This window comes from Cricetulus griseus, assembly GCF_003668045.3.
Source record: "Cricetulus griseus strain 17A/GY chromosome 1 unlocalized genomic scaffold, alternate assembly CriGri-PICRH-1.0 chr1_1, whole genome shotgun sequence".
In the NCBI taxonomy this organism is placed as follows: Eukaryota; Metazoa; Chordata; class Mammalia; order Rodentia; family Cricetidae; genus Cricetulus; species Cricetulus griseus.
In genome coordinates, this window is record NW_023276807.1 from 230,776,557 (window position 1) to 230,916,377 (window position 139,821).

Consider the following 139,821-nt stretch of genomic DNA (forward strand, 5'->3'; position numbering starts at 1 on the left):
TCCGAGCTACCCAGCATAGCCCCATCTCATCCCCCAACCCCACCCTTGATGACTGGGGAGCAATCTGTTTTGTAAACCAGAGGAAGTTAATCTTTCTATTTCTGCTGTTGGCACAATTTAAATGGGGAAGGGGGATCAACCATCTCTTTGTAGTCTCTTGAAATAATGGTTTTGATTTTGTCACTAAACTCTTAGGGTGCAGTTATTTCATTAGAGAGGGAGTGATGCCACTGAAATGTGAAGTAATTTGACCCCTGGTAGGTCAGCCATACCCCCCAAAGTAACACAAACTGGACTGGATGGGAAGGGAGGCAAGGGGGGAAGAGAATGGATATGGAGGAGTTGGGTGTGTGTGTGAATATAATCAAAATGCATTGTATGAAATTTTCAAAGATAAAGTGATTTTTAAATGAAATAAAATGTAAAAGTTACACTGGTAAAATTATGCTAATTTTCACAATTTATATTCTGTCAATTTTATAATCACTCCAATTTCATAATTATATATAGATGTATTCTTAGGAGATGTACTTATCTGTCTGTTTTTTGCCTCAATCCTAAAATATTTTTGGTCCCTGCCATGAAGTGGGGGTGCACGCCTTTAGTCCCAGGACTCAGGAGGCAGAGGCAGGTGGATCTCTGAGTTCAAGTCCAGCTTAGTCTACAGAGGGAGTTCCAGGACAGCCAGGCTATATGGAGAAACACTGTCTCAAAAACAAACAAACAAGCAGGCAAACAAAAAAAGTTTGGTCTTTTGTGTAATATAGTAAGTATATAGTAATATAGGACTAGTGTTAATTATCCTTGATTGCTTTAAATAATGATAAGAATTCATAATTTTATGAATTTAATAGTTGGATTTTTCCAGACTTAAAGAAGATACTGCTTTCTTTCTCCTGTCATCTTTAGCTGCATTCAGATAGACTCTGAAAATTCACTATCATGACCTCATTCATTATCTTTGCCATCAGCATTTGGTTGGTATTGTTGATGCTCTGTGCATCCTCAAGCCATTGTTGTAAGCTGTATGTTTATAAATTTGGAAATTTTCCACATAGGGTAAATAATTGATGAAGAGTTGTGCCATTTGAGCTGAACTGGTTTTTAAGATATCAACAATAAAATGAGAAATGAGAATATTATAATACAAAATAGAAAAACTGGCACCCTTTCAATGTCAGGAAATTCATTTGACCCCTGCTATGCCTGAGTAAGAAATTCGTGAACCTCTTAGGCACACTTTGGTGCTTGCCCTTTTCCCCTTGACTTTAAAGATTGTTCAAGCAAAATATATTAATGCTTTGGTTTCAACTGCTAGGTCTTGCTCCTGTAATCTTCTTACTGAGTCCAATACTACTGCTCTGGCTTCATCTTCAGGAAAGATTTGTCTTCAGGAAAAGTGCATTCTCTTTTTTTACATTATTTCTTATAACCTGTATTAACCCACAACTGTCCCTTATTTCTAGATACTTTTTTGTTGTTTATTACACTCTTAGTTAATTTAAACCAGTTTGACTTCTTAAATCTCATGGTAAGGTCTTGGATGGTAGACAAGGACATGTTGCTAATGAAATGTTGCCAACTACAGGTTGGGACTGTTCTTAAAATAAGAAGGTCATATCCAAGTGCAACCAATAGACCAAGTTCCCAGGACCCCTGGGTACACACTGTATATCACTGATTACAAAAAGAAGTTATCTTTGGTCTCCTCTCTGCCTCATGGCTTTTGTGCTTGTTTCTTCTCCTTGCTCTGTCAGGACCAAGAAACTTCTAGCTAAGAAACAAAAGCAAAACCATTCAACTTTTTAATGACAACATGATTAAAAAAACAAAACTATGTACAGCAGGTCATGGTGGTGCAAACCAGTATCCCAGCACCAAGGAGACAGAGGAGGAATCTGTAGTTTAAGCTCAGCCTGGGCTATAATCGAGTTTCTATCTCAAAAATAAAACAAAACAACAACAACAACAACAAAAAAGCCCTCAACCAAACAAACAAATGTGAAGTTAGAGAGAGTCACACACACAAAAGTCAGTTAGAATTCCAATAAGTGAATGAGAACCAAGTTGACTCTAGAAGGGACTACACGAAAGGCACCCATATATATGCCACATTAAGGTCATCATCATCTTACCATATAAAGCTGAACACGCTACCTCTGGACATTGGATGTATTGAATTGGGAATCCTGTTTTTCTTATCTATGATCTGTACTCCCAGGTTGGTTCAGTAATAAATGCATGAAAAATGTTTAAAAAACAAAAATCATACTGGGTAGCAATCTTTAGGGTTCAGAAATTCTGCCTGCTGGTAGCACCTTCTGTGGGCTCAGGACTACAGTGACATCAAGCATGGCGGCCACCAGTTCTTCAGAAGAAAGTTTGATGACACACTGAAAAACTGAACAGTTCTCAAGCAGTGATCCCAGCAATGGATAGTATCTCTGCTAAATTAATACTAAGCTCTTAAGTTATATGGGGGGTGGAAAACAATTAGAAGTTCTGTCTCTTCAATCTTGCTCTTTCTGTACCTGTACATTTTGTTTCTTGAAAGTGCTATATTATCAGGTTTTGCTTTATTATCCATTCCTCAAAATCTCAAAAAAGGTTTATTTTTATTTTATGTGTATGCATGTGTTCCCTAGGTGTACATATACTCACTACACGAATGCCCCGTGTCCTCCAACCTCTCTGATGTACCCTCCCTCTCGTTTATGATCTTTTCCTTTAATTATTCTCTCTCTCTCTCTCTCTCTCTCTCTCTCTCTCTCTCTCTCTCTCTCTCTCTCACACACACACACACACACACACACACAATTTGTCACCAAGAAAAACCATGTTTCTTTTCCTTATACAAGTATAGAACTATGATCTCTTTAATAAAATCCTCTTTAGCTATGTGTTAGTTTGCTCTGGACCCCAGACTTATCAACCACATATCTCCAGTGAATTCAACTTGGCTGTTAGTCCTTTTCCTTAATTAATACATATTATGTTGTATGAGTGCCATAATCTATAGACTTCTAATGAATATTAGATTTTGATTGATGTAATCCCTGTTTTCTCCCATTGTATCTCTCCTAGGGAGTTTAGCATGGGTGAGGCATAATAGGTGTTCATTCAGTATTCATTTAAAAAAAAAAGAAGGACTTTAGCTAGGCCTGGTGGAACAGGCATATGACTGCAGCTACTTGGGAGACTATTACAGGGAGTATCACAAGTTCAAGGAATGCCTGGATCACAGATTTACTTCAAGGCTCAGCCAACAATAAAGAAAGGGTAAAATGGGATGGTTGTTGGTGTGTGTATGTAGAGGGAGAGGAGAAGGAGAGGGAGGGGATTTCCTGCAGGCATGAGTGCCACAGTGTACAAGTGGAGGTCAGAAGACATCTGTGTAGGGATGCTTTTCTCTTCCTACCTACACATCAGTCTGGGACATCTAACTTGTGTCACCAGGCCTGCAAGGAAAGTACCTTTATCCTCTGAGCCACCTCATTGGCCCTTACTTCTTAATTATTCGCTGTAGTTGTTCCACACCCAGCCCATCATCTTTCAATACTAGCATCCTCATTTGACTCTCATCTGATGGGCCTGCAGTTCAGACGGCCATCCTCCCTCTAGACCAGGAAAGGGGAGTTGACTTTATTTAACCCAGTCAGGTGCTGTCTTCTGGAGTCATTTATTCTATCTGGGGCTGCTGGTCTTGTACTCACGGCATGGGATCTAAGTGAACTGCCTCATCTACTTTCCCAATGTTGGTCCTTCATCTGCTCTTTAATCCCTTGCATTTCTTCAATTTGCCCAATAAGTGTCCTTGCTCAATTCTACCAGCTACTGTTGCTTACAACCCAAAAGTTAACTGATACATCTAAGGAAAATAACTTGGGATGAATGCAAAATAAGGCTTGGGATGGGATCCATTGAGAATATATTTTCAGTTCCAAAGACAGTCCCAGAGAACAAACAATTCCAGTTTAACCCTGAATAAAAATACAAATTAGCGTTCAATCATCTCAGCACACATAAAGGAGTAAAAATAATCATGCTATAAGGCAGCAGAGGACCTCCAAAGATAGGAGTAATATTCCTTTTCAAGAAGAACTTGCTGCAAGTGGTAGTTCAAACCTGTAATCCCTGCACTAGAGTCTGAGGCAGGAAGGTTGCCAAGAGTTCCCACCCAGGCTAGGTTATAGGGCAACGCAGTCTCAGAAAAATCAAATAAAATAAAAACCCCATCAAAGCTTACTGCAAGATTTATATTACATTTTTAGGTTCTGAGGAGAAAATCTGTTTCCTGAAAGGCAGAGCTTTTGCTCTGTTTTTACAACATAAATGCCCCGTTTCTTTGATAATTACACATCTTTGGCATGGCTAAAGAATTTTCAGTTTGAATTAAATCCCTCCAACTTGTCTAGTTTCTTTCGCTTCCCCACTGATTTGACCCTTTGGGATTCTTTCTTTTCACTGCCAAGGATTAAATTCTCAGTGAAAGCCTTGAAGGCAATAGACATCTGTCCAGAAAATGAGATACAAAACTGTCCAAAAGTAGAAAAGCAATGTCAAGTTTTACATGAGAAAATAATTGGACTCTGGTTTCAAACTGAGTTTCTTATTGACTTTTTTTGGTCATAAAAAGAATCATCATTTATGTCTAACAAGAAACTGTTACTCTTCCTTTGAAAGAAGATCCCAAAGTTTGGCATGTTTAAGTACCAAACAAACATCTCCATAGTGAATGGCTTGCTGCCAACACCTGGTATGTCCAGGAATCCTAAATGATGTCATATTCAAGGTTTAACCAAACATGCCAGACTTTCCATATATTTGAGCAATAAACATGATTTAATCAGTTGTCTAAATGTTTTAAAAAGGCAAAGCACCTGCGATTTTACTAAATTAAAATGTGGAATGGATGGCTGTTGGTTCTTACATTCACTGCAAAATGAAGATCTCTTCCTGCTAGCCCCATCATGAGCAGGAAACAGTCTGTATGGAATTACCCATCTCCAGGCCCTGCTAGTTTGTTTGACAGTTTATGCTGGTAAGTGATTTCAGGCATTTTTTTTCTTTTTCAGTGACACAATCATTTCTAATATTCCTATTTGCTTTCTTGGTTTAATTATGGGGTCACAGGTCATTTCAGTCTGGTTATAGTTTCTCATCCTTGCTCATTTCATCATTATCAGTAAAGAACACATAACCTTCCATCATAGGGTTTGCCTTCTGGTGGTTAATCAGTCACACTCTGTAGACATTCATGAAACAAATTCCTTCAATTTATTTATTTTTGCTACAGCACATTGTCACATAGCCTTGGCTGGCTTGGCATTCACTGTGTAGCATAGGCTGGCTGGCCTCTAACTCCCATCAATGCCCTTACTTCAGTCTCCTGAGTGCTGGATTACAGGCATGTTCTACAATGGCTAATGATTGTTTTAACTTGAATGACTAATAGTGTTATGGAGTTTGGGGCTTCTGGGAGAAGACCACAGACTCGATCAGGATTGTAACTTGTTAACTTTATTGATACTACTAGCAGGACAACAATCTCTGAACCAAACCAGAGATTGCTGTGTGAAGGTTGGGGGAGTGAGGGAGGTGAAAACCACAAGACCTTGAGCCTCAACACAAGCAATCCAAGAGCTGTTCGGCTCTGACAAGATTAGGTAGTCAAGGTGACCTCAACATAGTCCTTCAATGTTGGTATAAGCACTTTATAGAAACCAAAAGGTACTCAATCATATCATAACAAGTAGACAGTCACAACTGTACACTTCTGGGTGGGGGGTCACTGGGTCAGAGTTATTGAGAATTTATCTTCTAGGGACTAGAGTCAGAGACACATGGCTAGTGGGTACCAAGCTGAATGCCTAGCGATATTTGCCATCATAGTAGATGCTAAACACAAGAAGTGATGTCTAGAAATTAGTAAGTCCTGATGAATAAGAAAGTCAAAGAGAAAATGTTGTGGAATACTAGTTGAAGATGTGTTACATTTGTTTATGCTGTGGAACATTTGTTTTAATGATGCAAAGATGTGTTGCATTCTTTTATGTTGCATTTTTAAAAAACTCTGTAAAGCTATGTTACTTTGCCTGTCTAAAACACTTGATTGGTCTAATAAAGGGCTGAACAGTCAATAGCTAGGCACGAGAAAGGATAGGTGAGGCTAGCAGGCAGAGAGAACAAATAGGAAGAGACATCTGGGAAGAGAAGATGGAGGACTGAGAAAAGGAGAAGGAGAGGAGGATGCTGGGGGGCCAGCCACCCAGCCACACATGGAATAAGAAGGGAACAAAAGATATATAGAAATAGAAAAAGACAAAAGACCAGAGGCAAAAGGTAGATGGGATAATTAAGAAAAGCTGTCTAGAAACAAGCCAAGTTAAGGCCAGGTATTCATAAGAAAGAGTAAGCCTCTGTGTATTATTTGGGAGCTGGGTGGTGCCCACCCCCACAAAGAGTAAAGAGTAAAACCAAGCAGGCATTTGTCTCAAGATACCCTGAGAAAGGCATAGAAATGTTAATGAAAATGTGGAACTCTAGGTTCAATGGGTTGAAGACAATGACAGCTGGATTTCAGAAAGCTTCCAGCTAGGGAAAGGATATAAACTAAGCAAGAGGAACATCACAAGTGGAAGATTAATTGTTTATATTTTCAAGTCATGTATTATATACAAAATTTTGAGCAATAATTTGGTTACTCTAACTTTAACTTCTTCACCTGTAAAATAGAAGGCTGGGTTCTCAAACCAACACAGAAAGTCTCATACAGACTTCCCAGACTCAAGAGAAAAACTGGCACAGAAATTCTAAACTACTTTTACTTGTGTATTATAAAAAATGTTGTGGGGTAGGAAGTGAGTGTGTGTGGCTTGTATTTTTAATCTTACTTCTGGAGGGGCTGAGGCAGGAAGGCTACCATGAGTTTAAAGTTAGCCTAGAGTACATAGTGAGCTCCAGGCCAGCCTGAGCTTCAAAATGGAACTCTATCTCAGGAAACCAACAACAGTCCCATAAAAAATAACTAGCAGGCACTGTGCATGGTGATGCATATCTGGAATCCCAGCACTCAGCAGACAGAAGCAGGAGAACCACTGCAAGCTTGAGGCCAGCCTGGGCAAACCTCACAACAAAGAAACAAAACTGATAGAAAAGAGAAATTATGGAATGTATACTGGGGATTAAGGAAACAGAAAAAAATACTAGAATCATAGATAATCAACCAACCCCCAAACTGGATTTTGGAAACAATCCAGACATGGGAAATTCTAGAAAGAAGATTATGAGCTAATTTTGATCACAATTTTTGATGTACAATTTTAAGTACTAAAATAACCATGTAGTTTTGGCTACATCTGTCATTCAAATCACCCAATGGCACTTCAGGTCATCATTAGAGGAAAACAGCTTGGGCCTCCATGGAAGACAACAGTGACATAAGATTATGTTCAGGAGTCCAAGTATACCTAGGCTTTAGTTTTAGTTTATGAAAGCATGGTTGTGTTTCCCTGAATTAAAACAACAACTAGTCAAACCAGAGACCTCTAACTATGAAGGGGTTTGTTTGAACAGGGGTAGGTCTTCTTCCATTTCCATAGACTTCAGGACAATCTCCACCCACCTGCAGGGGATTGTGTGTGAGTTGTTTTAATCTTCAATACTATTCCCAAGGCAGCATTTCCTGAATGTGGTTCATTCCACAACTGATCTTATTGGCTTAGTCTAGGTATCTTCTGGTTACATGAGAATAGCATGGCCTAAGGAAGTGTATGGCTCTAGTCATTCTATAATGATCTCCAAGCTTGCAGGCACAAATAAGAGTTTCTGTTACACATTAAAAATGAGCTATATTTAGTTAAGTCCTTAGTAAAAGTTTGATGGCAGAGAAGGCTCAGGACAATTGCAATCAATTCTTTGTTAACTTTATGATCAGAATAAAACATTCATGGACTTTTCCTAAAATGGGATTAAACTATAACAGAATTTGAATTACATTTAATGAATTTATTCTTACTCAATGGGTATGCTTGCCTAAACTCTTTTCTTTGGGTCTAGATCAAACTTGGAATGATTCCACATCCTTTGTGAGCACATAGCATGTGATGGGGGTGGTGGTGGACCCTACTGGTATTGAGTGAGAGTCTCAACATGTTTGGTGTGAACTGCCCATGGGGAATTCATATTCAGAGAATGATGTGGTGGTCTGTGCTGGTGAGTTTTTAAGTTGACACAAACCTAGACATATCTGGGAAGAGGGACTCTCAGTTGAAAAACTGTCTCAATCAAATTATTTTGTGGGCAAGCATGGGCATTTTCTTGATTAAAATTAGCATGTGGGAAGGCTTGGTCCATGATGAGTGGTGCCACCGTGGGCTGGTAGACCTGGGTGTTATGAGAAAGCAAGCTGAATAAACCATGGAGAGCAAGCCAGCCAGTAAGCAGCATTCCTCCTTGGCCTCTGTTTCAGTTCTTATCTGCAGGTTCCTGCTTGAGTTCCTTCCCTAAATTCTACCACAGATGGATTATGATAGGGAAATATAGCAAAGCAAATTCTTTTTTCCCCAGGTTGGTTTTGGTCAGTGTTTTATCACAGCAGTAGAAAACAAACTAGGACATTGTTGTCTACAAAATGCTGATGAAAATGCAGTTGAGTTTGTTCAAATGCTCTGATCTCCTTGTTCTGGGCTGCCATGATGAGCCCAGTCAATGTCATAGGGCTTTCTTTAAGAGGGCAAATAGGTCTAAATATCTCAGATGGCCCCTAACCCTGTTGAGAATGGAAGAAAACTTCAATCCAGTACTTTAAACGTATAGTTGATAACTTATGGTAACTTGTAAATATATCACACTTTCTCCTTATGGAATATTCTCCCATTACATAAATAATAATTTGTCATGGTATAAAATTGGTGACTGCCAATACAAAAGGATATGATTTTATTTTCTGCACAATTATGTGCTGTCATGACATTTAATAGCCTTGATTGCATGTGTCCTTCAGTGGCTGTCAGTGGCCCTATTTTCTACTAAGTGTTGTGTACTTTCCTAGTAATATAATATTGTTAAATTTAGTTACATCACAAACAGAATATTCCTTTGGGGTTTTCTCCTCCCAAGTCATCAACAAGCAAAGAGTAAAAGTGGAACAGCACATTGAGACAGCTAGCAAACTCATCCACTTGCTCAGGATAGCAGCTCTTATTAGGATGTGTAGTAGACTTTCCTTTTGTATCAGACTCTACTCATAATGCTCACTCCCTAGCAGACCTATGCACCAATGAGGTCTCAGCATCATGGACTTGAAGAGTGTTGCTATTATTTCACATTTAAACTAATCTTATCTAATTTCCAAAGATCTGTATTGTACTTGTGAGCAATTAGCAACTTGAGGGTTTGTGATGACTTGATAGTCTCTGATCACTTGTAAGAGGAAAAATGTCTTTGATGCAACTTCAATCAAATGATTTTCCTGTTGTTTTCTGTTTGCCTTCTGTTTACAGTAAATTTGTGCAGACTTTGGGGTGAACCAGGAAGGCTGCCTCTTCTTGTGCCTCCACTGTACACAAATATTAGAACAAACTACCAACACACACACACTCACTCTCTCTCTCTCTCTCTCTCTCTCTCTCTCTCTCTCTCTCTCTCTAAACCAGCCAGCAGATACTGAATTAATGACTTAAAAATCTATCCATTTTATCAGTCCTTATATTCCTAAGTTTTCTAATGAGAATCAAGTTCTGCACTTCCTATCTTCTAGTCATTACTGATGTAGTAGCACACGAATTATTATATATTCTTGGCTAGTTCAGCTGACTTTGTGTTGGGGGGACACATCTTAAGCTAATGAAGTAGAAAAATCCCTGCAACCTGATTCAGATGAGACCAGCCATGGCTGTCAACATGTGTTTGTGAGATGTTTAATGTTCTTTTCAATAATTAATAGTTGTCCTTTCATTTTTCCTCCCCCATGCGTCTGTGGCAGTACCATTCATAAGATACAAGTAATACAAGTGCCATTCGTGGAACACAACTTACCATGCACCTGGGATGAGCAACCTGGCAAACAGTGTTAGCGGCTGACTGCTGTGGCACAATTACCACAAGGCAGAAAAGAAAATATTACTGTTCTGTGGTTTTGTCAACATGAAAATTGTTGTAATTCCAAAACTGGAAGTAGAATGAGGAAAATTACAGAGAAGGGAGTGGTGGGTACAGCAGTCAATGGGAAAGGGTGGGGATTTGAACTGTTGTCTCTCCTAAAATCTAAAAAAATTAGCATCCAGAAGACTGCATCTAAGCCAGTGGTTCTCAACCTTCCTCATGCCGTGGTGACCCCCAACCATAAAATTATTTTGTTGCTACTTCATAACTAATTTTGCTGTTATAAATTATAATGTAAATATCTTATATGCAACCTCCCAAAAGGAGTCACGACCCCTTTGAGAATGGCTGAATTCTAAGCATTTTGGAAGCATGTTAGCAGTTAGGTGTTAAATGAATTACTAATTCAGTACAAGTAGTTGGAAGATGAATACTGAATCAATGTATTCCTAGAACAGAATCCTGATAACAGGGACAAAGGCTACTACTCTCTTTTGATGTTTTAGTAATTTGGAGCAGGGTGAAAACAGTGACTTGATGGGGAATGTCCTCCTGTGTATGTTTATCCTATTGGTTGTTGAATAAAGTACTGTTGGCCAATGAAGAAGCAAGTTAGGCGGAACTAGGAGTCAAGGAGGATTCTAGGAAATGTAGTAAAAGGAAGTCTTGTGATACAGGCAGGAAGTGACATAGCAGGCAGACTCATATATAAGCAAGGGCAAGAAGGAAGTCGTTCCTTTTTCTCTTTCTCTTCCTCCTGGTGTCTGCTCTGGAGTCACCATGTGAACTACCGGCAAGAGAGGGCGCCAGCAGAAGGCGTATGATAAGTCTTATAAAACATATAGATTTATGATATTAAGACTGAGCTAGCCGATGAGAAATCCTAGTTGTTGGCCAAGCAGCATCTGTACCTAATGTAAGTCTCTGTGTATTATTTGGGACCATAAATCGTGGCGGCGGGCAGAACTTGGGAGGCTGGCAGAAGGTGCCCATGTGGCTTTGGAGTGGCTTTGGGCTCGGGTGGCTTTGGAGTAAAGACTTATTGTTACAGTGACTTGCTTCCTCTGATTGTTTACAGATCTAAGAGGTAATTCCTTTATTCTAACTTGGTCCATGATGAGTGGTGCCAATAAAGTGGTTTAAGTATTTCTTTAAAATTTACATTTGTGTGTGTGTGTTCATGTGCACGAGCATCTCTGTGTGTGTTTGTGCACATGAGCATCTGTGAATGTATGCCATGCCCACATACCTCCACAATGGTGTGGAAGTCAGAGAACCTTTAGGGGTCGGTTTTCTAATTCCACCAGGTAGGTTCTGGGGACTGAACTCTGGTCATCAGGATTGGTGGCAAGTGCTTTTACCTGCTAAGCCACCCTGCTGGCCCCAAAGTGGTTTTTATTGCACTGATCATAAATGAGATACAAAAAAGTTCACCTGTGAAAATGCAAATAGCAGAAGCTTCATTTGACAATACTACCAAACGGGACTGTTGACCTGCAAACAGGTTGAAAATGTTTTAGATGTACTGATTCAGTTCTACCTGCAATTACCCTGTTTCTTGTGGGCATCTCGTGAGAGGTAGGACTAGTCACAACAAAGATCACCAAGGAAGTGTCTCAGAAGACATGCACAAGCTCTTCTGGCCAGAGGATTCCATGGACTCCACATGCCTGAAGGCTGGGGTGTAAGGACAGCATTTCCTGAATTCACAGAGGCTCCCAGTTCCCAGCCCCATACAAAATGCTACCCCTAAGCAGGCGCACAGTGATCAGCAGACAGAGTCAGCTCCAGTATATGTGCCGTTCTCACTGAACTCTGCCTCTTAAAGAATGCTTTAAAAAGAGTAGTCGGCAGCTGTAGGGCATAAAGACTTTTACAGAGATCAAGTCAATCCAACAGTATTGGATAATGTGGTCAAAATTTTAATAATGAGCTTGTTTTCTGATACTATCATTTCTAAAGCCAATCTTCTTCAGAGACAACCCAAAAGCATCTGTAAAGTTCAGATGATAAATTATATTGACACAGTTGCTATATAATGTGAGACTTAAGAAATTCTCTGCAGCTGGGCTTTGGTGGTGCATGCCTTTAATCCCCATGCCTTTAATCCCAGCACTGGGGAAGCAGAGGCAGGCGGATCTTTGTGAGTTTGAGGCCAGCCTGGTCTCCAGAGTGAGTGCCAGGATAGGCTCCAAAGCTACAGAGAAACCCTGTCTCGAAAAACCAAAAAAAAAAAAAAAAAAGAAAAAAAAAGAAATTCTCTGCAAGCATATACTAAATTTCTATCCTATCCCTACTGAAAAAATAAAGAACAGTCAGCTCCTTTCTCAAGACACTTTGCATTAGAAGTGCTTAAAACCTTTGCTTTTATTTATCAATCAGTTAGGATCAACACTGGGGCAACAGAGACTGTTGCCCCTTCTTCACCCAAAATAAACACTGAGATCACTGTAACCTAGCCTTTCTATCTCAGTCACAGAGTCCAGCAGTTCTTTGAAGACATCAGCGTTATACCCCTGGGCTGGAATTAACATGTGGCATCAGACTTGTCTATTCCTAATGGAGGCAAGGCACCTGGATTTTCCCCTCCAGCTTTTGATGGAAAGCTTTGCTGGCATCTTTGCAATTAACTTTATATTTAACTCAGTGAAGAGGCTGAGTCAGTCTTACATTTAATCTTCTTGCACTTGACAGGTATCTTTATGTTGCATATAATTTTGTTGAGCATTTCCTCCTAAATCTTGCAATTTCTTCAGACATTTCAGCATTGTTTAAAAATTCTAATTTATCATTCATATAGAAAGACACTATAAATTGCCTACATGTGAAATACACATTTCCTCTAAATGTTAGTGATATTAACAGAATTTTGTTGTATGCTTCTGACTACAATTTAGCTACATCTATTTAAGGTGTTTTAAAACATTTATTTATTGGGGGGTGCAGCACAGTGTGTTGCATACATGTGTTTGTGTAAGTCAGAGAACAGCTTGCAGGAATCGTCGGTTCTCTCTTTCCATCACATGAATTCTGGACACCAAACTCAGGTGTTCAGGCTTGCAGCAAGTGCCTTTCCCCTCTGAGCTATGCTGCTTAGCTGTTTTGCCCATCCTGGTTTTCTTTTTGAGACAGGGTCTTACTTTGTCACCTTGGATGGCCTAGGAATTTTATAGCCAGGTCTCCAGCTCTTAGTGATCCTCCTGCCTCAGTTTCCAGAATACTAGGGTTACAAGTGTGAGTCATTATGCTTGGTTTAAGTTTTTTTTTCCTTTTTAATGGTATTAAAACAAACAAAATATTCTAGTCTTTAAGACTGATTCTGTTTTTCTTCTACAACAAAATTAAAGGGAAATGATAATATTTGAATATGTTACTTAAAACCAACCTATCAAATTTTCCTGAAAGTTAGGTTAGAACAGAGGAGAAAATGAGTGACCAAAAGATAATTCCTAAGAATATAACATCATCATCTTCTTCTTCCTCCCCTAACTCCTTCTCCCATCCCCCTTTTGGAGAAGGGTCTCACTCTGTGGATCAGGCTGGCCTGGAACTCACAGAGATCCACCTGCCTCTGCCTCCCAAGTGCTGGGATTAAAGGTGTGTGCCACTACACCGGGCAACAATCATTCTGGAGAGATGAGACGGATGATGGACTTTGGTGTTTGAGAAGATTATTGTAATGGTTGCTTTGGATTATTTGTGGTGCTTGGACCCAATTTTGTTCATATTGGGCAGAATCCTGTTACTATCATGATACAAGCAAGTATGGTGCATGCCTTTCTTTCTGCAGTTCAAAAGACACACAGATATAGACGGTCCTTTAAAAGAACATGTTAAGAAGACAAGACTAAGGCTGGAGAGATGGCTCATAGGCTAAGAACTATGACTGCTCTTTTAGAGGTCTTGAGTTCAATTCCCAGCACCCACACGGTCGCTCACAGCCATCTATAATGAGATCTAGTGCCCTCTTTTGGCGTGCAGGCATAACAAATAATCTTAAAAAAAAATATGCTCTTTTCTACAGGTGCTTATGAACCTCAGTGTGCTAAGTGCGCAAATAAAAAGGCATTTATCTTGTCCTATACAGAAAATATTTCTTCCTTATGTACGGTTAACATCTTTCTTCCATGCATTTGGCATCTGTTTTGATCAGAAAAGGATCATTCAACTTAATCAAATTATTGTTTTGCTCATTTATGCCCAACTCCTATGTGACCACGGTAGGTCCCTACAGTATACTCCCTTTCCTGGAATGCCTCTGCACAAGGAGAAAACAGTGCTTAGAGATTCTTTGAAGATGTCTAGTTAGAAAAACTCAAACATGTGTCTCCAGTAGAAATTTAACCAGGGTGCTTGAGTTGACAGGACCCTGAATTATGTGTTACTGGTTGGTTATGATGGGGTGGTAGACTGCCAGGGTTTTCATCTTGGCCTGGCTACTAGCCAAACTATAAGACCACAACTTTCTGAACCTCAATTTCCTCATTTGTCAGATGGGGACAATTATAGCTCCTACTTTATACAGTTGTGTTGATTAAGTGAGCTAAAATTCTTAACACAGAGAACAATGGCATGGTTATAGTGAGCAATAAGCAAGAACTACTATTATTGGTGAGATCTGGAGGGCTGCTTGATTAAAGCCTTTGTTCTTAATCTTTGTATCTCTGGTGTTGGGGATCAAATACTGGGCTTTCTGTATGTTACAGAAGTGCTCCACCAAGGAGCTACACCCCATCCCAGAATTAAAGCCTTAAAAAGAAACAACCATAAATTATCTTTTTTTGGGGGGGGGGTCTCACACAACAGTCCAGGTCCGCCTGGAATTCACTATGCAGTCTCCTTAGTACTGGGATTACACTTGTGGGATACCATCTCACTGGACTTATCACATTATTTCTTTTCTCCGTGTTATTTAATAGATGTGTAACAGAAATAGGAAATACAAGGTCTCACTCTATATCCTTGGCTATCCTGGAACTCCTTATGTAGACCAGGTCTACCTTAAACTCAGAGATCTGCCTGCCTTTGCCTCCCAAATGCTGGGATTAAAGGCATGTGCCACCACACCCAGCTAAAAGTCTTCAATTTTTTTTTTAAACTTTTCTTCTGAAAGCAATCAGAACCCAGCCCACTGCTGGATGATCAGAATGAGCTCTGCTTCTGATAGTGCCTGTCTACAAGGCCTCCATCTTGTCAACTTCTCGCAAGACTTTCATGTACTTTTACTTTTTAGTTCTATCATCAAAATAATAATAGACTTCATGGAAGCCAAGGGGTGACAAACTGCCATTTGCCATTTAAAACTTTGACTTAAGGCAACATTTTGAGATCTCAGGGACAGTTTTTTTTCTTTCTCGCTACAGTCCAAAGAAACATCTTTCTGTCAGTCTAAATCCTTTTGCAGTTTCAATCCATTAGGACAGCTTCTATTTTCTATTAAAAAAAAATGCTGAGAAGGCATGTCCGATATGCACTTCAGAAACTGGTGAGTCACTTGCAACAAAAGCTGCTGGGGGTTATGTCCACGAACACAGGTGACATCCAAATAGTGCACTACAAAAGATTTTTTTAAGGACTCAATCTCCCTATGTAGCTCAGGCTGCCCTGGAACTCAAGACTCTCCTGCCTCTGCCTCCTCAGTGCTGGGGTTACAAGCTATACCACCATACCCAGTGGAATGATTATTTTTGTAAAATACTCAAATGGTCTCAGCTGTCTGAAAATGCAGGCATTCATGTACTAATTGTAAGAAACAAAACAGTCTTTTTTTTTTCTTTTCCAAATCACCTTATCACTGAATATTACTTTAAGCTGGTGAAGGCTTGTAATTAAGCAGGCAGGGATACAATGAGTTTAAGGTCACCTTAGGCTCCACGAGACACTGTCTCACTTAAAAAAAAAAAAAAAAAGTATGGGATGGTGGTCGTCCTCAGGGAGGCAGAGGCAGGCAGATCTCTGAGTTCAAGGCCAGCCTGATCTACAGAGTGAGTTTCAGGACAGCCACAGTTACACAGAGAAACTGTGTGTGGGGGGTGTAAATTCTTTTTTTTTAATTTTATGGGGAGACCGACAACATGTATGAGGTAAAGGGGCATGTGTGAGAGTTTGTTACAGGCCAGACAAGGGATGTCAAAGAGGCATCTCTATGCAACAGTATAGGCGACATTCAACCTTTGATGATTAGGCTGAAGAGTGCTAAGCTCAAAACCGAAGATAACAGTTTTGTTTGTTTGTTTTGTGTTAACCTCCAAAAATTAGACGGGCGACTTCCCGAGTCAGAGGTCTATCCTTTAAACAATATGTGTCCGTTAAAGTTAGATTAGAACAGAAACAAAAAGCTCTCAAACAACCCTTTCCACCTTTACTTGCTTCAAAAAATAATTCCTGGGTAAGATGTACATTCTTGGTTAGAAGAAGAGCAATGTTTAGAGTGGTTTTGACATGCAATACTTCGGAGGCAGCTAACAGAAAATTGCCTCCACGTACACCTAAACCTAACTACATTCATGAAATGTAGTTCTAGTTAAAAAGATGGAGAGATTTCATCTGAACCTTCTGCTTTTCTAGCCCTAAAAGGCATTCTTCACTAAATTCCTTTAAATTCCAGTTAAGACCAAGCCCTGGCCTTTTACCTCAGGGGGCCACCACACTAGGGACACAAAGACAATGAACGGCTGGAGGGAAGCTCCACCTGTTGGTGAGCTGGCTGGCCTGGGTGCCCCCCACCCCCCAGGTACCCAGAGGGACAGAGCGGACCACTCCCTCTTGAAAAGGCCATACCCTTAAGGGGCTCGGAAGACTCCGGGCCAACAGCAGTAACATCTGCTAGCAGCCTCGCCCCTGCCCGTCGAAGGGCTAGGGACCGCGTGGCACCGCCACCGCTCTGCATGCACAAAAGGTCCCACTGGCGTGGGGACACAGCCAGCTCTGGGGGCTCCGCAGCCGGGGCATCCCCGGAGAGGGGGAAGGGCGATGCGGGTGGAGGGGAGCCCAGGTGCGGCTGGGAGGAATGATGGTGAAGAGGAGGAGGATGAGGAGGAGGAGGGCCCCGCCGCACGCCGAGGAAGAAAGCCTGACTCATGTCGTGGCAGCAGAGCAGCCGAGGGCTCCTGGGAACTGCAACTCGTGATGCTGTTGCCGAGGAGAAAAGCCTCATTAGCTATTCCGCAGGCCAGGAGATACCGCCCAGGGGCGCGCACGCCCGAGACCCAGCGCTCCTCACCCGCCTCGCCCTCCCGGGTCCGCGTGGGAGCCGGCAGCGGACACGCCTAACCTGCGCGCGCGCGCGCGCCGCGTGGGCCCCACGCCCCACCCCAGACTCTCCACGCGACCCGGATTCGCTCGCTCGCTCGCTCGCGCGCCCAAGTGCCCCACCCCCCACCGCCCTCAGGCGTCGGCCGCTCCGCCGGCCTTCGGCAATTTCCGTAGAGACAGCGCCGAGAGCTCGGCGCAGCCCGAAGACAGGCCGCCGCCTCCCCTAGTCAGACCCGGCTTTATGTCTGCAGCGCCGCGCGGCGCGCACGCGCAGACGCCATCTTCCCTCCTCTCCTCCGCGACCCCTCCCCCCGCCGCCTTCTCCTCCTCCTCCTCCTCCTTCTCCTCCTCCTCCTCCTCCTCCTCCTTCTTCAACTCGGTCGGCGCTCGACCCTCCTCCTTTCGCGTTGGGGCGCTGGTCCCTCCTCTCTTGATGCCGCGAGAGACCAGGGGCTACCGAGCAGCCCGAGAAGAGCACTAGTAACAACCACCGCAGCCCCCTCCTCGCCCGACGCCCTCCCACTCCCCCGCCCCGCGCCGCCACCGACCAACCCCACCTCTCATTTCTTTGAACGGCGTCGGCTGCAGTCGCTGCACCAGCCCCGTCTGGCCGCCGCCGCCGCCGCCGCTACCACCACCGCGAAAGGAGCCACCGCCACCGCCGCGCCGCCGCCGTCGCCGTCGCCCGCGGCCCCCCTCCCTACCTCCCCCTCTCCGTCCCTCCCTCCCTCCCGGCCGCGGGAGCAGCACGGTGCCGAGGCAGCCGGCGGGCTGAGAAGAGGACGCGAGCTCGCCCCTCCGCTCCCGCGCACGTCCCGCCGCCCGCCGGAGCAGCCCGGGCGCCGGCGCCCTCTTCCTCCCTGAGGACGTGTGCCGGAGCCGAGCGCCTACCCCGAGGGAGGAAAATGCTCGGGCTCCATGGCTGCCAGTGATGGAGCGGTCCCTGGGCTCCCGCTGCCGCCGCCACCACTGCCGCCGCCGCGCCCCGGCCGCGCTCCGCGAGGACCCGGCGTCTCTGCGCGCCGCCCGCGCGCGCGTTGCTGGGCTCACCGTACCGGGGCCCCTCCGCCGCCGTCGCCGTCGCCGCCTCCCGCTCGCCGCCGCGCCGCCCGGGTCCCAGCCGCGGCCAGTCTTTCCTCCCGGAGCAGCCGTCGCGAGCCCAGGGGGTTTGAGAGGGGCCGCGGGCCGCGGGGGAGGCCCGAGCGGGGCCGGCCGCGCCGGCAGGGGAGGTTGGAGCGACGCTGAGCTCGGGGCTCGCCGGCGGCCGCGGCGCCGGGGGTGGCGAGGGCCGGGCGACCGCTCGCTCCGCGCTGCCTCGGTGCAGGGCGAGCGGCGGGGCTTTGCAGTGGCCGCCGCCGCGGGAGGAGGGGGCTGAGCTGGCTCCGGAGTTGGCCAAAGAAGGTGGGCATTTCTCGCTTCTCCTCGCCTCCCCCGCCCCCTCCTGGGCTCCCCTCCCTCCCGCCCCGCACCCCACGTGAAGCGGAATATAAAGGGGGGTGTGTGAGTGGAGGGGAAAGTGAATGGCGAAGGACTGAAGGGGTCCCCCTTCAGTTCCCCAGCCACCTGGTTCACCCGGTTCATCCTCCCTTCCCGAAGCTAGCCCTCAAGGCAGGAGCAGCCGGCGCCTTCGGCAGAAGAGGAGAAGGAGGAGGAGAGGGAGGAGGAATCGCGTCGGGCGGAGCTTCAGGTCCTGTTCTCCTCTCCGGCTTCTCCATACAAAGATTACGGTGCAGAAGGAAATTGCACTCGCCTCCTCCGCCCCCCGGTACCCAGCACAATGCACCAGCCGCCGGACTCCGCTGCCGCGGCGGCCGCCGCTGCAGACATTAGTGCTAGGAAGATGGCGCACCCGGCAGTGTTCCCTCGAAGGGGCAGCGGTGGTGGCAGCGCCTCTGCTCTCAATGCAGCAGGTACCGGCGTCAGTAGTGCTGCTCCATCTTCTGAGGATTTTCCTCCTCCTTCGCTGCTCCAGCCGCCGCCTCCTGCTGCATCTTCCTCGCAGGGACCACAGCCTCCGCCTCCACAAAGCCTGAACCTCCTCTCGCAGGCTCAGCTGCAGGGACAGCCTCTTGCGCCGGGCGGAACTCAGATGAAAAAGAAAAGTGGCTTCCAGATAACTAGCGTTACTCCGGCCCAGATCTCTGCCAGCATCAGCTCTAACAACAGCATCGCAGAGGACACGGAGAGCTATGACGATCTGGATGAGTCTCACACAGAAGACCTATCTTCTTCCGAGATCCTTGATGTGTCACTTTCCAGGGCCACTGACTTGGGTGAGCCTGAACGCAGCTCCTCAGAAGAGACTCTGAATAACTTCCAGGAAGCTGAGACACCCGGGGCAGTCTCTCCTAACCAGCCCCACCTTCCTCAGTCTCATTTGCCTCACCTCCCACAACAAAACGTTGTGATCAATGGGAATGCTCATCCACACCACCTCCATCACCACCATCACATTCATCATGGGCACCACCTTCACCATGGACACCACCATTCATCCCATGCTGCTGTGGCCAGTTCGTCCATCCCTGGAGGGCCACCCTCGAGCCCAGTGTCCAGAAAACTCTGTACCACTGGAAGTTCTGATGGTGGTGTGCCAGTTGCACCTACTTCTGCTGTATCATCGAGTGGCTTGCCCGCATCTGTGATGACTAACATCCGGGCTCCAAGTACTACAGGCAGCATAGGTATAAATTCGGTTACTGCTGGCACAAATGCAACGAGTAATGTTAACATTGCTGCTGTGGGTAGTTTCAGTCCTAATGTGACGAGCAGCGTGCATGGCAATGCTAATATAAGTACAAGCAATATTCCTAATGCTGCTAGTGTAAGTGTTGGGCCTGGAGTTGCCAGTGCTGTTAATGTGAATGTCTTGAGTGGCATGGGCAATGGTACTGTGTCTTCCTCTCCTGTTGCTAACAGTGTCCTTAATGCAGCTGCAGGTATCACTGTGGGAGTGGTTTCAAGTCAGCAGCAGCAACAGCAACCGACAGTTAACACGTCAAGGTTCAGAGTTGTGAAGTTAGACTCTACCTCTGAGCCCTTTAAAAAAGGTAGATGGACTTGCACTGAGTTCTATGAAAAAGAAAATGCCCTGCCGGCTACAGAAGGCTTGGCGATTAATAAAGTGGTGGAGACTGTGAAACAAACCCCCACGGAAGTGTCTTCGGAGAGGGAGAGCACCAGCGGGAGTTCAGTGAGCAGTAGTGTCAGCACACTGAGTCACTACACAGAGAGTGTGGGAAGCGGAGAGATGGGAGCCCCTGCTGTGGTGGTGCAGCAGCAGCCGCAGCCACCACCACCACCACCACCAGGTCTTCAAGGTGTGGCCCTCCAGCAGATAGATTTCAGTAGCCCTGGTCCACAGAGTATTGCAGCAGTTAGTATACCACAGAGTATTTCTCAGTCACAGATGTCACAAGTACAATTACAGCCTCAAGAGTTGAGCTTTCAGCAGAAGCCAGGTCTTCAGCCTGTACCTCTGCAAGCCACTATGAGTGCAGCCGCCGGTATCCAGCCTGCCTCCGTCAATGTGGTTGGTGTAACGTCAGCTGTAGGTCAACAGCCTTCCATTTCCAGTTTGGCTCAACCCCAACTGCCGTATTCTCAGACAAGTCCTCCAGTGCAAACTCCTCTTCCAGGGGCACCACCCCAACAGTTACAGTATGGGCAGCAGCAACCAGTGGTTTCTACACAGATAGCTGCAGGCCATGGCCAGTCAATGACTCAAAATCCTACTGCAGAGTATGTACAGCAGCAGCCAATTCTTCAGGTGGCGATGTCCTCTGGACAGTCCAGTTCTGCAGGAGCAGCAGCAGGAACGTCAGGGATTCCTGTGGCTCAGCCACAGGGGATCCAACTGCCAGTGCAGCCCACAGCAGTACAAGCACAACCTGCAGGGGCATCTGGGCAGCCCATTGGCCAGGCTCAAACAGCAGTGTCTGCTGTACCAGCTGGCAGTCAAATTGCAAATATTGGTCAACAAGCAAACATGCCTACTGCAGTCCAGCAGCCATCTACCCAAGTTACACCTTCAGTTATCCAGCAAGGTGCTCCTCCATCTTCACAAGTAGTTCTACCTGCTGCAGCTGGCATTATTCATCAGGGAGTTCAAACTAGTGCTTCAAGCCTTCCTCAACAACTGGTTATCGCACCCCAGAGTACCTTGTTAACTGTGCCTCCCCAGCCGCAGGGAGTAGAAACAGTGGTTCAAGGAGTTGTTTCCCAGCAGTTGCCCGCAGGTAGTCCTTTGCCCTCTGCTAGTAGTGTTTCTGTTACAAATCAGGTTAGTTCAGCTGGTCCTGCTGGAATGCCTTCTGCCCCACCAAACTTAGTTCCACCACAGAATATAGCACAACCCCCGGCTACCCAAAATGGCAGTTTGGTTCAGAGTGTTAGTCAATCTCCCTTGATAGCCACTAACATAAATTTGCCTTTGGCACAGCAGATACCACTAAGTTCTACTCAGTTCTCTACACAATCATTAGCTCAGGCAATTGGAAGCCAAATCGAAGATCCCAGGCGCCCAGCGGAGCCCTCCTTAGTCGGCTTACCTCAGACTATCAGTGGTGACGGTGGGGGAATGTCAGCAGTTTCAGATGGGAGTAGCAGCAGCCTAGCAGCCTCTGCTTCTCTCTTCCCGTTGAAGGTGCTACCGCTGACAACACCCCTGGTGGATGGCGAGGACGAGAGGTAAGAGCGTGTGCTTCTGCGGACACCAAGCAGTTGAGAGTCAGTCTCTTAGTGGTCATGTGTGTGGGTACATTTAGTCTGAAGCATCATAGCTTTTGGGTTGCATGTGAAAAGTGCATATTCATGGTAAGTCTTCCAGAGTAAGAGTGTTAATGACTTCAGAGTGGGTGGAGAGTAGACTAGGTTAGGAAAGTAATGTTCACGATAGTTACAAAGTGCAAGCCTATATTACAGATAGGCTTGGGGCTGCCAGGTAGAATTTATTATTTTAAAGTGCCTCTAAGAAGATAAATTATGAAAAGCAGCTTACATTTTGTTACCCTACGAAATAGTTAAGATATTCTTTTGAGCTACTAAAATCTTTGTGATCATTTCTTGTCAGGGGTGGGGGGTGGTTGTGGTTCCCACGTTTGTTCCTGCCATACAGCCCTTTTCTGTTCTAGTACGTTTGATCTTAGGCTGTGAAAGATACTGTTACCTGCCTGTCCTCCCAAGGCACTGTGGGAAAGATGACCTAATCTGGGTGATATAGGTTGTCCTTACACTGTTAGTGACCAGCTTTTGTAAACTTAATTTAATGGTTACTTTACCGGAACAAAGGAGGAATACAAGTCTTAAGGCGTGTTTTTCAAGGTCAGTAATACCTTGATTTATCCTTGATAGTGAGTAATGCTGTAGTTTTTCTTTTAATAGTAGATGAAGGTGGTAGCCATTTTAAAGAGTGAAATCGGTCTTAAAGGGCTGATTTTAACAGGCTAATCTGTCCCACCTGTTTCTACTCTCACCAAAACACAGTTAAAAGTCAAGCCAGTATTAAGCCAGCATTTTCTTTTTCACTTATACTAATCACATTTAGTGAATGAGGCTGGCTAGAAAAGCTGTGAACTTGTGTTCCTACATTGCTTTAATATTAGTTTTTTTTTTTTTTTTTAAAGGAATGTTCTTTTTGCAAGTTTGCCAGTATTTACGGTGATAAGAAGTGTAGTAGTTGTAAAAAGACTTCTTTTTCACTGTGGAATTTTGAAAAAGTATTTAAGATAGTTAATTAGTATGTGTTGGAGACTTTTGACATTGAATTTTCACCATTCCAATTGAAGCGTTTATATTCCATATGTGTATTTGTGGGTTTACTTTGGAAAAAATGAGAATGTTGCAAAAGAATTTTATTAAAAAAAACAAGGCCAAATGTTTCAGTGAAATTTTCAAGGTTATGATACTGAAACAGGTACTTAAATTTTGTTACTAAATGTAGTTGTTATCCTTGTACAAAACTACTTCACAAGATAGATTTCTACGAGGTAGTTTCAATAATAGTCCAATTATAATTATTCTTCAGCCTTTAATTTTATCTTTATCATTCTGTTCCTCACCTGTAATTTCAGTTTAAGGAATTATTTACCCTAATTTTTGTTTCCTGAATCAAAAGGGTATGGACTGAATGAAGTTCCTGTCAAAATAATATGTAATATAGATGCTGACTTAAGGGCCATGAAAGGCAGGTGACAGAGAGAAATGAAAGCCACACACTGATTACAAACCTGTGAAGGTTTTCTTAATTACTGTTTGTGGGCTCCTGGGAGGACTTTGTTTTCTTCTTCTTGGTAGGTAGGATGGCAGGCCTTTCAAAGACTAGCTGTCACACAGTTAAGACAGGATGCTGCACACTATTTCTTACGTGTAGAGTGAGTCCCAGTTTGAGATATTGCAGAGCCACTTTCCATATAGACAGTTAACTGAGATAAAGGTAGGTCCTTCACCTGTGATGGAGAGCACAAGAATGAATATAAAGTATTTGTCTGCAGTGACTATCATATACTTTATTTTACAAATTTTATGTTAATTGACATCACAGTTAAGTCATGAAAACTGGACACACTTTTCCCCAGTCCTCCTTCAAGTTCACTGAGGGCTAAGTCCATTGCTAAGGCACATGCAAGACCAACCATCGAGGTCTATCTTAATTGTGTTTTGTTGTAGATTGTATTTTTATCTCAGTGTAGTTTGGTTTAGGAAAATCATTGAAATTTGCCCTTGGGAGGTAATTGGGAAATACCTACGAGAGAAAAAAGTGAAACAAATAAGTACCACTGTTTTACCTTTTCCCCATGCCAGCCTCTGTCGCTTGCATCTCCCAGGCTTTGTCACCATCCATCTGATCTCCTTTGGAAGAAAGGGTTGTGTCCTCATTTAATTTTATGATATAGGAAGTATGTTAGCATAAAATTTTTGGTGGCAGAAGAAACCAGAGAGATCATCCTTGCATACATAGTGCGATAGTAGTACTGTAGCTTTTTAGATGTAAATGCTTGCTTAGTACCTGTGGAAAGTGCTTTCAGTTGCCTACCTGTCACCTGTAAAGCTCAGAGGCTGTAAACATTACAAATAACGATCAAGGTATTGCAATTATGCCATTTATTTTTTTTTTTTTAAAGATCCATTTCATTATAAAGATCTCGATCTTAGCCTTTAATGTGAACTTAACCTTTACAGGAATGGGAAGATACAGTTATCTTACTCTAATGTTTTGTGCTTGTTAGCAAAGTATTATGTGAAATTCTATTCTCTTGTTTCTAGGCAAAGCTCAGATGTTCCCTCTGAAAGATTTTTCTTCCCCAGGGGGTGTTTCCTTAGCACGTTTTACTGTCCCTCTATTTAAGTACTGTGTATTTGGTGATAATTATGTTTACCAGTCTTTCCCACTGGGGGAGTTGGCGGGGGGGGGGGTATTTTTTTTAAACAAACTTAGTGAACAGATTTTTTTTTGTTTTTCCTGTCATGACACAGATCATTCTGTCATCTTAAGCACACTGTTAGAAATGTAGGTGCTATAATTCATGTAGGTGCTATAATTCAAGGGATTCAAATGAGCAGGAGCTTCCTGCTCCTTAAGGTGACATGGCATTAACCTTCTAAAGAGTGTTTGTTTTGTATTATACAGGAATGAGTGTATTCTATTTTCATGTTTATTTTTGTGTGTTGTATGTGTGCATGTGAATATGGAAGTCAGAGGTCAGCTTTAAGTCTCTCTTCCTTACTTGTGTCCACCTTATTTTTTGAGACAGGGATTCTCACTGAACTGAAGCTCACTCTGTTGGCTGGATTGGCTAGCCAGTGAACTTCAGGGCTACACCTGTCTCCTCTTCTCCAGGGCTGAGAGTAGAAGCCTGTGCCTCTGCACCAGGCTTTTATGTGGGTTCCGGGGTCCATGCTTGGGTTCATGGGCTGTATATATGTAGCAAACACCTCACAGAGTGAGCTGTCTCCCCAGTCTGGAAATGAGTGTTCTCCTACAAAAACAATACTTGTTTTACTTATCTACTTAGAATGCGAGGATGTATTGGTGAAAATAATGCAAGATACCAAATGCCCTTTAAAAGGTTTTTGTTTTGAGTCAAGGTTTCACTCTGTAGCCCTGGCTGGCCTTGAACTCACAAATGTCATTCTTCTTCTGCCTTCTGAGTGCTGGGGCTAGAGGTGTGCGCCATCACACCTGACCTGAAGTATTTCTTTTTTACAGGATCAAAGTCTACACTTGGTACCTTCTTCCTTCTCAGGCTTCCTTTCTAGAACCCCTCTAATTTCTTATTGGTGATTCCTCTTTGACACACCAGGTTTTCTACTGGACAGGCAACAGTATACGCCTCTGAAGACGCACTGCTCAGCTTGTCTGCTCAGCTTGTCTTTTCTTTGTCCCCTCCTTTCATGTGATTTTGGGCTTTTTAATTTGCTTATGTCTCAGTTTCTTCACATAAAAACAGTGAAGGTAATAGCATTTCTCACAGAGTTGTTTCATAAACTAAATGAACTTAGAAAACTCTCAGAACTTAACTCACTGTGCTCCTAAGTTTATTAATACAACAGTCATCACTTTTTGTGTTTTTTAATTTCTTAGATGAAATGAATCTACCCTGCTGATCATTCTTGTTCCAATACTCTTTTCTCCCAATAGTTAGGATGATATCACTCTTTAAGTCTTGTAAAAGAGTATTCCTTTTTCTGTCCACCCACATACCATGTCCTGTGCCTGCCTTGCTCTTCCCTCTATCCCCAGCTATTTAGTATATTGAAAGAGGTACCCCCCCCCCCAAGAACTCCTTTATCAGCTCACTTTCTCTTCTTCAGGTTACCTATCCTGGTCTCCACCTTGATAGAGTCCTTCCTCAACTCTCTGGTGATTTTGAGGTTCTCTAAGACTAGAGAGTCACTTAGAGCATTGGAGTTCCACTTACTATGGAACTTGGCTTGTGGTGATGTGGCTGAAGTTTACTGTCCCCACCATACCCTGTGTTTAAGGTTCCTCTTTTACCACTAATTTTCTGTATCTGCCCCCTCCCCCCACCTCTCAGCATCACCTCAGGAGGGTATTAGTTAATATAATTAATTTCTGAGGAAGCCTAGTATCCCTCTGGTCTCTATTCTGGGCAGTCTCCTAGGCTGGCTACTCATCGGTTACTCTAGGATTCCCCCTTTTCACTTTCCCCAGTGTTGACTTACTTGATTTGCTTGCTGTTTTTAAATGGTGCCAGCTTACCTTTATACTCAGTTGATTCTTTGATTAGGTAAAGGATACCGGGATTGTAAATCGGGTTCTCTTGCAACTCTACTGACACCACTTCCTAGCCTCCATATTGCCTGGAGAAGTCTATAGCCATTTTGGTTTCTTAAGCTGTATGTGATTTGTATTTGCTTTCCTTTTCTCTTTCTCATTTTTATGAATGCTTTTAAGACTTGCTTCCACTGTTTTAAAGTTTACATGGATTACATGTGTGTGGATGGGGTGTGTGTGAAATCTGCTTTTATTCATGAGTTTTTGGTGTGTGTTGTTGCAGCCTGGAAAGTTTGTGATGATGCAATGAACTGGGGGCCTCATGTAGACTTGGCAAATGCTCTGCCAATGAGCTATATACCAAACATTTTCTCCTCCTCACACTTACTTGAATAATGGGCCTCCATGACTGATCTTCTGATTTCCTTGGTTTTCATCTTTTTTTCTTTTGCCTGTTTCTGTTGACTTTCTCTTACAATTTCCATGAGCTTTTTTTTGTTAATCTTTGCTTCTTGTTAGCTGTGTGTTGCCCAAGTTTAATAATAACAGTGCTTTCTCTTAGCTCTTCAAACACATGTTAGATTTGGTTGTTTTGTGAGACAGGGTTTCTCTTTGTATTCTAGGCTGGCCTTGAACTTGCTGTCCTCCAGCTCACATGTCTTCATGAATAGCTTTTTGACAGTTTTCTTTCTGCGTATTCTGTTTTCTCCAGGTTTCATTTTCTTTTTTGCCCTGATTCTTTATCGTTCATGTTATATTCTTTGACATAGTTGTCAGTTGTATGGAAGAGTAAGCAATGGAAATACTGGTTACAGTTCTCAGTAAAGCTTGTGAGCCCTTGATCTCACTGCATAGTGACCTGACTGGGCTGGTTGGCTGGGATTCTTGATGTCTTTGTATTGCCCTTTAGTTGATGAGCTCCTTGTAAGAAGGATCTTCTGATTTGTGGCTAGACTTAAAGGCTTGTCAGCAAGGGCTCCAGGGAAGACAGGGAGGTGAGGAATGAGAAGTCTTGCAAGTCTTGGGATCCCCAGAGCTGGTCTTCATTCAGCCATGTGTTCATTCTTTCTCGACTTCTGCTGTGCTTCACCCCCACAGTCTTCTGGCTCTTCAAGCCCTTCCTCAGACTGCAGACATGGGCTGGCTGGTCTTGGGTGAGGAGCATGACTGGAGAGCTGGTGAAGCCTGTCTTCAGAGTCACTGTCCTCACAGTGGCTGTGTGTGGTGCTGCCAGTTCCTGGGCCTTTGGGGCTTTGTGAAGTTTAAATCGGGTTTGTTCTTGGCTTTCTCTACTGTTTGCCGAAGATCTGATTGTTTTTACTGTTTGCTAAGTCATTTGTCACTCAACCATCTGCTTTCTAGCTTCCAGATTTGTGTTACTATTGTCTTTTCATGGCCTGCTTTTTATAGGCTTATGTCTTTATACCTTTCCTTTTATTTATTTGAGATAGGACCTTAAAATTTTATTTTAATTGCAAAAGAGTAGATGTGATTTCTTATTTAGAAATTTAAATTTAAAATATGAAACTGAAAAGGTCAGGTGTATAGCTACAGTCAGACCCTTGTGCTGGGTTTGATTGTCACCATCAAGGCCTTGGTGTGCTTGCTTGGTCTGATTGTCACCATCAAGGCTGGATAGCATAGTAGAATATGTGCTTGCTTGGTTTTTGTTTTTGTTTTTTGAGATACAGTTTCCTTATGTAGCAGAGACTAGCCTCTAGCCTGTGGCAGTTCTCCTGCCTCAGCCTTCCAAATGCTGGGATTCCTGGTAAGGCCTACCACACATAGCTTTGACATATCTTTTAATGGTTCATTAAAAGGAAGATAGAGAAGGAAAAAAAAAAAGCTTCTTTATCAATTTTGTAAAATAATGGTTTATGATCTCACATACAGAAATGCCTTTTCTTGCCAGCATTTCTTCCTTTCCAGTCAGCTTGACCAGAAAGCTGTCTTTGACTCCTTCTGCTTGCCTGACTTAGCTTCCTCCTGAAGCACTCTAGCTAGCTATCTGTGTGACACCCTTCTTTTTTTTGTTGTTATGTTTTGCTTTATTTCCCACATTTCTTGTCATTCTGTGTTGGTCTCCGAGATGATTCTCTTGCAGACTGTTAGTATCAGCTTTCCTAGCATTTCTAGTTCTCACAGGCTTCTCAGCCTTCGTTTTTGAGATAAGTTCTTGCTATGTAGTACTGACTGTCCTCAAGCTTGAGAGACAGTCGCCCTGCTTCAGTCTCCCAAGTGCTTCGATCACAGGCATGAGCTGCTGTGCTTACTAAACTTTTCAGTCTTCCAAACCCCTCAGATTGTCCTCTGTAGTTGTCCATTTTGGTGAGTCACTTCTTTACTTCAGACACTAAGAGCCACATACTTTATATGTCTTTATATATTCTATGTGCTGAACGTACAATTTCTCCTTATCTCCCATTCTTTCTCTGCTGGCACAATTCTAGTCCAAGATGAAGCAGCCCTCACTTAAAAAGTACTGTGTGTGGTAGCTTTCTCCCTGAGTCTTCTGCATACGGTCTGCCTTTCACTGGTACCTTATTGCTGTCTGAATGATAGTCTTAATGTGACAATCTTTTATGTAACTCACTTGCCCAGATCCCCATAAAGCCTCCCCATTTAGTGTAAGGCAATCCCTCTGTCTCTGCTCACTCCTGGCCTCCTATCAGGCTCCCATTCCCCTAGGAAAGGTTTCTTTTGGCTCCTGGTTTCAGAAGGTTCTGTCCTTGGTTGCTTGGCCCCATGTGCTTGGTGGTGGGAGCATGTGGCAAGGGCTCGCTGTTCTTGGCAGACAAGAAGCAGATAAAAGGGAAAAGTAAACTCTCTTCTTTCAGTGCTGGGCATAGAGCCTAGAGCCTTCAGCATACCAGGCGAGGGCTCTCCCACTGAGCCAGACCCCCAGGCTTCCACCCGCTCCCCTACTTTCTGAAGTCCTAATGACTCACTGACCTTTCAGAAACTTTCTCACATGTCGTCCATTCTTCCTTCTCTGGTCATTTGCATGTATTCTTCTTGAACATAATCATGCCCATGGTCACCTCCCTAACCCTTCCTTAAACTTCAGTTACCATTTTTTTTCCTTCTTGTTTTGAGACAAGGTCTTGCTATGTAGCCTAGGCCAACTTTGGACCAGCTATGTAGCCCAAGCTGGCCTTGAATTTGTCCTCATTCTTCAGCCTCCTGGAGTCCTAGGATTACAGGTATGTACCACTCAACTACACCTGGCTAAACTGCTAACTTTTTGAGAGGCCTCTGGCATACCAGTTTAAATTTAGGTTGTTTTTTAAGACTGGTTGAAAGTACTTTGTTGTTTTGTTTATAATACTTGTTATAATTTATTAGTTTTTGTGACTATGTGATCATTTTAACCTCTACAAATAGGGGTGTTTCGGATTTACTAGTATCTAAAACCTATTTCAGTGTTTACAGAAATGGTAAAACTCTATTCAATGAAGAAAATCTATTATTGTGGCATAAGAACAGACAAGTGAAATGTATCCTTTTAGAGAATAGAATTTAAGTTCTTTACAGGGTATCATGTGACATCAGTTTCTCCCTTAATGGATATGATTGAGACTTGGTTTACTCTTTGCTACTTGTGAGTTGGCAGTGTTTTAAACAAGCATTGCGTTTTATTTTGTATTCACTTAAGCTTATGGCATTAAGAATTCTCTAACTCCAATGAAATAACAAATTCTCCACTTATTTCCTGAATGGATGTGTATTTTTTCCTGCTTTTGACTGCAATAGCTATTTTCCATAAAACGGTTCTAAAATACCTAGGTATTATCTTGGACTCCTTTGATGCAGTCAGCTGTTCAGAACAGGCTATGAGCTTGTAGAGTGCCCCTCGCTTCTGTTGAGGGTTTTCTTTTAACTAGTTTAGTGACCGTGTGTTTACAGTTTCAGTGATCTGTTTCACTTGTGGTCATTATCAGTTTCCTGTTATCCAAAATACGAAAGCAGGAATAATAATAATAATAATAATAATAGTAATATTATTATTATACCACTACCACCACCAGAAGGGAAAATGACATAATGTTGTGGTCACCACAGGCTAGCTTAAAGTCTAGTGAAAGAATTTCCCATTATCTCTGCGAACCTGTCCGTGGTTAACCTTGTTGCCTGCCGTAGAACCATTTTGTGTTGACTGGGGAGACTTTCATATTAGGACATGGTGCAGGGCATAGCTTTGCTCATCCATGGAGCCACAGAGCAAAGTAACTCAGAGCTTTATGTGGTTAAGGCAGATGAAGTGATGGCTTACTTTTTCCCAGGGTCCTCAGATAATTTTTGCAGTAACATCTGACTGCTCAGTTTGGGGAATTCTTGACATCCTATGTACATGCCTGACTAGTGTTTGATGAGTGACTTACAAGTTCACATTGTTCATTGTTGATAAAACATAATTCTCATAGCTCATTCTTTTTTGCCATTAGGCTTTCTTAGTATGTAGTTACATATTAACAAATAGTATATTTATTAGTTAGGAGTGCTTTGAAAGTATACACATAAGTTGAAATGATATTTGCCATTAAAATGATCACGAGGTCATGGTATATCTTAGTATTGATAGTAATAAGGTTACCTTCATATGATTTTTAATTTGTTTTCGGATTACACTATTGAGGCTCAGTCCTGTCTTGTAGTTGTTAGTTTTTCTCTGTTCAAGCGTCATGGAGAATTAACAGACAGGTTCACTTATGCAGTCTCAAATGAAACATGGCGTTTCTGCTGTGTGATGGGTGCTGCTGGCTCGATCAGTCTCCGGTGTTTGAGTAGTTGAGAATCAGCACTCTAAGTTGTTCTGAGCATAGAGGTGGTAACGAAATTCTCAGAGCATGTTTCTGGTTAAGTACCATCATTATCCCCTTTTTACAACTGAGGAGACCGAGGCCAGAGAGATTAAGCATTTTATTCAAGGTCATCTACCTGTTAGGTGAGATTTGGGATTTAAATGTGGAATTTTGGTTTCAGAGGTTGGACTTTGACTCTTCCTTTCTCATGGCTGCAGCAAAATAACTGATAAAAAGTTGAGGGGGTGTAGGTGGGAATGATCGGTGCTGCTCAGCTCACTTTCCGGGCTAGTCTCCAGGATCTGGATCTTTTGAATGGGCCCTCCCACCTCAGTTGGTTCTAGAAAACCCTTCATGCCATAATATTTCATCCCATACCTCAAGTGGAGCAATCACATTTCTGCAGCATCTGATCAGAACTGTGATGTTCTCCTTCCTCAAGTTAAAGGATGCTGGGAGGTGCTGGGCCTTTCCGTCTTATCACAGTACAATTATTGACTAATAAAAATTTGTATAAACTAGAGGGCCCCTCAGGTTTTTTCTTCTCTGTGATTTGCTATGTTGAAAAGGCTGGCTAGTGAAAATCTTTCAGACTGTCTCATGTTTTAACCTTTTAAAGACATGAAGACTCCAGTTAACTTTGTTACAAGGAACTTTTGTGTTTAATGTTAGTTTCATTTTTTTCATTGTGCTCTCTGGAAAATTTTTTTTTTGTTTTGAAAGTTACACAGTTTCTTTTTGTTGAGTAAAGTTCTATTTTAAATTTTACTTTAAAAAGATGGTATTTGATGAAGGTTGCTATTACAATTTTTAAAAAATGCTGCTAAGTGAACATTTTGCCTTGAATGTTTATGTTGTTTTGTGTTTCTTCGTGTATTGTCCTTTGGGTACAAAGATAGGGAAATTTGTGAGGTGACACGCTTCTTGGTTTCATTGTGCTAGTTAGGCCCAGGTATGTTGAGCCACCAGTGACCCGAAGCTTTCCTCTGACGCTTTTAATAGGCCTTCTCATGACACTCCATCATATTTCTTAGCGTCCAGCATTGGGTAGACTCTGGCTGATGGTCAGGCCACTGTCTTTACTGTTATCTCCCTTCATATACTCATCAATTACTCTCTAAGGTAGGGTGTGCACATTTGTACAAGTTGGGATATTTGTAATATTTTATTACTAGCACTTTTTACTAGTTTTGAAATTCCAGGCAAAAAGAGTGGATTGAGAACCAGGAGGTGTTCATAGTAAGAAGTTACTTGTTTTTACTCATGTCAACTCATGTCCTGTCATGATAAAAAAAAATACCACACCGCACACTCCAGTCCTTTTAGCGTCTTCTCTTACAGATTTACTCATTGATGATAAATTCGTAAGGGCCATGGATACCTGAGAGGAAGACAGTGACAACACCCCCTTTGCTGTGGTTAACATTTCCAAGTTCATTGCTCAGTGTTAAGCTTTTCTGTTGGAATTGTGTGAGTCTAGTGAGGTTGTCTTGGAACTCACTGTGTAGACTAGGCTGGCCTTAAAGTCACAGAGATCTGTCTGTCTCTGCCGCCCAAGTGTGGGCATCAAGCCACCACGCCAACTGAAACGGTTTTACGCCACAGATGAGCAGTAAATGATGAGGTTGGTAGCCAGCTGTCTGTTGGTCTTTTTTTTTTTTTTTAAATTTATTATGTATACAGTGTTCTGCCTGCATGTATGCCTACAGGCCAGAAGAGGGCACCAGATCTCATTACAGATGGTTGGGAGCCACTATGTGGTTGCTGGGAATTAAACTCAGGACCGCTGGAAGAGCAGCCATCTCTCCAGCTCCTGTCTGTTGGTCTTAGTGATAAGCTTAGGGTATTTTCCTTAAGCTTAGCATTAGTTACATTAAAATATTTTAAAACCAGGAACCTCATTCTAATTAATTGCATAATAGCGTGTTATGGCTCAGGTCTTTAAATTTTGAGTTGTTGTAGCTTATATTCATATCACGTTTGTTACTGGAATCTACATAAGTGCAAATTTCTATGAGTGATTAATACACAGTTGAAAAGTAGAATTTATCATTTTGCTTCTTTATGTTGAAAGGTGAACTTTATTTTTGTTGTTGTTGGAGAGGTTGTAGTAGGCATCTGTTACTTAAAAGTTGTTGCAGAAGTTACATTTGTTCATTTTCATGAATGAACACTGGAGCTGTTGAAAGTGACATCTGGAGGTTTTGGGGTATGATGGTGAAGCCCTGAAAAGAAGTGCTGGCTTACGTTATCGCTGGGTAGTGATGGTGCCTTACCTGTGTTCCCAGTCCCCATAACTATCGGGAGGGAGCAGCAGCTGCTCAGTTTACTTTTGCACGTGGACTGCTTCCAGACTTGCTGTCTGTACCAGCAGTTGCACCAGAATGTTTTAATGAGTTAATTTTGTGGGAGTTAAGGCCTATGTTGGACTTTTTTTTTTCTTCTTAGAGTTTCCATCATTTTCTTAGTTGTACATGGAGTCTAAGCCCATGAGGTTTCATAATGGCTTAGTATAAATAGATTCAATATGTAAAAACAAAAGCTTTTAAGAGGTAGAGTCTGTTCTAACAGAGCCAAGTTGTGCTATATTTGAGCTTTTGAATATGGAACTTAAACACCATTAGTATTTAAATGCCAGTCTGAGTTAGCCAGTGGTTCAGCACGTGATTAGGACACGAACAAACAAGACCAGGAAGGGGTGATAAACCATTGTAGAGGGTGGATGATAAAGAAGCAGGTATGATAGTTGGTAATTGTGGCACAGCTTGGTGCAGTCTACTATCTGGGGGACTTTCCCTGTTGCCTACATTCGGAGATCCACCCATGGGAAGTAAAAATGATGCCAGTTTAAACAATTGTCCATCCAGAAAGGTCTTTACAGTACTCTCCATGGAAATGTATTTGATTGAGAAATGTTGAGTGCTTGATACGTATCTAGTGTTGAGCAGAAGTGCTAAGGATATAGAGGGGGAAGCTCATTAAGATCTTCATAGGCTTTGAGCATCACAGGTCTTGATGGCTTCCAGATTAAGTGTGTGCTCAGTTGTTCCATTTAGCATGACAGCTTTTGCATTCAGGTTAGTTGATGGAACAAAGCTGTTAGTGCTTTCAGCATCTAATGAGGTTGAAGATCCTGAGTAGTGTCAGTTTTGACATCAGACCTAGTGTCTGACCTTGTTTCTTCTACCTCTTAATTGCATGACTTTTGTAAGCTAAGTCCCGTTTCCTTACCCGTTCTGTGGGGACTAGACCACACACTAGTGCTGTTTGGGAAGATTAGAGGAGATAGATGTGTAACGCACCCAGCTCAGTTCTTTGTAGCTGTGTACATGGTGGGTGCTCATATTGTGCCAAGTAAGGTTCATAGAACAGCATTGTAAGTTAAAGAAGAAAGCTTGCCTACAAGACTAAGATATCCCACAGCCTGTTGAGAAGATGATTCTGGGTCTTTGTGACATTTGGTGTAGTCTGCATACCAGGGGTTATATGAAAGAACTTCTAATTTCCATGGTATATATTAGATGCCTCCATTCTATTAAAAAATAAAAAATAAAATAAAAAAGCTCATTCCATTCAATGGAGACATCAAGGGTTGATTCTTTTTCTGAATTCCATTCTGAGAGAGGACTATCCTATATCTGAATATTTGATAAGAGGTTGGGAAAAGTTTATAAATGCCAAACTTGTTAAAAACATGCCTTCCATTTTTCCTAATGGGAGTGAAGAGGACACAGTGTCATGTGGCCGTTTAATACTCCAAAGTAGAATCATTTTCCAGATGAAGCAGTCTGAAACTTTGTAAAGATGGTTTTAGATGGGCACAGTGCCGTGAAGCCCATCTGTTCTGTTCTCAGCCCCATATGGGATGGTAAGCCATCTCATAGAATGAATGGGACTAATCAGTTTGGTTTAATAAGATAATGAGTCAGTATCAGGTGTTTGAAGGTTCACAGATTCATTGAACTGGATTTTGAAGTTCTCTATAAACTTTCAGATTGAGTGTTTTTGTAATACTAGTTTGCCACGTGAGAAAAGGAAAGTTCTAGAGCTCAGGTTTTTTTTTTTCCCTGTTTTTTTTATTTTTAAATTTAACTTAGAAACAAGCTTGTTTTATATGTCAATCCCAGTTCCCTCTCCCTCCCCTGCTCCCCACCAACCCCCATCCCATCTCCTTTCTGCTCCCCAGGGAGGGTGAAGCCTTCCATGTGGGATCTTCAAAGTCTGTCATATCATTTGGAGCAGGGCCTAACACCCCCACCCCCTGTCTAGGCTGAGAGAGCATCCCTCTATGTGGAATGGGCTCCCAAAGTCCATTCATGTACTAGGGATAAATACTGATCCACTGCCAGAGGCCCCATGGATTGCCCAGGCCTCCTAACTGACATCCACATTTAGGGAGTCTGGGTCTGTCCTATGCTGGTTTCCCAGCTATCAGTCTGGGGTCTGAGGTCCGTGAGCTTCCCCTTGTTCAAGTCAGCTATTTCTGTGGGTTTCTCCAGCCTGGTCTTGACCCCTTTGCTCATCACTCCTCCCTCTCTGCAACTGGATTCCAGGAGGTTAGCTCAGTATTTGATTGAGCTCAGGGGTTTTGCCGAATGCTTTTTATATCTCTTTGAACCCGTTTTTGTCTATATTTATTATCCCACCATAATACTTGGCTTGTTCTAGCTTGCTTTTTGAAAGGATACATTTATATTAGAAATAAAAGTGTGGTTACTAGGAGGTGCTTGGGGACATGCTTTTGGAAAAGTGCTGCCCTCATATATGGTTTAAGAATGCCAAATTTGGGGGATAAAAGTTGAAGTCCTTTGTGTGACCTGAGATATTTTAAAGAGGCGAAGAATTTATCATGGAAGATGTTTGTGAAAATAATGCTACTAAAAATGGAGGGAAGCTTTGACTCGATAAAACTGAACTAAGGCTTTAATGAACTTAAAATTTGAGGACAGGATGGATTTCTTTTTCTTAAAAATACCATAGTCTGGTATTACTTCCTAATAATACAAAGTCAGTGACTTTCAAGAATGTACAAAGGATGCCAAATTAGCTTCACTTCATTTTTAGGAAACATGTATTTTTTAAAATTATGTGTGTGTGTGTGTGTGTGTGTGTGTGTGTGCATGTAAGTGCAAGTACCTACCTGAGTTCACAAGAGTTTCAGTGCCCTGGGTCTGGAGTTAAAGGGCATTGTAAACTCCTGTGGGAGTTGCTAGGAGCTGAACTCAGGTCCTCTGCAAGAAAACTACATTCTTTTCTTAAGCACAGACATTGCCCAAGACCCACTCTCCCTATCTCCCTCTTTTCCATTCCGTTTTTTTTTTTTTTTTTAAGTTTATTTATGTTTATGGGTGTTTTGCCTGCATGTATGTCTCTGCACAGTGTGTGCCTGGTGCTAGGGGGTGTTAGAGAGTTTTGCATCTTTTGGGACTAGAGTTACAGGTGGTTGTGAGCCACCATGTGGGTGCTGTGGCCTGAACCTGGTGGGCCATCTAAAGAGCTGACAGTGGTCTTAAGTGCTGAGCTATCTTTCCAGCACCACACTTTATTTCTTAGTGGAAGTTTAGATCTCTAGCTTGATAAATGTAAAGAAAATGAGTTCTTGTAGCACTGGCACTTTTAAGGATTGAAACCAGTGTCTTCTGTGGCTTGACATTTTACTGGTGGCTGACACAGTAAGAACTAAAGTTGGTCTGTCTTTCTTTGATTGTGCTTTGTCTTTCAGACAAGGTGTCATGCAGCCAAGATTGATCTTGAACACCCAATCTTCCTGCCCCTAACCTCACAAGTGCTGGGATTAATGTAAACACCTCAACCCCCCCCTTCTCCCCCCCCCAAAGATGGTTTTTCTTTATAACAATCCTGGCTGTTCTGGAGCTCACTTTATTGACCAGGCTGGTCTCAAACTCGCATAGATCCACCTGCCTCTGCCTTCCAAGTGCTATGATTAAAGTTGTTGCCACCACACCTGCCTTTTCCTTTCTTTTCATTTTTTTTCTTTTTCTTCTTCTTTTTTTTTTTTTAAGTAAAGCGTTTCACTATGTAGCCCTGGCTGGATCTGAACTCACAGAGGCCGGCCTTCCTCTGCCTCTCGAGTGCTGGTTTTGAAGATGTACTCCCCCACATCCTATTTCTGGAGTTGTTGATTTAATGGTGATATGACCTTTTTGGCATATTATATTTGGTAGTATTTTCCTTTTTAGACATTAATTGTTAGCATCAAAATTTTATTTGCAAAGTGTTACTAAAGTAGAAACAACTATGAAAGCTTTGAATAGTTAATCAGCCACTAGAATCTTGGTTACAGACAATAAGGTTGGACATTTTTAGTTTGCGGGGGTGTTGCAGTCTGAATGTTGTGTAGGAGTCCATGTTGGTGAGCAGTAGGCAAACAAAGGCCTCCTTAGTTTCTTTTAGTTTGCTAATGTGGACTTTCACGATTCACAAGGAGATAGTATTGTTATCTCCATCAGTGTTAATTTTTGAAGATATAATGAACCAAACTTGTGAATCTGAAAAAAAATTGATTTGTGTCTCTTTTCAGTGAAAATTACATGGGTATAGAAACTGGTTTAGGACCTTCGTAATTTTAGCCTTTTGTTTTAAAATAGGAGGGGTGAGAAGTGTATACAGCCTTTTCAGAAACTCCCATCCACCTTTCCTTGGTATTTCTATCTTATACAGCCTTACACAAATCTAGAAATTAGGAAATCAGAGCCAATCTGTAAGCTGGCCTTGAACTTCGACATGTTTATTGTGATCTTGGCAGGATTCAGTCTAGACTCCCATGTTGTCTTTGGTAGTCATGTCTCCATGATGTGCTTCAGCCCATGTTGGGTCTCATTGGCCGTGATGTACCAACTCATCAAGGCTTTCACTTTCTGTTCACCTGCTGTCTTCCTAGGATCAGATGGGGACGGGTTTTGGCAATAGCAGTGCTGGTGTGCTCTTCCAGTACCAGGATCGGGGAGGTGCTTGCTTGCTCTCTGTTTGCTTTACTGCTGGAGTTGTTGTGATCATTGATCAAGGAGGTTTTTGTTTTTCTCTGTGTATTGTGGAAGCGATGACCCGAGACAGCATTAAATATTCTGTTTCTTGTATTTCTGTGTTTTGATTTTAGTGTTTTTGGCATCCTTGCTGTCAGGGCATTATAAGTTTTATTCTTCATTTGTTGTTGTTATTGTTGACGACTAATGGCGGTTTTTGCCATAAATGGATAAAGATAGTAAAGGAATTGATGTAAATTAATTAATGAAGCAAGACTGTTACCTGCTGTCATTTCATTTTTCTGAGTGAATTCATCCAGTTTTATCCTGGGATAAGAAATATATTAGAAGTGCTTTATCTTAAAGTAACATACATTTCCAAGTCTCCTGGCCATCCTAAGAACAAAGCCAATAATTTATACTAAAAACAAGCAGATGTAGGAGCTGTTGGAGAGGGAAAAGGTAGGCTAATGATAAAAATCGCAGTTGACTAACTTGAGACCTAAAATGACTTTCATTAACTTGGGTGAGTCAGATAGTCAGTTTTTGTTGTTTTTTTGTTTTTGTTTTGTTTTGTTTTGCTTTTGTGTGGAGGCGGGGTGAGACAGGATTTCTCCTGTAACAGCCTTAGCTGGCCTTGGAACTCTCTATGTAGACCAGGCTGGCCTTGAACTCACAGAGATCCTCTTGCCTCTGCCTCCTAAGTGCTGGGACTGAAGGCATGTCCTGCCACCACCTGGAAACAGTTCTTTCTCATTTAAATGTAAGGATTTTTGAGTTTTGTTTTTCCTTTGACATCCCCTTTTACTCTTGGTTGATAGAACTTAACATCTTTTTGCCTTAGATTCTGTAGTAAGTTGACTGCTTTAAATATATCTTCAGTATGGATGGTTTCTTTCACCCATTTTACTTCATCCTTTGCCTTAGTGGATGTGAAAACTATTTGTTTGGTTATTTCTTGTTTTCCTGTAACAACACTTGGTATTGACATCTAGTGGTGTGACTTCAGTAACTTTCAAAGGGGTGAGAAAATACATTTATGATGGAATTTTGTTAGACTTTGAGGGGGTTTTGTTGTTTGGGAGATGATTCCTTTTGGATTGGGGGTATGACTGTGTAGCCACGACTGGCTTGGTGCTTGGTAGGTAGCCCAGTGTGGTCTTACCTCCTGTCTCAACTCTGATAGATTGGATAAAGTTGTTCTTTTAGAATTAAGCTGAATTATTTATTGTCTACCTGTATGTTAGATTGGAAACCCAGTGCTTACTTTCTTACCGTTTCTTGATTGTGCTTCATTTGGAAAACATTTACTGAATTACCTGTTCAGAATGCCACACATTCTTCTAGGGGCCGGAGAGACAAAGATAGTGTTTTGTTTAAAAAAAAAAAAAAGGCATTTATAATGGCTTATTTTATAAATCACACATTTGTGAGCAGGTTTAAATTTAGCTCAGCAGTGGCTCGAGTCTATAAGGTAGAATCACTCTCCTGGACTAGTGAGAACTCTGTGTGGTTCTAGCACTAAGGAGGCAGAGTTAGGAAGGTCAAGGCCATCCTGGGCTATGTGAGGCCCTAGCTTAAAAACAACAAAAATTATGTTATCCTAGTTCACTGTTTAAAAATAACTAGGTATAGAAATGCTTAAAACTAATATTAGCCATACAGCTTCATTATTTAATCATTTAGTGCTGAGGGCAAATTTCACAAAAATATGCTCATTTGACAGACATTTCAACAGAATTTCTCTTGTTCAGTGGGACGTGCAAATGCATATAATGCTAAGTATGTATAAATAATACTGTTTCTTTTTGATTTGTACATGACTGGGTTTTGTAAGAGAGAGTAAATGTAGACAGTTACAGAGAACACTGATGACTGTTAACCTGCTGGTGGGTAGCCGTCACCCCCTTTTGTGGTGACATCACATCACAGCACTGCAGGTCTTATTACCTTTGGCTTGAAATTTATTCTGAAGTGATTACATTTCATTCTTACAGAATACCTAGTTTTTTCCCTTTGAAACATCACATAGAGCGGCGGTTCTCAACCTGTGGGTTGCTACTCCTTTGGGGTCGAACAACCCTTTTACCGGGGTCGCGTATCAGATATCCTGCATATCAGGTATTTACGTTATGATTCATAACAGTAGCAAAGTTACAGTAAGGAAGTAGCAGTGAAAATAACGTGGTTGGGGTCAGCATAACACGAGGAATGTATTACAGGGTCACAGCATTAGGGAGTTGTGTTGGGGAAAGCAGGCAAGGCAGTGCTCTGGTTAGCTGTATCACTGATCTTAACTTAGGACCTCATTTGGAAATTGTACGTTTTTCTGTATAAAATCACCAAATCCAGACTTTTAACTTGGAGCACAGAGAATACCAGGTCCCTTGAATGATTTTGAAATAATTCTTATTTAGCAAAGTCTGTGTGCTTACCCATTGCCGAGTAAGAATGTGCTGAAGCTCTGATGCTGCAGGCAGAATAAAGAAGAGTTCTGAATGAAATCCGACTTTGAGAAGTTCACAGGTTTCCTGGTTTCTTGAGCCAAGTCATACTGACCTAACTTAACGGAAAGGTTTAGGGTTTTCTTTTCTGTGGTGGTGGTGGTTTTGAAGCTGAGGTGGCTAAGGTGCTTTTAACATGTATTCTGGAAGGTACAGAATAAATCAAGGGTTTGGAGGTGGTTAGCTTACCATTCCTGTTGAAGTTGTGAACGTAACCTAATGTTAAGCTGAGAAAGTTGATTCTAATTTAATAAGATTGTCATGCGTGTTTGTTCAAAATGGCCCTGCACCTTTTCCAGTTTTCACCCACTTGTGTTAGGATTGGTAATAATAACGTGTGTTATTATTTGACAATTGGTGGGAAATTGGGAAATTTGGAAAAATCCCTACCTTGGTTTATGATTGCCAAATAGATTTTTTAAAAAAACTTCCTTGATGATTGCAGTTAAATTTTACTTGGATTTCATTAGTGTAGAATTCTGAAATAATCCTCAGTGATTTATGTTGAAATATCACAAAATGAAGAGTTTGCCAATAAAATCACTTAGAAAGAGTTAGAGGTTTATTGTCCCGTAGTTCTGCAGCGTTTCTGTAGCACTTACTGGCATTGCAGAGGTAGAAGGGACATGGGAGGCTGTGTATTGGTTGTTACCAAGAAGAACTAAGTTCTTTAGTTCTCAGAACTACCTAACCTTGAGATAGTTCACTTTCAGGTCTTGGTTCTAACTTGCACCCCTTTTCCTGTCATCACCTGGTGTACCTCCCTGATGTACTATCAGCCGACAGCACTTTTTAGAACATACTGGTCTAAAAAAAAACCTGGTCTATTTGGGAACTGTAAGTGAGGGCTGAGTGTTGCCCCTTGGCCTCATGAAGCAGCCTGCGATTATTTATCCCACATGTCTTTCCCGGGTGGCAATTCTACCTCCTCTGTTACTTTCAATTTTTTTTCATTTCTTTTAACTTTTGGAACTTATAGGTTGGATGGTTAAGTTCATCACAGGTTTCCTTTTCTTGGGCCAAATTGTTTTTATTCCTCATTTGTACAGAGTTGGATATGTTCCTAAGTAGAAGCGTTCAGCTTTCTCTTCATCTTCAGGTTTTTAAAATTCATTCTAAATGTTGTTAGATAATGGAGTAACCATTCCTTTTCAGCTTTGGTATGTTTCCAAACTGGCTGCCAGAGCCAGGAGGAAGCGAAGGCAGTAGACACTAACTGTTGGTTACTACCTCCTTAATGCTGAGACTATAACCATTGTTGGTTTGATAGAGAGCAGGAGAGAGCCCAGCCCTCGTTCCACTAACAGGTAAGGAGCCCTTGTTGATAACCAGTCGATGTGAAAGGGAAATAACTTGGTAGAATTTTTCCCCTTCATTTACCCAAAACACAATATGTTCCAGAAATAGGACACCATGGCTCACTAATCAGAGAGCAGGGACACATGGCACTTTTATAGTTAGAAGGAGGTCTTCAGATTTAACTGGAATTTAGTACTCTGTACCACAAAGATAATTGATCATTTTCCCTGAGGCAAAACTGTTAATTCCTGTGACTTTACATATATACCTGCCTCTCTGGTTCTCCTTTCAGCTTTTCTTTGCTCAGATGCTATGTGCTTTGAACCTCTGTCCTACATACAATAAAGCTGTTTTCCAGGATCTTTAGCATCATCTACTGTTTGTTATACTTTGATGCTTTAATTTCTACATTGTGGCCACTAATGATTATTCCTGGTCCCTCTTGGCTCCAAACAAATTGATCATGCATTTAAAAAATTTAAATATCTTTTACCTATGAACATTATCCAGCCCTCCAAGTTCAAACGTGAATGCTTGAAGAAGAAATCTTTTTCATTGACAGTAGTCAGAACTTTGGTAAAACTCAAATTTTAACCTTTTTTTTTTTTTGCCATAATATTGGCCTATAGTGTGGATCAATTCTCTCCAAATTACTGGAATTTAAACCATTAAATTGAGCTTTGTAGATACTCCTGAAGTGTAGTAGTCCGTTACTATGGTTATTCTGTTTCTGCTTTCCAATCCGTCTTCTTTTCTTTGATGGAAGAATTAACTGGCTCTTTTGATGTATCTGAGGTTGAATGCCTTCTCCCTGTCCCTTTAAGACAACTATGATCTTGTTTCCCATCATAATATATGATTTTTTTGCTTCGATCTTCTATTTGAAGTTGAGTGGTTTGTTACAGTATGTTATGGCTTAGATCAGTACAGGTCACTTCTTAATAGCTACTAAGGAATTAATCATTTGTGGTAACAGACTTCTAAAATTCAAAGTAAGATGGTACTCAGGAAAGTTTGTCCCAAGATAGCTCCTTTTTGTCCTGAGGATAAGCTATTACAAACTCAAATGACCAGAGTATGTAATTTTTTAATAAGAATTTTTTCTTAAATCTATATTCAGCTCTATTTCAGTGCTTCTCTCCTACCAGAGGTGCAAGGAGTGATCCTAGAGCCACAGATACAAGACCACGGAGAGCTTTTGACGCCAGGGTCCACTTTCTCCACTGAACCCTTGGAGACAGAATACCCAGCTTCTGGAGAGAGTGGGAGAGGATAATAACAAGTGGGTGCTTTCCATTATTTACTTGGGTTTATTTGTAGAGTGGAGTGTCCTTCTGTTGCCCATTTGATTCAGTTGGTAATCTCCTTGGCTTCTTACAAGAACCAGGTGGGACTGCAATCTCTATTTTTTCTGAGAGTACTATGTAGTGCCCATTCGAAAAACAACTAAAATTTATTGAATTTTCTCTCCAGATATTTAAAGCAGTGTCTAATCTGGGGCACGCACACATAATTTGGTCCATGCCTGTGTAGCTCACAGAAATTTAACAAAGGCAGTAATTCCCCACTTCGGCCTTTATTATAACAGTGGGCTGGATAGAGTTCTTTTAGAGTCCAGAAATTGAAGTTCCTGTGCTTCCTCCTTGGGTGAGCTGGACATCTGAGATCTCTTAATTTATATAGTTGAATGTCCGGTTGTCACCCTGCCCTGTTAGTGAGGACTCTTTGGTCTTTTCCTACTTTAATGTTAGGCCTTCACACTCAAGTCTCTTAGGAGATGGAATGATAGTACTGTTGTGGCTTTACTGTCAAATGTAGGCTTCATCCTTTTATAAAATAAATATGTATGAGTATAAATTTCAGGATTTAATGTCCCTGAAAATTATATTTAATATACTCAAAAGTAGTTTTCTGGTCCCTAGGAATGACTAGATTTTTCCTAGGGCATTAAGATGGTTCTTTCTTAGTTTCTTTGATGCCAAGGGTAGGGTGTGAGTCCAGGCAATTCTTACCATCTACAGTGGGTAGAATGTGAAGTTGGTGCTTTGGCAAGTTTTCATTGTTTCCTTGGTGGCTTCCTTCTGTGACTCCAGGTATCTTGATAATGGGAGACCGGTTTATTTGTTCTCTAATTGCCCAGATTTCTTTCAACTGGTAAAACATCATACCTCTTCAGCAAAAGGAATTCTTCTAGCAGAGCCCTCATGGATGATATCTGTCACACATGCCAGCACCTGCAGTTTGGAAGGCAGTGGTGAATGGATCCATGCAATATGTCTAGAAGACACAAGGATGAGCCAGCCACCTGATCTTGTTTCTTACAAACGTTTTAAGATTTACTCTGGTTTATTTTTGGTCTGAAATGGAAAGGCTCAAATAATGAAGTAATCTTTTCATATTGGAGTTTTATATGGCCTTGAAAATACTTCTTATTCTGAAGACTGAAATAGGGGATGCTTGAGAGTCTTGTCTTTCAAAGCAGCTCTCTGTATCTGTTCACTTAAAAGATTTGTGGGTCTGAAAACCATTTTAATCAAGTAGGTACCCCCCACTTTAAAAAGTAGCATAAAAAACATACAGGAAGCTTGATGAACCCCCCTCTGCCCACTCTTTCTTTTGTTGCCCTGTGCTAAAGGGCACTAGCAAATAAAGGATGAACTCAACTCTTCAAGAGTCCATTAGTGTTAGAATGTACTCTTAGCTCATCTCTTGCTGGTCCTGATCCTTATTCTTACTGTAATTTATCAAATCTACAAAGTTGTAGAGCTATCTTGGAGACCAGCAGAGTCCTGTCTGTGTTCCTAAGTAGTAAATGCCTGTTAGGGTTTCCTCTGCACTAGGCACTACTTGAATGATACGGAGCAGTTGGTATGGAACAGTGATAATCCAAAGAGTCACTGAACTTGCAGGTGTGACTGAAATGTAGTTATCCAAATCACTGCTTGACAGGAGCTATCAAAACGTCTGTTTCCTTGGTTATCTAGTAACTCTCTAGAAACCAGGCAAAGCTGTTAAGGAAAACTAAGTCACCTGATGCTGCCAATTCCTTTTAATTTGGAGTAAGTTTTAAGAAGAGAAATTGTACAACAATAACAACTAAAATGTTAGGCTCTCAAAGTATAAAAGCCACATTTGCTAAAATATAATCTGTTTTTAGAAAATAAGAACTGTATTTTCTTAGGAATTATAAATAATTTTTTCTAAAGTACAATGCTTAAAAGTAATTCTTAAAGATAATTTTGAACAGAAAATTTCCCCACAGAACTCTGAAATCCCATGAATAATTACAGTTTTATATTCCTGACTTAATAAGATACTTCATAAATACATATAAACAAAAACCAAATTCCCTAACATTTTAGTAAGAACTCAGAGAACTGAAAGTGAGATTTGCCTAGAAATTTAGCTTCATTTTTTAAACCATTGTAGAAACCATTTTATGGCCTGAGGTCACTAGCCTTTTGTCTCAGCACTGAAGACAGAAAGTGATTTAAGCTTGGAATCTCAAGCTTTAATTAATTTCAGCTCTGTACTTAAAGTATGCAAAAGAAATGCCAGTGCATTTCATTACCTCATGCACTGCAAGCTATTTCAAAGTGGAACTTTTTGTGTATTGCTGTATACTGATTTGTTTGAACTTTTAATTTTGATGCATTTTCCTTTCAGATTTTTAAAGAACAATTTCGTGTCACAATATGCAATCCTATATTATTTCGTGTTTATTTTATGAATATTAATATAAGTTATTTTCTAGAATGATTAACTGTGTAATATTTGTATTATGTGATCATTTGAAAACTAATAAATATTTTCTCCGTGGAAAAATGCACTTACTGATAAATGACTGATTTTTGTTTCAGGAATAGAAAGTGAATATTGCAACCATATTTTTAAGTGTAATTTAATGTGTCTTTTGCTAAGTATTTCTGATTTATATTGTCTTCTGTCTAATTTTTTTTTGAGAAAAGACTTTCTCTAATTGTTAAAATTCTAGAGTCCGTATGGTAAATAACAGGAGTAATTTAGTCAAAATTCTGAGATTAGATTAATCAAAATAATAACCCCTTGCAAAATAGCATACATAACTAGTCCCTCTGCGCTCAAAGCAGAAACCATTTGAAAATGAAGGCCGACTGGAGAACTACCCAAGTCGTGAATTGTTCCCAAGAAAGGTGTTTTCTGTTTTCTGTTCAGCTTGAACAAATAATAGATCCTGACTTCAGAGTCTTGCTTTTAACCTTATCCAGACAATGTTGATGGTTCTTGTCTTGATAATCATGTACATTCACTCACCTGAAGCTGGTGGTTAGAGCTGTTGCCCCTTCTCGAGAGTGCAGGGTGTGTTAGAGGAACGAGGTTGCCTTTTGGATTTGATGTTCAGAAAGTGGACTCCTGTACTTTAAAATTACATGAGATGGAGTCCCACACAAGAAATAAAGCTTGAGGCTTGACACCTGGGAATTTGATCCGGCCTCCCAAGGAAATGATACTCTGAACAAAATGAGTGTTATAAATGGAAATTTTAATTTGAGATAGCTACTACATTGGGGCAGGGGAAATGAAGCCAAGAATTTTTGGTTTTGTTCATCTGGTAAGTTTGAAAAAGATGAGTTAAAATTTCTACCAAAGTGCAAAGTTCCTAATGTTAGAATTAAATTGTTGAAAGATTCACAGTCATGTTTGAGTGGAAGGCTGTTTTCTCTACACAAGCTTTTTTATATGCATCAAAATTTTCAAAACTATTACAAAGATAGTGGTGAAATGAGGGCTATTTATATGCTTCTTTTTAGCATGAGTTTTTCCTATACTACCATTTAGCCTTCAAATAAAACATTGCAAAGTGGAAATGTGGTTGTTGGACCGTTATCTTCAGTAGTCAGCCATGGCCTATGGCTTCACCACCACTGACAAGCTTAGCTGTAGTATGAACATGTTTTGATCCCCCCCCCCCCGATGAAATAAAGGTTGTTTTGTTTTTTGGAGGGGGTAGATCTTTGAGAGCCTCTTTCCTACGAAAAGTCACAAGCCAGTGACTGCGAATTACTGACCTTAAACTGCAAACATGCATGCATGCATGCATCTTCATTTTCCTTTGCTTTGTTGAGCAGAGCATCAGTGCTTGGATGTCCCAAGAAAGGTCTTTTTTCATTCAGTTATTGTTACTTGTGAAGAAGATTGCATATTAATTGGGTTCTAAATGTGAAAAATTCATGTTTCAAAGTGATCACACAGATGCCCTGGAGGTTTTTTTTTTTTTTTCCACTAGTATATATGTCTAAGGCATATTTGATTATTATAGTAAAAGTTTTCCAGACTTTTGAAAGTGTGCATTCGAGTTTTCAGAAATTCTGATCAAAGGGATTCTCTGCACAAGAGGTAAGGCACGGTGCAGGTAGAGGAACGTTACGAATGCGGTCAGTGCAGTGGCTGCTGGCTACATAAACCCTACAGGTTGGCTGCTCTGCAGACAGGTAAAGAAGTAGGAAAGCAATTCTCCTGAGAGTATAGAAATAGACAAGCCACAAATTGGGCTTTACATGTTTGGGGTTTATTTAGAAATATATCTATAGACATTGTTATGTACAGGGAACCTCCAATATTATAAGGTGCCAAGGCAGCTTCTGCCTTTTTTCTTAGTATTTAATATCATATTTCATGTGAGTTTTATTTGAGACACAGTTTTCCTGTGTAACACAGGCTGTCCTCAACTAGTGATCCTCCTGCCTCAGCCTCCTGAGTATGTTACAGGTGTGTTTCACAGTGCCTGGCCTTTAACATCTTGTTTTGCATCCTGTGAGGACATGGCATGGAAGTTTAAGTGTCCCGGGCTTCACTTTGCCTGTGTCTTCTTGTTTCTATTGCTTCATTCTTGGGATTCAGAAAAATACTGGATCTTTATTTTGGTTTGATAAATTAAGGAGTTTTTACAGATATTCACTTAAAGTAACTTGGGAATCCTTTATTTCCAAGATAAATAATATCTAGTATATAAAAGTAACTGAAAGGAGAAAGTTATTATGTTCTTTAAGAACAATAAAGTAGGATAAAAAATTTGAATGTTAGTACAGCACTTAGTATATCCAAGAGAAATTAATTCTTGACTGGATGAGATGGGGGAACAGGTTAGAAGTTTTTCTTAAGGTCACCAGTGAGTGTCATTGACTCAGGAGGCTCTGTAGAAAACATGGTCTTACATCACATTTGGTCTGTTTTCATAAGACCTCCAGCTTGTTGACATTTTGCCTCTACTTAAAAGGATTTCTTACTCTACTTCTTAGTGTAAAAGAGAATAATAATTGCTGATGTAAATTGATCACCATTTCATGAGATAGCTGGTTCCTAGAATCGCTGTGGAAAGAACTTGACCCAGAATTTGCTCCTGTGTCCTTATAAACTTGACCTTCAAATTAGCCAATTTATTACCCCTTTACATGCATCTTGACTGATACATAGAAACAGTGTAGCATTTCTAATTCCATACCATTCATCAATAATAAATGGGTGGAAGACCCAGATACAGCTGGGACAGAGGTAACATATTACCAGGTCTTCACTGGCCTGACTTGTGGATGACAAAACAAGTTTGACCCTTTTCATACATGTCAGTCTTCATGATGTCTAGTAGTTCCCCTGTCGGTCCTGAGCCCCCCCTTTTTACTATATCAACCACCCCTGTACCCCTCTTCATGAAGCTTGTCTTTGAGAGTCTTAAAGGTATAGATATTCAGGACATGTTTTGTTTTTTCATTGTTTCTTAGTGTGTAACATTGACCCAGCACAGTATAGATGTGTCTGGCAATTAAAACCTGACCTTGCTTGTCCATTTTGCCTTGATGAGTTTATCCAGGACACTTAGTTTCATTAGCTAAGATTGTCCTAAGTAGATAATGTATATAGTGATGCACAAAGAAATTATTTTTTATAATCAAGTTAATAGACTATGTATAAGGTACATAATACAGTAAAAAGAAGAAAGTTAAGGTAATAGCTAAGACCTTGGGAAATCAGATAAAAAATATAATCTCCATTTAAGGTGTTTTTTGTTTGTTTAGATCCGACATAAATAACTGAATTATGTATTAAGTGACCTGTATAATATAAAATGTTATTTTTCAGGGTGTCCTTGAAGATTTAAGGGTAATCAGGCCTTTCGGAGCCAAACTATTGTTATATCACTGGCATTGAGATGATGATGAACTTGGGTTTAGTAACCGAATTAGAAATGAGAAGCAATGCTTCATTGGAACAGTTTGGGAAATGGACCAAATCACTGAAGATGGTGAAGGAGGAGATGTGGAAGCCTGGGCTCTAATGCAAACACAGTCCTGTGCTGCATATTGAACTAGAGCACAGATATGCCACAGAGAAGCAGCATTGCAGCTTAACAGTATTTATAGTTGCCAGTTACAATAGTTCTTCACTAGAATACAAAAATGACCTCCAGGAAGACATGAGGTACTTACTGGTCTCCAGAGTATGAGTGGATGCCCAGATCCACAGGTGCTCAAGTGCCTTTTATTAATTGATGAAGTGTGTGTATCCACCCACATCTTCCCATGTGTTAGAGATCATCTCTAGATTAGCTGATACGCCGTTGATACTTAGGAGCCACAAACAAGGCTGCACCTGTGCAGTAGACAGTTTTAACCCCTGAAGCCTTGGGCCCTTGAGTGTGGAGGACAGCTGACTAACCTACTTCAGCAGAATTAAATTTTTGTAGACAGGAAGAATACTGTTTAGCTACAATGGACACCTTTTATTTTTGGTCCTTCACCTATGCTTATCCAACAGTTGACCTAACCTGTTAGAAAGTTGGGAGTATCTCCATTTTAAATGGCAAGAAATTCAGACATTACAAAATCTGCCCAAGAGCATACTGTCCTTGTGCAAAGGAAATGGTGTTTGAAAGCAATCTATATGTCTAAAGGATTTTAGTATGTCTTTGTTTATCTTTTTTTTTTTTTTCAAAAGAAGGCTGATCCTCAGGACAGTTTTCACCTAGAACTGTAGTATCAAGTCTACAAAAGGATCAGTTTACTTACAGACTTTCATGGGATCATAGAAAAATGTACCAGACAATAGAGTGGCCTCCCCTCCCTATAGTAGTACTCTCCTGTTTGATATCAGTGTGGCACATTTAAGACAGATGAACAAACCGGTACCTTGTTAACAGTCTACTGTTCCTGCTGTGTCCTGTGCCATATTGTACAGTGTCACAGATTGACTGACAGCATCAGAACTTCACTGCTCTAGGCTCTCCTGGGTGGCTCTCCTGGGCTGCTCTCCTGCTCACCTTGTGGCCGGGTCCTATGGTAAGCCTTGCTCAGCCCTGTGCTACACAAACTGCCAGACTGTTTCAAAGGCAGGTGCTTTAACGACTGAGCTAGCCCCCAACCCTGAAGAAGATTTGACTTTATACTGGTAATTTTCAAAGTGTCCCTTGGAACCAGCTGCTCCTGGGGGCGTCTTAAAAATGGAGATTCTTTGACCATTTTGTTTTGCATCCCCACTGGCAGTGACAGTGTTCTCCCCAGCATTAAGTGGTGTCTGGTTCTGGCTGCTCTGACGGGTGCAGTGGCATCTCATTGAGTTCACAGTTTTCCTAGCAATGTTCTATAAGGGGTTTTCATCTCTATTAGCTTCATTGGTGTTAGGTACCCTCCCGAAGGGCATTTGTTTGCCTGCTTGAAAATCAGCTAGTTTTGACAAGTTAACAGTGTGTTTGGATACCAGTCCTTTATCAGAGGTACGTTTGGCAAAATTGTCCCCCATTCTGTGGCTTGTCTTCAGACTGACAGTGTTCTTTTCGCAAGAGTTTTCATTTTATTTAAGTAAAGTCCATCCTGACACTTTCCCTTTGTAAAAATTTATTGCAAACCTGCTCACATAGATTTTTTTTTCCCTTCCGTTAACTAGTACCCCACTCCACCCCCAAGTTGGGCATTTTACAAATATAAATACTTTCTCCACTGAGTCGCCCTTGTTGCTCTTTGGAAATAACTTGACTCTTATTGGTTTCTTCTCTTGGCATGCTGGTTTGTCCTGGTGCTTTCCTAACATTTTCCTCTCAATACTGGAACTTTGGGGAAGATTTGAAGCCATGGTAGTGCTAGGCTTCGCTTGTCTGCAGCGTTGTGCTATTTTCTACTTTTGGTTTTCCTAGGCCACATAATCTTTCAGATCTCTTAGTCTCCATCTACAATATAACCTGCCAAAGAATTTGATTGGCTGTGTTGAATCTAATGTCAATTTGGGTTGAACTCACATCCTGTAAAGTATCACTCTTCCCATCCATGAAGATGGGACCTGTTTCCATTTTCATCAGCTCTTTTAGTCTTTTGCCCAAATAGATCTTATATGAGATAGTATTTTAGAAGATTTAATTCCCATTTCTTAAAAAATGAGACAAGGTCTTGTTGTATAGCCCAGGATAGCCCCAAACTCAACTTTCTGCTTTAGCCTCTTGAGTGCCTTGATAGGTATGTACCACCCATTTTTACTTTGCTTTAATGTTAAAGTGAAGCAGGTTTTTTGTTTGTTTGTTTGTTTTAAATTTCAGTTACAGTGATTCATTACTTGCAGCAGCTGGCTTTATTGCCATGCGTTAACCTCTTGTCCTGCAGTCTTCCTGTAATGACTTACAGAGTTGAGATTCCCCACCCCCTTGTCAAGCATTTTCAACATGCTGAGTGGTATCTGGGGGACAAAGATGATTGTGATTTATTCCTCTTGAATCTACCTTTCATTTCCTTTGCTTATTGCACTAGCTAGGACTTACCCATCTGATGTTGGAAAAATAAGACACATGTCCTTGACCTATGTCAGTATTAGGGAAGGCACTTTGAGGTTAGCTGTAGGGTTTTGTAGTCACTCTTAAAGAGATGGAAGTTCCTCTCTATTCCAGTTTCACTTGGTGCTTTTAATCTGAATTGATGTTGAGTCTTGACAAATGCATAATAATTGTTTTTTAAAGGGACTGGAGACAGGACTCGGTGGTTGTGAGCCCTTGCTACTCTTTAGAGGACTCAAGTTTGGATCACTGAACCCATGTTGGATGACTTAGAATTGTCTCTAACTCTAGCCTTAGGGGACCAGGTGCCCTCTTATGGTCTCTAAAGGCACCCATACACTTGTTGTGCACACAAACACGAGCATGAGCGTGCGCGTGCACACACACACACACACACACATACACACACACACACACCCTTAAAAACCATATCTTTAAAGAACATTTGTTGCTATGATTGTATGATTTTTTTTTTCTGCTGTTGCTTTATTCCATTGGTTCTATTCATTGGTTTCTGAGTTGAGCCAGCCTTGCTCATTTGTCGTGGATTCTAGTTCCCTTTATGTGCTGTTGGATTTCATTTGTCAAGGATTTTTGCATCATTCTTGGTAATTTCCCTTTCTTGTGTTATCTTTGCTTTAGATGCTAGTTTAATGCCTGACCGTTTTTAACTGTTTCATCTTTAAGAGACCATGCATGTGTGCATGCAGGCACACCACACATGGACATGAGCCAACACATGTTTGGTAGAGAATATTGTTCGTGAAATATTTGGTTGATTGAGTTCAGAAGTACAGTCCTCAGTGTCTAGCGCTTGCTTCTGTTTAGGAAGGTCACTATTACTGTCTTCATTTCCTGTCACCGGGGTGCCCCCCCTCCCCGTTTTAGTAAATTGTGCTATTTGATGTAAGTTGCCAAGGGGGTAGCTTAACAGTGCTTTTTGTCCTTTTTTTGTCTGTGGGGTCTTATGGTCTCTCAGCTGTGTTATTAGTTTGTTTTGCCATCTTTCCCTGGTTACTATGGACAGTAGTCAGTACATTGATCAAAGAGCTAGATTTTGGTTTTGTTGATTTTCTTGTCTTGGTTTCTCTTGTTGATTTTCTTGGTTTTGGGTTGTTTGAATTCTGATCAAAGAATTTTACCTACCCTTTGCTTTAGGTCTACCTTGCTTTTCTGTATCTAGTTTTGCTAAGATGAAAGTTTAGATTCTGAGTCTTTTTTTTCACACAAGCATTCGGGCACCAAGTTTCCCTGCACGTGTGATTTTTGTGCACTGATCCCTGGATCTTGATGAATTATGTTTTCGTTTCCTAGTTTGGAATTTTTTTTTTTTTATAGATTTATTTATCGTGTATACAGTGTTCTGCCTGCATGTATGCCTGGCATGCCATAAGAGGGCACCAGATCTCATTATAGATGGTTGTTGCTAGGAATTGAACTCAGGACCTCTGGAAGGACAGTCAGTGCTCTCAACCTCTGAGCCATCTCTTCAACCCATTTTAAAATATTTTGGACTTTGTAGAGTTGGTTTTCTCTGTCCATCTTGGTGTTGGTGCTGGGAACCAAACGGATCACCAGGTTTGGTCAGTTGGATTCTTGACATGCCAGGTCATCCTGCCAGCCCCTAGTTTGAAATGCTTAAAGTTCCTCTTGAGACCACTTCTTTGACCTTTAAAATCACCCATGTGAATTTAAAAGTATGTTGAATTGCCAAGGATTTGAGGGCCTTCAGTTGACTGGAAGTAATTGTCAACTGGAAGTGTTTCTGAGTTTCAGTTTAATTCCACTGTCTGAAAACATTTGATTATTTTGCATCTGTTGTTGCATGTTTCATTGCTCAGGATGTGTAGTGTCTGGGTGACTGCCCCATGTGAGCTTCAGAAGAATGTGAATTCTTGCTCTGTTGGGTGTTGCCTTTAGCACTCATTTCAGTCCTGCTGGTTAACGATGCTGTTAGGTTGTGCGCTTACTCTCTCCTGATAGGTCATTAGTAACTTATAAAGTCTTTCACTGTAGTACAGATTTGCTTGCTCTAATATTTCTATCAGCTTTTCCTCAGGTATTCTCATGTTTTTAGTTAGGCATATATGTACTACAGATGTTTACATCTTAGAATGTGGCCTTTTTAATTATTAATACTTATCTATATGTCTTGATTATTTTTTCTGTTCTCAAACCTACTTTGTCTGGAAAGAATACAGCTATTTCCACATTTTTAGATTTTCTCTTTCAAAGAAGATGTTTTGATAATGTGTATGTGAGAGTCTGTGGCATTTGGGTGTGTGAGCACAGGTGCCTATGGAGAGCATTGGGTGCCCTGGAGCTGGGTCTGGGGGCAGTTGTGAGCCACCTGACCTGGGTGCCAGGGACCAAACTAGAGTTTTCTGGAAGGGCAGTGAGTTTTTAATCACTGAGCCAACTCTCTAGCCCTTCAAGTTTCTTTTGTGTTAGGATGGCTGGCCTCAAGCTCCATATGTAGCCATGGATGACCTTGATCTTGTGACTCTTCTGCCTCTCCCAAGTGTTAGGATTACAAGCATGTGTCACCATGCTTGGTTTATGTGGAGTTGGGGGCACAAACTCGGGGCTTCATATGTGATAAGCAAGCACTACCAACTGAGCTGTGTCCCCAGCTTCTCAATTTCTTTTGTTTAGTGTGAGTGTGGTCTATATTACCTTTTCTCTACTTTAAAAAGAAAATTATTACTGTGTGTGGGATGTGTGTCTCTCCTGAGTGTAGGCACACATCATGGGGCATGTTTGGAAGTTACAGGGCAGTGTCTGGGCATCTTCTGCTGAACTGCATGCTTTAGGCTAGCTAACTGGCACTTGAACTCGAACTCCTGGGCTATTCTGTCTCCACGGCCATGTTACCACATGAGTGCTGGGACTACAGATGCAGAAAACTACATTCAGCTTTCTCAGCAAGGGCTTTTAAAACCTCTGAATTACCCCCCCCCTACTTCCTTACAGGGTCTCAGGCTATAGTCCTATGTAACCTTGAACTCAAGACCCTCCCTCCTATGTCTCAGTGCTGGCACTATAAGTATGTACCACAATTCTCCCCCTTATCACTCAATTCCTAATCTGTAGGTGCTTTTACATTGAAACAACATTTCATGTAGAAAACACATAGTTGTTTTCCTGATAGCCTTTGTCCTTTGAGGGATTTATTTACACAGCACTTGCAGTGATGGCTGAAATAGTTGGTGCAATATCTTGTATATAACTTTTATGTACTTTCAACATTACTCTGCCACACACCCCCCCCCTTTTGTAGCAGTCAAGCATTTTATGAAACTCTCTGTCTTTTCTCCTAGCCTTCCTTAGACATTAATGTTTATTTTAGTCCTGGAATTTACAGTATCCATTTATGGCAAATCCACCTTCAGGTAACTATTACACTTCATGAGTCCTGCAGCTGCTTTATCTCGGAGCACCCTAGTCCTCACACCATCTTTGGTTCATTTTTCCATATTGGTGCAGTCACCATTTCACAAAGACATAGAGCAGTTGGGAATTGGAAAGAGGACTTATATTTTCTTACTGCCTCTAAGCTCTCCTCTCTTTGTGTAGATCTGTGTCACTTCCCTTTCACAGGGATTTTTCACATTCCCAGGCACTTTTCTCGGAAGCCATTTCCTCCATCTGTCTTGTCTGCCAAAGTCTTGTTTCACTTTGTAAGGGTCGTTTGGCTAGACAGAATCATGGGTTCTTTCAACCTCCTGCTCACGTGGCCTCTGGAGAAATGCCTGCCATTCCTGATGAATTTGATTGAACATCTTCAGCCTTTTGAGAAAATCTTGGAGGCATGCATCAGCCAGTTTGTGTTATGGGTTGAACCCATGCTGCTGGCCTCTGCTCATCCCCCCCACCCCAGTCTTTACTGAGTGGAGAGACTATTCTGGAAGCTTTGCTGTGGTTTTCCCTCCCTTAGAAGCCTGTATTTTGTGTGTTGTTCAACACTAGAACCTGGATGTGTTCCTGCCATTAATGACCATGTAGGTGTGAGGGCCCCCACAGGGCTTTACCAGGAGTTTGTCTCTCCTAGTCCCCAGTAGTTACTCACTCATGCCCTGGCCTCTACACCAGCTGTGAAGTTAGGCAGCTGCATTGGTGTTCCCCTTTGTTGAGCTGGAAACCAGGAGTCCGCACCCTGGTTGAACTTGCCTTGACTATATTGGAATCCCAGCATGTAGGAGAGTTGCTCCCCAGGAGCTCTGCAAGCCACCACTGTCACTTGGATTTATTTACTCTTTCCTGAGCACCTACCCTCTGTCCCACATGCCTTCCCAAGCCCCAGAGAGGTCGACTTCCTCCCCGTACTCTTTCCAGAGCTTTTATCCTTGTTCGCTGGAGCTTGGCTCTGACTCTTGAATCTTGTTGAGGGATTTTTTGGCTTTGATATTTTCTCTCTCTTCTGTTACAGATTGTCCTCTCTGATAGGTCCTTGGTGTGAGTATCTTTTAAGAACTTATGTATTTTTAAAAATTTTAACCCCCCCCCCTTGTGTGTATGTGTGTGTACACATGAGTGGAGAGCCCCATAGAGGCCTGAAGGGTCCTGGAGCTGGAGTTAACAGTTACCAGCCACTCCCTGTGGGCACTGTGTACTGCTCTGCTAGAGCAATACTCACTCTTCACCACTGAGCCGTCTCCAGCCCCACCATAGGTATCTTAGTTGTGCTTTCATGCACAGCCTTACTTAGCCTAAGATTTTAAAAATGAGTGAAAACTGCACGGTGCTAGTTCTTGACAGTGCCCCTTGGAGAAAACTCATATGGGATTGTTGAATCTGTGGCTGGCTGCTTCCATCTGTGATTGGGACCACATGGTGGAGCAGGGCCACTTCAAGTGGGCTTGAAGCAGAAAGCCCTATGTGTCATCTTAAGAAAAGGATGTCGGCATGAGCTTTTCCCTGTAAACCAGCATCTCCAGTCTCTGCTTTTCAGACACCCAGAATGATCTATTCATATTGCCACAGTTGTTCACATTTTGTTTCCTCTTGAGTATGTTCTATTCTGGGTGTTGCTTCCTGCACCACCGTGACTGTTGTCAAAGTCATCCAGGTTCTGTGGCCCCCCACCCCACCCCATGCTAAACCCAGGAGAAAATGCCCCCTGCCCCCTGTTTGACCTTGCAGTGGCACAGCCTCGTGCTGGACGCTTCTCCTTTATGAAATGCACTCTCTTGGTTTCTGTAACTTGATTTTCTCTCTCTCACTGGTGTCTTTCTAGTTATCAGTTATCCCACCCAGTCATGAATGTACCTCAGAGCTCACACTGTATTTCTTTGTTCTCTCTGTACTTAAAATGGTCTTGCCCAATCCAGTGGTTTCCTTTTGCTGCCCATCCACCAGGTTTTAATCTCCTGCCCTTCTCAAATCTTCACTCAGGAAAAGATAACTTATAAACAAAGGGAGAAAGAAAGGTAACTTCTAGCTAATCCCTGGCTGTTTTTCTGGAAGTCTGCTTCATCTCAGAATAGCTACTAAGCCCTTCTCTGATGTTGCTTTGTTGCTGTCTTGAATGAGGTGGTATATTTGTTACAGTGGGTGAAGCAGCTTTGTTACACAGACTGGTGCACAAATTTGTTTTGTGACAAAGTGGCAAATATGTGGTCTCAGTCATCCCACTGGGACTCTGGCTCCTACTGATCACCTTACAGTCTTCTTATTTTGCCTGATTTGGGTGCCATAGAGGGGCAGATGCTTGTTTTCATTACTGCTAGGCAGCTGAGTGGGTTTTGTTTTGTGGCAGATCAGCCCCTTTCTATCACACCATGGTTTGTTTATGTATTGAATGGCATCTTGGTTGTCCCCAGTTTGGGGCCGATAAGAGGAAAACCTACATGAATATTCATGTTCTGCTTGCTTTATGTGGATCCAAGTTTCAATTCCTGTGGGGAAGTACCCATTCTTAGCTTTGGCTCTATGGCGCAGACTGCCACTGTCTTGTAAAGTGGCCGTTTCATTTTGCATTCTTGCCAGTTGTGGCCTCCAGAGCGGTCACTTGACATCATCACCGTCATTTGGCAGTGCCAGTGTTTGGTTCTGTCTGCTCACACTGTCATGCAGTGGCATGTCATTGTTTTAATCTGCAGCTTCCTAGTCCATATTGCAATCTCTGTCCAAATCTTGTCTCCCTCCCTTTGGTGAGATATATCTGTATCTGCTACTCATTTAAAAAGTTGTTTCCTTGGCAACTTCGAAGAGTCCTGGTTCACTGCTGACTCTTTACTGGATGACAGATATTTCCTCCCATTCTGTGGCTTGTTCTTTCATTCACCCAACAGTGCCTGGTAGAAGAGAGATGTTTAATTTTAATGAGCTTTGCGTCATCAGCTTTTTTCTTTAATGCACCATGAGTTTGTTAGTTTCTATTTAAAACAAAACAAAACAAAACAAAAAAACCAACAACAGCAACAAAACTAGTTTCCAGATCCAAGGGTCCCAGTGTTGCCATCAGCAAGGTTTAACAGTTGAGTTTCACATTGAAGTCTGTGATCTGCTTTGAACTGACTTGTGAAGTCAAGAACCAGGGTTTTTTCTCACAGTTCTTATTTTTTCCCCTGCTATATCCTATCCTGGTATTCCAGCACCAGTTGTTGAGAGACTGTTATTTTGTCCTCTGGTAACTGGTCTGAGACATGTCCCCTCTCAGAGACCACTGAGCTTAATCAGGCCTCTTCATACCCATTCTCTCAATGTCTTCTTCCATCGACCTCTTCCAAATGGGCATTACCCTACCTCAGCTATTACCATAGTCTTTCCTCATGCCCCCCTCCCTCCCCTCCATCCCTCCCTCTCTCCTTGTTTGGTTGAGGTGTGTGAACCCTAAGCTGGAATGGCTATTACCTCAGTGCTGCTAAGACATTTTTGGTTAAAAGCCTTATGCATTTAGGGTGAGCCTGTGAATCCCGCATGCTTGCCTAGATTATTCCACGACTAACCTCTCCCCCCACTCCCGTGCTTTTGATTTAGAACTATGGCCATTGTTGCATTTCTATTTCCGCTGCTCTGCCCTAGCCCCAGGGGTGAGAGAGGCCTCAAGATTGTACCTGCACAAGAGGAGTTTCAAGTGGAGAGTCACCTGCTGTCACAGTTGTAGACTTATTATAGAAACTTAATACTCTTTGGGGCCTTTAGGATGACCTCTTTGCTAGGAAACTGTGATAAATTCTCTTGACAGTCTCACATTTTACTCTTTGGAATAAATATCACTTCAGCCTTTTGCAATCACTTAAAATACACATTAGATGTGAGTCACAGTTTTGAAATCATCTACATTGTAGCGCTTTTGTTTTTCTGGCGAGAATTGTCTTACTGTAGAGCAGTTTTGTGACAATTGTGAGTTTAATATGCTAACCCCCTTCCCCAACACACACAATTGACTAATGCCCAAATACATTTCTAGAGCACAAGCTATTCTAAGGAATAACATTGCCTGCAGGGTGCCCTGATGGGGCACAGCATAGGCTGATGTCTAGTACTTTCCTGTGTTCCAGCACAGACAAGTTTATTTCAGGAAAAAATCTATAAAGTAGGACCCTGATCCTCTCCAGGTTGTTAAAACTTAAGTATAGTTTTGTGTTTTTTGTTTTTCTTGCTAAAGTTAGAGATGCATGTATTTTTACACAGGAGATTTTCTGTGCAAAATAGGTTATTACATGTTTCCTAAAATTTCTGATCACAACGCAGTAACTTTTCCGCTAGTACTTGTTATGGAAATATCTTAAGTGTGTATGTCCCCAAATGTGATGGCTACCAACTCAGCATTCCATCAGTGTTTATCTGTAGCTTGCACACCCCTTCCCCCCCCCCGTGGAAAATATGACTGTGATAATATTGGACTTGTTTTTCATTCTTTTTTTTTTTTTCCCTTTTTTGGTTTTTCAAGACAGGATTTCTCTATGTAGCCTTGGCTGTCCTAGAGCTCTCTCTGTAGATCAGGCTGGCCTGGAACTCTGAGATTCCAGCCTACCTCTGCCTCCTGAGTGCTGGGATTGAAGGTGTGGAACATCACACCTGGCCTTTCATTGGTATTGTTTTTCAATACCAGGGTTTCTCTGTGTAGCAGCTCCTGCTGCCTAGAACTTGATTTGCAGACCAGGCTGACCTGGAACTCACAGAGATCTGCCTGTCTCTGCCTCCCGAGTGCTGGGATTAAAGGCATGCACCACCATGTCTGGCCCTTCATCAGTATTTTAATAACAGTCCTGTGGTGATTGGGTTTTTAAACACTGCTTGTTTCCTGACTCTCATGTGAACTAATAATGGCTCTGTTTCCAGCAGGAATCAATTTGTGCACATTTTCTAGTTAGCATATCCCTCCATGCTCTAGATACCTCCATCCCTCTTGGTGGAATAGGCGGGTAGGTAGCACACCAGCTTTGTGTCTAGATGGTGCTTTCCACCCACTCCTCTGGAATCTGGAATGGTCAAGTTACTTCAAAGGTTATGTACATTGAATTGTGAAACTTGAGAGCTCTACTAAAAGTGAACAGGTTTATATAAGTTTAAACTCAATCTTCCAGTGAAAAATTAGGTGCTATTTGTTGGCTATACCTCAGGCATCACCTTCATGGTTTTAATGATTAGAGAATCAGATGTGTTCCCTAGATTCATTTTTATTGCTTTTCTCTGTGACTCAGGATTTTTTTTTTTTTTTTTGAGCTCACCATTCATAGTATGTGTGCACAGTTATAAGGGGCTTTCTTGTCACTCTGACATCTCAGTTCAAAACACAGAATAATAGATTTTTCTAAACATCCATCTATATATCAGATGCTTCAATTAAAACAATTTTATGAGTAAATCCAAGAGTTTGATTTAGCACTTTTTATGTTGTTTAAAACTGTCAGTTCACTAATGAACAGCCCAGGGAGGGGGCACTTTCGTGGTTCATGGCCCTCCAAGTTTGAGATCATCCAGCATGTACCTCAGCTTTCCAAGATTCATGTTGAGTGAATTTCTCTGCTGTGACTTTGGTTTGCCCTTGCTCCCAATTTGAAATTGTTCAGTTTCCATCATTTTAAGAAGTAAAATCCTAGCCTATCAAGAGAATGCAGTGGGTGAAAGTGCCTGTGACCAAGCCTCATGACCTGAGTTCTGATCCCTTAAACACACCTGGTGGAGGGAAGGAGAGAACCAGTTCCTGGAAGTTGTCCTCTGACCTCCTCATGCTTACACTTATATGTAAAGGTCTAAAACATTTTTTTCTTTAAAGAAATAAAAGCCTGATATGAATGAGTTTATAAAATGATTTAAAATTCTAATTTTAACTTTTTGAGTATTCAAATGAGTTTTTAATACAAATCACTAATGATGCATATGTTTTAAAGCATCTATCCTTAAAGATACTTTCCCATAAGATACCAGAGGAGCAGTTACTCCTGAACTGTTGAAACGTTTTCCTTACAAAGAGGTTAGATTCAGCATGCTGTCAAGATATCTGTGGTGTAAGAGAAAAACCTATAGCCTGTCTTTTATTTATTATTTTTATGTGTATTGGTGGTTTGCCTGCACGTATGACTGCATGAGTGTCTCATCAGGATCCCCTGGAACTGGAGTTACAGACAGGTGTGAGTTGCGATGGGAGTGCTGGGAATTGTGCCTGGGTCCTCTGGAAGAGCAGCCAGTGCTCTTAACTGCTGAGCCATCTCTCCAGCCCCTAGCTGTCTTTGACATCACTCAGTCTTTTCAAGTTATTTGCACTAAGTGACTGATGAGCTATAGTAGAGAAAGGAATTTTCAGCTCCTCCCTTTCACTTTAAATGTCTTCAAGATTCCCGTTTAAAGGTCTTTCACATGTGTGTGCACACGTCTATGTATATTACCCACATTGGTGGAATCCTGGACCATGACACGTCTCATTCTGTCTTCTCTGAGATTTGCATATGGCTCAGTGAGTCACCAGGTACTTTTCAGGAGCTGTCCCTGTAAGGTTTCAGGGAAATACTTCTTGGTTAAGTAGAAGTTACACATATACATTGTATATATAAAAGGAGGAATTTGTTATTGAGTTTTTATCTTCTCCAGTAAAAGTTGCCTTTTATCCAGCATCTACATACACACTATGTTTATTTTAGTTTGGAAAACAATGTAGCTAAGGCCAAGCTATGGAAGATAGGTTTTAATTCTCCACTGGGGCCTCTTTATTTCATACAGGCAGCAAGTCTGTAGCCTGTCTTAACCCCCCCCCCCCACCACATCCAGATTCTTGTATCTTATTTATAGCCCACCTTCTGTGTCTTCACAGTTGTCAGTACTTCCTGGAATACTTCATCGAGGGTTACTGATAGGCAATTGCATCTTAGTTTCAGTTTGGGTTTTTTTTTTTTTTTTTTTGTGTTTTTTGAGACAGGGTTTCTCTGTGTAGCTTTGGAGCCTATCCTGGCACTCGCTCTGGAGACCAGGCTGGCCTCGAACTCATAGAGATCCGCCTGCCTCTGCCTCCCGAGTGCTGGGATTAAAGGCGTGCGCCACCAACAGGGTATTCTGTAAAAATAAACAAGTTTTCCTGCAGTGTTAGTAACATTTAGCACACATTCAAAATGTTAAACTAACTGCACTGAGTGGCTTTAGACAAGTGTGTCTGTGTACTTGGATGTTTAACTTTTAGGTCTTGTTGATTGTGATGCTCGTAGTGTCTGAAGAATCGGCTTAGGACTGAGTATCGTTTCATTGGCCAGGAGATGTGTGTTTCCTAGAAGAGAATTCTTGATGGTTTGACTCTTGTTGCTTCCATTAGCTGGTGAGGTTAACACAGACCTGGTGTGATGTGTTCCTCTACTATCTCCAGTCTTGGCGTTTGGGATCCTGAGCCTGTGTTGCTGCTGCTTCATTCGACCTCAGTCAGGTGCCCACCAACTGTGAGATGGGAAAGCTTTATATTTATGCATCACAGGTTGCCAGAAAAGGCTACTGGAGATCCTAAACCCTGGTAAGGCCCCTGGGGGAACCAGCTTGGACAGGGCATGTGCAGTATTTATTTTTAGGAGACCTGACAAAGGATGGACCAATACTGTGGTGCCGGTTTGTGTGTATCTATAGCATAGTGTTACTTATTTTTCCTTATTTCTTTTCTTCTTTTTATTCTGATTTTTTTTTTCCTGGGAAAAATAAAGCTCACCAATAGAAACACTGCAACCATGAGCTTGTCAGTGTCTCTCTCCAGCCTCACGAGCTAAACCAAGGTAAACACACTTTATGTTTCAGTTTCGGGGGCTTCTTGTTAACTGCCTTTGAATATTCCTGTGAAGTTAACTGACCTTGAGCTGTAAATGATTTGGTGACTTTAGGAAGATGTCCGTGTTCCTGTTTTATATGGGATGAGCAGGAAGTTGTGTAAATAGAAAGGAACGTGTCTGAGTTCCTCCTAGCCTCCAGCAGCAGATTGTAGTGTTTTCTTGCTGCACAAGTACATCTCTCTGTTGTAGATACCTGGTCTGTTGTAGCTAAGGTAAGGGTGTAATGTAAACATTTGAGGTTTTCTCTCATACAGTCCTTTGAAATCAAAATTATTTGCATATCAAAATAAATTTATTTTACTATCATCTTAATGCCATGATTAAAAACAAAAACAAAACAAAACACAGGGCCAGATAGCTCTTTTTGAATTATACAACATTAGGTAAATATTAAAGCAAGTATCCTCTGTTAGGGTCTATAGTTAAGCCTCTTTAAGTAAAAATGAAACAAAGCAACTTTGTCCTTTTTGTAAATTTTATGATTTTTTTTTTGTTACCTGTTTTTGCTTTTTTGTTTTTCAAGACAGGGTTTTTCTGTGTAGAACTTGCTTTGTAGACCAGGCTGGCCTCTAACTCACAGAGATTCACCTGCCTCTGCCTCCTGAGTGCTGGGATTAAAGGCAGCTTTTTAGCTTTGTCGTTTTTTTTTTTTTTTTTTTTTTTTTTTGAGGGGATACCTGGAACCTAATGAAAAGAACTGTTTGTGAATTAGTAATAACAATAATAATAAAAACCAGTTGTCTATACTTTGACAGAGATGATTGTTGTTTACAGGCATTGTGTTGTTTTGTGAGACATGGCTCACTTAATGACCCAGGCTGACCTCAAACTTAAGATTCTCCTGCCTCAGCCTCTTGTGTGAGCTACCACATTTGGCTTGCAGGGACTTTTAACTTTTTCTTTTTTAAACATAGATGTCATTGGTACATGCTCCATTTGTGGCATTTGATACTCTGGTGGTGTCATAGATCAAGGATGGTGTGTCTGCATTTCCAATTTGAAAAACAGTGCTCTGCGATGTTGCTTCTCGGGAACTTACTGCTTATGTCCACTGGTCATCTCTACTTTTAGTAATGTTTAATGAGAAAGGGGGATTTTTTTTTTAAGTGGTATAATGGTTGTCATAATTTTCCTGAGTTTCTTGAGTGCAGGTAAATAGTGAAAACAGGCCATAGGACAGGCCGAATAATGCTTCCACGTACATTATCAAATGCTTGTGTGTACATTTGGGAGTGTGTGTGTATAAACACGCCATCCCAGGTCAGAAAGGGTGTGCTGGATCTGACAGCTGCCATTGGTGGCGGTTGCTTTTACAGCATGATTGGCATGGTAGAGCTCAGAGATCAGGAGGAAGAGGGGATGACAAACCACTGCACAGACTCAGACTATCATCCCTTCCCCATCACCCTTCAGGTCATGGGTCAGCCTGAGCTGAAGTGTTTTGTTTTCGGCTTTGAGACGCTCCTGTTGGTAGTGGTGTTACCATGTCTAAGACATAAAAGAGAATGATAATGGGAAAGCCTGACTTCCTAAGAGCCTAGTTTTGAGGGAGGAAGCTGTCGGTGTCTTGGCCAAATCTTTCCGAAGTGAGTTTTCGATTGGGGCGGGTCTTTCTAAGGTGGCTTTGTACATTCTGAGATTTCATAGTATTTCACTTGTGACATTTGCTTTTTGTGACAAGGAAGAATATCTTTATTGGTATAATTCAGCCATTGAGTATACCTGGAAGGTGGCCAGGCTTGTCATCAGCTAGCTGCCAGGTGAAAGGCACCTATCAGCAGCCCAGCTGCTCATTGGGAACTTTTACTTAGGATATTTAGGGACCTTTTAAGGTCAGACAACTAGAATGAAGAAAGATTGTCTTTGTAGAGGAGAGATGGGAGTGGGAGCTGGCCTATGTCTAGTGTCCTCCAGGATTCTTGGGCATGCTAATGATATTCAGCATGAAACTGGTCTTGTTTTTATTTTTTTGGCAGTATAAATGCCAAAATTCTGCAGACCAGGTAACATACATTACATACTAGTTAAAGAGATGTTGAGAAACGGTGTTTGGAAGTGGGGCTTTTTTTTTTTTTTTTTTTTTTTTTTTGTACATTAGAACCAGCCTCAATTTCTGTTTTAGCCATTCAGTTAAAAAAAAAAAAAGAAAAGAAAAGAAAAACTATTGTAGAGCAAGTTTATGAAAACTATTTGCCTGCTGTATGTTCTTAGGGTTGTTTTCTGTACATATTTAAGCAATTGGGAATCCTTAGGCTTTCACAAATGGTAGCACACCGTACACATCATTTTGTCCACTTTCTATTCTTCACTTAAGGCTTTTGGGTAGCCTTTACAGATAGCAAATGGTTTCTTAATTAGTTTTTGTCGTGCAGCCCAGGCTGGCCTGGAAGTTGCAGTGGAACTCCACAGCTGGCTCTTCCTGTCTCTTAACAGTTGTTAGCTCTGTCCGTGCCATATTTGTTCCGAACCACCCCCTCATATTTAGACCATTTCTTCTGTTACTACAAATAGTACTCTGATGAGTGACCTTGCCATTTCCTAACTGCATATGCGTTTCCACAAGTTAAATCCCCAGTAGAAACGACGACGAACACATTGTTTGTTAGTTAAGCTGCACACTCCATGGGAGTTGTAATTTACTCAAAACACTTGGAATGCATGAGAGGGAGTCCATTGAAAACTGTTTGTAGTAGCGTTCTAACTTGGATGTACCTTTAGCAAATGGCAAAGCTCTTTTTATATGCATACTTTATTTGTGTGCTGCCAGGACTTTCTGTTGGTGTTGGCCCTTTTTACACGATATAAAGAATAGTGAATATTTCTCCCTGTTTGACAGTTTGCTGTTATAAGTTTATTTATTGTGGATGCAGTGTTTTGGTCATGCGGAGTTTTTTTTTAATATAGTAAAAGTTATCTAAGTTTTTTCTCATGATTGGAGTTTAGGGTTGGGAAAACTTACTTTAAGCATATAAGGAAATTATCTTTTTTTTTTCCTGTATAAATCTTTAGCCCGTTTGTGGTTCATATTGATATTCTGAGATAATACAAATTTAATCTATCTCTGTCTGTCTCCCTCTCTCTCTCTCTCTCTCTCTCTCTCTCTCTCTCCTCCCCCCCCCCACCTTCCCCACTAACTACTCCTGTTGGTTCTCATAGCATTTAATGAGTAATTTATACTTTTCCTTGGGTGATCAGCTCACTCTCAGAGTCCAGAGAGCTAATAACCATGGAACCATGCATCACATCAGCAGAATTAATTTTAATTAGAATGCCCCTCAAATGTTTTGAGAGTGGTAGGCCTAAGGAGTAATTTAACTGCATCTTACACTCTGTTCTTGTTGACTTACCCCGACTTTAACTGATCTCTGTAGTTGTTCCTGCTTTGTCATTTGCATCCTCTCTCTCACAGAGACCCTTTCTAGCAAATTCCAGAGCTAGGGAAAGGGTAGAAGAGGTGAGAGGGTCCCTGCCATGGTTGACCCATGGAGACTGGAATTGAGTCTCCTGTTACATCATTATGGTGTCCAGTAGTTTGTCCATCGTCAGGATCCAACAAGCAGCATGGCTTATGAGATGGCTTCTCTTCTGGCCAATGTATGTTTCTGGATTACCTCTAGGATTTTGACAAGTGAAGATCTGTTTCTTGTATTAAAACAGAGTTCTCTGTGTTTTCCATGCAGTGACTAAAATATGCATGACAAACATTTCTGCCAGTGAATATACATTTGAAGACATAAATAGGCTCGTGGTTGAGGTTTCCAGAGTGAGGCCTGTCAAACTGCCAGTCACACATTATCAGTGGTTCTCAACCTTCATGCTGTGACCCTTTAATACAGTTCTTCAGGTTCTGATGACCCCCAACCACTAAATTATTCTCATTGCTACTTCATAATTGTAATTTTGCTACTGTTATGGACCGTGGTATAAGTATGTTTTCTGATGGTCTTGGTGAACCTTGTGAAAAGGTCATTTGACCTGACCCCAAAGGGGTCATGTGACCCCACAGGTTGATCCTGTCCAGTGAGCCGTTGTCACCATTTTCCCCATTGCTGAAGCCCACTTCACAGGAGGGTTAGGGGAGGTAGAGGAAAACCAGGTGGTCATCACTGCTAAACCTAGCCTGGGCTAGAGAACGAGAAGACCTTTCTGAGAAAGCAATTGCTATCTTCAAGATGGCTCCTGAGGAGGCCTGATGAGGGTTAAGACTGGAAGCAAGAGCAACTAGCAGGCAATTCTGGGTTCCTGGAAGAGCCCGTATCAACCTGACCTGGGACAGGGTTTAAGGACAGAGGTGGAGATTAATTTCCGAGTGCTGTGAATTCCAAGACTTATTGGCGCATGAAGATGAAATGAAAGGGCTAAGTTAAGAGTGATCTGGTTATTTTTATGTGGGAACTGGTTCTGTTTCATAGAAATTGGGAACACAGGAAGAATCAGTTTCTGGAAGGAACACTAAATCTACGCCGAGTGCCTTGAATTTGAACCATCCTTATTGAGGTGGTTGATGATTTGAGCCCTGGGGTTGAGGTAAGAATCTGAAATGAAGGCGTTGGTTTGGGAGCTGTCATCTAGTGGTGATAATGCGGTGAGATACGTGATTGCCTAGGAAGTGAGAGGAGAAGGCTGGGGGTGGGACTCCAGGCTGAGGAGTGGAGGCAGCTCCTGAGAGCTGTGGGCAGGACCATTCCTCTTTACCTAGACTTCCTTCCAAGCTCTTCACCCAGTCAGATGGGATCTGTCCTGCATGTTTACATTAGAGCCTATGTCAGTTGTGTGGCAATCCTCTCCTTCTCAGAGGCCTTTTAAAGGGGCACGTGCCAGAGTCAACACTTGCTTTAATAATCAGCCGTCCTCCACACAGAAGAGTTTTGACTTGGCAGGCTTGTTCTCAACTGTTTAAAAAAGGCATTTATGTGTATTTTTGCTTAGAAAGCTGGCTGTGTGAGTGGGTGTATGTTTGCATATAGTCACGTTGGACAACTACTATGCTGGCTGAGTGCTAGATGTTAGAGAAATCTGATTTAACTCTAACCTTAGTGTACCAACAGCCCAGTGATGAAAATAAAGAGCCAGCGGATAAAATCCATAGCTGTCCCTTCTCTCCTCTCCAATGTAATTTGAACTTGATTGTTGAATTCACCACCGCCCCCCTCTGCTCAGGGTGGTGACACAAGGCTCATTAGGCAAAGATTTTGTTCGTGTTGTTTGGAAATGTTTGAAAGTATACTTGGCATATAAAACTTTGCAGATTTTTTTTCTTTTAGCCTAAAAAAAAAGTCTCCGTGTTATCGCAAGTTCTTTGGAAACATTTTTACTTGCTGTATGAAAACATATGGCTGTTCCAGAGTTGTGTTCGCTGGTGCCAAGTGTTGATTTCCTTCTCCACTCCTTCCTTATGCCTTGTGCCGTAACGGGCACTCCTGCTTGTGCGTCCACCTGGGTGCCGTCAGGTTTGCCTCCTTAGGTAAATTCACAGGAATCAATCTGCTGGGCACAAGAAAATGTGTCTTATGGGCATACCTTATGGAACAGATCTATATGGACGTGATCAGTTTATTGAAGACTTTGACATGTCAACTGCCATAGGTGTTAGGTGCAGTGAACCATTCTTTTTGTTGGTATTTTGTTTCTGATAACCATGCAGGCTGATCTGGAGGGGAAAGTACCATTGTCTTAGTTTATATGGATTGGCTCTGGAGTTGCTGCAGTAGTTTGGAAACCTTTGTTCAGTGAACATGACTTGCTAATTTTATTTTTCCTGCATTCTTTAACATGTCTGGCTAAGAGTGCTCATTTATCACCTCATGCTCTTAGGTCATGGGTTCTCATGGGGGCTTTATATTGTTTCTTGTTGGATTGGAGGAGACACTTTGCTCTTAGAATCCTATCAGAGGATGGGTGGCGTGTGTCTGTCTCTGTCTCTATAGATGAGAAAGCCCAGGAGAGACAAATTCTTTGTTGTAGGAAGGAAGTGGACACGCTCAGGGCAGAAAAGGGAGGCCCAGGTGACTGGAGCAAAGGGCCAGTGGTTGAGCTAACATTGCAAAGACCAGAAGCTGGAGGGCTGCACACAGACGGAGGGTCCCAGTGCCTTGCTGGAACCCTGCTGAGGACTTGGAGTGGAGCTAAGGAGTGGGGGCAGCAGTCTGTCATGTTCTTTTGTTTGTTTGTTTTGTTTAAGATCCCTCTGGCTGTGGGGTTGGAGAAGATTACAAAGTAATAGTAGAAACTGGGAGAGATGTTGGAAAGTGACTTCTGTTGTCCTGGTGACAGGGTTATACTGATTCATTCACCTCTCCTCCACTTTTAGCTAGACTCACAATGTGACCGTCCACAGCATAATTGAAGATAACTGCCAGGTTTACTCCATGGAAAAATAAAGCTTACCAAATAGAAACACTGCAACCATGAGCTTGTCAGTATCTCTCTGCAGCCTCACTAGCTAAACCGAGGTAAACACACTGTACACGTCAACCTCAGGGCTTCTTGTCAACTGTCTTTGAGCATCCCTGTGAAGTTAACTGAACTTGAATTATAAACGATTTGGTGACTTTCGGAAGACATCCACGCTCCTGTTTTATATCGGAAGAGCAGGAAGTTGGATCATTTACAATACTGAAAGAGAAAGGAAAGTATCTGTCAGTACCTCCCCACCCCCAGCTCTATTTCATCAACGTCAGATGTTGAATCTTTCCAAGTCTGTTGTAACTTCAGTACGTAGATGAGCTCGGAGTGTTTGACGTATGTTTTGCTATGTGCTATTGTGACAACTTCATGTGTTTACCTGACTCCCTGGGCACAGGGACAGGCCTCTGTACTTGTACTGTCACAAGACCTGTGTGGTCCCTCATGCTGAGCATCCACCATTCCAAGGACAGAGATGAAGTTTGGGAGAGTGTGTGCACACTTGGGGAGGCGGGCATGGAGGGACCCGGGAAAGAGTGAGATTTCTCTTGAAGTCTTGTGGTCTGTTTATTTCATTCTGTGTTGAGGTTTTGTTTTGAAAGAATGCACTTCACCTAGTATTGAGTGAAATTGATATTACAGGGTGTGTGTCTTGTTTCTATCATGGACACATCTTTTGCAGGGAGCACAGGGTCCCCATCTCCAGAGCGGAGAGTTTTAGAGTTCTATAGAGTTCTGGTTACTTTTAACTTGGCGTCCAACTATTGAGCTTTGAAAGTTTGAAAACTACAATAAGAACCAGCTGTTGATTCTTCCATGTAGTGTTCCAGACTCTCCTCCACATCTATCCGCACTGCACTGCCGTAGCTCCCTTCTTGGCCGTTTACCTCTTCTCCCCACACACTCTGGTGTAGGATGGGAAGGTCATTCATTCCCTTAGTTCCTTAGTGCGGTGTCTTGTCTTCACCTGCTCTACTGCACAGATGGCCCCTGCTCTTCTCCTTGGCCATCTCCCTGTTCCCCTGCTCTTAGGAGCTTACTCTGCCCCCTGGTGCCTCAGCTCCTCCCCCACCCATGTCTTCTGTGTGTGATTGTCCTGGTTTTCTAGTCACCCGTGCTCCACAGCCTGCTCACCTCTGACTCTGTTTTCCCTTGCCTCCAGCATGCTTGTCCCTGAGCCACAGCACTGGGATACAGCAGGTAGTGCACAGGGCCCCAGTTTCATAAATGTTCTGATTGTTTCGCTTGTGTGTTCTTGGCTCCTTCCCCAGTTGTCCCCGCAGAGCACAAACACTTCTGACCAGCCAGGTCCAAGGCCACTTTCTTCCTTCCCAGCCATAGCATTAATCTTACTAAAATGCACTCTCCCCAGTACCCAGTTCAGACAGCATCAGTGGCTCCCTGGTGTTCCTCTTACTCATACCTGACATACCACCCCAGCACAACCCCTTCTCATATTTATCTCCTTTGCCCAGAATCCCTGCTTCCTCTGCCCTGACACTCACCTCCCATTTGGGGACCATCTTGGAGGTTCTGCCCAATGAGATATCATCTTCCTTGGAAAACATGGCACTTTGTGTTCATGTTGCATTTTTAACTAGTTCCCACTCCCTGTTACTTCATACCACTCTCTCCCATTTCCCATGCAAGTCCTGCCTCTTGCCAGCGCCGGGCCTTCAGCTGCTTATCCAACCTCTCTGGGTCTTGATGTCCTCAGCACTAAGTTGGGAGCAGTGACAATCCTAACCTCTGGGCTTTTGTGAGGACCCAGTAGGGAAATACATGTTTAAAATACTTGAGACACCACTCAGTGCTATTACCACATGTTGGGCGTACAGATGGTGTGTGTGTGTGTGTGTGTGTGTGTGTGTGTGTGTGTGTGTGTGTGTGTGTATGCATATGCACATCTGTGTACATGCATGTGGAGGCAGAGGACAGTCATATATGACCTTGTTTAGGAGCCCCCTACGTAGTGTTTTGAGATGGCCTCTCACTGGACATGCGGCTTGCTGATAGGTCAGCCATCAGTTTGCTTCCCATCGTCAGGGTCACAGCTGCTCACCGCCACACCCAACTTTTCCCCTGGGTGCTGGAGGTCGAAAGGCCTGGCCCTGTGCTCAATTTTTTAAGTGGGTGCTGGAGATCTGAACTCAGATCCTCCCCTGCTTGTGCAGGAAGCACTGTATTGATGGAGACATCTTCCTAGCCCCATTTCTACACTTGAAAAGAAAAGGTCTGCCCCTAACACCTCCAGAGCAGGCCAGTCTTAACTGTTCTGTAGATAGCCCCATAGAATCTTGCATGGTGCCTTATACGTAGTTGACATGCCTTGAAGTATCTTTTGAATCAAATTGGAAGTTACCAGAAAGTGTAGTTACCCAATAACAGCTCCTAAGGGTGTTTTGAAATATAGTCATTTAGGCCAGCACAGAGCTGTTTCATCAAAGTGAGGTCACTGGAGTTTTCTGGGATAATTTAACACAGAGCATAGGATTTCCTTGTTTAGTTATATGATTTGGGTAAAACAAACCTAATGTCATTTTAAAAATATACATTTTAACTGAAATCACACGAAGATGATGAATATCGAACCTCTGGACACAGAAACAGCACACAGTTTTAATATTTGGGAAAATATCCCGAACTCCCAGGCTCTCACCAGGTTGGCTGTTTCTGTGTTGCAGACAGTTTCTGCATGCACGCAAGCAGAGTGCAAATGTTCAGTGTCAGTGTGTGACTTCCTTCAAGTACAGTGGTTTCTAGCCCCCTCCTGTACCAATGCATTTAGCTTTTCTAACACATTCAACTGGAGTGTTTGAGAAGGCGTGTGCAGGATTAAGGTTTGTTGCTGGCCTTGATTCGGAACTTGTGCCACTTCAGATTTAAATATGTGATGTCAGTTTGAGTATCTGTTTTACTTTATATGATTGTGAAGAAATGATAGACATTATCATTGGGGTAGATGTTTCATTTTAGATTATTATTATTACTTTTTTTTTTAGTGGCTCACCGAATACTTTCAGTAGGGACTTCTGGAAGCTTTAAAACTAGGTGACGGGTGAAAAATACTGTTCATTTTTCCTGGAGAATTTTCACCACTAAGCAAAAGCCTGAAATGTCCTAAGCAGGTTTTGTTTCTGTTGGACAATATCAGGTTACAAGGCACGCCCTCTTCCAGCCGGGAGGTTTTCCATATCCTTGGGAGCACTTGCAGGAACCACCAGCAGGGGGCTCTGTTTTACCGTCTCTGATTCCTACATAAGTCAGGTTGTATTAACCTGCATGCTTGCAGAGGTTGACACTGCCTTTTTTCATTGATATAAGCTCTGTTAGAAATGACTCAAATGCTTCCAGTTTTGTCAGGATGGTATTGAGGTATTTTTGTGGTGAAGTGACCCACGTGTTTCTAATTGAAATAAGAAGCAGATGTATCTAGGAGGCCAAAGTTGGATTTGCAGTGGAGCAGTGTAGGGAGAGGCTCAAGTGACTGTGATGGTCTTAAACCCACTTGGTCTCCTTGCCAACTCGGTGTCTGTTTCGTCTGTCTTTGCCACCTTTGTCTTAGAGCTAAGATGTCTCTACTGCAAACACTTGTGTTTTCTCAGCGGTAGAGTTGGAAATACTGAGAGATCTTATGTTGTAAATTATATCTTCACTCCCTTCATTTCTCAAAGTGGTGAACTCTTGGGGCACCGGGATGATTTACAAACCGATTAGCAACGACAACTGTGTGAAAATCCAAAGGTATTTACGTATGGCTTCCTGTCGTTTGGGTAGAGACTATTCATTTTCCTTTTTTTTCTACCAAGTAGGTTTATCGGTTCCAAAACTAAACCCTGATAGATTTCTAGGGGCTTCATCTTTATGTTGTCTGCTTCAGTTTGTGTCTTGGGATTTTCTGCAAGGGAGCATTAGAGGTGAAAGTTACATGCTAGCAACCTTCATGCTGTGTTCATATAACTTGAAAAGTACTGGTTATGAATATTTGTATTGTGTGGCCTATCCAGATCTCTGTCTAAAAGTTTCAGGGTGCCCAGTGTGTACATTATCATGCTGTGTGGCTGACTTCACCTGAGGAGGGCTTACGCCATGTGAGCCATGTTCGTCCCATCTCACTTTTCTTTGCTTCTCACTTTCTTAGAAGTTGTTAGTTGCAATGATCAATCAGGCAAATCCTGAATACCCTCTGTAAGCCCCGTTCTTCGGGAATCCAGGGGAAGCTTGTGGTCGTTACAGATTTGCAGAAGTGAATCTATAATGATTTGAAAAGAGCAGATTTTTACAGTCTATGCCAGAAAGCCTCTGCATGGAGGAAAGGCTGTTTGGGTGCATAGTAGCCCAGTGGCCTGACTACGGTTTAAATTTGCATAATGGCTCCATGACGGGCTTGTGATGAGAACTTGATCCGGTAACTCAGCTCCTGACTCAGTTTTCTTGGTTATCAAATGGGGATAATACAGCCCACCTGTTGGATTGTGACTTGTGCTTTCTTAAGAAGTCTGATGGCGTCTGTAAATGGCTTGACCTTTTCCCTATGGTCCTGGAATGGCATTATTTAAGTCCCATCCTTGGGAAGTAAGGAAGCAGTTGCTCAGTCGTCTGTCTGCTGTGGTTTGACAGGAGCCTTAGCTAAGAATTAAAAAGTTAGCATATTATAAACCATATAGGCCCAGGGCTGACCATTTTAACTGTTGTTCTTAACTCTGAAAAAAAAAAAAAGAGGATAATTGGGTTTTTCAGTTAAGAGAAGTAGAATGGAGGCTGTCTGGAAGTATTTTCCATCTTTAGTGTCCACTGAGGATTCATCTTTGGGTCTAAACAGGGCTAGGAAAACCAGCAGCTTCCATCATCAGTCCAAAAGGCATGATGCATTTGCAAGATCACACATGGAAGAAGCGTGCTTGTTAATAAGCACATAGCCTATGTCGAAGCCATCCCAGGCCGTCACAGAATGCTTTATAGAAGATGGGGGAGGGTGATGAGGGACAGAGAGAAATTTCAGAAGTTTCTTCTGAATAAGAGGTATCAACTGGAAATTAAACAGGACACCCAATTGTGTAAGCTGACAGATGTTTTGCTGGATATAAAGGCAGGTTGAGAGGAGAAGCCCCGTTCAGTGGCGCTTTAGGAAGCAGTGTATGGTCCACACCACACACCGGTGCTCTTTAATGAACCTTTTACTCTGCCACACAGAGCTTTAGTACAGTGTTTCTAAGGGTCTGGCTCTGATATAGGTGGCCCACTGACTAGGTTATTTACTTGTACTGCAGTAGGCTTCCCAGTCCTTCGTTCAAGGCCACCCTTTCCCACCGTTCATCCTGTACAAATCACTGTCTTCCTCATTACCTTTCCCCCTTCACATTCCTTTTCGTTGTTTGGCACTTTGGTATGTTTCTACCGTGCCTTTCACTCATTCCCTACCACCCTGCCATCTCCCTTCCCTCTCCTGCTAAGGCTCTTCGCAGCAAGGCCCCTTCTACTTCACAGCATGGGCCTGTGTGTCCCACCAGTGGTTCTGACGAGCGTGTGTGTGTGCGTGTGTGTGGGGGGGAGTAACTTCCTGGAGCAAGGATATCTTAGGTGGTGTACCACTGAAGAAAATGGCATCCTCTCCTCCAACCATCGGTGGCCAGTAGTCCTTCAAGGAAGGGTGGGGCCTCACAGGGCCCTCCCCCATTCATGATGGCATGTGCTCGTCTTGTGTGTATAACCACAGCCACAGTGAGTTCATGAGTGGAATGGCTGTGTCAGTCATGTTGACACTCTAATCTGCTCCACCTGTGGCTTTTTCCCTGGCCCAACTTCTGGGACCAAGTCTGGCCCCGGGGAGGACTTTTTAAAGAGTTGTAGTTAAGTACTGGTGGACTCAGCAGTGAGCACAGATGTGCGGGCTTCATGCTTTATCTTTCAGGACTTAATAGCCGGCATCAGCATTCATTTCTAGTCCAGCCCCCTGGGCCCGCATCTTTCTGCAGAATCTTGGCTGTGGTAACTCCAGGTTCTGGGTTGACTGACGTTGGACAATTATGATGTCCTGTCTGTTAATCCATGCTGAAACTCCCTCATTCCTGCCACTTGCCTAGTTATTAACTATTTCCTGTCACAGTTTTATCTGTGCCCATTGTGCTTACTGCTCCAGGCTCCAGTTCATCCCCTTATCCCCACTCCCCACCCCCATTCCAAGGCAGGTGCTTGGGGTTGAGGTGCTTACATGAGTGGCCCCATCATCTCTGAAGTTCAGGGATAGTGAGGTACAGTGTGATGTCCCAGCGAGGATGGGGAGCAGTCAGTTGTGAAGGATGAGGCGTTTAGATGAATACTTAGGAAGTGTTACTGGAGAAGGCTCTCCTAGGAAAATGGAGTACAAGGATCTGTGCCTGGGTCTTTGGACTAGTGTAAGTACATCCTCTGTATCATGAGGGAAGGGAAGGGAAGGAAGGGAGGAAGGAAGGAAGGAAGGAAGGAAGGAAGGAAGGAAGGAAGGAAGGAAGGAAGGAAGGAGATGAGGCCATAAGAGTGAGAAAGGGCTGAAATGGAGAAAGATCTTTTGGTGCAAACGTAAAGGGTTTTCTTTTATCTAGAATTTACCAGGAACATATAGGCCTTGAACTGAAAACTTACATACTTGGATTTATGCTTTAGAAGGATGGATGCCAGCCACCTGGAAAAGGGATGAAATGTGGGACTCAATACCGTTGGCAATCAGACTAGCTGGGAAACTTAGAATTACTACGTTAGAAGTTGTAATCCACTAATGGTGGACGGGCAGGGCAGCCACAGGAAAAGAAGGGGATCTCATTCTGAAGTGAGGGAGAGTCATCTTTGGCTGCTTGTCAGAAGGTGAGGGAAATGGAGGCAAACCCAGGAAAACCCTGAAGGTCATTTGTGTTTCTTTTTTAAATTTAGGCCATTTTTGTGTTTTCTCTTTTATCCTGTCTAAATGCTTTTGTCGTGTCCAGTAAAGGTCCATAGCTGTGGAGCAGTGTGTGGAGCAGCCTTCACCTCTCCACAGCTTTTGTGTGGGAATGTCTCAAATTCTCTTTCATTTGGAAGGAGACAAATGCCAGTGGTGGATCTCTTGTTCGATAGGTATCCCCCCCCTCTTTTCCTCCCTCCCTCCCTCCCTCCCTCCCTCCCTCCCTCCTCCCTCCCTTCCCCCCCTCTCTGTGCGTGCGTGCGTGTGTTTGTACACATGCATGCACGGTGTGGTAGTTTTTGCTAAGATTTTTTTTTCTCTTTTTAAAACTTTCTTTGGTGAGACATACACTTGGCGCTTCCTTCTCTCCCAATGGCACTGCCTTAGAGGACTTCCCCCCACCTTAGAAATAATTTAATGGAGAGATGAAGAATGGGGAGGGTGGCTGAGTTACCATATGGACTTGACTACCCGAGTAGCCTATTTCTTGAACAGTTATTTTCAGGGGACATCTGGGTACTTGTATCTGTAGCTTTTAAGGAGTTTTTGGTAGTTTATTATGAGATTCATGCTAACTAAATATATACCAATGACTCGAGATACAAATTAAAACTGTTGTGAATCTTCTACCTGACATAGCAACTTTAAACATGACAGTGTCTTTACAACTCCGTAGCATCCCTGTACCATGGCCTCTGCTTCCTTCTGGAGGTAACGACTACATGCTTATTTGTTTGGGCGGGAGAGCTGAGACTGTTTCCTAACAAAGGAGACCCCAGCACAGCTTACCTCCATCAGTGCTTGTCCCTGGACAGTGCACTGCCTGCATTGGTCTGGGAGCTTCATAAGAACAGGATTCTATGCAATACCTTGAGCAGTTTTCACTTGTGTACTGTGTGGCTCTGCAGCCATCTATGAATACTCAGACTTGGCTGTGTGACTGCACAGGTGTCCCTTCGTCTTGTGCTGGCCTTTTACAGTTTCCGGGTCTTCTCTTTCCTGGATGAGCAACGCCCCTGTGAACATTTTATGACAGGAGACTTGGTGTTTGCAGTGGATTAGAGCAGGGGATGGTGGGAGACACTATCTCAGCTTGGGTGGACTGGGCAATGACACGTTAATTTCCATAGATTCTCCCAATTTGCCACTCACCAGTAACACATTGAATAACCCCCCCCCCACTGGTACTTTTGCCAATGTTGGGCATCATCCAACTGCTTCAGTTTTGTCTAAGTAGAGCATGTAAATATTAGATGTTTGTGGTTTTGTGGTTAAGTGCTTTCTTATGGATGCAAATGAACCATTTGTGTTTCTTCTGTGAAATTCCTCTTCTTTGTTTTTTCACTTTGCTATTTTTTAACTTCTTTATTGAATCTTTGGGGGTTTTACATCCTACACCCTTTGCTTATTTCTTATGAATTGTTCTATTTTGAACCATACATGAAATTATCGACTGTGTAGCACATCCTTCTCTGCTTTTTCTTGCTGAATAGTGTGTGAGATTCATTCCTGTTACTGAGATTAACAGAAGTTTGTTCATGTCCACAGCTGTATACTATATTGTAGAAATACATTGATTTCAGGATTCTTTGTGCGTTTGTTTTCTCGGTAGACATTTAGGTTGTTTTGTATATGTTCATTTTTGCTAGACATTGCCAGGTTTTAAAGTGGTGTTCCTGTTTTCATCTGCTAGGTATGTGTAGGGTGTCCATTTTTATATTCCATTTGCCATTAAAGTTTAAACCCTCTTGGTAAGATTTCTATCTTTAGCTAGGTTGCTGGGTGATCTAGTGCTACTTCACTTGGTTTTAAATTGCACATTCCCTACCACCATCGGAATTAAGCACAGATAGACAGACAGCCAAGGCTGGTGCCATATTTGCAGGCATTGTTTTGTAGACTGTCCATTTGTTATCGCATCAGGTTTTAGGAGTTCTCTGTCCCTGCATTGAGCTCTGGGATGAGCTACAAGTCTCCCCACTCAATGTCCCCTCATCATGACTGGGAGGAGGACCACACATTCTTCTCTTTCTAGGGCTGGCTCCCTTTAGGGTTATGTCTCTCTCTCTACCTAGGACTGCCCTTTTCTGTCTGTTTTGTGTTTACAGGTTATGGGGCTAATGATAGCTTTCCCTGCTTTTCATATTTAGTGGTCCCATGCCCTCAAATCCTGGTTTGTCTCTTAGGCGTGCTATGCAGTGGAGTTTGCGGGGGTGGTGGTGGGGGGTGAGTGTGGGCCGTGATGTGATTATCGGTCTGAACTTTCATCTGCTTGTTTTCTGTGTGCCCTGCTATTTTGTATGACCTCCTTCCAAATTCTTGCTGTATTGTTGTAGATTCAGGGTTTTTGTTGTTGTTTTGTTTTTTACCGATTTACCTATTCTCTTTTACCCCCTTCCCTAGTTCAGGATTTCTGTGTACATAAATGTTCTTTTAATTCATATCTTTTGTATTATCAACTTTAAAAATCTGAAATTATCCTAAAACCTACAACTTGCAAAGGAAAACAAAACCAAAAATCCCTTAAATTAACTCTAATTACTACCTTTTCCATTCCTCATAATTTACATGAACTATTGTCCTGTAATTTAAATTTTAAATTTAAATACAAATTTTGTTATTTAATAATTCCACAAATCTGACGTTACCTATGGAAATTGAGATTTTCCTTTATACCAATTATTTGTCTGCTGTTCCTTCTAATTCATACCTGTCTAGGTGAGTTTGCTTATTCTCTTAGTGAGATGTTCTGGATGTTTCTGCAGTGAGCACCAAATGGCAGGAAGATTCCACTCCATCTCTTAAAATTCTCAGATCTTCAGCCCTGGCTCTGAAAATTATCCTTATTAGCTATTCTCTCTGAAAACAGCGGGTGTTTTTGAAATGTCTCTTAGGAAAAGTCATCAGAAATCTAATACTCACCACATACGGCTTTGAGGTTTTTTTGGTTTTTTTTTTTTTTTTTTTTTTTTTTAACTAGCAGAGCACTTGGTAGTCTCTGGAATATTCGTAGGTTACTGGCAGAATTGCTGAACACTGAAAGATTGAAATAAAAATACTCACTTGGGTGGTGACTCTCTAGTCAGGACAGAGTGCCTGCAAATCCAAGGATGGCCACCTCTCCTGCATGTGGAAAGTTGTTTGGACTTTTCATACAAGTGCATGTATGTTAGTGTGTCTAGATCATATCCACCCTCGATCCCTCCCTCAAGCCTCCCCATCACATGTCCGTTCCTCTGAATTTCATGCCTTCCTTTCATAATTTTTAATTCATGAGCATATGTTCAGTTAGTGCCATCCGTGTGTGCGTAGGTGTGGGGCCATCCGCCGCGGGAGAATGGGGTACCCTCCCTTAGCAGCCATCACTGTTCAGTAGCTCCCCAGCCTGGGAGGGGCCTTGGGAGCCAGCCCCTACCCCTTCACGGTGGACTTCCTAATTGGCTTGATCTTGTGTGGGTAGCCGGTGCTCCTGTGAGTTGAGATGCTGGTCCTCTATCCGAGCATTTTCTCCACCCCCTCTTCATGGTGTTTTCTCATCAGTGCTGGGGAGATAGATGTCCCATCCATGGCTGATCCCTGACAGTCGCTTGTTACTGACACTTTCAATGTCAGTACATCTCTGCAGTCGGAAGCTTCTAGACCAAGGTTGGGAGAGCACCAGCCCAGGGATGGAAACAGTTAGATGGCCGTTTGGTAAAGTGGTCATTTAGGGAAAAAAGGGAAGTAAAGTCAGTATGTTCTTGGGTTTCTTCCCTCGATAGTGGTTGCGAGGAGGTTTACAGTATCAGGAATGAACTCCCTCCTGTAGAGCAGGCCTCAAAGCCCATCTGTTGATTCCTTCATAAACGGACTTGCCACCACCACAGCACTGGATGCAACTTCCCGGCCGGTGGCTACAGTGGCCTGAGGGTCCAGCCCCGAGTTAAGGGCAGCCGGCCAGGCACCGTCCAGCACTGTCATCTAGCCCACAGGACTCTCCTGGGCAGGTCAAGGTTGATTTCCTGTGTCCTGCACCTAGAGTGTGCGATGCTTCAGCAACAGGCTGTTGCCGTCTGACTGTGGTACATAACTGAGAGCAGTGGCCATAGCCTGTGCCGTTTTGTGTGCCGTGGGACCTGTGTGACCAGTAACTGCTGGGGAGGTGACACCTGCCTGGCACTGAGATTTTCATTTAGTTACTCAAGTCCTTCTGGGAGCAGTATTTACTAATATAGGAACTTCCATTGAAAGTCTCCTGTTTAAAAAAAAAAAAAAGATTATATTTTTAAATTAGGTTACCAATTTCAGAAGGCTTCTGTGAAAATGGGAGACTATTGAGCGCTCAAGGTTTAAGCAGGCATGCGGATGGGCGAGGGGAAGTGGGGGTGGGTTGGCTTTTTGGGTTGTATTTATATTAGCACTCACTCCCCCACCCCCCCAGAAAATGTGTACCATATTTCTTCTAGATGACAAACGGGTGGTCTGTTCCCATTCTTTTAAAATCATATGTTCTGCCTGTCGGCTTGATTGAAGTCCATGCGTGTGGAGCTATGCTGTTCCTTGTTACCTCTGCCTAAGAGCAGGTCCCAGAAGGAGCTCAGGCACGCAGCACCCACCTCCGTCCTCACTCCCACTGTATTGTCACCTTCCTTCCGTTGTATGGAATTGAGTTTGAGAGCTAAAGACTCCCTGTTGCTATAGTATGTATGTAACTGTCGAAATGCAAACACTTGTGTGTTTTCTGTAATTACAAGTCAGGTACCCCGTGGTGACTTAATGTCCCATGTGAGGAAGCCACTCTCCCAGCACTGTTATTCTGTGATGGGGCAACAGCCTACACTTGGAGAAACTTTTAGAATTGTGTGGTTTCCTTATGCTATCCATACTTCATTCTAGTTTATCATGATTCTTGGTTACAGATTTAGCCATTTCTGTCAGTAGCTGCCTTCCCAAAACTCAATTCCCGTCCTAGACTAACTTTTACAAGAAAGAAATGCTTAGGCACATTTCCTGTGTCTCAGGCCTGTTAAAGTACCGCCCACAGTCTGTGGCATTCACAGACACTATTGGCGTCCAGGAAGACGAGTTAGGTGGGGAAGGGGACAAAGGACTGTGTGCTCTAGTTTGCCACTTGGAAATTAGCATGTTTTGCATGATCTCATATAGAAATGAAATTCTTATTGTAGGTACTCAAGTCTAAAAGAAGATTTTAGCATTTCTATAATTGACAGTGGAAGTACTTTCAGACTTGAAGGCTAAACCTCAGTGCATTCATATACTATTGGCTTTTATTTTCTTCATAGTCTCTTTTTTACTCTATATTTTACTTTATATGTGTATTTTAAAACTAAATTTTAAATGAACAAAGTTTGGTCTCATTTTGGCCTTGTCATGAATAGATGTCACTTTACTCTGGCCTTTTTTTTTTTTAATTTCAAGCTTTTGTGGCAGCATATTTCTGTATTAAAATTTCCTAATTTTGTATTAAAAGTAATGCATTTTAAAAAATAGCTAAGACTTGTATATAAAATGGCTATATATTAGGGTAACAAAATTGATGTTAGAAATAAAATTATGAAGCATCACATAAATAAAATAATTAGATAGCCTGGGTTGTGTATATGAAAATGCATTGTAGAAGGATTGTTGAGCTAGTCTAATAGTACATGGTGTGTTGGCGCCATCTACTGTTCGGTAGTAATAATTACCTTTTGTGTACGTCTGGATTTTTTTTTTTTTTTTCTCATTCCAAAACTGGCACATTACTGTGGGGCTTTTCATTTAGTTGCTGCTCTGTGGGATCTGGTTTTTGGCTGCTCTCATGACAGTGTCTGTTCAAAGTTGGCTGTATTTGGAGCTCTGGCTTCATATTTGTCACAGGAACTTTCTGGATCACGTTATAACTGATTGTGTTAATTTTCCACATCACATTCTTGTTTGAAAATACACTAACAAAATCATTATGACAAAGACTACCAGATTAAACCTGAGGCTGAGCACGGCTATTCTGAGTTTCTGAATTTAATTTGGCAATGCTGCCTTTTCCCACTTCCCATATTAAGCATTTCTGGTTCCTTCCATCTGTTTTTGTTTATAGAAATAATTTCAAATTCTCAGGCTAACTTTAGAGCCTAAGTACATTAGTGTATGACTTATGTAAAATTTCATTAGCCTGTTCTAGTCTTTTTTTTTAAAAAAAAAACTTTGTGTGTTGCTATATTATGTTTCTTGTATTTCTTAACATACTTCATAATTTTGTGTCAGTGTGCTGCTTGTAACTAACTGGATGACTGTGTGTCCAGATCTATCCAACACTGAGTACACAGGCAATTGTGTCTAAAATGATAGTTGTTATTTTATTGTTTCAGAATTTAATTTCTTACTAAAAAGGATACATAAAAATAATTACATTATACTAAGTAAGCATGAGTTTTCAAGTCAGACCCCCGAGGTTTATTGATTCTATTTATTACTAGGGTATGTGGAGTTATTAGTCTGTGGGGGAAGATTCTCTCTCCTCATTGAGGCTTCCAGGTATCAATTCAGGTCTTCAGGCTTGTATGGTGCATGACTTTGCCTACTGAGCCGACCCCCTCCCCAGCTGAGACACTGACTTTTCCAGTTGCAGTAGTCATGGCCTTGAGACCAACAGCCTCAGTTTTCTGACCTGCAAATGAAATGAGGACAGCAATAATAATTGCTATAATTTATTGTCAGTATTAGCATTGGTATCCAGCTCACATTTTGTGCATCTTAGGGTATTAATAACATCCATCTAAGGCACTTAACCAAGTGTCTGGCACTTTAGATATTTTTGTTTTTCTGTAGGGTCTCAGGGCTGGCCATAAACATGCTGCATAGTAGAGGGAGGCCTTGAACTCCTGGTACTCCTCCGTCTACCTCCCAAGTTGTGGGATTCTAGGCTTATGCCAGCATGCTCAGTCTGTGTGGAACTTCAGCAAGCACTCAGTAAATGTTAGCTGCTGTAACTTAAGTCATCGCTTCTGTTTGCATTAATTCTTCCAGACCAAAGTGAAGGTAGCATTCCAATAAATATGTCCCAATTGCAGTCACTAATCCCTTTGTCACAGTGAGACTGAGAATGTCTGTATACACCGTAAGATTATCTGTTTGTGCACATTGTTTAGGGGGTGGTTTGGCAGGGGGCATGCGTCTAGGCTCTGCCTCCGGGTGACTGCTAGCCTCGGAAGCTTGAGTTCCTGAGTCTTGAGGATGAAATCTGGTGTGTCTATGAAGCCTTGATTCCAGGCATGAAGATTAATAGCAGAAGTATTAGCTGCCTTTTAATAGCCTACTTTAAATGTACTCATGTGTGTTTCTGTAATTTTGCATCCATTATATTGATGTGGGATTTGTAAGCCCCATTTATATTTGAGGGACTGCTAGAGTTTGAGAAGGACAGAAATTTCACATTGACATTGACAAGGAGTGGATTGAGATGAAGGGTTTAAACACCTCAGAGTTGTCGGGTTTTGTTTTTGTTTTTGCTTTTTCAATTTGGACAGCCATTTAGATTAGCAGTTCTCAACCCATGAAGCCTGGAAAAATGCATGGTTTCCAGTGATGTCAGGGACCTCTAACCATAAGTTTATTTTTGTTGCTAATTCATAACTGTAATTTTGCTATTGATTGGTATCTCAGTGGCTAAGACCACTGGAAATATGTGCTTTCCAATGGTGGGGACCCATGGGTTGAGAACCACTGATCTAAATAGTGCCACACATATGTGATCTCTAAATAAGTAACATAGAAGTGTTTGGAGAGAGGTTCAAAGGAAGCATGCTTTTTACTCTGGGCCCGGCTCTCATACCCCACTATGCTTACTATTGGCATGCGTTTGATAGTGTGGCATGTTGGGCATTCTAGAAAGACAAATAATATAAACCTACTCGCAATTATTAGGAATACTTGTCCATTTCATGTTATCTTCCAGCCTTAGAGACCAAGGTTGTGAATGTTTCCAGCCTCCATTGTGAGCAGAGGGCTCTGGGAAGTGTGACGGAAGAGCTGGGCACCCAGGGTCGCTCCTGAGAGGAGTGGATGCTTATGGCTTTGGATGAGTGGATAAATGAATGAAAACATGGGATTCTGAGTGGGCAGCTCCCTCTTGTCTCCTCTGGGGCTTCACTTCATAAGAAGGCGTCCCCCCCTTGCCATCCTTCGATTTGGTGCAGCCGCCATGGCTTCCCGGGTCAACTGTTCTTATCAGCCACCCATTCATAGTCCTCGGATGTCCTTGCCTCAGCCGGGCTGGCTCTTACTTCCTGTCTCCTCCCTTGACCCTCATGCTCTCGCCTCCTTCCTCTTGCCTCTGGGCCTTCTTCTCGCCTTGCACACTGTTGTTTTCTTTCTCCTACCTCAAGTCTTATTAGCAGTTGCCGACTCCTTGGATTCTATCTATCATTTACTTTTTTTTTTTTTTAGGGGTGGGATAGGGTGGGGCAAAGTCTCACTGTGTGACCCAGGCTAACCTCAAACTCATTGTCTTCCAGCTTTAGTCTCCAGGGTGCTGACAGTATACCTTTTTGCCAGGATTCCTAGCATTCCAGGAACTCTATCCAAATATTGCCACGGATTTGGAGCCTTTGTTTAAGAGGTTCATTTCTCGTTGTATTTCAAAACTTTTACGCACACACAAACACACACACACACACACACACACACACACACACACACACACACACACACACTCATTCACCCCTGATAGGGAGACCTTGACAGATCAAAATACAGATACCACAAAAATTGAAGTTGTTGAGCTGATGAGTTTTATTGGGGTCACTTACAGGAATTTGGGTGAGGGGTTACTTACAGGAACACAAACGACTCAAAGGCAGCTGCACCAAATCCCACCCAGCACAGGCGACAGCTCACAAGGAGCACACCACACAGCCTGCAGGCAGCTCAACAGGTTGGAGAGTGTCCCTTCCAGGTGCCTCAGTTGTTGTAGACCTCCCCGGCAGCTCAGCTGGTCTCTACTGCTTCTTCCAGGCAGCTGATGTGGCGCCTTCTCAGTCTTTGTAACTTGGCTGCCTGAGTCTTGTTTGCAGTTCAGGTTAGCTCTTCTGAGGTAGACTCTCTGCTTCCATTGCTTACTCTGGCTGGGAGAGGCCTAGTGAATCCGGTCAGTTTCAGGGCCATTTTGAGTTGTTTACCTTCCTGCTTAAGCTGCTTCCCTGCAATACAAGGAGAGGAGAAGGTATGTCGCCTGTTAGGGATTAACTAACTTTCTAAGGGTAAAAAAAGTAGTGGGCTTGGTAGTTGCAGATTCAAGATACACATTTCCTTCCTAGTCGCTTGATTCTGGTGGGTTGCCTACCTCCTCCTCCCTCTCTCCCCTCTTCTCTTTCTTCTGTCACTCCTCCTTTTCCCTCCTCCTCTCCATGTCCCTTCTCCCTCTCTCTGTGTCCACCTCTTCCTCTCCGTCCTGCCTCTCCCCTCTGCCTCTTTTTCCTTCCCTGTCTTCAAGGTCTCACTGTGTACCCTAGACTGGCATCAAACTCTCAAATTCTCCCACCTCTACCCTGTACCTCCTGAATGCCCAGACAAGGTCATTTTCATTATATAAAGAATTGGTATGCACTAAAAATACAAGGAGGGCGGGGGAGAACCTCAATAACCCATCAAGCTACCAGGTTTTCAAACCTGGCTCAAGAATTATTCCTTTGTGCCTTAGAATTTCACCGTGCTAGTCTTTCTGTGCCTGGTTTTACTTTCTGGTTACAAAATACTAAATTAATGCCTTATGTTTTAAGTACTTTGATGTTTGAAACAAGGCCAGTAGTGTTAACAAGCTACGTGTCTATTTTTCCTGTAGAAAACATTTGAAATGGAAGTGAACTTTAGTATCTCTTGAGACTGCAGCACCTCCTGTCATCTGCTAGAGAGACTTGTGCTTCAGCTGTTTAAACAGTGTAGAAACCACTCGGGTTTTAGGTTCTGTCTTAGCATTCTCAATGCCCGGTGAAATTATTTTACCATTTATGTAAACACATAGTTTTGAAAATAGGATGGATAGTTCTCATTCTCTGTGGTCTCCTTTTTCTCTTCAAAGTGTGATTTCCAAGGACTGCTTGTTAATTGGGGATGCACAGTGAAAACAGACCCTCCCCTCCCCCATGGGTATCTACAGTGTAGCGGGTGTTGGGATGATGATATGGAGAGTCAGTTCTCCTTGGAATGGTGCAGGAACTTCTGGCTGGGAGACTCAGTTGGCCTCATCAGTTCCTGAAAAGCTCCCTTCAGCAATGAATTTTGTAGTCCCAAGCTGAGCCTGACACGTGCTGCAGGCAGAGTTACATGTTTCCTGCCAGGAGATACACAGAAGCCATTATTATACATGAAGGGCATTTCAAGAACAAAACAAATGATTTTTCTATTTTTCAGTGATGTTATTTTTATGCTCCATCTGAGAAAATACATATAATCTTAGCTTTTTTACATTGATCAGTTGAGGATTAATTCCTTAGTAAGATTATTTAAGAAAATAATAAGAGCTGGGCAGTGGTGGCACACACCTTTAATCCCAGCACTTGGGAGGCAGAGGCAGGTGGATCTCTGTGAGTTCAAGAGCAGCCTGGTCTACAAGAGCTAGTACCAGAATAGGCTCCAAAGCCACAGAGAAACCCTGTCTCAGAAAAAAAGAAAAAAAGAAAGAAAGAAAGAAAATAATAAGATATTGATTTTTAGTGTTTGTATTACATTTTTCCATTGGTTATATTTTTTAAAATTAAAGATTTTGAGTGTAAAACTGTGTGTGTGTGTGTGTGTGTGTGTGTGTGTGTGTGTGTGTGTGTGTGTTTCCTTTAGTGGATGCCACTGTATATAGTCTAGGCTGGCCTAGAACTTGTGATCTTTCTGCCTGTTTGCCCTCAATTTTGTTAGAATATTAATTTTCAATGATTGTATGGCCTATGCATTGGTGGCAGTTGCCAATCACCTGCTAGTTTGAGGTACTGGGTCCTTTTTCTTTCTCCCCTCTTCTCCCCCTCTCCCTCCTTCCCTGTTATCTTTTCTCTCCAAGTCTGCCTTCCATTCCCAAATCCCTTTGTTGTTGTTTAGTGTTAGTTACCCTCTCAGTGTTTCAAAGCCTGGGGAAACTCCCACTGAACTGTCCATGGTTTGGGTTAGCCAGAATGGTCAACAGAGGTCATAACAGTTAACTTCATAATAACGTTATAACTAAAGGAAACACATGAACACAAAAGCGAATAATAGACGTCTCATACTCAAAGACAATCTTTAATTTTAAAAACATAGCCAATAAAAATATAATAATTTAATATTCAATAATTAAGACTAACATAAAAAATCAACATGTTTATATTGTTTTTATATCTAAAATAGATCATGTGCTCTATTTTACTTTTATATGTTAATTTTGTGGGGGGGTGTGCGTGCACTGTAAGTGTAGGTATGCTCACCCTGTGTGTGTGTCTCCTATGCCCCTTTAGACCCCTGAAATACGCCAAATCACTGCATCATGTATTATGACATTTTTTATTCTTTCTGTAGTAATGTGTCCTTGTAAATAAATTAGGTCGCTGCCCCTTTAAGTAGAAACTGCCTTGAGGGACAGATGGAACTTGAGAACCCTTATCTGAAGCACTTGTTGGTCCCCCAGGAGTGTCAGTTGGGCTTGGGTGGGGGGAGTGGGGGGAAAGGCAGGCTTGGAGTACGGCCACCATTGTGTCTACACATGAAACCTGCACCGTGACCTAGTGATAAAACCACTGTGAGGCTGTGAGTACCAGCTGTGGCTCTAACAGGGGAGGAATTGGCTCGCCCCCCTCCCCCACACTGAGTTTTACCTGGAAAGGCAGTTGGCTTCTGCCCATCTTGGAGGCTGGCATTAAGTGGGGTTCAGCCATTTTGTTTTATTTTTCCTAGTTAGGAAATCTTGAGAGTGGCTTTTAAGTGATTTGGAGGACTGTGTGGTGATCGTGACAGGAGGAATCTTTTGCTTAGTTGACAGATGAATTTTATGTCTTGCTTTTTTAAACCGTAGCATGATGGTACAAACCAGTGAGTGATTCCAACACCTTGGAAGCAGGGGCAGAGGGATAGGGGAAATGAGGTGCCCAGCCAGACAGAGCTGTGGAGAGACCCTATCTTCCCTGTCTTCTTCCCTTCCTCCTTTTTTGTTAAAGACAAGGTCTCTCACTATGTAATTATCCTTGCTATGTAGACCAGACTGGCCTCAGACTTACAGAGATCCACTTGTCTCTGCATCCCTTGTGCTTTGACTAAAGGTGTGTGCCACCACACCTGGTGTGACACCCTATCTTAAAAAAAGAAAAAAAGGAAAAGAAATTGAGTTGAATAGCAGCATGGTTAGCTCTTAAATCTTATACCCTAGTTGAAACCATTTTGAATTAACATTTAGAGGGTTTTTTGTTTTGTTTTGTTTTGTTTTTAACTTTTTTTGAGAATTTCTTATAGGAGTAATGTATTTACATAAGAGGTTTATACTGAGCCTTTTTTGTCAGAGCATGTTAGCTTAACTTATCCATATTTGGATAATGATGTTAGCTATTCATTTTTATATATAAATTTATTTTTAAAATTTTTATATGTGTTGCTGTTTTGCCCACATTTGGATCTGTGTGAAAATGTCAAATCCCCTGGAACTGGAGTTACAGGCGGTTGTGAGCTGTCATGTGGTTCCTGGGAATTGAACCTGGGTCCTCTGAAAGAGCAGCAATGACTCTTAACCCCTGAGCCATCTCTCTAGCCTGATGTTAGCTATTCTTACTTCATTTAGAATCAGGTGCTTCAACAGGCTTGTTATTTGGGAATGTTGAAGATTTTTGTGAAGACTTTGATAGGTGGCTGATTTTGTTAATAACTTAAGAATTAATACCTAACCTACCTTCTGTATGTTCGGGTTCTTTGGACTCAACCAATCTCTCATCAAAAATGTCTCAGAAGGAAGCAGTTAGTTGTCTGTACTGCAGGCACAGATTTTTTTTTTTTTGTCACTGTTCCTTAAATAGTAGAGTCTCACAGCTATTAGATTTTCAGTGTTGGGTAGCTACATAATCTAGAGTTGGCTCAAAGTATATGGAAGGTTATATACATATATACTTCTGTTGTGTATACATATGCAATACTGAGTATATACATATACATTACTATTGTATGTAAGGGGCTAAAGTGTCTGGTGATTTCAGTATCTGTTAGAGAGTGGTGGTATCCTAGAACCAGTCTCCCAAAGACAGCAAGGGCTGGTGATAAACAGTGTACTGTCCCTGTCATTTTAGGGGATTTGAGTGTTAACAGATATACATATCTAATTCTGTGCTAGTAGATGAATTTAAAATACTCCAAAGTAGTTTATCTTAATTCTTAACATTAAGAATTCATTAGGATAGGCATGGTGGCTGTCATCCTAGCAGTCAGGAATTAGAGTTAGTAGGATCAGTAGTTTCAGATCATCTTCAGCTATGTATGGAGTTCAAGGCCAGCCTGGACTATTTGAGACCTTATCTTAACAACAGCTACCAAAAAGCATCAGTTTGAGTAAAAGATACATATCACTTCATGTCTGAGATTGCCAATGGGAAAATGCTTAGTAACATCGTAGGGACAGGTGAAAGGATTGTTTTCTTAAGTGTCATTAAAGTAATTTTTAGCTTTTACTTGTCATTTAGTATACAACTAAGATTTAAGACATTAAAAAACTGCTTCAACAATTTTTATTATTTATTTACTGTGCAGGGTGGGCATAACTCACATGTGGAGGTCAGAGGATAACTTAAAGGAGTCAGTTCTCTCTTCCCGCCATGTTGGTTTTGGGGCTTGGGCTCAGGTTGTAAGGCTTGGTGGCAAGTGCCTTTACCCACTGGCCTCTCACTGGTCCTGTTATTTTAAAGGGCACTTTTGTTATACCTAGTAGAGCTTATAAGTCATAAATATATATCTCCCTAAAGTGAATGACTAATTGCAAATAATTTTAAACACATAGTACTACGAGTGGCATGAAGCTCATTCTAACTAGCTCTAGCTCCAACCTGTTTTATAATATGACTTCTCTGATCATTGACATTGGAAGTAACTTACCTGTTTTACAGGTATTTTTACATGGGTTTTCTCGTTCAGACCATTCATAACTCATGAAGGAGAGGAGGCAAATATTTTTATCCTTATTTTGGAGTGAAGAAATACAAGTCAAGAAACTTAACTTATGGAGGCTCCTTAGACAAGTTCCTCGCTTCTTTACTCCATATTTTGTGCTTTTTAGTATATACAAAGTATGTTAAATAAACATTTAGTGAATCAATTAGAATAATAATTTTTTTTTCGAGACAGGGTTTCTCAGTGTAGCTTTGGAGCCTATCCTGGCACTGGCTCTACAGACCAGGCTGTCCTCAAACTCACATAAATCCACCTGCCTCTGCCTCCTGATTGCTGGGATTAAAGGTGTGTGCCACCACCACCCAGCTAGAGTAAAATTTTAAAGTAACATGTTCATTAAGGATTTAATGAGAATTAATGGAACATTTAAAATATGTAAGGAATTCTAAAAGTCTCTAGCAAATGTCTACCCAAGACATTGAATGAATTATAAAAAATTATCTTGCATGTATATATCAGATGTGTGTGATTGTAATGTCTATAATCCAGCCATTTTATACCCATACATCCAAGGTATGTGGTATAGCGGATTATGTACCCATATCTATACTTTAAACTCAAATTTTTGCTTCTTTGGGTGTTGTACATCTCAGAGTACAACTGAGTAGAATACTTCTCTAGCAGAAGGTATATCATGTTGTAGGGATAGAGAAACTTAAGAAAAGCTGTTTTGTTTTGTTTGTTTTTTGATTGGTTTTTAATCAAGAAATGTGGAAAGTAGAGTCAGAAGCTTGAGAGTAAACATGATGCTGGATTAGCACAGTGGGGCTCAGAGTGGATCAACCTTGCCATGGCTGTTGTTGAAATCCTTCAGCTTTTAATACACTACTGTGTTTGCTTACAGAATCCAGTTATTAGCGATACACAGAGTTCTCCATAGTCATTTAGCAGATTATCTGGGCTTCTTAATTTAGAGACAAGGAGTGCTAGTATTGTAATTTAAGAAATGGCTCGAGAGAGAAAAACACCATGGGACAGAGCTCGCATGGAGGGGTTTTTATTAGGGAAAGGGAATGGGAAAGGGGGGAGGGGAGGAGGGAGACCAGTCTCTAGGGACAGAAGCAGCAGAAGAGAAAAGAGATGGGGTGGGAGACAGAGAGATAGGCAGAGAAGCAGAGAAAGGAACAGACAGAAAGATGGGAGGTGGGCAGGGCCCTTTAAAAGGGAACATAGTGACTGTGCACAGGTAGTGCTCCTAGTGACAGCAGCTGAGGGGGTATCCTGTCAGAACCCCAAGGGCAGGCCAGTACAGATGTCTGAATATTAACAGCCAGAAGTCATTTGCATAATCACAATCCCTGATAGAATTTTGTCCTGTGTTTTTTTCCTCTTTTGAAGGCAAGCTCTCTGTGGTTGCAGACTTTGGGCTGTAGATGCAGACTTCAAAAAGTCATAGAATTAAATGTGTAACTTATTTGAAAATGAGTTGGAATGGTATAAGTAGACTAAAAGCAGAATTTCTGGCCTCTCCTCGGGGACCAAACTCTGCTACTTATTCTGAAGTACTTAATAATTACAAACTCTTCCATGGCTCCCTGCTAAGCCAAAGTTTGGAAGGCAACTATGGCTCCTTATGTTTTGGTTCTCAAGACCTGGTGTTTAGATGTTTATTGAGTACATGTATGGGTGAGAGAGAAAGAGATATTGGATATGCTGTTGGTGATGAGTGTCTGAGGGTCTGTCCCAGAAAGCAGGAAGAGAAATGCTGACTCACGGGGGAAGAATGCTGACTCACGGGGGAAGAATGCTGACTCACGGGGGAAGAATGCTGACTCACAGGGAAAGAATGCTGACTCACAGGGAAAGAATGCTGACTCACAGGGGAAGAATGCTGACTCACAGGGGAAGAATGCTGACTCACAGGGGAAGAATGCTGACTCACAGGAGAAATGCTGACTCACAGGGGAAGAATGCTGACTCACAGGGGAGAATGCTGACTCACAAGGGAGATAGGAGATGGTGGCCAGTGTTTGTTAAAGAACTTCTTTCAATGAATGGTACTGTGTGGCAGGAATGTAATGGTCTCTCTTCACTTTTCTCCCACAAGTTTTGTGATAAAGGAGGAAAGAGTACAGAAAAACACTCAAAAATGATCATCAACAGAAAGGGAAAAATATTCCTTAAAAGATTCTTTGTCTTTTTGGAAACATTTTGAACAGATACCCCCTTTTTATCTCTGTGCCTGCCCATCCTGTCCAGTTTGTTGACTAAATCATCTTGCACATTGGCTCTGTTGTAAGGGTTTGCCCATGGCTGGCATGCAGACTGTGAAAGGGAGCGGGGGGGGGGGGGGGGAGGAGGACCTGAGACAGAGGCACAGGGAGCTCTCAGGATCATACTGGGCCTCATTCAGCCACCTGACCTACAGTTCATATGGTTTGATGTCACGTCAGCCTCATACACTGTTTCTGTACCTGATAGCTATGTTCTCACAGGAGCCACTGCTAACCCTCAGTATGTCAGAGGAGGGTTCATCGTTTATGCTTTCTAAAGAATTCATTACTGCAACTGTTGCTCTGAAAATGGCAATGGTGCTATATTTTTTATTATTTTAGATCTAATTCTTTTATGGCAATTTGATACCAAGAAATAATGAATAGATTCTTGGAAGCGTTTCGACTAGTTACAATCTAATTATGAAATAGGAAAGATCCTATAGTAATCCTTCTTCATAGTTTAAAAGTGGTCTGTTGGTGCTGTCTGGATGGTAATATTGTGGTTCTGTTTATTAAATGCAGGTGGTGGCTGTTTTAACTGTCAGATGAGACACCAAGTTTCTGCTTTGTTAAAGAAATTTTAGTTTGACCCCAAATTATTTCATTAAACATAACATTAATAACAATAAATTTAATAAATGTCAGTGAACCTCAACACCAATACTTAATGTTTTAAAATAAATGTTATCTTGATTAATATTTTTTAGTATTTAAAAAGCTTTGGCTCAGAGGTTGTAATTTTGAATGTGTTCCACAAGGTGGCAGGGTTGTATGTTTGTAGATTCCCTTTGCTTCCATGTACAACAAGCTCTTGGTTACCCAAATCTAAGTTTTTCTATGTGGTTAAATGTTAAACATTTTATATGCCAGAATCTTAAATTCTAATCTTTCTAAACTGTACTCGGAATATGGGGCAGTAGACAGGGCTGGTTGGAAGGGATAGAGAGGCCCTGGCAAGAGAGTGGACCTTTGCTTTTAAACACCCTGGGATACCAGCTGCTCTTTGTTTGTCTGCATTTGTTTTCCTATTAATGGTGAAGTGAATCATGAACTTCTGGGTTCTGGTGTGGTAGAAAAATGACTGCTTCCTGCAAAATTAAATAGCACTTGATGGCAGGCCAGCCCTGCCTTCTCTCTAGGGTTTTGTGACATGGGTTGTTTGAGGGGCGAAAGCACTATAAAGTCTTGCATTTTCTTTATCACAGGCTGCCATGGTGAAGGGGCACCCTGTGGTTTGCAGAGAGGCATCCTGCAGATGTCAGGTCTGATGATCTAAAGCAGTGTTAAGAGATCTTTCCTGTAATTGTTGAGTGTCTAGGTTGTACACTGTCTCGTGGACTGGAGTACCTCACCAAGGTTTACCAAGACTTCCTTCTTCCACGCCTGCCTTGGGATAACCTTATTTCTCCATCAGTTTTGAAAGGTAAAATTTTCTGGATATAACCATTTTGCCTGAAAGCTATTTACTTTCAGAACTTGAAATAGAGCTCCATGTTTTCCTGAGTTTTTAGGGTTTCTGTTGGGAAGCCCAGTATTACTTTGATGTGTTTGCTTTCCCAAGTACGTTGGTATGGGTTTGTTTTATTTTTTTCTTTGTGTTTCAAGTTACTTTTGGCATCTTGACTGGTGTGTGATGGAGAGGCTCATCTTTAGTCATATCTGTTTTGAATTCTAAATTCCTCTGGTGTTTAGATGCCCATTCCTTTTTTGCGGAGTTCAGAAATGCCTGTAATTTTATTGGATGGATTTCTGTGAGTTCAGTTTTTCCCTAGCTTCTTGTTCCAGCCTATGGAGTATTATGTTTGTTTTCTTGACCTTACCCCAGAGTTGTTGGGATTTGCGATTATACCCTCTTCATTATTGATGTATAGGTGAATTGTTTGTTCATTCTTGTCTTACAGACCTCATAACCTTTTTCTATTGGTTGATCTGTTGGTTTTTATTTGATTCCTTAAGTTTTCATTCCATTTCTTTTATTGTCCTTAAAAAATCTCATTTTCTGGACTGAATTTGTGTTCCATGTTGCTGACTTTTTAAATCCATAACTCGCTGATTTTTCTCATCCGTTTTTGCCATTTCCTTATCTGTTGCTGGCTTCCTTCTCTAGGTCCTGATATGATTTTGTTACTTTATTCATCTCATTTGTGTGTTGTGAGGGAGGTGAGTTGTTCCTCAGTTTTACAGATAAAGTTTTAAAATCTTCAACTCCTACATTGTACTCATTTCTGTATGTTTGGATTCAGTACTTGGTGATCTCTTGGAGAAGGCACATCTCTGGGCTTGTTTGTGCTCTGTGGTTCCTCTTCTGTGGTTTGTACATCTCTTAGTGTGGATAGTTCTCAGTACTGTTTGAGGCTCTTCTTATGGACAGTTTACTCTTGAGAACCTTATCCAAATGGTAAGCCAGCCCTAGGGAAAGCACAGTACCACCCAGAGAGGAGCAAACAGACTGCTGGACCACCACCAACCTGAGCAAGATACAGAACGGACTTAGGATTGGTTACAGCCTGCTAATCATTACCAGTGGCTATACAACAGAAAACCACAAAAGCAGCATAGATGGGGCCGAGAAGGTAAAAATTATCCAGGGCAAACTTAGAGAGGATGACTCTGAGTGGAAAAGAAGTGAAATAAAGAAAGGGGGAGGAAAGGGATGGGCTGAGAAAAGCCAGGTTACACAAAAGAAGGGAGAGGAGAGAAGGCTGTGAAGTGGAAAGACAAAACAGTGAGAAAAACTAAGATGGCCGAATAGTGAAAACATGCAGAAACGAAATTAGATAGATACACGAAGAAGAGCAAAACAGGGAAGCTGCTGTAAAAAAAATCAATACAGTAAACGTACCATGTAGTAGGGGGAAGGATTAGCACGGGGTGTAGAGACAGCCGTGTTGGAGATTGGAGCCATGCAGGTGCAGCAGTGGGGAAGAGGCCTGGGTGAACGTGAGGACTTTTCTGAGTCATGCTGGTACATGGCCTGTACCCGGTGTTCGATATCCACCACAAGTGTCTTCACTTTGGAAGCTGTCCTTTGCCTGTGAGGGTCCTCTGCTAGTTACCCTTAGCTTTGTTGTGTGTGGGCAGATTGTAAAGGGAGTGGGAGAGACAAGCGTAGCCTCACGATCTGCCCACAGACCTGCCTGTGTAAGGCTTGAAAGTCAAAGCATACTTAGCCCTAGTAACTCTGCTGGAGAGATGGAGCTGTGTGTGTGTGTCAGCGTGTCAGCATCCCCCACCCCGACCCCAGCCAGTGTCGAGCCTCGCAGTGGATAAGTGCCTTCAGTGGTTGATCTACTCGCCAACCTCAGGCACAGGACTGTCCAGCTCCAGAGCTGTTCTTTGTTACAGGTTCTGCTCTCACCCAAGGAAGGTGAGGCTACGTTTCCTTGGACATTTCACTCTTTGTGCCAACCCTCTGCCTGTGGTATGGCAATGCCAGGCCTTCCCACTCCAACAGCTGCCTCCCCTGGCTGTCTCTCAGGTTTTGGCTGTGTGGCTTGAACTCCGGGTTCTTGACTTGTGATTGTTCATGGTCTTGGACCCCAGGAAGGTTCCATTATATGTTGCCTCTCAGATGGGTCTAGCCAGGGCCCTCTGATCACAGACTATCAAAATGGGATCCCTGTCCTCTGCCAACTTGCCTTCCAGAGGAGACACTGTCTCACCAATTCCTGAACTGGACTTAAGGTTTTGGAGAGCTACTGGCCATTCAGCTTTTTTGATTTTCAGAGCTGACTCGTCCTGTGAGGAGGACGCCTGTGCTTTCCCTAGGGCTGGCTTACCATTTGGATAAGATTCTCCATCCCTGCCCTTGAACTGCAGCTGCAGCCTGTTTGGCCTGGCTTCATATTGAAATCACCTGGGAAACCGACCACACGCCAATCACTAAAATTGGAACCTTGGAGAGGCAGGCTTTAGCATCTGTATTCTATAAAATCTTCCTGCTTGATTCCAAAGTTCAGCCAAGGTTGAGAACCACCGAATCGGGCTTATTCCTGTCTCACTACACAGAATATTGTGTCTCTGTGATAAGTGAACCAACTTCCTAGTCTGCTGAGGTCTTCTTCGTGGGTGACTCGAGAGCTCATGACAGAGTCCTCAGGGTAAGGAGAAAGCTCACTTAACCTACTTGGTTGCAGGGAGCCAAGCGCAGCCTTTGTGATCTTCCCACATTGGGTGACGGTCTTTATATCTTACTGTCCACACTATAAAAATAAGACAGTGGAGGCACAAAACTGAGTGGCGACCAACTACTTGGTAGAGCAGTTTTGTAACCAGAGCACTGGACAAAGAAAAAGCTGGTATCAGCTCGGTATAGCTGTAGGCTCTGAGGGTGGACATAAAAAAACACAAAAGATTAGACTGAAATGCCAGCAGCCTTGTAATGGCAGGTGGCCCTGAGATAGTACAGAGGGAAGCAAGCTCCAAGCCAATAGGCTAAGGTGAGCTTGGGTAGGTGGCAGTGAAACCTGGCAGAGACTTTTCAGTTTGGTTGAGTACAGAGTGAAAGAATGGTTGCATGCTGCTCTGGCTGGTATTGTGAAGGCAAAGCCCCTGGCGGGGCTTCTAAAGCTTTTTCTACTTTCAGCCCCCACCCAGAAGAGATTTTCATGTGGCCCCAGGTATATATTCACATAAAATTCTTGAGGTCCTCTAATCAAAAGCCACACATCAAAATGGCTGCTGTAAAATGTCATCCGGAGAGGAAACTGTTTCTCTGTAATGGGATTCCTGTAACACCAATAAATAAAAGACCCAGAGACTGGTATTGGGTTCAAGCTTCAAGCTGAATATCAGAAAAGCAAAGCAGCCAGCCACTAGCTCTCAGCTCTAACTCAGGCTGAAAGGGCTGATCCACTCAAGAGCTCTTCAACAAGTCTCAAAATGCTGCCTCTCCTCAGTGTGGCTGGAGAACAAAAAGCCTCTCTGAGACTTTGCTTCTGTCTTATATACATTTCCCTAATGTTGGGATTAAAGATGTGAGCTATAATTCTCTTTTAGACTGATTCATTCTTGTGTAGATCTGGGTGGCCTTGGACTCACCTTTTAATCCTGAGTCCTGAGATTAAAGGTGTGTACCTGGCTTCTATGGCTTGTGGCTGACTTTGCCTTCTGAATCTTCAGGCAGGTTTTAATAAATCAGAAACAATGTCTCACTACAGATTCCATAGTTGTTTTTGTGCTGACCCAGCTCTAAGACCAGGCATGTATGGGCTGCTGTGCCACCATCTCTGGTTTTAAGTGATCTCTGATATACATTTTTAAATTTTCATGCATCTAAAATTTTTATTAAAATTATGTATGAGCTTGTAACATTTTACTTTTCTCAGATAAACAGGTGTTTTGTTTTAATTTCTTAGGCTTAATGGATCTGACATTGTATTCTTTCCTGTATTTTCTTCTCTTTAGGTTTTAGGGGTTACGTGTTTGGGGAGAGGTGTATGTGTGTGTCTTTGTGTCCAAGAGCATGTTCTGTGCTGGTCCTCTAAATTTTATGGGCTCATTTTCACATGGAACTAGAACCTGTATCAAGTGCTTACAAGCACCTGGTTGAATGCTCCAGGTATACCTCGAAGATGACTGAGTGAGCCCCTCAGTCTGCCTGTGTGTCTTGGTGTTGGATAAGGTTCAGTCTGTTTAGATTTGTGCAGTACTTTTGTTTATTGCCATGTTCAACCATGTGAATGGTGTATTGGGATAGATGGTCGTATGGGCCTGCCTGTCTGTCTGTCTGTCTGTCTATCTATCTATCAATCTATCTGTACACACACACATATACATATATATGTACATATATACACATACATATATATAATCTTGGACATCTGCTATAAAGCAGTCTCAGTGGAGGGCTCAAAAGACTTTTAGAAACCTTGCTTGAAAAGATTTCGATGTGATGAACTACCTTTTCCCTCCATGAAAATGGATGAAGTTGAAGTCGTTACCATATTTCTTTCTTATTTGGTTAAAGCTGGGTTCATTTTCTTTTTGGTAGTGTTTGCTCAGAAGTAGTTTTTAACAGCTGTCTAATCATGTGAATTCCTGATGAGAGTCAATGAGTTCATGAAATTATCTATACCAAGACTTAAATAAGAGCTATCTTCGTGTGTGTAGAGCATAAACTTTGAGGCAGATAGTTCTATGATTGGGAAACATTACTTATTTGTACTTAAGACAGGAAAGTGGGTATTTTGGAAGGTGAGAATATCCCAAAATGATTCTTGAAGAAGCTAGCTTAGACTATGAGGCAGTCTATAACACCCATTGCTAGTAAGTGCTCACGTGACTTCTGAAGTGCAGAGTGATGTCAGTCATACATCCCTCTAACTCAAAGAAGAGCCAGTCCTCCAGATACCCAGATCAAAGAGCAAGACGGGTTGTTTGTACCACATGCTGGTTACTGTGCATTCCCATGATGCTTCATGCCAGCATGGCTTTGCTGTGGGGTCCCTGACTATCAGAGATGCTGTGTCCTTAGCTGTTCCGTGTGACAAGCTCTTCTGTGGTAGACTCATTCCTTCCAGTCCTGCACAAATTTACTTCTCAAGGAGTTCTTCCTGGAAGACTAAATCCCTGGACATCTTTGACCTTGCTCACGGCAGCTCAGTCCCCTCAGTTCCTCCCACTGAGTCACACACCACCTAGGTACCTATTGACAGGCTTGCTTTTCAACCCCAGTGCAATGTGGGTTTCATGAGCACAGAGCTCTGCCCATTTGGTTCCTGGTGATAAGGGTACCTCAGAGTTGTGTTAAGTGGGGTAATGTGTGTAGAACCAGCCTACTGAGTAGTCTCCACTCTCATGGAGGTATGACCGTACAGTAGGTATTCTGATAATCACCACGCGCTCTGTCCATGGGGAACTCCTGCCCTAGGCTGTAGAGCCAGGCTGCTCCACAGTCTGGAGTAGTCTAACTTTTCTGATACTATGGGTACTTTGATACTTCAGACACTTGTAGCAGCGTGTGACTTCTTAGTGTCATGTTGATGAACAGCTCTTCTCAAGGCCAACACAGGCTTTGCTTGTGTCAAGGTGTTTGGAACAGAGAAAGGAGGACCTGTCTGCCCCTGCCATTGAAGTGACATCCTTCTGGGCAACCCTTAGTGATCTGGCAAGGCCAGGCTGAGTCCTGTGCAGCTCCGTGAGGTCTTTCCTGTCCCTCTGCAGCCAGGGTGACCCTCTGCCAGCAGTCTGCTTCACTCTCTGTATGACTGCCAGGAGTGTTTGTGTCTCAGCTCCCTGGAGAGAAAAACACCTCATGGTTTGATTTCTTGTGATTGCTGCCGCTAATTGTGCCTATTGACTGGCCCTTTCACCATGGTGGCAGGCTTCTCTTTACCAGGCTGTCAAACCATTTCCATCACTTCCCAATACCTTTTGGGCATTTTAATTGTCTATTAGTGTTTACAAAAGGCAACAGCTCAGTTCTTTCCATTGTGAACCACACTCTTGTGTCGCCTACTCATCCCCATAGAGGAGAATGATCTGGATCCCGGCCTCTGCAGCTGGGCCTTGTTTGCCTCCTGCACTTCCCTCCTCTTAGCAGGTAGTGCCAGCTAGCATGCAGGCGCTGGGAAGAAGAACAGAGGCGTTCCTGTGCCTGTCACAGTGTTCTCTGCTGCGTTGATTGCCACGGCTTCTGTCTACCTCTGTCCATCCAGTGGACTCTTTAGTGGACTCTCTCACAGGACACCTTTGGTGAAGAACACTTAGTTCACTTGTCATCGTAAATTTGACTTGTCTTTCTTCCCTGCCCTCGACTGCCAGGTCATCTCTGTCATTTTGGTATCCTCATTTAAGAGACTACTCTCACAGGCAAGGATTTTGAAAAAAAATGACTTAACCCTAGCCACCTCCTGTCTCTTCCCGTAGACGGGCAGAAAGCTCAGATGTCTGCCAAATAGCTGCCCTCACGACACGTGATTCTCCAGCTCCACTCTTAACTTCACCCATTCTCATGGATATTTTTGCCATATCAGATCTTTAAACATTTTTCTTAAGCCCACTTTCTCCTAAGTTCTAGACCGTGCTTCCCACTGGCCACCGTTTCCCAGAGCCTGTTTCTCTTCCCCAGCTATAGTGTCTGACTGGTTAATGACATCACCTTCCATACATTCCCACAACAACCTGGAAAGCTGAGGGTCATCTGCCTGCCTTACTTCCCACCAGCTGCCACCTATGTGTCTCCCTTCCCTCATGGTCTCTTTCTTTCTTACTTCCTCTCCTGGAGTCCTGTACATTGTCAGTGACCCTACTAAAGCACACATCCCGTTGCATTCCCCGCTGCCAGGAATCCCCGTCTCTCCACAGCCTGTCAGACCACGGCCTGTTTCAACCCTCGACCCTGTTATACTTCTCTCTGCACCTCCCACCCGACCTCCGTCTTCCTGCTCAGCTCCTGAATGGCAGGAGGGCTTGGCATGGCTGCTGCCTGGCCCAGCATTTGTCTGGCCATTCTTTTTCACACATGTTCTCACTGTCCCCCACCCCCACCCCCAGTACCTTGTTTTCAAGGTCCAGAGAGGGTCTTCTGCTCTCAGAAACCCTCTGTAACTTCTCCCTCTGAACCATCATCCTAGATGTGTACCCTGTTATATCAGATGGCACACCCTCCCACCCTGCCCCCGAGTCACTGAAAGCAAGGGCTCTGACTCATTCATCTCTGTGACTTTAGTTCCTGGCCTTTTGGTCTCGTTAAATAAGAATGGACAAATGAATGAAAGACGACCAAAGAGAACTAAAAATTCTTGTTCGTATCCTTCTAGCAAAAATGTATTATATTGGTCCTTAAAAAAATAGTAACTTAACAAATTTTACTGTTAAAATTATTGTATGTGAGTGTGTTGTGGAGGGGGGGTTGTGAGTGAGGGTTGCACATGCACAATGCGTGTGGAGAAGTCAGGACAACTTTATGGAGTCCTTCTCTCCTCTCATCCTCACATGGGTCTGGGGATGTTGACCTCACTGCCAGGCTTACATTGTCTGGTGGCAAGTGCCTTTACTGCCAAGTCACAAGCTGCCACCAATGGCAGCGAGTTCCTCTTCATTGGCCACGGCCCTCTCAGTTCTTTATTCCCTTTGTCCTGTTGTACCCTTTCCCTTACTGAGTTGTCACTAATGAAGAATTTAATGAGGTCAGACTTGCACACAGACGGTGTGTAAGGGGCACCTCCGAGCCACGGGAGTACTGGGTTAGCACAAGGCTTATTTCCGGGACATGCTGCTTAGCTGTTCTGCTTTACTCCTGGCCACATGCCCTAGAGACATAGCCTGCCTGTCTGCCTTCTTTACAAAGTATCATTCCCTCAGTTCACTTGAACTCTCTCAGGCCCTTCTCACAGCTCCTGAAGGCTCTCGGAAGAACTTGTAGGGCCTATGACATCACCATTGAACATCTTTCTTAGGGATGTCTGTACTGCAATGTGCCAGCCTGCAGCTGTGGTGAGCCTTGCTCTGCCAGGACTTTGTCCAACGCCTGGAGAGACTGCAGAGCTTGCTGCCTCTGGGATTGCAAGTGTCTGATCAGCCTGCCCTGCACCCTTAGCAGAAGGATTGGGAGAGTCAGTCTCCACTCAGACTAGACACCCTGCACCATACTGTAGGCTCTGGGGCTGCATCTGGGCAGGGTGTGGGTTTCCAGTCTCGTGGGTGATTTCCTCATATGTAAATAGGGAGGCTTTAGATGACTACCAAGGTTCTGCTGAATTGGATGGTGGTCCTTCACCTTCTGACCTCTTTACCATCCCGGCTCTCATATCTGATGATTTAGATCTCTGTGCTTGATTCTGGAATTTCTGGTCTATACTTCTAATTATATAATCTACTGAGAAGCGTTTCTGTGCGTGGGTAAGTCATAGACACATCATGTCTTGAGTCTCCATTTCTAAACCTACAGAATAAGGCTATCAAAACAAAATGATAAAGACTGTTTCTCTCTAAAATTCTGACTAGCTCATAGAGTTAGAGGAAACTCTCCCGTGAAAGTCCACAACTAGTGTCCAGATAGGCCATCATACAGACATGTGTCCTTCATCAAAGCAGAAGAGTTCACTGAACACACAAAAGTGGCACGGTGTTGTCTTCTCCAGTGCACTGGCAGTCTTCACTACACTAGACATTCAGGAGCTGTGTGCCACCCCCTATTTTATCTCTGTAAATAAAACTATTCAGCTGAGTGGTGTTAGGGTCACCAAGGGACTGACTATCAAACGCCCTTGCTGAGTCTGTGTACATAGGAACATGGGCTGATCTGGCCCCCAGCGCCTCATCTCTGCTGCTTCCCACTGTTACCCTCATGTTAGATTGAGGCAACTATTTTTAAGGTGTGTAAGGGACCTCCGATCACCTATTTCCATGGCTGTGTAAAAGTAAAGGGAAATACTGTTCATTTTTGATAGATGTGCATGAAATTCTTGAAATAGAACCATAATCAAGACAATTTTCACTTCAGATGTTTCTTATGGAATGTCATTTAGCTTCTAAATCTGGGGTGTCATTTTCGTCTGTGGCTCCTGATTTTCATAATCTACCACCATTTAGCAAAAGTGGTATTTATGAAGAAATTTGGCTTTGGAATGTGATGATTCTCACCAAGATGAAGAAAAGATTAACTATTTGAATTATTCTGCCTGGAGACTTGGAAGGGAGCTCCCACAGCAAGCGTCCTTAGAATGGAAGGGATGCTTACACCTTCCCTTCTGGGCTAGCTGTCTTCTGTCCCTACTGCTTTTCCCTTCCCTAGGACGTCATATTTAAATGGGACCCAGTGCTTTGCAGCCTTTTGCACCTGGCATCTTCCTCTTAGTGTGTTATATTTGAGATTTGCTCATGCCCTTAGTAGTTAAGTACTTCGTTTCTCTTTACTACTGAGTGGTAAAACCCCATTACATTAGCTGGGGACATGGTTACCTAGTTTTCAGTGTCGTTTATGGTGCTTATGATAAACCCCTCCGGGCATGCACATGCAGATTGATTTCATAATTTGAGCTGGAATTACTGGCTTTGATGAAGTGTGTCTAACTAACTGTTCAAAAGCACTTGTGCTCTCCTAGTATGTGGGGTCACTGCCCCACCTGACTGTTGGTGCCGGTGTTTGCAGGTCAAAGATGGTAAAGTTATATTTTAACCACACTGATAGGTGCACTGTATAATGGTATCTCGTGGCTTTAGTTTGCATTTTTGTAATGACTGGTGCTTAGTGTTTTTTCCATTTGTTTATTTGCTTCTAAAAATATATTTATCTTTGTTGTTTGCCCATTTTTCTCATGGGCTGTTGAGTTCTGAGTTTCTTACACTATTACCTTAAAGTTGCTTGCAGTACTCTTGTATTGCCGACTTCAGAGAACAAACCGCATTTCCGTGGTAGCCCAGTTGTCACTTCCTTTTTCTTTTTCGATTGTGATTTTAGGGTTATGTCTAAGAAGTGTTTGCTAACTAACCTTAAGGGATGAATGATTTCTCCTGGTTCAGGATTTTATATTTACTCTATGATCTATGTGTGATTAATGTTTCATATGTGTGAGGAATAGTTGAGGTGGGTTTTTGTTTGGTTTTGTTTTCCTTTTTCTGCTCTTGAATTTTGACTTTATTCAATTGTCCCAGGACCACAGGAGCAGTTTTTGAAAAGCTACCGCTTCTTCATGGAATTCTTACATTTGTGTGAAAAATCAACTCGCCATTATGTATTGATCTATTTCTGACTTTTCCCTTCATAACCATAATATATTGCTGGAACTGTCTCCTCTCTGGTATTGTTTCCAAGCAGAAGGCCAGCTGGAAACTGCTGTCTCGGTTTGTGACAGTTGCTCTCCGTGGCCGTTTCTAAGATTTTCTTTTGACTGGATTTAGGCACTCACTTTGGCTAGCGGCAGGATTTCTTGCCTTGGGGTTTGTGTGGATTATTAGGGTCAGTGCTGTATAAAGTCTGAGGAAAGCTGCCATGATTTCCTAAAGGAGTTGTCCTTGACCTGTTTTCTAGGGATTCATTACTGAGATTGTCCCCACTTAGATCTGCCATGGCCTGGGCCTCCCCTCCTTCCTTTTTAACGTACAGTTTTTTTTTCTGTGATCCATTTTGAATAGTGTCTATTGTTCGTGTAGCATGGACACTTCTGCCAAGAGGTCTGCGCTATCATCCCACCCAGTGTATCTTCTCAAATGCTGTTGTTTTCATTTTAATTTAATCTGAGTTTTCATTGTGTTTTTGCACCTGTCTTAATATGCTAATTCCTCTGCCCTACCCTGTTTCTAATATCTATGTCTACAAGTTCTATCATCTTTGTCACATGTAGTCATTTAGATGATTTTTTTGTTTGTTTTTTTGTATTGCCAATCTTGTCTTCTGTTTGTGTATCTCTTATTTTTTATCAAGTTCTGGGCATGGGAACTGATGTTGGAGAGTAGTTTTTCCATAGGCCCTTCCCCACAGAATTTGGCAGTGTTCTCTGACCATTTGCTGCTCTAGACTTGGATTTTTTTTTCACTCAGGCTTCCACAGCCCTCACCAGTCAAGTCCTGTATGATTTCTTACTCTTGCTCTGCTCTTCAGCCATGGCTGTCCCAAGTCGGGTAGTTTCCTAGATGCTTGTTGGTAGGTGGTCAGTATGCCTGTGTTTGCATTCTTCCTTCTGTTTGTGTACTTTAAAAGATTTTCCTTATCCAAGCCCAAAGAATGATAGTGTGAATGTAAAAACAATTAGCATTTCCCCTTTCCCACCCCATAGCTGTTTCTCAGGTGCAGCTATTTCTAATGTTTTATACCTCCATATTTCTCTGTGACATTTTTTTTCAGTTTTGAGCATTAGATGAGCAAGTTATGATAAATATAAATGCAATTTAGTTCTTTTAAGCTATTCACACACTACATATATTCTTTCTATCACCTCTATAAATTTAATGGATTTTTTGTTTGTTTGTTTTGATCTCTAAAATAATGATCATATAGATTGGAGGAGGTATTTAGAATTACTTTTGAATTTGTAGACTGATTCCCTGAGAACTGTCATACCTAACTAGCAACAGCTGCCCAGCCCCTGCAGACCTGGTTTAGCCTCCCCATTCTCTTGCTCCTGCAGTCTCCCTCCTCCATCAGGCCACCCAGGCACCAAGCAGCTGCTCTGTGGGCCTGCCAGGTCACAGCCTTCTGGCCCATCAGTACCCTTTCCCAGGGTCTGACCTCTCTGCCTTTGGCTGTGGTGTCCCCTGCTCACTGTTTTTTTCTTGATTTCGGTCTCCATCTTATTGTATAAAGTATCTTTAAAATGTTATTCTAACTTCGTACTAGGGAGATAATTTGGCTCAGTGAGAACCCCAAACAATGAAGCCACTTCTCTCACAACTTTGTTCCATGGTTTTCTGGCAGCTGTAAACACCATTTTTCCTGATACTACTTTCTGTTGGTAATTTGCCTTTTCTATCTGAGCTTTTGGATTTGCCCCTCCATCCTGGTGTCTTTGTTTTGCTTTATTTTTTACCATCTCGGGAATTTGATCATCTCATTTCATCTGGAGACTTGTGATTTTCAAGTTCTGGGCCTGTTCTTAGACGGTTCTCTGGAAATTCCCTTTTCGCTGTTCAGCATCTTAGAGCACACCCTGCTTGCATGTTGGCTTTTCAGAGCCATTCTCTACATCTCTGGTCTTTTCATTCTCTCTTCCTTTTGTTCTACATCTGGGAAGACTTCACCCTTAGCCAAAAGAAGTTGAATTTAGCAGCTTTTCATCTTTTGGTGACATTAGGTCTTGTTGAGACAGTGTGCAAAGAAAGTTGAATTCAGCAGCTTTTTCATCATTTTGGTGACACTATGTCTTGTTGTGACAGTGTGGGAGGGAACTGTCACTAAAGCAGTATGCACTGTTTATCTGTCCATTTTTAAGGTATTTCTATTTATTTTTAGTACTGCTTTAAATTGACAGGTAAATTATACACAGTGATATTTAACATGATTTTCATACATATCTATATTCATATAAAGTGGGCTAGTTTAATTTGGCTCACTGTCAAATGCACGACGTCACATGCTTTGAGTTTTGTGAGGAGAATACCCAGCATCCACCGCTCCTCGCTTCTTTAAAGGGTACAGTTATCCTCATTAACTGGTGCTGCTATGCTAGTCACCAGGTCTCGTGACTTATTCTGAGATTGTATAGCTTTGGACCAGCATCCCTTCATTCACCTCTTCTCCACCACCCTCGCCTTGGTAACTACTGTTCTGCCCTCTGCTTCAGTGAGATCAGCCTCTTTAGACGTGAGGCCATGTGATATTTGTCTTTGACTGCCAAACTCTTTAAGTTAAACTCTGTGGTTCCATCCATGATAGGACTTTATTTTGATGGCTAAGGAGTATTTCTGTCTCTGTTCTCCTCTCTGCTCTGTCTCTGTGTCTGTGTTTATCACATCTTCTTTGGCTAGGAAATCTGTGGTTTTGTTAAACTTGTCATTCTGCTTCTGGTTTCTAGGAACCTGGGAAAGTGAGGTGACCAGGGGTCCCTAGACAAGAGCAGTTTGGTCAGGTTACAGGGTGCATACCTTCCCTGCTTCCTTGGCAGTCCCTAGATGGTGAAAGAGGTTCTACATCATTGGATCCCTGCTTCAGCCAGTGCTGGTTAAGTGCTAAGATCACCTTGGACCCTTAGAGGCCCTGCCTCTGATCCTCTTCCTCATTCCGCATGTTTGACACCAACAGCAGAGGTCGCTGGGCTGTAATCCATTCAGAGACTCATATGCAGACCACAGTAGCAAATTTCAAACGCCTGTGCCTTTTACTGTACTCGAGGAGTCCTCTGAAGCTGTCTTGTGTGGGCCATGCATTGGGGAGTGTCTTCTGAAGGGCTGCTGCAGTTCCCTTGTCCTGTCTCAGCAGACCTCTGGGAAAGTCTTAGACATTCTGATCCAGTGGTTTTAGTTCATGAGGATTTCCTCTATTTTCTTTGCCTCTGTTTTCAAGTTACATATTCCTCTCATATAAAATCCAGTTTAAGGGAATCTAGCATATGAAAGATGTGTTTTGGTTTTTTTTTTTTTTCCCTATTCTTTGGTCCAACCAGTTCTCCAGAAGTACACGGGCACACACACACACACACACACACACACACACACACACACACACACACACACACAATTCCAGCTGGGAATCTTAACTTCATGTGTTTATGTGACCCTAGAGGATTTTGCTTCTGTTTGTAGCTCCCTTTACATTTAAGGTGTGTCTCTCTGTAATACCGACCCTTTCCTCTAGAGTTGGTGTTCAGTTGAAATATTTAAAAGGATACAGACTGATAGTTACAACTTTAATTTTCCCAGCACAGAAACTGCAAAGGACTAATAATAACCCCACTTAGCATTCATGGACATGGGAACCCATGCTTATTTAATGGGTTATTATGACCGTTCGGCTTTACTTACTGTGTTCCCTTTTACTGAAAACTGGGCCTTCAAGCAGCTCACATTATAAACTACAGGTTTACTAACATTTTAATTCAGAAGCAAACCCTAACATGAAATATAATATAAAGAATATTGTTTTGTAGCCTCTTCTTGGGCTGTATCCAATATATTTTGTATTTAATTGCCTTAAGATGGTTTCTGAAACCAAGTTGTCCCCTGGCCAGCCTTGGGTCAACCTCAAAGATTGTCCCAAAGACTTTGACTACAGTTTTAGGAAAGGATGATCCTTGAGGGAGAAGAAGCCCCATCTTGAGAGAGAAGGGGTTCATGCTGCGTGTGAGTGTAGTATATTTATGTTTCATTTTTATTTTGGAATTATATGTGATGAATACACTTGCTTATGGATTAGAGTGGTTCCAAGCAGTTGGTAATTTTTCTTCTCTGTTTTTATAACTTTATGCCATTAGAGGGCAGTATTGTAGAGGTTAAAATTTTCTCAAACTGCAAACAGTACATAAATGTAATCATCAAACTTATTTGTTATATGTTAACAAATCATAGTCTTCATTGATACATCTTCACAGATATGTAAATTATTAGAGGTAATTTTTGCTCCTTATGACCATGATTTGGTGGCGTTAACCTGGTTGCTGTGACAAGGGTGAGCCGGCAGCATCTCTTGACTGCTGAACTATTTTTAATCACCATCAGATTCTCTCTACATTTTTACTGGTTCTAGACACACTGCAAATGAGCAAAGGCTACATATAAGGAATTGTATGCTTTTTGGAAAACGTCCTTGACAGTATTTCAATCCCTCTGATGTAAGAAAACTAAGGATTAAGTCTTGGCGGAATTGCCATCTCACTTCGAAAACCCTTTGCCTTAGGGACTAGCTGAAAATAGATCTGTTCGGGATTGGACCTGTAGATTGACTCTTCTAGCTATAAATGGAAGAAGGCATAATTACTAGTGCAGTTAGGGTGATGCGATTTTAAGGCTTACAACTCTGGAGACATTTGGGGAAGGTTCCCTGCACTTCATCTTGTGGATTCCTTTGATTTTTATTTGCCTAGCAAAGAAAACTGCAATATTGCTTTCTATACGTAAGTGATAAATTTTACGTGATGCTATCTGCCACCAAAAAAGGCAGCGCTGTAATAATCCTTTGAACTCATTAGCATTGAAAAGGAATTCCTACAGCAGGGTTATTATCTTTGCACATAATATAGCCTTTAAAGCCTCCCGTTACTGCTTCTTGTAAGAACCCAGTAATTGAAATCGAGACGCTGGCGTTCCTGAGTCTTAGTGGTGGGACTGGGCATGCCCAGTAAGTAGCTCCGCCGTGCTTGCAAATAGCAAGCTTGCAGGGTTCAGCGCCTCGGGGACTGGCGGCTCTGGAGACAGGTCTGACTTCTTTAGACGTAAGCATGCGGGCACCGGGCGCTTTCGGGGACCCTGACGCGGCCCTCGGAGGAGGCGGCGCCCAGTTCCCCCCCCACCCCCACCCCGCCTTGGGCACCGGGAGGGGCCGCAGCCCGGGAACGCGCGGGGCGGGCTTATGGCTCGGCCAATCGGCGCGGCGCCTCGCCGCCTATATGTGGCGCTGGGGCCGGGCGGCCTCCTCTAGAGGAGTGGAGCCGGCTGCCGGGTTGGAGCGAGTCGCCGCAGCAGACGCCGGGTCATTTTTGCCAGCGCTGCTGTGCGGTTCTCACGCCCCGGGCTGCAGACAGCTAGGAGGCTTTCTCTAGTCTCAACCAGGCTGCGGGTGCTCCCTCCCTTCCTCCCTCCCGCTCGCTCCTCTTTTTTTTTTTTTTTTTTTTTTTCCACGAGGGTGTTTTTGGCTGCATTTGCATGAAATCCCAATGGTGTAGACCAGTGGCGATGGATCTAGGAGTTTACCAACTGAGACATTTTTCGATTTCTTTCTTGTCGTCTTTGCTGGGAACTGAAAACGCTTCTGTGAGACTTGACAATAGGTAAATGTCAGCTGGGATAGTTGGTTTAAAATTGACTCAAGAGTAAATTGACTTGCGGGAATGCAGGTACAGGATAGCCATGCGAATTCCTTTGTCCATGCCGAGGGTTACTGTGACATAGACGTTGCTTTTTGAAATGGCTAAAAGATCCTTATTTTCACAGATCTGGCTCGAAAACAGGCTTTCTCTCATTATGTAATTTAGCCCTTTGTGGCTCCCTAAAATAGGGAAATGCCTGGATATTCGATAGTTGCTAGTAATTTGGAGTATTATGCATTTTGTAGCGTTAAAGGATATTCGAAATATGATGCTTGTAACGCCATTTGAATTCAGAGATCTTATTCTGGATGTTGAAGATCAATTCCATTTACCGATGATCTCTTTTTTTTTTTTATCCTCTCTTCCAGCTCTGGTGCAAGTGTGGTAGCTATCGACAACAAAATCGAGCAAGCTATGGTATGTACTGATTAAAAATTACTTGAACTCAGCGTGGGCACAGCACAAACCCGGAGATGTCTTGGAAGGACCATTGCATCCCTTAGCTAAATCCAGATGGTGCTGGTTACTCCTCAACAGAATACAGTCAGAAATGCCAGTGCTAGCTCGCTGTTTCAGCCAGCATGGAGACAAGCCACGTACCCTGGAGGGAGAAAGGCCCCTGCCCTGAACCCATTTCACTTAGTGTTGGGATAAGGAAAACAGCAGCGCAGCTTGCCCTTTGCTCTCCCTGGGAGCACCTTCTGTAACGTGGCTTTACTAGGCACCCTGAGATTTTACTGGGGAGCTGGGAGAGAGGGAGGGAGTCCCCGCCGAGAGGAGCCGGGGAAGGGTGACTAGATCATACCAGAACCTCTCCCGCAGTGCTGCGGCTGCACAAAGAAGGAGAATGGGAGAAAAGTTTTGTTTTCTCGGCCTGCTCCTGGATTTCTCCTATTTTTTATTTCCGCCTTGGTCGTTCTTTGTTATTGGAGCAGCGCCTGTGGCTCTTCTCACGGGATTCTCTGCCCACTGTTGCTAGGCAAACTCTGAACCTTTAATTCAGAGCTATAAATAACTCGGGCTCTCATTGGCTACGACGTCGGCCCAGGTTTCTGTGATGTCAGCTTAATCGCTGGGGGGTGGGGGGGAGTAGAGGTGGAGGGAAGAAAATGCGGCAACGCGCTCTGTAGGAACTGGCTGCAGCCGGTGCCGAGGGAGGGAGGAGGAGGAGGAGGAGGCGCTCCCTATGCTGGGAGGGCCTGGGGGCGGGGAAGCGGCCGCCGGGCCTGGATGGGAACACAGGGCCGGAACGGAGCCCCGGTGCGATTTGCCATCTTGAATTGGAAACTGGACTGTAGGCATCCTTGGCTAATGTCTGCAGAGAAAGTCTAGAGACTTTTGGAAAGCTTGATCACTTATACATTAAACTTAAGTATTGTGCAGTTGTGATTATGCGCAGATTTCCACAAGTGTGCCTTAACGTTCTTTGGAGGCAGAATATGTAATTGGTTAGGGAGAGCTAAGAAAGGCCTTCAGAAAGCCAGAGTCCAGGACATAGTAAGCTAAACCTTTTCTTTCCCTCTACCTTTCAGGATCTGGTGAAAAGCCATTTGATGTATGCAGTTAGAGAGGAAGTGGAGGTTCTGAAGGAACAGATCAAAGAACTAATAGAGAAAAACTCCCAGCTGGAGCAGGAGAACAATCTGTTGAAGACACTGGCCAGTCCGGAGCAGCTTGCCCAGTTTCAGGCCCAGCTGCAGACTGGCTCCCCTCCGGCCACCACGCAGCCACAGGGGACCACACAACCCCCTGCACAGCCAGCGTCCCAGGGCTCAGGATCAACCGCATAGCCTGCTATGCCCCCACAGGACTGGCTGCTGCTGTCTGAACTGAACAGGCCGAAGAGATGTGCTAGCGAGAGACCACCTCCACAGTCACCCATTTCATTGCCGTCCTCAAGAGACGTGAGACTCACACATGCCATTCTCGCTTTTCCCCAGTATTAAGCACTCATTTGCTTTTGGCTTGAAGAAAATGTACTAGTTGAGTGAATTAAAGGTTAATCAGAATGAGCATGGATTTGCCCTGTGCAGCTTGGCAGATGTCTGAGGAATGGTTTAATTGATGCTGAGGAGCTGTGTGCCTTTTCAACCCTTCCCAGCCGCCCACCCTGCTTCCAAGAGCTCTGGGGCTTGCCTGCATGAGGCTCGGAAGGTGGGATGCTCCTGGATTTTGTGCTCTCCTCTCCTTCCCTTCAAGGAACTTGAAAGAGAGGCCAGAAACAAGACTGCAATGAGGGGCAGGGGTGGGGGGTGGGAGATTCAGTCATTTTACAAACCGACAACTGTCACCAAAGTTTATAAAACGCAGTAGTACTTACTGTCCCTCTTTTCTGAAACATCGAAGACACAAAACTGTTAGTGACAAAACAGTGACAGGTAGCTGGGACCTAGGCGCTATCATTATGAAGGTTGTTTTGCTTATTGTATATTTGTGTATGTAGTGTAACGAACTTGTACAATAGAGGACCGTAACTACTGTTTAGGTTGTACAGATTGAAATTTAGATGTTACATTGGCCGTCTGAAAAGGTGTGGGTTGTCCTCTATAGAGAGACCTACCTAAAAACTGTTTCATGACAAAAACCACACCTGAAGAAATGTTAAGAATTTGGCACAGTTAGTCACTTGGTGTAATCTGAAATCTAGCTGCTGAATATCTCGAAGTAAAGCCCTATTCACCGATTTGGTCTTCTCGGTTGAGCTGGTTGAATATTTGGAGAAATGGTCAGTTACTAAGGACATGGATTTCCCAGTAGGGGTTTCTGCATATCACCTGTATGGTAGTTCTGTGCATATGTTTCTGTGCATGTTCTCTTTACAGTTATCACTGTATTTAGCTGTTGTCCTTGTCACCTTTCAATAAAGCATATAAAATGTTGATAAACAAGTGTTTCCGCATGACAGTGTTAATATAATTGCCATTTCCACAGCTGTTCCCGATGAAGTTACAGCAGTTGAGGAAAATCTGAAAGGGAGTGGAAGGGCCTGGACAAAGTAGGAACACCAGCAGTTTGACTGTAGAAGTAGAGGACATGAACGCTTGCTGACATTGCATTGCTTGGCTAAAGCAAGAGGCAGTGAAGGAGGGCCTCGGATAAGTCACTTCACCCCTGTGGAGTGATAAAAAAGATAGTCTCTTCAGTTCCCCCATTTAAAATTCTAAGCACTTATGTAGAACTTAACCATGTGTGGTTCCTAAACTGAGGGGGAGGGAGCCTGATCCTGTGTGTATTCCGGGTTAGGAGCAAAGGCAGGAACTCAGTGTGTGAAGCACAGACTGTCTTCCCACAGGGAGTTTCTCGCCCCTTGGAGGAATTCTGTTTTTAGATACTATCCTGGGGGTCGAATGGATGTATTGGGCTTGAGGCAGGTAGGATTGGGGACTTGGATGATTTGTAAAATGGCTCAGAATAAACACAGTGGAGCCTGAAGCAGGAGTAAGCAGGGTCCTGGAGACAACAGGCTAGGGTTAGCTCCATAGTCTGTCCCAGGATCTCAGCTAAGCTCTTTGACCCAATGGGAATTGGGGCATGCATATCTCTGAGGCTTGTCTACGTCCTGGATGCCTCAGTTCTCTAATGTAGAGATGGGGGGCGGGGATGAGGCAGGAGCATGATGCTTCAGTGCTCACTGGGAAGAGTGGCTGGCCCTGGTTATTCAAGTGGAAGGGTTAAGCGGTGGACTACTCGCTATAAGCTGGTAGGCTGTTGCCATAAAGAAATTTGGGGACTGGCAGGTGCTTGGGAAAGCCTCTGTCACACTGACTTAAATGCATACTTGGGTACTAATTACACTTCCCTTAAAAAGGAAACCGTAGACAGTGGCCATTTTGTCTTCTTAATGTAATTATGGATAATTTGAAGTCTCCACGTTTGTTTCATTATATAGAACTTAGTTTTTACTAAGATAAATCTCCCACAGAACTTTGGTATCTTGATAACTATATGTGAAATAATAGTAATAAAATCGAAAGATGTACTTTCATGCCCTTTCCTCACCTTTGTAAATACAGAACACATTTCATTCACTGCTATTTAACCATATTTAAGGTGATGTTTTGCTACTTGCTACCAAACCTAACCTAAGTCTTCTGGGCCTGTGGGTTACTGTGTAATTGATGGGGTCATACTCCATGTTTCATGGAGCAGGAACAGTTTCTAAAGGGAATGAGATGTAGTATGAGCACTGGGTGTTCATGATGTCACCAGCAGGACAGACCACAACACCGTGAAAGAGAGGCAGAAGGGATTTTACATGATTTTAGTGAATGCCTGCTTTCTGTTTCACGTTAACAATGTTCAGAATTCAGGAACTGTGCTTTTGGTTTTTGCAGACTTTAAAAGCAAAATTTTACTTTTTTCATTTTGTCATGAATAGAGTAGAGCATGGCAGAATCAGGTTTCAGTTTGCTCAAGAAATGTTATAACTGTAATTAAAAATGAAAATGGATTTCAGTGCAGGCACTACTGTTCCTTGGGCTGTGTGAAATAAGTAGTTGAAGCCTCTAGGCCTTGTGATATGACTGCATTTAGATGTCCATTTCAGGTCCATTCGGACAGTAATAACGGCAGTAAGATTAGAAACAAGCAAAAAATGAAATTTCCTCTCAGATAAAATAGTCTGAAAATGGAGAACTAACTGCCCTCCAACAGAACCGGGGAGCGGCTTGTGTGGCGAGGTTCCTGCTCTGGGGTGTGGGAGAGAGACAGTAGCTGACCCTGCGTGCTGTAGAAACCAGCTATTTGATCTTTAGAGGGGACAGGAACTCCTCAGACCCGCTTTCCCATTCATAAGGATTGGGCAAGATCTCTTTCAAGATCCATAGCTTGCCTAAACTTCAGCTCAAATCAGAAAAGCGTTTCTGTTGGAGACTGCGGGCACAGATTCTTATATGCTGTGGTAGTTTCTTTAGATACTATGAGTATCTTCTACTTCCTAGAGATAATATAGTCCAAAATCAATCAGTGTGTGTGTGTGTGTGTGTGTGTGTGTATTTGTGTGAGAGAAAGATCTTTAGGAGTTCTTGTTAATGAGTGTGGAGGTACATGCCTGTAGTTCAGCTGAGGCAAGAAGATCTTGAGTTCAAGGTCATCCTGTGCTATATAAACAAGACATTCCTCAAATTGGGAAAAAAAAAAAAAAATCAGTGGGTTGGTAGCCGTGCCTCATGGTAGGCTGGCCCTACCCCCACCTTCTGTAGCTGACCCAGGGACCAAGACTGTGATCATGGATTCTCTGACTTCCAGGAACAGCATGTATTTCAATGAAGATCATCCCCATTGCTTCCTAAGGGCTCAGTGCCTTTTGTTAGGGAGCAGGGCCAACCACGGCAGCTTTTGGGGTGACGATCTCACTGGTTTGCTAGGGTCTTCCCAGAAAGTATTACACCCAGTTCTAAACACTGGAAAGTCCCAGGCAAACTGGGCCATGATGATTGCCTTAGATCCCATTGTCGTCTCCTTTCTTCCACCTTCCTTGGAGCTAGGTGTCATTTTGAGACTTGGGTTTTGGTACAGGTGAGTGCTGAAGGTTTTGAATTCTGCCAAGTTGGCCCAGAAGAAAATCATTTTCCATGATCTGCTTGTTGGCTTTCCCTTCTACAGATGGAAGACCTGTTGACTGTGAGACCCTTATGATCCTGGGTGACACAATGGCCAAAGTAGAATGCCTTCCCCATCCTGTCCTGAGCCAGGAAGTTGAGCCCTAGAAGCAAGCATGTTTTCACCACTGAACATTTTGTAATCTTCTGCCTTGGTAGCTAACGTGAATGAGTATCCCAAAGTCAGGTGCTGCTGACAAACACCCTAAACTATGTTGTACCACTAATGAGTGGGTCGTTGGTGGCAATAAAACTGTTGAGATCTGAGATCCATAGTGCAAAGTGGCAAAACATTTTGTAGAACTCTTGTCTGGGGTAATGTGGAAGGCCAACCATGTGCTTTCAAAGTATGCTCCTCTGAGAGGCACCTAGGTGGTTAAAAAAAAAGTAGGTCACTATGTTAACCCTTCCTGTTTTGGAGAAGGGGCATCAGGGTGGAGTTGTTTTGTAGGTAGAAAGAAGAGGGAATTTGGTGCAAGAATGTGGGGCTGTCTAGTGTTGAACCAGTCTGTTGCTTCTAGATGCCACCTCGAGGGCAATAAGACTAAAATGTTACCCAGTGTGGATGAAGGCCCAGCGAGGCAGGCAGTTCCTTCACCCTGCAGCAAAGGTCAGGTTCAGACAAAGGATTTGGCTCCTGGAGTGTGCCTTTGTTTTAGACAATGTTCTTGGGTGGTCCCCATTCCACCGATGAAGGTGAGGGAGAGAGGAATAAAATGGAAGCTGGGCATGTACAGAAAGAAGTCCCTTACCGTCACAGAGCGACTGTAAACAGGCCTACTAGTTTTTGGAAGGGATTTTATTGTCAAGGAGAAGAAGCCAGCCCAGACTTATTGTCACAGCAAAACCTTCCGACAGCCCTCAGGCCCCTGGACTCTTGGGAGCTGGGAGTGTGTGAAGTGGCTGCCTGAATAGTTGTTTAGGTACAGAGATGCTCAACACTGTTTTACACGTAACTGTGGGAGACCCTGGGCAAGAAAACTCTAGCTGTGGGAACCTGGAACTTTGGAGAATAAAGTGCCAAAGGTTTCTTGCATAGAAAAGGATTTGAGTCTACTACACATGTTTAACCTGGGACCAAAGGGCTGCTATGAATGTAATGTGGCTCCACCCAACATTGTAAACCTACTTAAACTATTCTACATGTGTGCAATTTTTATTTTTAAACTCAATTGTAGCATTCTCTGGCATGAACTTCATAGATGACAATGTCATGTTAAGGTGTCAACAGGTTGGGATCACCTGCATCAGACAGCACATCCCCAATGCCAGGACAAAGAGCTCTTGCCAAAGCCTGCTCTGTAGGACTCCATGGTTGCTGACACTGGGGCCAACCATTTGTTTCCTTGCTTCCAGTGAGAACTTCTTTGCAGACATTGTACCCAGAGCCACCACTGAGAATATGAGGGTAGGAGAGGTGCTGACTTATTTCCAGGCAGGATTCATAGGACCTTCCTTGGGGATCCTTTCCCTGCAGTCAAACCTGTTGGAAGATGGCTAGCCCTTATCAACCTGGGGCACCGAATGACTGATGGAAGAGGGCCCATGCCCTCATAGCCTCAACTGAAACTTCTCACTGTCATAAAAGAGCAAGATACACATTTCTGTCGTTAATTTAGACATGCATTACATTTTTAGGCTGTTAAATGTAGACACGGAATGTGTGCAATGATTACAAAGAAATATTGCAAATTAATGGGTTATATAGTGCAAACAGCATGTGAGAACCTGATAGCAGAATTAGATGAATATATCTAAAGGATAATTGTGTGTGTGTGTGTGTGTGTGTGAGAGAGAGAGAGAGAGAGAGAGACAGACAGACAGACAGACAGACCCCAGTCTCATATAGACCCAGACTGGCCTCAAACTTGTTAAGTAGATAAAAATGACCTTGGACTTCTGATCATTCTGCCTCTACCTCGTAAGTGCTGAGATTATAGACGTGCCACCACACCCAATTCATGCAATGTTGATCAAACCCAGGGCTTCCTGCATGCCAGGCAAGCATTCTACCAACTGAGCTACGTGCTCAGTCCTTGAAAGATGAATCTTGAGTTTGGCTTTGAAGAAACTATAAAATAACACATGGGAAGAATAATCTTTGGCATAGTTATCTAAGTAATTGCCTCCCTATGTGGTAGGGATGAATTATTTTTCTCATAGTTTAGAAAAATATTATGCAATGAGAACTGGCTGGCTAAAGTCATAATGTGTAATTTACTTTGAAAAACACCATTGATGGGTCATCTGCTGCAATCAGAGGTCAGTCTGTTGGTTTGGGGGTCATCTCAAGCCCACTGGCCAGATAAGGCTTTTGGATTTTTTTTTTTAATTAGTGATATTCATTCTTATACAAGGTATTGTTCCAAGCTGAAGGAGTCTTGAGTCTAATTTCCTTTGACAATAACCAGCTGCTGCAAGTCATGAGTACTGTTCACCTTGGACCAGGTCTGACAATTCAGCCACCACAGCCCACCACTTATGCCGAGGCCCTCTGGAAGCCTCCACCATCCACCACTGGCATGTACAACTCATTCAGACCATACAGGTAGGCATTTGGATGTATTCTAAAGCCAGATATTAACACCTAATTCTTCTTCAATAAAAATATATAGTTTTAAGACTCATTTGAGGTGAGAGTGTGTGCCATTTGTACATGTGGTCAAAAAACTGTGGGGGTTGGTTCTCTCCTGCTATATGGGACTGTGGGTTATAACTCGGGTCACCAGACTTGGCAGCAAGGTCAGTTTTTACCTACTGAGCCATCTCATCAGCCCTAACAGCTGATTCTTAACATTTTGTGGCTGAGTCATGTAATAGTTTATGTGATTTGGCCTCTTAAAGAAGTAGAAAAGCTCTTCACTCCTCTCTCTACAACTGGGTTCCAGAGTTCAGTTCAGTGTTTCGCTGTGGGTTGTCTGCCTCTGCTTCCATCAGCCACTGGATGAGGGCTCTAGGATGGAATATAAGGCAGTCGTCCGTCTCATTATAGGGGAAGGGCATTTAGGGTAGTCTCTCCACCATTGCCTAGATTGTCAGTTGGTGTCATCCTTGTAGATCTCTGGAAATCTCCCTAGTGCCAGATCTCTCCTCGGACCTATAACGGCTCCCTCCGTTGTGGTATCTCCTGTCACCCTGCTCTCCTCTGTTCTTTCCCTGACTCAAGCTTCCTGCTCTCCCATGTCCTCCTCTCCCCTCCTCTTCTCTCCCTCCCATTCTCCCAGCTCAGAGGTTGGGACCAGGCTGGTGAAACCCACAGAAACAGCTGACCTGAACAAGGAGCTGTTTGGGGAGCGCATGGACACCAGACTGATGTCTGGGAGGCCAGCAAGGGACTGAATCAGACCCCTCAATGCAGATGTCAATGAGGAGGCCCTGGCACTCTATGGGACCCCTGGTAGTGGATCAGTATTTATCCCTGACATAAGAAGGGACTTTGGGAGCCCATCCCACATGGAGGGATGCTCTCTCAGCCTGGACACATAGGGGAGGACCTAGGCCCTGCCCAGGAAGATACCATGACCGACTTTGGGGAACCCCCATGGAGGGCCTTACCCTCCTAGGGGAGCAGAGGGGGGATGAGGTGGAGGACTGGTGGAGGGTGGGGGAGGGGAGGGAGAGGAGAAAGGATTGCCATGTGAAGCAGCCTTGTTTCTAATTTGAACTAATAAAAAATAATCTCTTGGGGAAAAGAAAAAGAAATAGAAAAACATAGAACTTATTGTCATGACTATTGGATTTTATTTCTGCTATATTGGGTTTGGCAATTAGAAATGAACACAGCAGAATTAGAGACTTGCCTTTACAGATCTGACACGGCTGAGCCAGGTTCCAACTGATACCCACAGGTTCCACCCGGAACAGGACAGTGGGATCCATTTCTTAGAGCATCTGGTGTGCTCTTACTGTGTGCTGAGCACTTTCAAGACATAATCTTTTATTCTTCACACCAGAAGAGAGAAGGCACTTGCCACTGTGTCAATTGTAAGGACAATATAGATGGCACAAGCCACATTTGTCCTGTACCGAAATCTGGGGCTCTTAGTCACTCTTCCGCCACTACCCCCAAACAGGCAGCTACATTTGCCAAGTAGTGCCTATCTGGGGGTCTGAGGCCATCCCAGAGCTGACATGCTATCCATTCCTTTGGTTTCTACCCCAAAGAGAAGTCACGTGGAAGCAGTTTAGGGGTAGTATGGAATTTCATCCCTTCCAGCAAACAGCAATATACAGGATTCTGCCTTAAGCTTTTATGAGGCTATCAAATCACTGGACCAGTGGGAAGCCCATGGAACCATATCCTCTAAGGAGCCAAAAGGGGAGTTGAGTAGATACAAGAGTCAGAAGATCTGCAGGCGATTATCAAGCCCCAAATTGAATCACACCCCCTTTCCCTGTCTGATGTGGCCTCCACTGACTATACAGCATAAATGGAACATCTGTATTCCCCGAACCCACATAGCTACTTGACAAAACCCATTGCAGGAGGATGAAATGTTTCTATTTACAATGCCAATACTTATTTGTTCATTCATGAAACTGACATACTAATTAAATACCAACACCGAACTACGCTTAGGGAGGCCGCAAGGTGCTATGAGTACCAAGTAGGAAAAAAAAAAAAGAAACAAAAAACAAAACACTTCTGCTTTTGAACCCCAATCCTGGTCCAGTGGCCTATGAAGGACCTATTCACTAAAGTATGTGGGGAGCATTAGTTCTGTGTAAGGTGGGTGTGTGAAGGCATAGCTCAGGAGAGGAAGCTTCGTTCTGCTGCTTGCTTATTTAGGGAAGAAGTGTCACGCCCTCCAGTGCTCTTTTGTTCTCCTCCTGCCTTTGGGAGTTCTCATGTGCACCTGGCCATAGGGACCAGCTTGGTCCTATGAAAATGAACTTTAGTCATGATACTCAGAATCCTGCCCTTCTGTACCCCCAACCCATCATTCCCCTCCTCATCCTCCTCCTCTTGACCATCTCTGTAGATGTCATTAGGTAGACCTACAATAAATACAACTGAAAGACAGCTGGACTGAGCTGTGAGTCTGTGACTGGTTTTGTTCCCTCAGTTACCAGTCCCTGAGGCCCCATCTCTACTGCGAATATGGCTTCCATTTCTGAACTGGTTTCAATTAGGCTACCTGTGGCTTGCAAACTCCAGGGTCCCCAGTGAACAAGGGTTCATTCTCTGTTCGCTGAGGAGTGACTGTGGGCAGGAGCAAATATTTAGAGGGATAAGTAAATATTCTGGGGTTCATAGCTATAGCCCAGGACGAGATGACTGGAGATGGAACCTGGGGCTGAGAAGGCAGAAGGAGTGACCAGTAACCGAGACTAGGGGAGAAATGTCAAGTGTGAGAGAGGCAAGTCGGAAGAGCTCTAGAAATCCGGAAGTGTGTGGCTGGCATTAGGATGAGCATGGGAGATCAATAGTAAGTGTCCTCAAAGGTTGTTGAGTAGCGTGTTGAGTGTTGAGTTTAGATACATTAAAGCAAAAACCTCACTGAAGGGAGAGGCATGGTCAATGAGGTGATGAGGTCAAAGGTGAGAGGAGATAACAGAAATCAGCTCGCTAAGGACCCAGCAGAGAGAAAGAAGTAGAAAAACAGAGAGGGGGCATGGGGGAAATGGAAAGATAGAAGGTATTTTGTGTATTTATGCATCACTGCTATAAATACAGATAGCTGTCAGAAGGGCAAGAAGACACTGGAACCACAAGCCAGTTGGGGACGCTGCCGCTTCTCAGAGCGAGCGGGAACATGCAGGTGGGTGCATGGGCACATGGGCTTGCAGGAGCACAGGTGAGCATGCCTTCTTCCGAAGCATGCCCTGTGTGAATTAGGAGGTGGGTTCTGCCAGGATGCTTGGAAGGCAAGGCTGGGAGGGCACTTGGGGAAAGCAGAAGAAAGGCCCACAGGATTCACAGATTCACATTTGAAGGCAGTGGCTTTTGATTCCAAAAGCAAATCCATGCCTTGCGGTTGCCCTTGGAGTTTCCACTTACAGTTGACTCTTCCCAAAGTTGATGGCCTGGAGACTGAGCTCTAGGATTGGCGCCTGGGTGGGCAAAGGGCGGAAGGGGCAGGATCAGCCAGGGCATCATAGATTCAGGAACTCTCTCTCTGTTCCCGTGGGAGAAAATGGAGCCTGGTGCTGGGTGGGTGCCTAGGACAGAGAGTGAGATTTGTTTGGAAGGCTCTTCCGTGGCCAGCACACAGGGACACCCACAGAGTCACACAACAGGATCACATGGCTGTGAGTAGGTCAGCCACCGAGCAGCCTCTAGCTCCCCTCCTACCTCTGCCTTCGGAGAAGGGACAGTGAATCTCAGAGGTGTGGTGTCACTTATGCATGATCGATCACATGATCGAAGTGACAAGCCAGCCCTGAACTATAGCCGATTGCACAGAAGCACTGAGGAGGGGAGTGACAGTCATTCATTGTTCCTTCCTCCTCTGTTTTCTTTTAGCTCACTGTAGCCTTTTAGGTACTCGGGTCACAAATATGGATGAGGCTTGGTACCAGCCTTTAAACAATGTCTGGTTACTGATGTGATAGCTGTTGGGGCGGATTATATAAGACAATGGGACATGAAGGGGAGATGGGACCTTTGGGCCTGGGTGTTGGATGTTGAGGATCGGAGAAAGCTTCTGAAGAAAGGCCACTTGAACTGAGAACTAAGCAAAAGGGGACGTTTCAGTGGCAGGGGTGGGGATGGCATGGGGTAGCATGCACATGGGCTTTGACACATGAGCCAGGAGGGATTTGGGAGAGTTGGTTTGAGAAGGAAATGGCCTGTGGGGGCGGGGCTTGGGTGAGTCGGAGTGCGGTCTTGAAATCATGTTCCCACGGGGTGGGAGACCTAGGCGGAAACTCGAGGGAGAGATCTTGGACAAAGAGCACCATTTTGCTCCAGGGAGCTGCAAATCTGCCCATGGAGAAGGAGCTGTTTGCTGAGAAATGGAGAAAACAGGGCCCTGAGCCGATGAGCTAGGTTCTGGGATGGTGGAGGAGGAGGGGGGTGGGGGGAAGCACGACACATATGATAAGTTCTTCACCACACAGCCCAGAAGGCTCAGGATCCCAGAGGCAAGTCAGACTCCTGTGAATAATGAAAACTAAAAGTGACAGAGGAAAACCCTGAAGGGGGGAGTGTGGGAGTGGGGAGGGAGGAAGTTGATGATGTCTGGGACGGGCATCAGGGTAGGATGGTGAGGGATGTGGGGGATTTTGACAGAATGGGTTGGGAGTCACAGAATGATGAGAACCCTAGGGGGAAAGCATTAATTATTCTGATAGAATGTATACCTTAGGGAAGGAGTGTCCATGATTTCAAAGCAATGAGCAGCCAGCTGCATTTTGAGTTTTCCCTGATTTCTCAGAACTGAGCCCCCCCCCTTCCTCTCAGCTGACAGTCAGTGATTGTCTTAGGATGCAATGCCTTAGTGTGTCTGTTGTGTGGCAGCTTGTAGAAAGATACTAAATGTTGGTTGAATGAATGGGTAGATGGATGACTGGAAAAGGGAAATAAAATATTCAGAGGGCCATTATTAAGTCTTGAAAAAAAATGGGAATCTAAAGCAGAAATCCTTCATACACAAAATCCCAAAAATATGTTTCCTAGCCAAGGCTCTTAGTCTTTTTAGTGCCATGAATTTCTCCACCCCTGGTGTCTGTGGAACCCACTGTAGTAGTTTGAATATAGTTGGCCCCCATAAGCTCATGGGGAAAGGCACTATTAGGAGGTGTGGCTTTGTTGGAGTAGGCATGTCCTTATTGGAGGAAGTGAGTCATAGTAGGGGTGGGCTTTAAGGTCTCCTATGCTCAAGCCACGCCAAGTGTCTCAGTTCACTTTCTTTGCCTACAGGTCAATATGTAGGACTCTCAGCTCCTTCTCCAGTACCATGTCTGCCTGCATGCCACCAAGTGACACCATGATAGTAATGGACTAAACCTCTGAAAATGTAAGCCACCCCAATTAAATGTTTTCCTTCATAAGAGTTGCTGTGGTCATGGTGTCTCTTCACAGCAATAGAAACCCTAAGATACCCACAGAACCCTCCATCAAGGTTTTCAAGTTAAAAACCAGGTATTCAGGGCCAAAAAGAAAACTTTTGTTTTGAAATGTATTTAGCACCATATTTTAAGAAATACTCAATGGTTCAAAAAATCCTTGTTTATTAACACACTAAATAACAAGGTCTAGGAGCAGTTTTCAACAATGACTGTAATTTTGAAGCAGTAATGGGCTTAATGACATTTTCAACCACCTGACACAACTGTAACAGGTCTGAAAATAGCCATGTTGCTTCCAGAGACTACTGCTGACATGGTTGTGGTGTATGTTACTGAAGGAGACACTGGCAAAGATGAATCAAATCAGATGTTGTTGGTGATGGCCTTCTGTCTAACCATTCTTCAGCATCCTTAGCAGCCGTCATTTTGAAGGTCACATGTGGTCTTGAGGAGGAGGCACACTGAGGTGGAGCCTTTGTGAGCCTGAATAGAAAGCGTGGCAGGAAGGCAGTAGGGAAGCTGAGTTGGCATGCTTTAGAGTTTTACACTGACCCTCAGATGCAGAGGAGAGCTGTGGAGAGGAGCTGTCCATGCTGCCTGAGGCCTGGATTTGCCTCCAGAAAAGTCCCCTGGGCTCAGAAGCCCTGACAGGTTGAGTAGCCATCTGACTGGGAGATTTAAGCAGGTCTCTACTCTGAATTTTCTTCTTTCTCCTCATTAACAAGAACTCAGCGAGACAAGTTCACGAACACCTTGGTCTACCATCAGTTAGCTGAAGATGTTTGCCTGCTTGCCTGCCTGCCATCTTCTAGGCTGTGTGTTGAATTGGAAATGAGGAAACGGAACAATTAAAGTCAGGCTGGCAAGAGTGAGTAGAGACACATGGCGTTGCAGTGTGTTTGAGGGAAGTCTCTTCAGGGACGTGCTGCAATACAGACCCAAAGTTTTGCATCTCTGCATGCTTCTTATGTGGGAAACTACCTGCCAAAAGGTTTTCTGGAGAAAATAATTGTGCTTACCTTAAATATCTGTGCCCCAAATATTTATTGGTAATTTTTTCTGTGTACGTGTGTATACCTGTGCATACACATGTGCGCATGTGGGTGTGGTGACCAGAGGTCAACCTCAGGTGCCCACCTCAGAAACTGTCCATTTGATTTATGTATCCATAGTGTCTCTCATTGTACCTGGTGCTCACTGATGAAGCCATGCTGGCCAGCCAGATGTTCCTAGACATCTTGTATCTCCTCCTATCCTGTGGTGGGGATCTAAGTGTGCACCACAACACCTGGCATTTTCTTCTGGGTTCTAGGGATTAAATTCAGGCTTTCATGCTTGCATTGACTGAGCTACCCCATGCTCCTGATGGGTGTTTTTTGTTTGTTTATTTGTTTGTTTTTAAACAACGAAATAAAATGAGAAACAATAAACAAGAAAACCAAGGAAGTCACTCCCCATATAATGGCAAAACCTACAAAACCAAATGCTACTGGGATTCAAGAGAGTACCTGAGCACCAGAGTAAATCAGACATGTGCTGGGATCAATCAACACTAGACCTCTCCACACAGGTCTCCAGTAGTGTCATCACTAGCAACTTGGAAGATCCTGCAGGGAGCATACATTTTGTGACACAGCTATCTAGACTGAGTTTCAGAGACAGGAGCAATAAGCTTGTGTCTGAAAGAGGGGGCCACCACTTTTATTTCAAAAAGTGTCATTTCTCCATGAAGTCCAAGTTCCCATTACATGTCACCTGTCTGCTAAGTGTGTGAGATCCATGAGGACAAGTTGCAAAAATAAAATAATAAAGAAAAAAATAGATGAAGCAAGAGAGCTGAAAAAGGAAGAAGGGTTGGGTGGTGGTGGCACACGACTTTAATCCTGGCACTCGGGAGGCAGAAACGGGCCAGTGAGTTTGAGGCCAGCCTGGTCCACAGAGTGAGTTCCAGGAGAGCCAGGACTGTTACACAGGGAAAACCTGTCTCAAAAAAAAAAAAAAAAAAAAAAAAGGAAGAATGAGAATGGAAGAAGGGAGGGAGGGGGGTGAGGAGAGGGAAATGAAGGGACTAGAAGGGAAGGGAAAGGAGAGAGGAATGGACGGGAAGTGGGGTGGGGTGGGGAGAAGGCGAAGAGAACAGAAAAGGTGCTGCAAGGAAAGGAAATGTCTGGGCGTGGCAAGGCCCCAAGCCCTTCCCTTCAGATTCTTCCTTGATAAAGTAACAGCAGCCAGTCTGGTTCTTAAACTGGGTCTATGTGCTAGGAGCACTCATCCCAGGCTTCCACGGTGGCTGGGAGGTGGTCATACGAATGAGGACCTGCTCCAGGCTTATAGACCACTGGAGCTTTAGGGGGGCCCTACCCATTCCAGAGACCTCCCTCTCCTCCCTGTGGTGGTTTGAATACGAATGTCTCTCAGGGGTTCATATATTTGAATGAATAGTCATCAGGGAGTGGCACTCCTTCCGAAGAAATAGGAGATGTGGCCTTGTTGGAAGGTGTGGCCTTGCTGGAGGAAGTGTGTCACTGGGGGTGATAGGCTTTGAGGTTTCAGACGCCCCTACCTGGCCAGTGTCTTTCTCTTCTGGCTGCCTGTGGATCTGCCACAGAAGAGCTCCCAGCTACTTCTTTAGCACCATGTCTGCCTGTGTGCTGCCATGATCCCTGTCATGATGATAATGGACTAAACCTCTGAACTGTAAGCCAGCTCCAATTAAATGCTTTTTTTTTTTTTTTAAATAAGAGTTGCTGTGGTCATGGTGTCTCTTCACAGCAACAGAAACCCTAACTAAGACACCCTCCTTCACTCCTGGGAGAGGCAGGGTGGCAGGCTTTGAAGTGTTCGTCAGCAGGCTCCAGACGATTCCAGGCAAGGAGCACAGGAGCATCTCTGATAAGACCTTTGACTTCTGGAGTCTGCTAACCTGCTAATGTCAGATGTCTGGAATTTCAGATGTGGTGATCTGGCCCTACAGAGATTGTTTGCATCTTAAGGATAAACATTTCTGGTACCTTCATGCCTTTATCCACACATTTATTAAGCACCTTTAGCAGGGACAGCTTGGTTTATGGTTTCTTCAGTGAAGGGAGGGACACATGCCTTAGCTCAGAGGATGCTGCCGTGGGGTGGTGCCAGGATATGAAGAGCCACAAGAGAGGGACTGCAGGCAGCCAGGCAGCCAGGCAGCCAGGCAGGGCCATGGGCTCTGCAGGAGGAAACTAGGCTGCTGTGTACGGAACAGATCAGCAGGGTTTTATACCCACATTAAGACTGTTCAGAGAAACAGAACCGATAGACAATACACAGATATCTAAGAGGTGATTGTAATAGGGACTGGCCACACCATTAGGGATGCCAAGATTCTCCACTATTGTCTGTCTGGAGAACAAGGGAAGCTGGTCCAGTGATTCCGGATGAGTCCCAGGCATGAGAACCACAAGTACCAGTTTCTAAGGTGGGAGAGGTGGGTGTGCCCCTCCTTCCACTGTCTCTTTGTTCTACTCAGACTCTCAGTGGTTGGATGGAACCATCTGTCTTACCAGTTCGGACACGGATCTCTTTCCAGAAACATCCTCAGACACACACCCAGGAGTAACATTTCGTAGGCTTTCTTTTAGCCTACGTAGGGTATCTTTTAGCCCAGTCAAGTTGACACATGAAATTAACCATAAGACCATTTGTTTCTTCTTCCTTCCTTCAGCTGTATCTAAAGAGTTAGTTTCGGGGTGGGGGGTGGGAGGGGTAGGGAGATGGCTCCGATAACAAAGACCTTGCCCACCAAAGATGATGACCTGAGTTCAATCCCCAGTATCTGTGTAAAAGGCTGAAACATGGTGGTATATGCTTGCAATCCCAGCCCCGGGGGAGAGGAACGGTGCAGAGGGACCCTGAAGCCAGCCAGCCTCTCTAAATTAGCGAGTCCCAGGTCCCAGGGAGTGATGTCTAAAAAACAAGTTAGTTTCTGAGGAGCAGCACCTGATGTAAATAAACTCTGGCCTCCACACATATGTAGATGTGCCTTCACATACATGTGCAAACATACACACAAATGAACATACATACACATTCTCTCTGTCTTTCAACACACAGGAACACACATACACACACACACACACACACACACACACACACACACACACAAACACACATACACACATTTTCTCACTCAATATATACCATACACATACACTCCATACACACACACACACACACACACACACACACACACACACACACACACACGCATAGAGCCCTGCTTGTGTAAGTACTCTATAGTCCATGTGGCTCTGACTACCATCAAGATAGTGTCTGCTGTCTGGGAGAAGACAGGAAGGCAAACAACCCTAAGTGTGGTGGAATGCAGTGGGGAACACTGGAGCCAAGGTCACAGCAGCTGTACTGAGGGACTGGAGAAGGGTGGAGCTCTGAGCAGAAGAAAGAGTGTAAAAGCAGAGCCCTATAAAACGGCACTGCTGGGTTTGGGAATGGGGTCTTGTTGTCAAAATTGATCACTGCAGGAATCTCATGACAGGGCGGCTCTGGGGGCCACCGAGAGAGCTGACAGACAGACAGTAGGTGTTCAGACTCAACATGAGAAGCCCCATGTTGATATGGTGGGCCAAGTGGTGTGCAGACAAGGGGCTTAGAGGAAAGCCATGCTTGACACGGAGAGTTGGGAAATTGGACATGGGTGGTTGTGGTATGTCTGGACAGAGAGAGTGGCTCTGGGGTTTGAGAGACAATGTGTGTAGGCAGGAGGTGAAGGGTAAGGGAGGCCTGATGATAATGATGCTAGGCAACTTGAGCTTGCAGGGGTGAGGCAGCTCAGGTTTGAGCTGGTCGTGGGAAAGCCCTTGGGGAGCTCAGTGGACACTGGGTTTGGGGTTTGGAGCTCAGGAAGCAAAGCAGACCAATTCTGAACTAAAGCTGAGCTTCACAGACTTTGCTGTCCTGGTAAAGGGGACCCACCATAGAGCCAGACCAGGCAGTGAGGCCATTCCTCTGCCAGTTCCTATAACTCTGGGCAGTTTGATTTCCTACACTGGAAAGCGTAGATGGCTTAAGCTTTGGTGAGGGTCACACAGGGCTGTGCACGTAGATGTGTTCAAGGCAGATTAGCTGTTGACTGGAACTCTTCATGACTGAAGGTTATGATGGATGGTGTGGCCCAGGGGGAGAGTGAGCCGGCAGTGGAACCTGAGCCGGTAGCAAAGTTCTCTCAGGGGCTGGGCATATAGTCAGTTGGTAGTGTTTGCCTAGAATGCATGGAGGCCAGGGTTTGATTCTCCAGCACTGCATCAAACAGAACTATAATCCTAGCTTTGGGGAGGCAAATAGAGGCAGGAGGATCAGAAGTTCTAGGTCATTCTCAGCTACACAGACTGAATAAACAATGGCTCAAGAGACACCAAAAAGGTGACTGCTAAGGCAGGATTTACTGGAGAGGGGGGATGGGAAAAACAGTGAGTTCAAGATCATTTACTGAAAACTTGCCCAGGGCAGATGTAGAAATGCTATTATTGCTTCATGTAAGTCATGCCCATAAAAACTAGTGGCACTGCTGGAAGTTAACACAAGTTGAATCCTAAAAAGAGAAAGTGGGGTGTGGAATACATCTGCAGATCCAGGGACACATTCTGGGGGAAAGGTTACAACGTCACTGGGCTTAGGGACTGGTCCTGAATCATCCTCAGAGTAGACAGATAATAGGCAAGCAGAAGGTTACGTGGTGACAGTTCAGAGATGCTGAGCTGTGAAGTTTGTGTGGGGTTTGTGTTAAGCAGTTTCAGAATGTTGGGAAGTCTTGGCAACCCTCACAAACATTCCACAAGGAGTGATGCTACCTTGAGTCTCTCCCAACTCCCAGGTTGTAATGCACTTTGAAACAGTGTGACCCCTTCTTTTCTTGACTCTTTCCTGGCAATTGTTCCAGAATCTTCCCCATCTACTTGCTTGAATTCAAAAGTTTAGAGGATCACCATTCTCAGATTCAGGAAGTTATGGCAAAGCTTCAGGACGAAGCCTGAATTATTGCCTCGTCTAGCAAGAGTTATTCACTTGTGAAAATATTTACAAGCCTATTAAAGGTAATTCAGAGCCTACGTGGGAAGAGTTATACAGAAAACTATGCATTTAGCCCTGCACAAGTATGACTTCCACATCCACAGATTCAACCAGAATTAGAACATACTTGGATAGAACACTGCATCTACACTGAACATGTGTAGTCTTTTTTTCCCCATTGTCAGTATTCCATAAGCAATGCAGTGTAACAACTGTACAGCATTTTCATTGTGTTAGGTGTGATAAGCAGTCTAGAGATCCTTTAGCATATGCAAGAAGATGTGAACAAATCATACGAAAACACAAAGCCATTTTATGGCCACTATGGACTCTCTGGTATCTACAGGAGCAGGAGTTCCTGGGACCAATCCCTTTGGATGAGGGCTGATTAGATTCTGCATGAGTCATGCTTGTGACATATTTGGGTAGGAAATCCTTAGAGCCTACATTCATAAAACTTTATCACGGTGCCTCCCCTTGGGCCGGCTCCAGATGGACTTCTACTGTGAGCCCCATATCTTGTTAGAGAAGTGGAAGAGTTGAGTATGCTTTCAGCATGACTGGCGAGGAGAAGACCCTCCCGATGTCCCATACACCTTGTCTTCCAAACCAGGCCTTGGTACTCATTCTAGACTCTTGTCTTCATTCAGTGTCTCTTAGATCTGTTCCATGCCCTTTGCTATCCGCAGCTGAGTTCTGGTGCCCATGTGTCTCCCACGAGCTGTTCCATCCCTTTCTCCAGGGCTTGCTCCCTTCCATCCCTTGCTTACACAGCTCTCAGGTCAAACTCTCTAAAGTTCATTTGTGTGTCATTTCCTGTTATAATGCACCTGTATGGTCACCACCTGGCCTGAGGCTTTCATGATCTGTCTTAAGCCCACTGTTAGCATCTAGAGACATCTCTCCTCACAAGTATCTAAGACTATAGGTTGGCCACATACCCAATAGGTCCTTAGTGTGCCAAGAGCTTTCTCATATCCACCATACCTCTGTGGAGTATGGCTACCCACACTTTTCCTCTGTGTGTGGAGTTAGGATAGAGACTCAACTCAAGCTCCCTCAGAAGGAGATCACATTAACCCATACTCAGGAAAAATGAACTTTGAATGTCTCCCAAGGACTCATTTATCTGAGGTTTGTCCCCAGGGTGGACTATTGGGAGTGGTAGAATCTTTAAAGGTGGTGACTACTGGAAGGTCTTTATGTCACTGAAGCTATGTCCTTGAAGGAGAGTGTGAGAGCCTAGTCCTTTGGCCTCCTGACCCTCAAGTGGACAGTTTAGCTCTGCTGCCTGCTCCAATCAGAATATACTGCCTTTCACCAGACCTAAAGCAATAGGTCCCATCAATTGTGCACTAGAAATCCCCAAACTCGGAGCCATAAAGAGGCTTCTTCTCTCTTCAAGGTGGTTATTTCAGGTCTTATATCAGATAACACAAGACCCCAAAACAAAGTATCCCAGAATGTAAAACATCCCAGCTAGGAAAGGAACTACTCTGCCCTCTGTTTCCCTTAGGTAGGATATTACAGAGCTTGCTGGGAGTGGGGAGACAGCAGCCAACAGTTCTAACTTTGCATCCTCTCAGTATCCTGTATTGGGAGACAATAAACAATCTTCATCAGTAGGGAAAGATGCTGGGGAGGCCTCTGGAAACTGTGACCAGGGAATAAGGCACACTCACATGCATCACCCTGCAGTGGAGAGCAGGGCACTGCTCTGAGATCCTACAGGAACTATGGAGGAAGGAACGAAGGGAGGGAACAGGTTACCCTGTCTCCTCACTTGCAGGCCTCCTCTAAGCTCCCCTGGCTTTGATTTCCCAAAGAATCAATCCTTTTTCCTTCCTTCTGGAAGCTTCCAGGAATTTCCCTCTTCCTGTATAAGCCGTGTTACTGTGGTCATTTGACTACGTTCCTCCATCCAATGTTAAGTTTCTGGGATGCCGAGATTTTACTGGCAACAACACCCCTTCTACCATCCACATCATTCTGCCAGGCGCTGCCCATGTGGACTACATGACTGGGCTGATTTGCTTCTGCTGGGCTTAGGCACTGTGCTCATGAGCAGGAGTTGAGAGCTGAGCTGTTTGACTCTCTAGCTACTTCTCTACAGATCGCTGGGGACAGTCCTCCGTTGTGTGCCTTTCCACACAGGTGAGGTTCTGAACATGGCTTCCTTCGCTTGCCCTCTCCAATCTTTCCCTGCTCATCACACTTTGGGAGTGACTCTGTCCTCCTTTTCCCACCCTGTCCTTTGTTCTCTTCATGTTAAACAACCACAGTTATCCAACAACCACCTGTTTCCTGCCAACCCCCTTGCTGAACACTGGCTTCTATTCAGCTTTATTGCCCCAGGACCCAGCTCAGTGCCTTCCACGTCACAGGCATTTCATAAATTAGGGAATTAAGGTATGATTAAGCATCGGCTGGTTATATAGGAAAGCAAAGTACCATGTGAGAAATGAATATTAAGTACTATATGACAAAGGAACTAGGAGAGAAGCATTCAAATTGGTTTTAGTTTTGTTTTTCACTAAGGCTTGCACACACAACCCCCCCCCCACACACACACACATACATACATGCACACAATTGGTTGAGAATCTTAGGGGAAAGGGCCTACTTACCTTTACTAAAGTGTGACACACTGTAGTGTATTCTACTTAATTTTGTTCCATTTCAATTTTCAATTACCTTCTCATTAATGGTGTGTTAAAATGATTTCATGGCTTACAAGCCAATTCAGCTGACAGCTTAGAAAACACTGATCTGGTGACCTTTGTTATTCCCTCCATCCTGGAGATCACACCATCTCAGCATCATTGGTAGTGATGCATTTAATGAGAGTTGTCATCTTTGCCAAAAACAAACAAAAATCAAGCACAGACATAATGGCTATCCTAAGGTTTTCACGAGTTTTATTCGATACTGGCCTTTTCTTTTGAAAGGTTTAGTATGTTTTAAGAATGCTCTAATTTCAGAACTCACAAAGCAAGCTTCTGATATGAGTGACTTTAGATTTCATATTCAGCAGAGTTTGTGCCTGGAAACCATTGGTTTCTGTGCTGGCCAGGTACAGTGGCCAGTCTGAACAAGCCTGAAGAAAGCAGCTCATCTTGGATGTTTGCCTGAGGGTCCCTGGCCTTGCTCACCGTGTCCTGCTGTCACAAGCAGCTCCTCCTTGCCAATGCCTGGTTTTGTTCTATGCTTGACCAGCAGAGCACACAGTCCTGCCTGCCGGTGCTGCCAGGGCGTTAAGCTCTACTTGAAACTCAAGGGTCCTTCAATGTTCCTAACTCTGTCCTAGTCTCCAGGCTTGACCGCCACAAAATTATATGGTTCAGGCTGAGTTATATGTTCTCTAAAAACTCCAATTTCCTCTTCGGACTCACCACCTATCTGCCACTCTCCTGATATCTAAATTGAAGAGCTAAGTTAAAGGGTAGAACATGGCCACAGGTATTTTTTTAAGCTGTCATTTTGAATCAAATCTATAAACTCTGTGTTCAGGCAGACATCATCTCCATACAAGGTTCTTGGGAGAAAAAATGAAAAAAAAAAGTCAAGCCTAGGGTATGTAGACCTATGAGCATATGGAGATTTAGTCTTTGTCTGTTGGGGGGAGCCTTGGCAAGCAGTATCAACCATCTAGTTACAAGTTTATCAACTACTACTAGGTTACCAACTTACAGTAGGCCTGACACAAGGGCAGTGCAGGACAGAAGACAAAATAGACACTCCATCCTTGTGTTCATGCTCTAGTAGGAGAAACAGAAAACAATCAGATAAGCAAGATGCATAGCAAAATAGGAGATTCCCTCTGCAGACACAGGAATCCATGAGGGTGTGTGCAGGGTAGTATACCCAAGCGTGCATGCGTACACTTGTGCAGTGTACACAAGTGTGGCTGCAGTAGTGAAGCACCCACACAGTGGGGGGCTTCGGGAGGGGTGGCATTTCAGGAGAGAGAGGTGTGCATTTGAAATACAGGGTGCATTTGATAAGAGGATGGCCATGTGTCGAAGCCAGAGGTGGTGAAGGGGTGACTCTCACCCAGAGCCAAAGGCAGAGGTCAGTGACTCAGCAGTGGCTGTCTGAGCAAACCCTTGTCACCTCCTCTCAGATCATGCCAAAAAGTGGGCAATTCGTTAACATTTTTTGAAAGATTTATGTTTGTGGCTGTTTTGCCTGCGGGCATGTAAGTGCATACTGTGGGTGCCTGGTGCCCATGAAGGGCAGAAGATGGTGTTAGATCCCCTAGAACTGGAGTTAAGGACTGTTGTGAACCATCAAATGGGTACTGGGACTGGAGTTACAAGTAGTTGTAGACCACCATGTGGGTCCTTGGAATTGAACCTGGGTCCTCTGCAAGAGCAGCGAGTGATCTTAACCGCTGAACCATCTCTCCAGCCCTGACTGAGTGTTTTAATGATTAGTTCTAGAGATGTAGCTCAGTAATAAAACAATTGCTTGGCAATGCCCAACCCTAGGTCCAATCCATAGTATCTCCCTGCAACTTATAAGCATTTTTTCAGAGATGAGGCCCGACTGAGGACCTTGTATACTTCACCACTGAGCTATAGCCCAGTCTTTAGAAATTACTGTCTTTAATTGTGGCAAAAATCTGCATGGCAAAGTTTGGCATCCGAACCACACTGATGTGGATAGCTCTGTGACAGTCTTTACACTGCCGTGAAACTGTCATCGTCATCCCAGACTGAAACTTCAACAAGCAACTCCCAGCCCCTCCTTCCAGCCAATGGCCACCAATCCTCCTGTTCGTTTCTGAGTTAGATTAGTTGAAGTGGTTTTATTTTACCTAGCACAGTGTCCTCTATGCTTGTCTGTGCTGCAGCACATTCCAGAACCTTCTGCCTATGAAAGTTGAATAATGCTCTGCTTTGTTAATATGCTTATGAACATGTTTATCCCACGGCTGCTGTTCCCTCTGGGGGTGTACTGCTGGGCTGCTGTGGCTAATGCTGTTAGTCCTAGAATCTCTTGGGGTCCCCCTTTCAGTTCCTTAGGCTCCACACCCGGAAGCAGGACAGCAATTCAGGCCCCTGCTCTGTGTCCTCTGGGCTCACCATCCCTATTCACTGTGGGCCCTCTTTTCCTCTCTGCCATGGCCAGCGGGGAGACTGCAACTGCATCTCCCATCTGGATGCTGTGACACTAGGCTCACTGGATGAGCAAGGCTACACAGGGCTGGTGCAGAGGGGAGGGCAACGAATGGGCAGGGAAGAGTGTGTTCTCTCCCCTCCTGTTGTCACATATTTCTACACAATGTGTGCCTCTGATTTTGTTGGCAAGGGCAGCTCTGCTCCTAAAATAAAAATAGATCTAATCTATCTCCCCGTGGGAAAAACAGAAACCCACAGAGTGAATGGCCTGCCAGACATTCAGGGGTCAGGAGTGGCTCAGCCAGGACAGAATCCAGGCTCTTTCAAGCAAGCACTGCTGTCATCAAGCCAGCTGCCAGAAATGACGGTGTCTTTCTTTGTTTCTTAGCTCCTCTGAGCTTGTCTCTGTCCTGGTCAGAGCAAGAGAAAGGATGGACCCTTGCTAAGACACAGCCTCAGCTCAGGGACTCAGGGGTGCCTGGCACTCAGCTTGTGTCGCTGTCTGCAGACAGTGGCAGCAGCTGTTTTTTTTCCTGCTAATGTTTGTCAGCTCAGGGCTTGATAGGATTGAGGCTTCTCTGGGGCCCAGGACAACTCCTATTGGCTCCCTAGGAGCATCATGGAAGGAGTTCCACATGCTCTGAGACAGGTATCAGGCTCCTGGTGCGGACTAGATAGTGTGTGTGTGTGTGTGTGTGTGTGTGTGTGTGTGTGTGTGTGTGTAGACAGAAGCAGCAAGAAATGGTCTTTGTGATAGACAGACACAGATAGGACCTCCTAAAGGTTTTCAGAGGCTAAGTGATCTGTTGTGCTGGTAACAATATCTAGCACACAGGGCTGGTTCTGTCAGTGTTTTTATTAATGAACAGACACACACAGAGAGGGAGAAGAGGAGGAAAGGCAGGAGGTAGAGAGGAGCTATGCTTTGAAGCTCCTTCAGTTTGACAAAAGGAAGACAGCTTAGAGAATCTGCCTGCAACAGGCACGGGGCAGGCAGACATCATCCTGAAGAAGCTGCAGTGTGGCTCACCCTACCGACCAAATCCCTCCACTCAGCTCTTTGCTGTCTCATAAGGCTTCTGGGCCTTGTCCTCTGTCTGGCAGGAAGGGAGCATCTTTTCAGATATGCAGGGGCTCCTTAGTCCATCTCCTTCTGAACCCACCTGAACTCATCACCAGAGACTTTTTAAAGTCATTCTTCCAAACTCCATCTTTCTATCTGGTTTGTAGATGGAGACTGACAAGGCTGGCTGCGGCCAGCATCCTGCTATCCTGGATACTGTCTCTGTCCTTTGTGTAGACGGCAGCTGTATTGACTGCATTTCTCCCATACCCTTGTGTGAATGAAGCAAACAACCATGCCAGATAACTATCTGCATTTGCCCCAGACCCTCCCTGCTGTACTGTTCCAACAGCAGAAACTAAAGGAGACCATGCTGCTGAGATTACAGAGTGCTGCCCATTTGGCTTTGGGAGGAAAGCTCTGGCCAGCTCATGGGCACCTTGGGCCGCCAGATGTGGGGTTGATGAAGCTTGAGAAGACACCGGTGTTAAAGGCCACAAGTCTGGGCATAGTGCGCATCCAAAAGCCAAAAATAAGTAGCCCTGCAAGATACAGACTAGCAATGGGTGGGACGGTGGAGCAGCTGTGGAGGCAGGCATGAAGAGGCCCCAGGGACATGCTGCCCAGCATGGCATCCTTGATGTGGAGATATGCAAGCTATTTTCGGCTAGTTGGTTCTCAGATGCCTAGCTGCCATGGGAAGGCTGTGCACTGGCTTCCTCCTGTGCCCTGTGCTGAAACTGGCAGCGAAGCTCAAGCTGGGTTTATTACCTCATCGGCTTTCCTCTCTCTGCCCCAGGGGAGAGTCTAGTGTGGAAAGCAGCAGGAGATTTTCCAACACAAATAAACCATCATCTCAGGGAGCAACTGAGATGTTAGAAGATGAGGGTGGGTTTCACTGAGGATGCCTGATGTACCAGAGCCAGGTTTCAACTCCCATTAGGGATGCAGGCCAGTCTGAGACCCGCAAAATGGAGAGATGTCCTCTGAAATACAGTTGGGTGACTGTGAATGGCTCTGGTTCACAGAAGTGTGACTCTTTGCCGACCCTTGCGTGTTTGTGGCAGTTGCTGGGAAAGAGAAGCCCCGAGATAGAAGCACTAGCTTCACAACAGGCAACACAGTGCTTTCCATATGTGCAGGACTCGTATGTGTCCCCCGTGCCCGGCCCAGAGTGGTGCCTGTCACTGCCTCTCACCTTCCTCCCATTTTCCTGAATAAGATTCCTGGAGGAAGGGAAAACACCCATTTTGTGGACATACATCTACCAAATGGATACTTGCTGGGTGGTTATCAGACTGTGTGCCCCTGGCAGCCACCCTAACTTCCTCAAGAGGAAAACAGTATGTTGTATTCAGTGCAGTGTGAACAGAGGGGTTCAAGAATTCAGGATTCTGCTGGGCCACTCAAGGTGCCTTTAGGAGACCTGTGCCTGGGCTCTCTTTCACCCACCTCCATCTGTCACTGTGAGCTGGCTGGCGAGGTGCCAATGTTTGTTCACATGGGGTGAACCCTATCCTGTGTGTGGTCTTTTTCTTGACTGCCCTCTTTGCCTTTTATCACCTGAAATACACCTTTACCCTATTGTCACCTGTACTCCAGTGTCCATCCCTCATCCAGCTGAAGACATTTAACAAAGCGTTAACAGCCAGGTCTGGTAGTGCTGCATGCCAGTAATCCCAGCATGCAGGAGGCAGAAGCAGCAGGAGGAGGGTGCTGCAAGTTTCAGGCCCCTTAGTCTACACTGCCAGTTCTGGGCCAGTCAGTGTTACGTAAAAAGGCTATGCCTCAAAAACCAATGCATGTGTGTGTCTTCAAATCATGCACACATACATATATGTATAGAGTTCCAGATGAACTCTCATATAAGGACAATATGGATTTTAGATTTAGAAACTTTTTTCTCCTTCCTCTCTCCTTTCCTTTTTTAAATTCTTTTTCTTTATTTTTGAGATGGGGGCCTCACTACATAGCCTAGGCTAGCTTCAAACTTGAGACCCTACTGCTTGAGCCTCCAGCCTGCTGGGATTACAGGGGTGTACTCCCATGCCTGGGTTGAATGGGACGTGCTTCTACTATCCTGCCAGACCTGGCAGCTTGGGTCTGGATACCTGCTTACCTATTTCTACCTTGGGTATGTTTTCCAAACCCGGTTTAACCCAATATCCTGAGATAGAGATTTGCACATTTGCTCTGAGTTGAAAGTGCAACCTGATGTGGCTGGGACAGCCCCAGTTTACTAATCTTGGTAAGTCTCATTAGAATTATTAATAATACTCATTTTTTTTGTGGGTGTGCTTAAAAGGATCCTGGCTTGGGTGTAAGTCACATGAGCACCTTCCAGGGGGCACACAGAAAGCCTGAAATCCCATCCATAGCTGTGCTCAGGGATGCAACTCCAGAGACCAAAGGTGCATGGTGAGATTGAGCACCTAAGACAAATGACCCTGTATATTAATATATACGTAAGACACAGCATACAGAAAGTACCGAGGGCAGAGGGTTCCAAAGTAGAGCTCACCAAAGATTCGTGTGTTCGTGCTTTAATGTTGCCAGACTTCCTTGCAGGGTGATTGGATCATGTGACTAGTTGGGTGCTATTGCTGACTGGAAATGAGGTGCCACTATTAGGCCAAGGCAAGATCTGCTGCCCTCTGCCTCCCATCTGTGCTGAGATGATGTCTGTTGCCATGGCAACAGCACCTGGAACCACTCCTTGGGGACGAGCCCTCTCCAGCCTGCATGGACCTTGTGTGAGAGGAGTCAGTGCCAATGTGCCGAGCCATCAGGCTTCCCTTGTAGCCTAGTTACAGCTTGTTGTCCTAATAGTGAAACGGGAACTGGTTCCCTTGATCTGATTAATAAAAGTTCCTAGTCATAAACACACAGTGGCCTCTTCTTCACTGTCCTGATCGAGATGCTCTCTTTAAGGGTTTTTTTTAAGTGGGTTTAAGGCGGTGCTGGATCTGCGGGCTCACACGCCCCCTACTTTCTTGGCACTATCTGATTATGTGCCTTAAGCCTCCAGAGAAATTGTCTGTTAGGTGCCAGGGGTGTGGACTGTGATGGAGACGTCACCTTAGATGTTTTTCAGGCCGTAGGCTTATCAGTAGGATTCCCGTTTTCCCACCCATGGAGTCCACTGTGGTAGAATATTACTTTAAGGTGTGTGACTTTTGTTTATGCTGCATTTGTTTAACTCTGTGAATCTGTGATTCTTTGCCTGTCTAAAACACCTGATGGTTTAATAAAGAGCTGAACAGCCAATATTGAGGCAGGAGCAAGAATGGGGGGCTGGCAGGCAGAGAGGATAAATAGAAGGAGAAACAAGGAAGAGAGGAGCAATGAGAGAACAAAGGGAAGAGAACTTCAGGGGCCAGCCATTTAGCCACTCAGCTAGCCATGGAGAAAAAAAAATGATATATACAAAAGTAAAAAAAGGAGAAAGCTCAGAGGCAAAAGGTGGTAGGGACAATTTGACAATTAAAAAAAAAAAAAAGCTGGCTAGAAACAAGCCAAGGTAAATCTGGGCATCCAAAAGTAAGAATAAGCCTCCACATGTGACTTATTTGGGAGCTGGCAATGGGCCCCCAAAAGTCAAAAGAATAAAACATTGCACAGCAGTCCAGTTTACCTGTCTCCCTTCAAGTAATTCAACTTCCCATGG

At 43.3% G+C, this 139,821-nt stretch overlaps 1 protein-coding gene across 10 annotated transcripts; it reads left to right on the forward strand.

Annotated features, from left to right (window-relative positions):
* Positions 1 to 18,871: 18,871 nt before the first annotated feature.
* On the forward strand, positions 18,872 to 113,180 carry LOC100769471 (TSC22 domain family protein 1). 10 transcript variants are annotated; one of them, XR_003480110.2, is made up of 3 exons: positions 18,872 to 22,047; positions 43,330 to 43,463; positions 44,275 to 46,010. XR_003480110.2 is itself a non-coding variant. In XM_027390115.2 (3 exons), the coding sequence occupies exons 1-3, from the start codon at positions 19,136 to 19,138 to the stop codon at positions 112,080 to 112,082; spliced, it is 3,219 nt and encodes a 1,072-aa protein (XP_027245916.1). In that variant the 5' UTR covers positions 18,910 to 19,135; the 3' UTR covers positions 112,083 to 113,180. The 10 variants fall into 10 exon arrangements, 4 of the variants coding, with proteins under 4 accessions (XP_027245917.1, XP_027245918.1, XP_027245916.1 ...); XR_003480111.2 differs by having other exon boundaries at positions 44,322 to 46,010; XR_003480112.2 differs by lacking the exon at positions 44,275 to 46,010 and adding an exon at positions 42,038 to 42,189 and having other exon boundaries at positions 43,302 to 43,435.
* Positions 113,181 to 139,821: the final 26,641 nt, after the last annotated feature.

Coding starts and splice junctions, on each gene's coding strand:
- LOC100769471 (XM_027390115.2), top strand. CDS start 19,136: ATGCACCAGCCGCCGGACTCCGCTGCCGCGGCGGCCGCCGCTGCAGAC. Junction 22,048..110,660: donor GTGGATGGCGAGGACGAGAG/GTAAGAGCGTGT, acceptor CCTCTCTTCCAG/CTCTGGTGCAAGTGTGGTAG. Junction 110,710..111,824: donor ACAAAATCGAGCAAGCTATG/GTATGTACTGAT, acceptor TCTACCTTTCAG/GATCTGGTGAAAAGCCATTT.